A 144,179-nucleotide genomic window follows, 5' to 3' on the forward strand; every position below is an offset into this window, starting at 1 on the left:
ACGTGCTCTGAAGCTCCTCACAGGACACTCAACTCAAGATGGCGTCGGGCCATGCCAGTAAATATTCTTTGAATGAGTGGCTACTCAGATGAGGAATCAGCGGTAAAGACAGTAGAATGATCTTGCACATTACCTTTGAACTCTCAAAGAAACCATGCTAAAATTATAATAAAGGTGTGAAAAAATTACAACAGCAGAGAGATGAAGTAAATAGAAAACAGGATGCAAAATATAAAAGTAACAGTTGTAAACAGTAATTTATTTGGTATGCCAGAAGAAAAACAGTACTTTATTTGCTATTCAACAATAATAGAGGCTTCAATACTGTATTTTCAATGATGAATAGAACAGCTAGACAGGACTGCAATGAGGAAATGAAGTCTTAAAGATAGTATAAACCAAGTAGACCTAACAGATATCTATAGAAGACTCCACCTCCAAAACAGCAGAACATACGTTTTTCTAAAGTGTACAGGAAACATTCTTCAGGATAGGCCATATGTTAAGCCATGAAGCCTGAATTAATTTTAAAAATTGAAATCATACAAAGGTTTTTTTTTTTAACCATAGTGTAATTTAATTAGAAATAAAACAGAGGGAAATTTAGGAAACTTACAAATATGTGGAAATTAAATAAGACACTTGTAATTAACCAATGGAAATGGATCAAAGAAGAAATCACAGGGAAATTATGAAATACTTTGAGATGACTAAAAATGAAAACATACGCTCCAAAACTTATAGGATGCAGCAAAAATCAGTGCTTAGAGGGAAAGTAATAGTTGTTAACACCTATACTAAAAAGAAGAAAGATCTCAAATCAATAATCTAACCCCCTACCCTAAGAAAGTTGATTTTTAAAAAAGAGTAAGCTAAACACAAAGCAAGCAAAAGAAAGGAAATAATAAGTATTTGAGTCGAAATAAATAAAATAGAGAAGAGAAAAACTAGAAAATCAACAAAATCTAAGCTGAGTCTTTGAAAAGATAAATGTTGATGAAATTTGGAGTAGGCTGATTAAGAAAATAAGAGAGAAGACTCAAATTACTAAATTCAGGAATGAAAGAGGAGGCATTACTATTAACTTTACAGAAATAAAAAGGATCCTAAGAGTGTATAATGAACAACTGTATGTCAACAAAATAGACAACCTACATGAAATAGACAAATTCCTGGGAAGACACAACCTACTGAAACTGAGTCAAGAAAAAATAGATAATCTGAGCAGACTTACAAACAAGTAAAGTGATTGAATTCATAATTTAGGAAATTCCCAGAAAAATAAATGCAGAACTGGATGGTTTCTATGGTGAATTCTACTGAATATTTAAAAAAGTATTATGAATACTTCACAGACTTTACCAAAATATAGAAGAGGAGGGAACGCTTCCAAATTATAAGGCCAGCATCACCCTAATATGAAAATCAGATAAAGACATCACAAGAAAACAGAACTATAGAAAAATACCCTTTTATCAATTCAGATATAAAACTCCTCAACAAAATGCTGATTAACAATGCATAAAAAGGATGATATATTGGGTTGGCCAAAAAGTTTGTTCGGGTTTTCCATAGCATCTTATGGAAAACACCTGAAGGAACATTTGGCAAACCCACCACCTGGGACTCTCCCAGTAATGAGGCATTGCTTAAGGTCTACATATCTATCAGTTCACTGCAACATGCTAATAGAATAAGGCACAAAAATGACATGATTGTCCCACTAGATGCAGGGCAGGGTTTACAAAGCAACTGCTAATTGATAAAGGATTTCTTTCTGGGGTGACAAAAATGTTCTCAGATCAGATTATGGTGATAGTTGCACAATTCTTTAAAGTCTCCTGAATTGTATACTTTAGGTAAATTTTATATCTGTAAATTGCATCTCCATAAAGCTTTTTTTAAAGTTTCTGGGGAAAAAAAAAAACCTAAGCTCTTATTCCATAGTTCATAAATGATTTCCATAAGGTGTCATGTCTAGATGGATATGGCCACCAAATTGCTATCAGCGTTGACAACAGTTACATAAAGAGTTACTCCTCATAATATGATGTTAACACCTTTTTTAAACATGTAATACAAAGAATACCTCATTCTCACATTAGTGCTCTACGTTAGTCAGAGCAGAGTCTTCCCCAGAAATCATTTTTCAGCTTAGAATGGCTCACTGAGTGGTTACTGATTCAAGTGACTATCTTTGATTTAACATACAGGCTTCCCTGTAAAATCCACTTTCAAATGTTTACAAAGCATGAAATGTCTTTCACATTATCATATTTTCCTTCACTAGGTGCACTTGAGAAAATGCAACAAAGCATGTTAGCTCATCAGGTTGTGAGGCATTTTCCTGGTAATCCATGCTGTTTCCTTTCCTATTGAAGGTCATTGAATGGGATGAAGAAAATCCTGTTTCTTTCCCACATGAAGCACAGTTTGAAGAAGGCTAAAATGTTGATACCGAAGTATAATGCTGATTTGAGAAACTCTATTCTCACTATTTATTTGAGAACTCTTTGACCATCTAATAAATAATAAATATAATAGCAAATCTTTAATGAGAGCTTACTAAATGCCTGGCACTACTCTAAAACTTTTAGATGCCTTACCTAAATTAATATGAGTATTATTATCATCATTTTATTAGTGAGATATTAGTGACACAGGGAGGTTAAGTAATTAGTTAAAAAATTGTAAGTTGGATTGATATAGATTATATCCATTATACAAATATAGACATATTTTTAAACACTTTGTAACTTCTGATACAGTTGAAAATAATGTGTCTATTCTAAAACCTTGTGATGTGTTGTTACTTTTTGTATATTCTTCCATTGAAACTTCAGGTTTTCCTATGTATGTTTCAGTTAATAGCTTTAAATAAGTAAAGTTAAAATTTTCAAGTGAAAAAGTACATTTTAAATTAATACTTATATTATTTTAGCATGTAAATGTGTCCTTGGGGTCTTGCAAACTATTACACTGCCTGAATTAATTTTCAATATGATTCTACAAGCTAAAATACTATCTAAAAATGGAGATAAGACTTCATCTGAACTATACGTATGAACAAGTAATATTTTTAAAAAGTTAGTAGTTATTTATGCTAATATTAATAAGGGACTAATGTGATACCATCATCCCTCAGAACTAAAAGGGAAATTTTTCAAAAGGACACGGAATTCCAATGTGATTTTCGTTATGTTTACAACATTTTCAATTTGGTGTTTGTATAAATAACAATACATTTTTCTTTTTAAGTCTAAAGGAATTCCTTTCATCATAAAAAGTATTACTTCATAAAGGAAAACTCAGTAAAATTATTTATTTAACTGGCATTTTACCATAGTATACTTATTATTACAAATAGTCATATTTGTAATTTGAACAATACAATAATAATTTTTAAACTGCATATAAATTTTAATATTTTTCATGTTTATGTTTTCTTAATCTTTACATTTTTATTTCACATATAAATTGTTGCTAGTTTTTATCCATTTTAGTAAAATCTAGCCCTTGTATATTCTTAGTACCAAAGCATTGCTCTATTCTAAAACTAGCTATTGAAAAGAGAATAGGAAAAGTTAATAACTTGTGGAGGACCACACTTGAGAATTTACAGAGGAAGGATTAGGGGCAATATTCTAAGAAGTTTGCTGTTATATATTAGTACTGAAGTTACTGGATTTTTAAGATATCAAGTGAGAATAATTCATGAAGAGGTAAATATTGATTACGGCTGTAGAAATGGACAAAAATAAGACTCTGAAACACTATGCCTAGGGGTTCATTAATCTTAATGCATATAGAAAGAACAAAGAGTTCCCACAACTGAAATATCAACTTCCATATTATTCCACAGTTTACAATTAAGAAAATATTGCTACATTTTCTGAAATATGAGTGTCTTAAAAAAACTCCTTTGTGTAATACCTCCAAAAGCAATTTTTAACAACACAAACAGCAACAACAAATGAATCATTCATTTCACAGAAATCTCTACATCAGATAAGAGTAAGACAGATGATTTGGTACCTGTTCTCAGTTTATCACTTTATTAGAACACTTTTTATGTTAAAGAATAGTGCACTTCTTTGGGGGGGATGGTGAATATGTCATTTGCAGAGCAATGAGTTTTTCTTTCTGTTTTCTTCCTTTTGACTTCTCTTTCTACCCTCAAGGATATAAGCATCTGTAAAATGTCATGTCTTCACAGAGATGGATAGCTCTTTTAGAAGTATCAGTAGACTTGTTAATAAATGAATTAATCTATGGACCCAGACAAGGGAATAGTCAGTAAGAAGCCAAATTAATAAAATAATGTATAGTGGAAAGATAATTAACTACACCAAACCATAATGATAAATGTATTTACATTATTTAGAGAACAAAAAGAAAGAAAAAAAAGGCTTATTTAGTTGGACTGCCATCCAACTTTTCTTTTAGGATTAATGAGAAATAGGTGTGCTCTATAACTCTGGATAAAAAATATTAGAAAATGTTTTATTCATAGGATATTATCTGGCAAATCACATAAGTGACAATATCATTTTATATATAAAATGTTGGTACAATCCTCTTATATTAAAAGCTGAAAATCATTATAAAATATAGTATTAGTATATGTATTCTCATTCAAAAAGAAATCACTTAAATCATTCTCCATTAAGGTTTTTCAAAATTTTATGCTTCAAGATAATAGAAAAACAATTTAGAAAAAATGTTTTTTGACTGGTCATACACTATGAAACTGTAGTTTTATTGACTGTTAGAAGGGAGAAAGTGTGTCATTAACTTATTAATGTACTTTATTAATGTAAAGAGTGGTGCCTCTTTACCTGGGCTGTAGTAAGCAATGGAAATACTATGAACAGCAAGAGTAAGAAAACTTAGTTCTTCCATTATGAGAGAGAAAGACATTAAACAAACCAATCCCCCAAATATATATAATTACTAATTGTGGGAAGTGCTTTGGAGAAAAAATATAGGACTCCTAATGTCAAATGGAGACAGGGAGTCAGGAAATGCTTCTCAGAAGAAATTATGCTATTTCTGAGTATATTATAGCATTATACCACACTATACTGAGACCTGACAAAAACAGTAGGATCTTGAGGGTTCTAGGCTGAAGGCAGAATGAGTGAAAATCTTTCAAGATAAAGAGATTTATATGCATGAGAGGAGAAAAATTCCAGTGTGATTAGAGTGTACAGTGAGCAAGGCGGGGTGGGGAAAGGGATACATTAGAGTTAGAAAGTTAGGTAGGACCCTTAAAGCTTAAGCTAAAAATTAATAAACTTAGCCTAAGTTCAACAGAAAGCATTTGAATGTAAACTAACATGTGTTCTGAAAAGATTACCCTGACTGACCTGTGGAGGGAGAATAGAGAATCAGGAATGGCAGTGGTGAAGCCAGTTAGAAGCCTGCGCACAATACTGCGATGGCGAGAGAGGACATCACCGTGAACAATGGAGTAGCATGAAGATGGAGAGAGTTTAAATGGATTTGAGATATTCCATGCTATCAATGGAATCAAAGAAACTCAGACAAGATGTTGGGGTGGATGATGAGGAGGAATTAAAGAAAACTGTCAGTTTTCTGGTTTAAACCACTGAGAAAAATCAGAATGACACACAGGTTATCTTACACATCATTACAGTAGTTCACTCCACATAGGGTTAAGATTAAGATGATTCATTAATTGCAAATAAATCATGGTATAACCAAGTTTTAAAAAGACTTCGAGAGTAAAAATGTATGTAATTATTTAAGTGAAGGAATATTTAGAAAGTTAACTGCATTGTTTGATCTTCAATGAATCACTGCTGAAAAGAGTGGTAATGGGCCTTGAATTATTTTAAACAACCTAAATAATTTAGCCTATGAACATAACTATATTCGCGGAACATCAACCAGAACTCTCTGGCAGGGAATCCCAATATCCATATAAGGACAAAACTCAAGTGAGATGTAGTGTTAGGTTGCCAAAGCATTATGGACATTTGAAATTGCCCAACAGAAAGTAAAGGGCAAATAGAACAAGAAGATATAAAAAGTTACCCAACCTCACTGTTATAACGTGAAAATAAAGTAAAAATATAACGAGAGAGAACTGTTCACTTTATTAGCAAATACCAAAAGCTTTGTTAATACTTTGCCTTGAAAAATGTGAGGAAAAGCAGTTTCATACCTTGTTGACAGAAGTATAAAGTAGTAAGAACTCTATAGAGGCAATATGGCAACACCTATAACAGTTAGAATGCACATGAATTTGAACCAGAAATTCCACATCTTGAAATGCATTTGCTGATGTATTTATACATGTACATGAAAATTACTGTCTTGATGTATGCCCCCCCAAATAAAGCTTTATTCATTATAGTATACTATATGACATATGTAATATACTATATGACATATATACATATGAATCAATACATGTATAACATTTAAAAAGATGGCATCTTCCCCCAAAATACATTTTAGTAATAAAAGTAAATAAATAAAAGTACACAACCATATGCAGAATAAGGTAGAATTAGGGTTTAAATAAAATAGGAAGTGTTTGTATAGATACCCATCTCAGTACAAGATAGGTGTGAAAGGATAAAAGGGAACTGGTAAGAATTTTTGTCTCTAGGAAATGCGAGTGAGGAATAAGATCTTGTTTTCTCTTGTGAAACCTTTGAACTGATCTTACCACGAGAATGTATAATCTATTTAAAGAAAATGACAGAAGAGAAGGAAGAGGAAAAAGAAGGAGAAGAAATAGAGGGAAGAGGCAAAGCCTCAATAGATCACTAGCCATCAAAGGTACTTTTGTAGCCAAAGAGTTATTGGTGATAACGGCCAGTCACCCTTTGAGGTGTTGCCACCTCTCACTAGGATGAGCAACCTGGCCTGACTGAAGATGCTGCATTATTGTGACCTTGCAGATATGGTCAGAGCTTACAGACTTACTTCCTAAAATATTTGATGTTCACTATGGAAAGAGTCCAGGACAAAGGCTGAGTTACTTTTCTTAGAGTATCTTGGCACTAATTTTCATTATTGTTAAAAATGTCAAGAGCAATTTAAGGACTAGCTTGATTAAGTTCTCTCCATACTATATGATTTTTAAAATTTCTTAGAAATCATTACTTCTGTCTATTATATAGCAAGAAACACTATCTCCTATTCTCTCTGTTTGTTTCTTTTTCTTTAATATCATTCTTGGATTTGAACTCAGACATGCTAATAATTTGAGTTTATTTTTTTAAATGCTATTTTTAGTGCCTAGGAATGTTCTCCTCTTTGATTCTTAGAAATCAGACTTTATGTTGCAAATGTATTTAAAACAAAAATTCCTTAGCCACACACATTTTTTAAAAAAACATATGTTAAATTTAGAGTATCTTTTTGAATTTTAATATAATCTAAATTCCATAGCGTGTTTTATGACTTCAAATAAAAATATATAGTTTAAAATAATAGACTACACTGCACAAAGTATGTTTTGGAAATAATGAGAGTTTTCTTATTAAAGCATTATCATGCCAATTAATAAGACAAAAGACTGTTTAAACTATTTGCCTTTACATGTCCATTCATTGTTAGCTCTCTGTGGAAACATTTTCTAATTTAATGCATTTTGAGTATATTTTAACAAATTTCTCAAGGTTTGTATATTTTAAGGTGAAGTTTACTAACTCTCTTTAGCATTTCATAGAGCATATAATTCCTCTCTATCTATCTGGTTTTGTTTATACATTTCAGAATTATTTGCTCAAGAAAATGCTAAAGAGAGTTGATAAACTCCACTTTAAAATACACGAACTTTGAGAAGATAGGTAGATATAGATAAGTAGATAGACAGATAGACATATATATAGATAGATAGATAGATAGATAGATAGATAGATAGATAACTGCAGCTTTCAAATTAAAATAATTATATCTGATTGAAATATAGTATAAGCAGCCATGTTGTCTTATAAGGAAACAATTTTTCTTCTTTGCCAAGATAATTTCATTTTTTTTATTATAAAGTGGTCTGAAGTAAGTTTATGCTATACACTATTCAAAAGGTGAAATTTTTAAAACATAAGCTTTTATATTGTCTTAAAAATTATTTAAAAATTACTTTAAATCTTCAGATTTTAAATCCATATAAAAATATAAATTAAGAAAAATGAACAAAGAAGTTCATATTTTTATCACGCAACGTGACAATTACCACACAAAAGTGAGCATAGTTCTACGTATAACCCACCTGATTTAATTGTGGTTGTCTCGATCACAAAGTTCACTCTATGAATTGGGCTCAATAAATATCCTCCTTAAGGAATGCAAAGTTAAGTGGAGGAGCTCAAATAACCTTCTGACTTGGCTCCTTGGGACTTCCTTTAGTTGTTTCTATGCCTGTGGGAAACACACTGAGCTAGTAGTTGTCAAACCCAGTGCAATAAGATCTAGCTATAAATTGTTTGAAACTGACTACTTTTGAGTCCTCAAGAACTAGGTAGATAAGAAGATTAAGATGTAGGAATTATAATCAATAGATATATATCTTTACAGGTACTTTTTAGCTTTCCAAAATGGTTAAGATAACTAAACTTAGAAAAAACTAAGCCTAACCATTCCCTAAAAACTACATTCCATGACATATTTCAAATACTGCATTATTAAATATGATTAATTTGGAAACTACTAGCATCACAAAAATAACATTTATTTTACTTTATTTACTATTAACCTGCTCTTGATTAGCTTTAAAAAAAAATGCTATGTCATTTTTACAAAAGGCTTAGTAAGCTGTGCTGTGATCTATGGTGTTTTTAATAAGTTTTATTTAAAATTTTGTAAAGTGTTTAATACAAAAAAATTTTAATGCACAATATACAAAGTGAGAATTTAAGGTCAGACTAATAATATAAATAAAACTCCTTTTATCTTACTAGATATTTCCATGTCCTCACCTAACTCATTATATGCAATAAAGAATATTAGTTGAATAAATATTTTAAAAATAAAGAAAATTTTGCAGCTTTATAAGAATGTAGCATCTGGGATATCTAACTGCAAAAACTGGCATGCATTATAAGGGAAAGATGAATAAATGAAGAGTATCCTCTTAAAATAGCTGATGAAATAGCTAAAATTGAGGAGTTAAGAAAAAATCTAGAAACATAAAGGATCATCCATTTTCAGAGAAGTGAAGACAGGGAGTATGAACTATGAAAGTCCAAAATAGCAAACCTGTGCTAGAATGCAGGAGTAATTTCTCAAATGGTTTCAATGAGATTATAACATTTGGGTACAACTCTTATCTCCCAGCCTTCTTTCTATGTAATTTGGTCTATGATGCCCAGTATCTAAGAAATTAACTTGGCTTGTGCTTCTTAGCTCCTTTAATGAAATGTTGAGTCTGTTCATTTATTCATTCAATAAATATTTACTGAGAAACTATGAAGTTCTACACATTTTTAGTAGCATTAAATAAGACAAAGGTCCTGCAGGAAAATAGAACATTTGTCAAAAGCAGAAACAGGTGCCTGATCCTAGGAGCTTTGAAATAGTAGAAAGGTACTAGAAAAAAAAGTCACGCAATCTTCACATATGAAGTGACTTCCTTTTCCCCAAACTGATTCAAAGAGGATCTCTTTTCATAAATAGATGCTCCCCTAGCCAGTCACAAATCAGGGATTATGAATTGGAAAATTGGGCTGAATAAATGTTACATTTTTGGGGGAGCATATTTCTTCAGAAGTGCATAGGTGTCATGGAATTATTCTAGATGTCAGGGGTCTTTCTATCAGCCTCATACCACTGAACTTTAATCTCTTTAAGACACTAGCTGTAAAGATTGTTGAGGCACAGTTTGTTTGTTGCTTGGAATCAAAAATGATTTCTGACTTGTATGATTCTCTCACATCTCCACTATCAAATGGTCTCTAAAACTATCTTTATACAAGTCAGTGGTTCTACAAGTACAACATGGACAATGTTTAAAGGGTCCAATTCTCCCAACTACATATGGCCTTTTCACTGGCATTTGGCAGTAAGGTCAGCTGCAACTGATCTTATTTTCCTCTTCAGTGTACTAGGATACACTTTATCTCCAAGAATTTAGTCAAGCAACAAGCTTTAGTTCTAGGCTTTGGAGAGAAAGGGACAAAAAATTGTAAGAGAACAGCAGACAGAATCTAGATTTCCCTGTTAAATAATATCAAGAAAGATGTTTACATATTTGCAATTTGAGAAAAAAATTTAACTCTTATTATATCCATGAATACAGGACAAACTATTTAGAAAACTTCTAATTCCTTACTCCAGTTCTAGGGTCTTATTTTGGATAATCTCAATTAACTTCCATAAATTTTCAATGTCTGGGCCATAATTATTGTATGATATCTTTTGAAAAAGCCAGAAAGCATCTGTCAAAAGGAAAACCTTCTAGAGCTGAGAAAGATGACTGTTCCTCTAATCTAACCCATTAATTTCATCTCCTATCTCACGTAATAGTTCCCTAAAAGGAAAAATTGGATGGAGAAGAAATTTGGAATGGTTGGAATTTTTATTCCCTTTATTTCTCAGAGAATATTTTCTATGAAGAGATGGGGTTGAGGGGGTGTTTGGTGAACAAGGTTTGGAAAATGGGGATTATAAAGACTATTACATAATTATATAAAAGGAAGAGAATCTAAAGAGGAGAATGAATGATACAAATGATAGAGCAACCTATAAATTAGCGCGTTTAGAAAAAGAATTATCTCACATTGTGACACTATGTTTTCTTCATGTATTCTGTTTATCCGCTTTTGGGTAGTGTATCTAGAGGACATGGTTGCTGAGTTTCTAATAGAGACTGCTTTTGTTAGGTTCATATGTCACCCAAGGAAATTGTGGACTGTTGCAGGCTTTAATTCTACTGAAGAGAGTAGATTATAATTCTTTTGTGTGTTTTCCTCTAGAATAATTTTCCTTCAGTATGAAGAATTTTTTTTAACTTTTTTGGAGTACAGGTTCACTCTAGATGAATAGGTCCAGTGTTTATCTATTTAAGAATATCTTTATTTCACTTGCTGTTTTCCTTATAAAATTGTACAACATATCTTTATTTGAAAAAATTAATGTGATCAAGAATAAAAATATATTTAGCAAAAACAACAAAAACAAGAAATAAATAAAATAAAATACCTTAGAATTTCCTGGGTGTTAGGAATGTCTTTTGATCTAATGAGGCAACTCTGAGTGGGTAGGTTCCTGGATGGTTCCTGGATGGGAGCTGGTCACCAGAAGGTAAAGCCATGACTAAAGGCTTGGAATTTTCGGCCTCCTCCCCCATTATGTGGAGAGGAGAGAGGGGCTGGAAATAGAGTTAGTAACTGATCATGTCTGTGTAATCAAGCCTTCATGAAAATCCCAATAGTACGGGGTTCGAAGAGCTGCTGGGTTGGTGTACACATCCATGTACCAGGAGGGTGACACACCCCAACTCCATGGGGACAGACGCTCCCGCACTCCTGACCCTTTCGGACCTCGCCTTATGTATCTCTTCCTCTGGCTATTCATCTGTATCCTTTATCATAGCCTTTATTATATTATATACTGATAAACGTAAGTAAGTGTTTCCCTGAGTTCTGTGAGCCATTCTAGCAAACTGTCGAACCGAAGGAGCTGATCTTGGAAACCAGGATTTATAGTCAGTGGGTCAGAAATATGGTGACAACATGGGACTTGCAACTGGCATCTGAAGTGGGGGCAGTCTTCTGCAACTGAACCCTTAACCCGTGGGATCTGACACTAACTACAGGTAGATAGCGTCAGGTCTGAATTGAATTGTAGGACACACAGCTGGTGTCACAGAATTGCTTGACATGTAGAAAACCCATGCATCTGGTATCAGAAGAGTTGTGAGTGTGATAGTAGCATGACAGTAAAATAAACACACAGGAGTGTTTCTTTGTTTTCCTTACTCAGTGTCCCTACCTCAGTAAAGGGCAAAAAGTGACTATTTGTCACATTCATCACTAATCATGGGTCTTACTGCCACGGTATGCTTGAGAGACTTGCTTTTTTTTTTTTTTTCCTTGAAGTATAGTTGATTTACAATATTATATTAATTTTGGGTGGACAGCATAGTGATTCAGTATTTTTACAGATTATACCCCATTAAAATTCACTACAAGATAATGGGTATAATTTCCTGTGCTATACAATATAAAAACACTCAGTGGGGAAAGGATAGTCTCTTCAACAAATGGTGTTGGGAAACTGGATAACTACTTGGAGAAAAAGGAGCTACTTGGACCTCTATCTTATATCACTCACAAAAATTAACTTGAAATGATTAAAGACTTAAACATAAGATCTGATACCATAAAACTCCTAGAAGAAAATATAGGCAAAATGCTCCTGATATCAGTCTTAGCAATGAGTTTTTGGATATGACACTAAAAGCACAAACAACAAATGCAAAATCTAACAAGTGGGACTATATCAAACTAAAATTTTTCTGCACAGCAAAAGAAACAATCAACAAAATGAAAAGGCAAGCTACAGAATTGGAAGAAATATTTGCAAATCATATAACTGATAAAGGTTTTACATTTTACACCTTAAACTTACACAATGTTATATGTCAATTATATCTCAATTTTGAAAAAGGTGATTGCTCTGCTACCTGTGTCATTATTAAGAAAGGAGTCTATAGGAATAAGAAAGGAAAAGAAAAGAGATGCAAGGAGAGGCAGCAGTGGGAGAAAAAAGAGAAGTCAGGATGTTGGAAAACTGAATTATGTACGATGGGATTCCTTCTACAACCACCAAATATTACTTTTGGTAAAGTACACTAATTTCACTGAATGCTTGTTGAAAGTGGATTTTTTTAAATCAGTTAACAAAGAAAGTTCTCATTAGAGTTGAATGAGCTATAACAGAAGCAGCACTCACAGACACAGGAGTCCGGGGAAATGGACCATGAGAACATAAATTCACAGTAATTCACATACATCACGAGGAGAGCTTTGGATTACACAGGCTGTGGAATTGGGTGTTTCAAGCTAAATTTACCTCTTCTCCAAAGGGCACGGATTTAGTAGCTGACTGCTAGATTACATCCAAACAAATCAGAGCAAGATTTGCTTGATTTCTTTGTGATCAAATTTCAAATGATTGATTCAGTTAAACAAGAGGCTATAACTTCAATTTCCTTTTTGAGTTAAATGTATGATTGCTCTCATTAGAAAACAAAAGTTATAAGCTTTGTGGACCATAAAAGACCATAGTATTTTGCCCTTCTCAGTTAGGCAGAACTGAGAATACAGGTGCAGCTTAGAAAACAACTCAACTTGATTAACCTTCAGAAGACTAGATGCGTGTGCACAGCTTTATGCTCTGAGATTTGTGGTTGTCACTGTTACTAAGACAGGTCTCACTCACTGGCTGATCTTGAGTTACAGAGCGATGAGGCTTGCAAAGAAAGGCAAATACAAGCTTTATTGGTACAGAGAGAGTAACACTGCAAACTAATGACTTCTGTCCCTTTAAATTATGGCTGGCAGGGCTTTGATATAGGAAGCCAATCTCTTTCGAATAGCCCATCAACATCACCTCTGCTTCCATCAGCATCAGCATCAGTTTGAACCCTGAAGTTTAGCTGGACCATCTCTCTGGAGGCCTTTGACTTGGGGCTAAGTTTTAACTTTGAAATATTACAAGGTTTACAGTGGATTGGAGACTTCTTGTCTTTTTATTTGATTTTTGCTTTTAGGTAAAATTTGTGAGCTTTTCTCAGAAACTAATGGTGAATGTAAATTCCAGACTGGCCAGAGACCAAATGTTATAATGAAATTTACACTTAGTGCAGTTGTCCCCATTTTCTGGCCTTCCCTTCCAGACATGTCATTTCTTACAGTGACTCTCAGTGGTGACACTGGTGCCCACTGGAATACTCTAATTTCCATTCTCTTACATTTTCCTGCTTCTTCCCTCAAGTTCCCTAACTCCCAATATAATTTGTTATTTACCTCCTTCATTGGGAGTTCTCACAGGTTATAGCTCAGCTAAACTGTCAAATTATTTTAAAACAATAGATGCATGGTGAACGTTGACATGATGCCATGTTTTAAAATAAACTGTTTAACGTTGTGCCTAACCCTGGCATGACATTCATATTTAAAGGACCTTTCCAAGCATTTACCCAAATGAACAAAGAAGTGGGAACCCTGCCTTCATCCACATGACCAAAAAAAAAAAAAAAGTCACATTCATATTAGTGCCTGTATTATGATACCCACCAGCAAGCCCTCAGCTGCCCTCACTGGAATTTCTGCAGGTTTCTAGGTTTGTGTGTTATGTGTTCTGGGCAGAAGTCCCCTTATGTCTCCCCTGCTCTGGCTTTCTGTTTGCTATCTGCTTCTCATCCAGCTGTTCAACAGACACAGCCTCTGGGATGTTCCTCTGCAGGGAGTGGCCCTTGTGAGAATGCCATTGTGGGTCTAAGGGGACTTGCTCCTGTGCCCATCATGCTGCCCTTTATCACCAGGGCCTGGCTCAGCACCACTTATAACAGACTCACAATCGCCCATGTAAAGAGAGCTTTCATCTTTCCAGGTCCTCAGCTACCAGTCTCTTATATGCAACTGAAATAAAAGAAAAAAGCACATCTCAAAAAAACAAGCAACACTTTTCAGAGACAGAACAATCCCAGTCCTTATGAGAAAGTAAAAGCATTCTCAAGGGAACAAAATAAAAAGTAGCTCGACATGATACAGAGACACCATTTTCCATTATTATATAGAGCAATTTCTTCCTTAGAATAGAACGTTTCAGAGAGATTCCTTTCTTGTTGTGATCTCTAAGCTGCATTTGCATAATTGAAGATCCGGTCAGGGTGGCACTTCCCTCCACTGCCTCCAAGATAGCCTTCAAAGCTATATTCAAGCCTCTGCTTCCTGTAAGACAGGGCTCTGCATTTTTCTTTATCTTTCATATCAATGTTTCAAAAATCTCAAGACTGTTAAAAGACATGTTAAGTATTTTAAGAGTTTATTTGAGCAAAACTTGATTGGATTTGGACAGTGCTAAACCAGACATGGTTAGGAGTGCTCCACCCACAGAAACTGGAGAGAGACGTATAGAGAAAAAGCAGAAGCAAAGTATAGACATTGTTGATTGGCTATAGATTAAAACTTGGTTGGCTGTTCGTGATTGGTTTTCCTTAGCATCTTGATTTCATAACCTGAGGCATTTGCAGGCCTAGGTTTGGGTTTGCTTACAGGGGCTACCAACATTACAGCCACCTCAGTCTAACAGCCTCCTTGTTTCATCATTTGACAAGGTCAGTTTCAGTCAGGACTCAAACTCAGTGAACTAGGAATGAATTTCTTTTGCTTATGGCAACATCGGCAAGGAGGAAGAAAGTTGCCTAGAATGGAGATTGAGTCTTGGTGGACAGGCCAATGTGTTACGTTAAGAGGACTCACTTCATGCTTCTGAGTCTTCCTAACAACTATAAAAGGCAAACCTGGACCACAGTTTGCTGATGAATACTGAGGACAGAGAGAGGCAGCTTTACTAATGTGAAAGTGGAGGTTTTAGAGAATGTGCCATCCTTTCCCCAATTTACATCCAGAACAACCTTAAGCACCCCTCACTTCTTCTATCAGCTTCTCACTGGCTGTTGCCAGAGCTTGACAGCTCTCATGCCTCCTTAGTGCTCTCTGGACCCAGGAAAGTGAGTGCAGCAAATGGTTCTTAGTAGCCGGCTCTAGTCACTACTCTGTTTGGCCTAAGTGCTCCCATTCCCATAGCACCATACTTGATTCCGGTAATGAACTCAACTCTATGTCCTTGCTCAAGGGGAAATTATCTTTTGTTTAAAAGACAGGCGTGTGTGGAGTACGAACTTCTGTGCATTTGTATGGTGACTCTCAACAATGCAAATAACATGTTTAGCTGAATAGTGACAAAAATAATTTTATTAACTTTTTGCTCTGTACTTTGGCCTTAAAATAGCTGTGCTATGGAGCTCTTTCAAATTAATACATTAAAGTATTCTGTTCAGAGAAAAAGTTTTACTCTCTTTTGGCTTCTCCTTGGTAGTTCTTTTCATGCTGCTCAGATGCACAGGCAGGAGACTGTGAGGTGTTTTAGAGTTAAGGGAGGAGCAGCTAAGAAACTAATGCTTTATAGCCTGTGAGACATTTAACTGTCAGACAACAGAGCATTCAACAGAATTAAGTAGAACAAAGTGCCTTCTTTTTTATTTTACTTTAATGATTAAAGGAGCAAAAAGAACAGAAGGGCAAATCTACATGTCATCAACCAAAAGCAGAGGGGTTAGTATTTTTCAAGTGCTTGAAATGCTTATTTTAACTTAATGCCTTTATTTTTCCCTCTCCTGGTCCATATCTAATGCTAAAATCAGTGTTTAAATCGGTTCACATACACCCAATGTAAATTAGATAATAACTGATGAAAAAGGAGTATCAGCTTTTTTCTCACAAATTCAAGAGCTGTATTTTTGTAAATGGTCCAAATATTAGTCATGTTTATTTCTTTTATGAACATAGAGCTAAGATAAAATCTGTTTTGCATTTTTTCTTTAATTCTGGTGGCAAATGAGTTTCAGTGCTAATTTCTCTCCTAATATCTCATAGCCACAACTAAATGTTTTCAAATGAATTTTAAAAATTGAATTATATTTTAAGAATATGAACTTTACTAGAGCTTTCATTATTGGATCTTTGCTGAAATTAGGGCCAAGCTGCTGGGAAGAACATTCTGAGATTTTTCAGTCCAGTAACATGAGAACAAAAAGGTCTTACAAGTAGTATAAAACAAAAGGGCATGTCATTATATATACATATATATAATATAGATTTTTATATATATATTTATTTATTATATAGTTAATAATATTTATTATTTATTATATAGTTCTGTTTGTGTGCATGTATACACACAAATTCAGGTCCAATAATACAAATTGACCTAAGACCCAGCATTTCCCTTGCTTACAGTAGTAGAACGTTGAAATGTCAACTAGTAAATGTGTAAGGAGTTGAGGGAACTGGGAAATCACTTTTCAACCATCACAGAAATGATTTGTTCAGGCAAGAATTATCAATGCATTTTAAGTCCAGGGCAATATTTTGATGAGAAGTAGAATATTTGCATGGTCTTAAAGTGTCTCCACATGGATTAGTTATATTAAAAAATATTCTAACTATATAGTGGAGAAATTGGATAACATCTTGACAGAGTGATCAGAATTGATATCATCAATGAAGGACAGGTGAGCATCATGTGACCCCATCTGTGCTCTGGCCAGGAATTCATAACCTGAATCTAATTGTCAGAAAATTATTAAAACCAATGTTATAAAAGACAAAGAGTCTTGTGGAAGTATTCTAGACTATTACAAATTAAAGGAGAATAAAGAGACATGAAAACTAAAAACAGTATCTGATCTTGGACTAGATATTGTGCTGAACCAGAAAAAATGTTACAGAGAACAGTATCAGGTCATTTGAAAAATTAGAATACAGATGGTAGATTGATAAAAAGATTGTGTCGATGCCAGATTTCCTACGGTTGATAACTATTCTGTGGTTCTGTTAGAGAATGTCCTGATTTCTTATGAAATACACACAGATGTACTTAGAGAGAAAGGAAAACACAAATGGATACAAAATGTTAAAAATAGGTGGGCATAAGACATGTAGGTATTCTTTTTCTTATTTTTCAACTTTTCTATAAATTTAAGATCATTTTCAAATAAAAGCTACCATCGTCTAAAAAGCAACATATACTGGGGCATACGCACCACACACAACACATATAGTATGTGTAGGTATATATACACACATTTAGATCCTTATTTTTATATTCCCATAGTACAGAATCAGCATCGTACAGATTACAGTGAATACAGAGATGCCTGTTTTGACTTGGGTTAGACAGATCTCACTAGGAGGTAGCACATCCTAAGGGCATGAAAACAGTGAAGGAGTCAAAGTCTTAGCCAGTGAAAGTGTGCAGAGATTCTGAGTATAACGTGGCCTCCGATACTAGAAGCCTTTCAGGGTAGGGAGGTGCTGTTAACAAAAACCTAAGGCGGCTGTTCCCTGAAAAGTCTCTGGGCCGCCATCCAATGTCCATTTTCTTTGGGTCGGCTCTGCCAGTGGGGCACAGGGGACAACTGCAGTGCCCTTCTTCATCCTCCCCAAACATAAGAAACCCTCGCAGCTTAAGCAGCTTGAGTCATGGCTGATTCAGGCAACAGTAGTGCCTCATGAGGAAATGGTGGTGTCTGGTTCCCAATGGCTAGAAGGTGAGAAAAAAACACTGGATGTCCCCAAGAATGTCACCCCTATGACAGCTGGCCACACTTGCTTCAGACACTCACCAAGACTCCCAAAACTGTCATCTCGGGGGGAAAAAAATCCAGTAATTGCCACAATTGCAACCCATTTAATACCCACAAGCTAATGACTTCTTGGAAAGCTCACTGCTTACAATTATATGTGAAGCCTACATTCACACATTTTCCTGTGAAAAAGGCAAACTGCCACCCCAATCAAGAGACCGACCCCAAAATATGCATATACAATAAAGGCAGATATTCTTAAAACATGTTTTACATTCATAAATACAAAGGCCTCAATCAGAACAGAAAATCAATGTAACGCTAGGAGAAGAATGCACGTCTCCTGTTTCTGCAATCAAATATTCTGCCTGGAGAACACCGCTTTAGGGAACATAAATAAAAAAAAAAAATAACAATGAAAACTATTCATCACACAGACACTGTTTTCTCTACCTTCCTTTATCAACAAAACTACGCTCGCTAAACATTGAACGGACACTGTTTTCTCTGTCGGTGGTCATACCCGTACCTACTGAGAAGAAAGGGGAAAAACTCACTAGATTTTAATCACGTAACTGTGGCAGAGGTTTTAGAAAGATCTACCCTTAGACTAGGACCGTTTGGGAAGTGAAAAAGTGAAAAGTGGAAAAAGGGAGATGATGTCAGGGTAGGTAGGTTAAAAAAATATTGAGAGGAGAAGAGTTCATCTGAAGGGAAAAAAGAAAAAAGGAAAGATAGAAAAGAAGGTCATAGGAAAGTAATTTACCATGCCCCTGCTTCCTTCGAATTGATTTTTAAGTCATATTCTATTTAGACTGTCTATTGCAAACAAACCAAAAAGAGGGGAAAAAAAACCCTAAAGTTTTGGAAAATGCATGCTTCTCAGTATGGTAGAATGTAATTTTTAATTATCTCATTAAAAAATAATGAACCAGTGAGGCAAGAATTTGGGCTGCCTCCTGCTCTCTGTGACTGCCAAAGAGACATCGGATTTATGAAAGAACAAAAGGTGTTAACCTAAGTTTCTCCAGTGATGAAATAAGCACCCATATACGTATTTAGAAATTAAACACCAATTTTTTTGTGTGAGTTCAGGTTATAAAAATGGTAACTCAAACCCCATTTACCCAGAAGCCCTGACTTATGAAAAAATAACATCGTTTTTCCTTAGAAGCTAAGGGTTAGAGATATCTACAAAGAAATGCAAAAAAAAAAAAATTATTTGACTAAAATTTTATATATCACTTTTGTGATGGACCATTTTACCATGAAGATAACTGTAAAGCAGTCAGGTTTAAATGAACTGAAATATCTCTTTGCGTTGTTTATGCAGGGATGATGGGTTCATCTAGTATTCGTCTTATATACTCACCTAGTAATACACTGGAGTTCTTGACCATTACTGATGGAAGCATACAGGAGAAGACTGGTCCACTAACATGGTGGTGTCCAGTTAGCCTGGGCACCAACATACCCTTGATCCTATGGTTCTTCATCACTGACTCTCATTCCTCTGAACAACTTTCACAAAACTTTAATATCAACTGCTTTTTTTTTTAAATACCATCAAGATCTCTTCTCTCTCAGAAAATAAGTCAACTGCCTTCTCCACTGAGAAAAATAAGGTCAATAGGCAAGGTTCTCCCCCTAAGCTTCCTTGGGTTTCCCTACGTCCCCATCCCCACTCTGTCTACAGAGCGGTTCATATTAGTATCTTTCTGTCTGACATTTCTCTTCAGCCTGGGAAGCTGTTGGTAACCATTTTCTGTTACACAGAATAGAAAGAAGTGAGGGTTAGTTATAACTAGAGAGAAGGTTGGAGCAGAGGTATATGAATAAGCAGAGACAAGAAGAGAGGAGTTTCACGTTACCCTCTAATATTACTGTCCTCAATTTCCTTCTGTTCATAATGTCCAGCTCAGTTGAGGGATGTTTCAGAATCCTTCCTACAACATTTCATCTTTTGCTTACTTGGGTTTCTGCTGCACGACACAAAACATCTTAACTAACATAACCACTATAAAAATTTCTAAGTTTAGGAGATGGTATGGATTGCATTTTGTTCCCCCAAAAGATATATTCAAGCCCTAATCCCCAGTACCTGTGAATGTGATTTTGTTGGGAAATAGAGTCTTTGCTGATATAGTCAAGTTATGATGAGATCATACTGAATCAGGATATGCCCTAATCCAATGTCTGCTGTCACTATAAGATGAGGAAAATTAGGACACAGACACACAGAGAAGAGGATGCCATATGAAGACGTAGGAAAAGAGTCTCAGAGGGAAGACAGCAATGTGAAGACAGCGGCAGAGATTAGAGCGATGCACCTATAAGTCCAGGGATGTCAAGCATTGCTAGCTATTACCAGAAACTAGGAGAGAGTCATGGAACAGATTTTCCCTCAGCCTCTGAAGGAACCAACAGTACTGGCACTGATTTTGGACATCTAGCCTCAGAACTGAGAGAATAAATTTCTGCTGTCTAAGCCACTCAGTTTGTGAAAGGTTACAGCAGCTCAAGGAAACTAATACAAGAGAAAATATTATTCTGGGTTTGGAGCTGAGGACACTGAGGCTAAATGTGGAAGTGACTGGCTTAAAGTGAAGTCAAATATCTGGCAAGAAAATGGCTGACCATGTCCTGTGATATTTCTTTAATGCCATCCAAGTAGCACAACTGAGAAACTTTCATTGAATCTAATACATCTTGTCTTATTCTGTGATTGACCTCCTGCTTCCAGGTAATAACTAGTTTATCTTTATTTTAATCAATCAATTTTATAAAGAATAAGAGATAAAACATTATTAAAAGCCAAGGTGTTAAGCAAGAAAGCTGTAATGTAAAATGCTGTGACCATTACAGGTGACCATTACATTACAGTTTACATTTTGTGAAATCTCAAGGTAGCACTCAGCAGTGATAATATTAAATGCACCATTGCCTAAGGTGTCACATTGTTAAGCCACGTTAAAAATATACCAGGCCTCACTGAATCTTTAAGGTTTTTTGCACTCTGGTTTTCTGATAGATTTTGGATCATATTAAAGTATCAAAGTTTTACTTTTCAATAAGAACATAAGGTACATTGACAGTCACTATGAGGGATATAAAGGGAGTGAAAGAACAGTCATTTCTTGCATGCAGGTTATGTGCCAAGCATTGTGCTAAACATTTTTGTATCTTTACCTCTACTCCAAGTAGTACATATTATTATTCCCACTTTAAAAACAAACTGAATCTCAGAGATGCTATATTATTGGTCTTAAGTCATGTAGGTCATAAGTAGTAGAGCTGGGTGAGATATCTGTCTGTGACCATAACCGATATCCATTCCATTCTACTGAGATGAGAACTCAGTACATAGGCTTCCGGCTCATGAATGAAAAGGATGAAAATGCAGGCTTAAGAAATAAAAAGACATAGCAGTGCAGAAACATGAGAAATTGTGCTAGGACTAGATTAGATTTTTTTAAAGTTTCAGGAAAATAGCAGATGGAATGGGATTAATGTTTAAAGAAAGATGAAGCCATCACCCACGACTTCAGAGAAAAATATGGGTGTTCCCCCACTCTGGAGTAAATCAACAAAAGGAACAGTAAAGCGACATGGGGGTGATCATAGGATAATTTAATAAAGAGTTTTCTGAGACAATTGTCTCCCTTCTCCATGAAAACAGAATGGGTGGTAGCCATTGTTTTTGACCTCAAAAAGAAGACTGTGACCTTCTCCATAAAGATGGCTACCTGTCGAGGGAGATCCCTAGTGAAGATGGTGGGACTCCAGAAAGAAGCAGAGCCTGATGGAACACTGGTTCTCCCTAATAGAAAGAGAGGAAAAAGCAAAAGTTCCACCCCAGACCAAGGCTCTCCTTACTGTGCAATATGGACGTCCCCAAATTGTCTGCATGCTCCTGTAAGGATACCGTGTTGTGACACAATCCTTTTGGGATTGAAAAACTCATTCCCCCAGTGCTGGGAGTGTCACTCAAGAATGGGCTTCAGTTGTCTACACTTTTGGGGGAGCACCTTAGGCTGAAGCAAGCTGCTCACCAAAATCATGTCCCCTTTCTTCCAGCAGTCTGTCCCTTCCAATGACTGGTACATACAAGACTATAAAGACCTAACCTGTTTGGCCAACTTGAGGCAACCATGAACGGCTTCTCTAGGTTTAGAACTCCCTGTGGAGTTGACTGAAGTTTTCAGAATTATGGCCCAAATTCTCCCTTTACCCTGCACCCCCTTATTTTGTTTTCTTTCCCAACAGGAGTTAATCTTGAGAGCAAATCCCAATTTCTCATGCTTATTTACGTCACAGAGCTGGCTTTCTGAGAAACCTAATCTGCACCACTCTCTAACACACACCCTACAAAAAATCTTCTGTTAGTGTGCTCAATTTACCTGGATTTACTGGTCATTCCCCCATTCAAGGGAGAGGCTTACTGGGCAACTAAGACTTCTCAACAGCGGAGGAAAGCAGCATAATCACACTAATCAAACATTTTCACTTATAAATGTGCATGTTCAACTATGAAAATCAACAGATGTTTGAGAAAAAGCAACCCTATGAATGACAGTCACAAGAAACTACAGAACAATTGAGTATAGAAGAAACAGGTAGAGATTCAGAAGCAATTTTTCAAAGTATATGATTCAGAAACTGAAAAAGGTACTTCATACATCAACGGAGATATAAACCAAGATCAGAGAAAAATGATTTCTTAAAATTTGAAATATGATTGTGAAATTATAAAAGAAATTCTGAATTTAAAGACGATTTTAAAAAGGAAACTTGAGAAGATCAAGCGTAGAAAAAAATAAGACCACAAGAAATGGAAAAGGATAGAAATATTGAGTTGTAGAAATACAGGAAGTTGTCAAAGAGAAAATTAAAACAATGGGAGGAACAGATTATTAAAAATTATATACAAAATTTTTCCCAAGCTGCAAAAAGATATAAGTTTTCACTGAGAAAAGTCTGAAGAGACAAAAATGATTCCTGGAGAAAATATCATGAACTTTCAGTACTCTAATATGAAACAGAAAAGCATAAAAGCTTTAAGGAGAAAAAAGCTTTCCACAAGAGACATCCAATGCAAAGACTGGACAGTGCTGTGAATGAAGAATGAACTCCCGTTGTGCTCAGCCACTGAGATGTGGGGTTTGTTTCTAATAACAGCTAGGATTGTGTTAACATAAAAATAAACTCCACGAATTTGATAAGTCGAGCAATAGCAATTAAGTGGATTATTTAAAATCATAAAAAACAAGCAAGAAAAGCACCAAGTTTATAAATATTACAACTAATAATAACAATGATGATCATGATGACAAGGATGAAGATGATGATGATGATGATAATGGCAGCAAAATCCAAAGGCAGAGAAGGAAGGGGAGGTAGTATAAATGTGTTAAATTCCTCATCACAGTGGGGGGTTAAAGGTGAAGAGATACTATATAAATTTGACAAATTGGGAAACAGATGAAAAGATATAATAATTTCCATTACAGTAGTAACTGCCATAAAACTTAAAACCTGTTAACCCTGTTGTCTGTGAAGAGTACAACTATCGGTGAAAGGAGATGACTGCTTTCTATTTTACTCTCTTTTGTCCAGCTCAATATCCTTTTTCCCATGTGCATGCATTACTTTTAAAATGTAAACATGTTTATTCTATTTTGCAAAAATAAATAAGGTACATCCATTCAATGGAACACTATCCTGCAGATAAATTGAATGAAATTACACAGCATTTACAGAAGTGGAGAGAAAACTTATATTGTTAGGAGTGAGCGAAATAAGCTACCCAATGGTGGATATAAAATGAACTCAAGTGTGTAAATAAAACTGTACAAATAAGCAAACATACATATAATAGGAGGAGTAGAAAGGGAGAGAAGAAAGAGAAAGAGAGCGATAGAGACAGAAGATACAGAAGAGAACTCCTCATGAGGAGGTAATCAGAGAAGGTCCAAGCCTCCCCCAGGAGTGAATGTGCCCGGAAAGGAAGGGCCAGGTCTGCTGGCACCTGGACATCCACAAACGATAGAAATGACTGCAGTAGAGCAGGGCTGTCAATAACCCAGGATTTCCAGAATAACGATCGCTTATTCCCTGGGTTTGAGATTTCCTGGATGTGGGTATTAGTGTCCAATAAGTAAATTTCAAGTTTCTTTAATGAAAATCATAAATTACTTTTACATGCTGACTAATATAGCTACTCAAAACACCATATGTTGTGAATTTTAAGGAGTTGGCTTGCTGACATTTTCTTCAGGGGAAAACTTACATTTAAATGTGTACCTTATTTTTATTTATTTATTTATTTATTTATTTTAAGGTATTTAGTTTTTTTGTTTTTCTTTTTTTAAATTTTATTATTTTTTTAACATCTTTATTGAAGTATAATTGCTTTACAGTGGTGTGTTAGTTTCTGCTTTATAACAGTGAATCAGCTATACACACATATATATATATATATAAATATATATATATATCCCCATATCTCCTCCCTCTTACATCTCCCTCCCACCCTCCCTATCCCACCCCTCTAGGTTGTCACAAAGTAGTGAGCTGATCTCCCTGTGCTATGCAGCTGCTTGCCACTAGCTATCTTTTTTACATTTGGTAGTATATATAAGTCCATGCCACTCTGTTTTATCTGAAATAGCATAAAAAAAGAATGTTTTTTTAAAACTTAAGTGGCCATACTGTAATTGTGATTCAATGTTAAATTAATCATATCCAAACTTCTTACCAGAATTATTCATTTTACTCTTTTCAACTCATATGAATGTAATCTAGTTTCATTTAGCCAAATTTCTCATTTTTCAATATAAAGCAGCAGACCTAGAATCTGGCAGCTATAAGTAGGTTGTTTTGTGGTTGTTTTATTTTCTTTTTCCCCCCGGAGAAATTCTGAAAAGATGTGATGATATTGTTGGTCAAAACATAATTGATAATGTTCTGGCCAGTAAATCGAAGCTAGATATACAGTAGATCCAGCTTTATTTCTTTTTACAAGCAACTAAAGTTCACCAACAAAAAAGAAAAAACCAAGTGAGTGTTGAATAATGCTTTTTACTCAAGTGATTCAATGTTTTAGGCTGTGAAATAGACTAGTATTTCAGCAGTAGTCCAACAAGGCATGCTAGACAAGAACTGTGTCTTCAGCAACCTCAGTAAGCAATTCTGAACAACTCTGCAGTGAATATCATACTAGGAACAATCATAAATGTGCAGAAGCCTGAGGTCTTGTAGCAATTTATAATACGCAAATCCTCCATTACACCAACATATGTTCAGTGGCAGAGGGTGGCAAAAGCTGTCATCGGCTTCTGTTATCATAGAGACACACTGTCTACTAATTCCCTGATTGAGATGTGGAGCAATAAGCCAGATGAAGGCAGTGCGCTGTTCAGGAGATGAGGATAATAGGGTGCCAGTGTGGATACAGCAGCAGCCTGGACGGAGGTGACACTGACAGCTCTGTGGTGAGCTCTGCTGCAGATGCCACATTTGTCACTTTGAGCAGTTCCATCATGTCATTTCTGAGTCACCCTTAGCATCAAACCGCAGAACATAATCACCAGCACAATGGCTCCGGAAGCCTGATAATTCCCCGGCGATGGGATGAAGCTGAGCTGAACTGACCCTGCCCAGCTCTGCGTGCCTTGTGAAGGGAGCCGCCTCATCACGGGAAATTGAGAAAAGATCTGAAACTGAAGAGAACCTGCAGCAGTGTCTGTGAGAGTGCGGAATATCTTCAGTGACAGAAAGGAGAAGAAATGAGGAAGAGACAGAAAGCAGAGCCTCAGGAATGTGCAGTGACAACCTTGGCTTCCGGGAGACAGAAGGGCAGACAAGTAACCCCAGAGTGCAGAAATCAGCGGGGGTGATTTTTATAGGAATTTCAGCCAATTTACTCCAGTTCTGGAGAATGATAATGGTCGGCAGATTCTTTTCCCTGTTATGCTTAATGTAATTGATATCGATCACCAAAGCTCCTCTCCCACTCTTTCTTTCACTCTCTTCAGTAAAGAAATTTCAACTTATTTCAACCCAGTATTTGTCACATGCTCGCAATATGCCTGACAACGTGCAAGGGAGCATGAGAATGCAAAACGAGACCGGCATGCTTCCTGCCTTAGGGACTCCAGTAATTTTGGAATGACATGATCCATGAAATGTTTGGAGAAGGACAGAAGACAGGATATAATCGAGTGTCACAGAATGTATTAGAGGAAATAAGTGCCATGGCAGGTCAGGAAAGGTGGAGATCAGATCTTGGACCAGGTACAAAAGAGGTACAAAATGCACCATGAAGGACTCAGGTAGAAAGGAAACAGCACACAATACATTTAGTAGGTGAACCTTTTCATAGAGGAGATAGTGAGGACCCTGGAATGCCCTGTATACTCTTTTTTTTTTTTTTAATTTTTATTGGAGTATAGTTGATTTACAATGTGTTAGTTTCAGGTGTACAGCAAAGTCAATCAGTTATACATATACATATATCTACTCTTTTTTAGATTATTTTCCCATATAGGCCATTACAGAGTATTGAAGAGAGTTCCCTGTGCTATACAGTAGGACCTTATTAGTTATCTATTTTATATAGTGGAATTGACATACACGCCTTGTATACTCTTGTGGGATAGAAAAGTAGACGCTGCCCCTATAAATATGGTCACTGTGGATGACAGTTGCAATGCTGAAGGCTTGATGCCTATGGATCTGGCCACTGAAAAGTATGCTGATCACAAAGAATATCATTAATGAATGGTATTGAATGGTCTATCTTAAACATGAAAAAGCTGAGACAAGGAGATTTTATAAATGGGCTGATGCTGCTTATCTTTCTTCTAATTTTAAGTACCAAGATTATTAGTGAGGAATCAGGAGTCTTCCCTTAAATTTTGAATGACATATTTTTTTGGAACATTGGAGACCCAAAGAAAAGGCCGATTATGGAATGAACTCAAACCTTGTAATAAAATAAGAGCAGTTTAATAAAAAAAAGTCACCTTAATTATAATTATAAGCTCAGGCTTAAGTAGATGCTAGGAGGGTATAAGAGCAACTGTGACACCTGCCCCCCCTGCATTAATTACAAGTAAGTGTGCACATCCGTAGTCCACAGCCGGCACGAGGGAGACTTACTGTGCGCCCTAAGATAAGCAAACGGGCAAAAACAGTCACTCTGTCTAGCTCTAGTCCATAAAATCAGTGAGGCCTCAGGTCACCAATCCTGTAAGTTACTGACTGTATAAAGAAAATGGTTTTATCCCTGACTGTTGCAATATTGATTATATTATGACACTTGCAGATATGATAGGCATATAAGAAAACTATTGTTTTTCCATGATGAATAAACTAGGTATAGCCTCAATATCCCTGGCAATTTTTCTCTCTCGCCTTTTGACTGGTTTCCACATTAGCATGCAGAGAGCTGAAAAATGAGTGTAGCTTCAACCTTAACAATAATAATCATAAAGTTTCAAAAGTAGATAAACAGCAACTCTTCTGGAACGCATCAGAGAGCTGGCTCAAAATCTAAAGAGAGAGAGGCACCAGCAGGGAGAAGACGGAATGCCAGCACTGCCCTACCAGGGCAAGATGCAGCCAGTAAGAAGAGCTCAGCTAAGGTGACTGGCAAATTGGTGGAGACCCTGCCGAGACAGAGTGAAGACCCTGGGGCCCCAGGTACAGAGGGAGTCCACAACTTCTTGCAAAACTTTTCTACATGAATCCTACTAGGCACTCAGAGAAGTAATGAGAGAATCCTAAGAGTCTCCTTTGTGTAGAACTGGGGGAGGAAAACAGTAGCCACTGAAGGAGAAGTGAGGAGTTTCGCCAGGATCCTTCTCCACTAACTCCCTTGTGGAACAAATTCCTTTATCTGTGTGTGGGGTGAGGGAGAGGAGTGGAGGAAGGGAGAGATACATGAGGATCCAGGCCTATAGCTGCAGTTGCAGGAGGAGCAGTGCACTGAGAAGTCTGAATACCCTAGGATTTAAGAGTATGGTGTCTGCCTAAAACTAGGGCTTTTTCAGAACATCGGAGGTCGCACCCCCTACAATCCCCGCAACACACATACACTCATTGCCAGGTCAGCAGGTGACATGTAACTTATAGGCAAGAGATAGACCCTCTCTTAGGTGTAGCTCACCAGGAAGAACTAAAAGCTAGAGGATGGAGAGGACATTGTAGAAAAGCCCCCTGGCAAACCAGCTCACACGCTAAACACAATGTATTTCTAGAGGAAGTTTAAAACTGTAGTGCCCTGAGGGTGGCCATAGCATAACAAACTTCAAACCTGCTCAGTGCCTAATTAGACTAGCTCAACTCTACCAGAAATAAAGGCATGCCCATTTCCAAGTGTGAAAAATATTTACCTCAGTCTCTACAATTCTAAAAGAGGTGTCTGGCTTTCAACAACAAAAACTGGAAAGCATACAAAAAGGCAAAACAAAACAACACTCTCAAGGAAATAAGCAATCATCCAAACCAGACAGATACGCCACAAGTCTTGGAACATCTGACAAGGAATTTAATAACCATGATTAGTATGTTAAAGGTTCTAATGGGAAAAGTAGACAGCATGCAAGACCAGATGATAATTTTAGCATAGAGAGGAAGACTTTTAGTAAAAATCAAATGGAAATAATAGAAATGAAAACTACAACTTCATCAGAGGTGAAGATTGCCTTTGAAGGGATTGTTAGTGGACTCCAGAAAGGTGAAGAAAATGTTAGTGAACTTGAGAAACCTATAGAAATTACCTAAACTGAAAGAACATCCAAGAGCTGTGGTACAATACCATACAGTCTAAACTTTGTGTAATTGAAAACACAGGAGAAGGGAGAACATGGCAGAAGAAACATTTGAAGAACTAAATACCTATTGAATTGTTTTAATTGGCAAGCCAGCCCTTCTAAAGGCTGAATGTCCTTAAAAAACTTCTCTGCAGATACTCTAATTCATTTCCTAAATGCTGTTGTCTCTGTATATTCCTTTGACAAGTGATGAATAACAGAAAGACTAAACTGCAGATCTGCAGATCTAGTTTTTGTGTCAGCTACTTATCTTTTTTATTTTTTTTCTTTTTTTTAGCTACTTATCTTTCTTGATGCAGATCTTTTTATGGTGTTTGGGCCAAGGACAATAAATGTGAAAAATCTCTGTCTTAGATATAAAACAAATCAGATTATAAAATGTCCTAAGGAGTTGTACAGCAAAGAAACGTGCTTAATATTTTTCAACCCAGTATTTCCTAAATCTGTTTGACCTTGTACCTCTTCTTTATACATCATATTCATTAAAATTGTATAAAATTAATGTTAAGATGAATCAACTTGGAGTAATTATACATGGGAGCTTGGTTGCTCTCTATTTTCCTTCTTTCTTCGGTGTATTTTGGTTTTCTAAGGCCTTGTATGAACTGGCCCTTAGCTGTTTCTCAAATTGCATCTTCCTTTGGTCTGCATCTCACTCACTATATTTTAGTCACGGGCTTCTGTTGTCCCTTAAACATTCTAAGCTCATTTCCTCCTTAAGACCTTTACACTTTTTTGTTATTTCTGTCCCCAAGTGTTTTTCTGTCAGATATTTGTGTGACTTTCTCTCATTTTATTCGGGACTCTGGCAAACATCACCCATTCTGACAAATCCTCACTAGCAACCCTTTCTAAATTACCATCTCCCTGCATCATTCTTTATCCATTTATTCTGTTTTATTGTTTTTCATAGAATTATTATTACCTACTGTTATACTTTGCATTCATTTTTTTCTTACCTGACTGCTATAGAAGAATGTAGATTCTATAAGGTCCCGAACTTTATTTTCTATCTTAATCACTACATCCCCAATGCCTAGAATGGTACCTGGTATCAATCTAGAATGACAAGCACTTATAAACTTATAAAAATGTTTGAAAGAGTGCAAGATTAATGAATCAGTCTGAACTGCCTCTGTGGGGTCTGCATTCTTCTTTGATCCATCCCTAATTGGCCCAGCTAGCCTATGACATATCAGAGGTGATACACTAATTAGGAAACATTCTCTGTCTCTTAGTCTTAATTGTTAAAAGATCAGTCATTACGGTGTAAAGAATCTTTGACTTCAACAACTGTAATTTTATTGCTCTAATTCTTTTCTTTTTAATTGATCTTGCACTAATTTAGGCAATGTAGGGGCCTCTGAAAATGTGCTCCACTGATATCTTTCATAAAAGATCATATGAGCCTGATTTGAATGATGTTGTGTAGCTTTCCCTAATTTAAGGAAAGAAAACATTATCTTACTTTGGGAGATTATATACTCCTTTTCAAAAAATGGATTGTGGTTATTCATTCTCATATCCCCCGGACTGAGCAGTGGGGTTAAATTTAGCCTGGTATCTTGTAACAAAATGAAACTAACCATAATGTTGCTATTAACTTGTGTTGCTTTTATAACTACTACATGTAAAGGCTGACCCTGTCAGTTCAGTGCACCAGACAGCTTTTTAAAAAACACACACACAAGTGCCCAAACCTCATTTCCAGGGACTCTGATTTAAGTACTGTGGGGATGAACTCAGGCATGGGCGTTTTTAGAGCTCTACGCATTGATTCTAATATGTAGCCAAGATGGTAGGCCAATGGTCTAGCTCATGGATAAATTACAGCATATATAAGGCAGTTGAAATCAGGGAAGATGCAATCAGGGCAGGCTGCAACTATGACGACAAGCTGGAATGAGGAGAGGAAAGTTTCAGACAAGACCAGACAATAAAACAGTTGCTTATGTAGAGAGCACTGACACACCAGTCAATCACAGAATGCTTGGGGTTCTAATTGCCCAGGACTGTGTGAGAAAACTAGCTCTCCTCAGGCCAGGAGAAAACCATAGGCTTCTATTCTTTATATTCTAAACACTCTCAGTTTTCACCTCTAATGGTTAAATGGCCCATATTCCAATGCCAGTCTTGGTTTCTGTGAGGGTGCTGGCATCTCCTCCTGCTTTGGAAAGCTCTCCAAGGCTGTTTTCACATGTAGTCTCATAGTATGTTCATGACTTCAGGGGTCCAGCAGGCACACCCAAGGATGCTTCATCTTGTACATCTGCTGGTCCTCCAGGTTCCTCTATCTCTAGAGTTGGAGCAGAAGAGTAATTCAGGTTCAAGTTCCTGGCATCTTGGTCTGTTCTGATCTCTTAGTTGTCTCACCCTAAATCATCTTGACTGTAACTAAATAATTTTAAGCTACCAGTAGAAAAGCATTTTTGTACATTTAGAAGCTATGAACCTTTTTTTCTTTTTTCTTTTCCTTTTTATCTAACTCTAGTCTATCTGTCTGTCTATCTACCCATCCATCCATCTCTCTGTCTAATCTATATTTCTATATATAGATGTATACAGACATCCTTATATATGAAACTTATATAAGGAATTTATTGCCTTGTATTCTTCCAAAAATGGAAGAATATTAAAGTACATATGGCAGAACAAAATATTAAAAGCTCTATATCAATTATGAGACTAGATAAAATGAACACATAATGAGCATCTGTGGTATAATAAAATTGTCTCTAATCTTTGTCCCCAGTTCCTGGCACAGAGCTTCAAAAACTCTTGGAATTGCCTGAGTGATGAGTGTCTTTGTTATGCTGATGAAGTGACTTGGGTGGGGGGGGGTTTACCTATCTGGCTTCTGGATGGGGGCTGGTCACCAGAAAGACCAACCATATGATTAAGGGTTGGAACTTTGGGCCAGCCTGACCTCTGAGGAGGGAGTGGAGATTGGAGATTGAATTCAAGTACCTGGCCAATGATTTACTTGATCTTGCCTAGGTGATGAACTCCCAATAAAAACTCTGAACTCAAGACTCAAGAGAAGCTTCTTGGTTCATGGACATACCATGAACTGGGACAGTAGTAGACAATGACCCTACAGGTACAGAAGCTACTGTGCACAGACCTTACCATTTGCACTTCTTTATCTGGCTGTTTATTCTTATCTTTTATAGTAAAATGGTAATTATAAGTATATTGCTTTTTTGAGTACAGAGTCTTTTTAGCAAAATATCAAATGTGAGAGGGTTGTGGGAAGCCCCTTTTTGTAGCTGGCTGGGTTGAAGTGCAGGGGGCTTGGAGACATCCAAGACTTGCAGCTGGCATCTAAAGTAGGGGCATTCTTGTGAAGGATTTTGCTCTTAACCCGTGGGTCTGTCCAGTTAGTTACTGTCAGAATTGAATTGTTCATGTAAATACATACAAGTATTTACACAAACACTTAGTCTTTCATTCATAGCCAATAACTTTAGATTCAATCACTATTATAATATATTAAAATATTTCTTTCCAAAAATAAGGACCATATTTAAATATTGTAATAGTGACTGACACTAAAGTTATTGGCCATGAATGAAAGATTAAATGTTTGTTTAAATTCTTGTGTTTTATAGGCAAATTTTCTATTAGGAAGTTACATTCTTACACCAATTCTCTGACACCAACTGGGTGTCCTGCAATTCATTTGTTTATTCCTTCCTGATTCAAAAGTAATTTCTTGCATACGTTTAAGAAAGATGAAGAAGTAAATCTCTTGAGCTTTTATGAATTATTTATCTTTTCTAAAACTTATGACCATTGAAAAACTAACTTATTTTAAATGTTTTAAATATTTTCTTTTTACATTTTCTCTTATTTAAGCAGTTGAAAAGTGTTGATTTTGCATTTAGATTTTTCACTTCTTATTGTCAAATTTTAGGGTAACATTTTATAATAAATAGATCTATACTATTCTTTAAAGTAAAATATATATAATAATATTGAAAATTTTGGAGAATTAAATTCAGTAAACATGAACTCTCATTCTCCTATTCATTATCTTCCTCTTAAATATTCTTCTCTTTACTCTGGCTCCTGCACAAGAGAGATGTGGTACAGATGGAAAAATAATGCAAAGCCAGAGACAAAGAGAAAAGTTGTGATTCCAGGAGTGAACAAGCAAAGCTAACAATTACTGTTTTAAGTGAAATGATTATAAACTGGATATTTTTTAAAAAAAGAAAAAAGGGAGCTAACAGCCCATTAAAAAAAAAAAGCACACATAAAAACGAGATAATGAAGGAGAAACAAATATATATTTATATTCATATATGTTTATCTATAGCTATAGATATACATATCTGTACTCCACAGTCTGTGTGTGTGTGTATATATGTATAGAGAGAGAGAGAGAAGGAAATGAAAATATTTGTCAGTGAATTTGAGAACTAGAAACATTTTGAAATAGGCTCTTTCCCAAATTACAAAATTGGGCTTTTAGAATGATGAGAGTCAGCATAGTGTGGTTTTTAAAGCGTGAGTTTTGAAATCACACATTTTGAACACTGGGGCTGTGTGAATCTGTGCAAGTTACATTTCTCGGCTGTAGTTAACTCATCTTTGAAAACTGGGGATATTGTGATCACTGGGGTGAGGATTACTGATACGTAAAACACCCAGCTCATCATTGGCACTTGTGAATGATAGTGAATTTGGCCTGGCTGATTCCAGACCTCACAGTCTATGGATACAAATGAGGATGTGAGAAGCCAGACTTTTGCAAAGATTGCCATGGACTATGTGTTACATCCTTTCATCTTTCTAAGCATGAAAACAAAGGACAGAGTTTGTTTAAAATGATTTTTTTAAGCTGTTAACCTTTTTATCCCAAGCTCCATGCTTCCCTGAGGCTGAACCACATAGGTCCATGCTTTTCCAGGGCTGCACACCTGGTGTTAATGCACTCTGTTGTATTATCACCGTGAATAAAGGGAGCTCCTTTCTACTTCTGATTTTTCTCGGGGAATCGTGTCAAAATGGTGTAGGAGAGGCAGGAGGAAAACTCCAATTTCAATCCATGCAATTAAAGAACATTTAAAACTATTTAATTGGGTCTGGATTAAAGACATGACATTGTCTCCACCTATTTCTGTGGTTCAACCGTTCATCATCTATTTGTCTTTGAACCGAGCCTCTAGGAATTGGGGGCCCCTGAAGTAGGAATACAATGCTAAGCTGAATTTGAATAAGAGTACTTGAAGCAATATCTTCTGATGTTTCTTAAACTGTCAGGTGATATAACAAAGTCAATGAAAATATCCTCACAAATTATCACTACCCATTCATTTCAAGAGAAATGCTTAGAGGAGTAATTATGTCTACTGATTTTATTTATTAAAATAATCGATTACTTCTTGAAATTATCATATTTCAAGAAAAACAAAATGTTTGGCTCTTGCTTTTAAAGTCAACTTTTTCCATAGTCTGACTTTATGAAACATCTCAAAATTAAACAAAATGTTTCTTAGACTTGCATCATTTTCCCTAATCCTAGAGTGAGTGTAAGTCTAGAAAAGCTTATGCAATTTAGTTTTCATGCATTTGCCAAGTTAAGTGAATCTTAATGTAAAGGTCAGTTAATATTAACTATTCTAAGAAGCAAGCTGAACAAATCTGGGTTCAGACCTCCTCTTAATTACTTTGCAGTTTATTCTCTTGACTGTGTGTTTAACTAAAAGCACCATGAGCGTTGGATGTGCAAAAAAATAAAACTCCCTTCCCTTGACTTAATCTTTCTGAAACTACTCTAACAACATGGTGTCACAGTTGGGCTTTTTTGGATAATCTTTTTTTTTTTAATTTATTTTTATGGCTGTGTTGGGTCTTCGTTTCTGTGCGAGGGCTTTTCTCTAGTTGCGAGGGCTTTCTCTAGTTGTGGCAAGTGGGGGCCACTCTTCATCGCGGTGCACGGGCCTCTCACTATCACAGCCTCTCTTGTTGCGGAGCGCAGGCTCAGTAATTGTGGCTCACAGGCCCAGCTGCTCCGCGGCATGTGGGATCTTCCCAGACCAGGGCTCGAACCCATGTCCCCTGCATTGGCAGGCAGATTCTCAACCACTGCGCCGCCAGGGAAGCCCCCTTTTTGGATAATCTTGCTGGTTATATAAAGTATATCTTCTAGGCTGGGATCAACAGCTGTACACCTGCACTTAACTTTCTAAAGCTTCATAGTCTCTTTCTGTCTGTAATGAATGGAAGGCACCATCAACTCTGGAAAGAAACAGCCTGAAAAATATTGGCAATCCAAGCTCACCATGCAATTTAAATTTCAAAGTGCACAAGACCTTTTGACGAGAATTTTATTTAATTATATTTTCCCCAAGAAGTATGCTTTGTAAAAAAATCTGTACCATGTCTTCTGTTTTATTTATTTATGTAACAACAGTCTGTTTACCTGAGTCCAATAAAAATCCTCTATTTGAAAATCAAAATGAATTGGAAGCCCCCTCAGATGTCTGTCTTTATCTACAAGAGATTTCACTCTGGCTAGGTGGCAGAATATACTAGAAGTGTTGAGCTAAATTGACATAAAAATGTTGCTGTAAGTCTTGCACACCGACCACCTCACTTCTGGTTTCCGTTTCTTCAGTGTTATAATTTTTCTGACTTTTTGTAAACATATTACTCACAATAAAAAACAAAGACATAAATCAGGGCTACAAAATGAGGCAGGAGAGGCCAGGGGCACATTACTCACAAGTGGGGAAGGGTGATCTAGCAGAAAGCGTTTGAGAATCGATTAGATCTTGCTTCTGTCATGTACCAGTGAACAGCTTTAGGCAAGCGACATATATGCTTCTGTGGTCTCCTCTTCTGCTGATATGTAGATAAGAATACAAAAATAGAATACCTCTTTAGAATGAATAACTGAAACCTGCCTACCTCGCAGGGTGATTATGAGGATCAAAATATGTGAAAGGTTCTTGTATGTAGTAAAGATACATAAGGACATTGAAAAAAAAACGCAGTCTGACTTCAGAACCCCACTTCTAGCCACTGCTGAGACTGCCTCTCAAAAATGTATATAAATGCACCTGGATCAAAATCAGTGTGGAATGCTTGCTTTCTTTATTCTTTCCCTCCAGAGTGTTTATATTTGTGGCCATAATTAGTCCTGGGAGCTTTAAGAATTAATAGAAGATTACTGTGGTCCCCATTGACCCAGACCCAGCTCAATTCTGACTCTATTTTCCATCTAAGGTGCTTTCATGTTGCCCTAGTGTAGAAAGTCATGCAAGAAAAAGATTTCGTCTACTAATTCCCATTAAATTGTCGAGAGATCACTTTCCAAAAAAATTTACATTTTAAGTAAGAGGATATAGGGAGAGGGAAACGGTAAGCCCAAGGGAAATAATTACAAATGCAATTTCAATGTCTCCTTGAATTCTTTGGGAGGAAATGAAGAGCTTCTAAACATCCTTGAAACCAAAGCATTTTAAGCGATCGTCCACGCTTCTCTAGGAGAGCCACCAGGTAGCTGGGGAATGTGTGTGAGTGGAATGGGCTCTTGCATTATGGTCGCTGGATCATTCAGGCCACCGTGTATTTACTTTTTAGGGTGAAGTAAAAAAACAGAGGCACAAACCCGCATAATTTTTTAAATGGTGTTTGTCCCCCCTCTCTGTGTTACAAGTATCTCAAGTTACAAGTAATATAGAAAACTTCCTTCTGTAAAAGCCTGAGAGTTCTGAAGGCTGCAATCCTCTTTATATAGACCAGAAACCTGAGAATTTATGTAATGGGTCAGAATCACACCGTTACTAGTACTGCTTGTCTCTGAGTTGGGTATAGAGTGATATATGGTAGTAAAGACACTATTTTCCACTTTGATGACAATCCTAAAGACTAAGCTATAGACCCTTATTAAACTTTATTTTTGTTTTAGTTTATTATTTTTCCCTTCCCAGCCAAACTTTTTTTTTTCAGCTTTATTGTTTTTAAAAAACTTTAACAGCTTTATTGCAGTATAATTGGTATACAAAGACCTGCACATATTTAATATGTACAATTTGATGAGTTCAGACTTACACAAATGCCTGTGATACTGTTTGTTTGTTTTTAATCCATTCTGTCAATGTCTGCTTTTGGATTGCAGTTTTTAATCCCTTTACCTTAATGTAATTACCAATAAGGCAGGATTAATGTCTGCCACTATGCTGTGTGTTTTCTATATTTCTTATGTCTTTCCTGAGCTTTAAATCCTGTATTTTGTGACGTATGGGTCAGATTCATTTGTATATCCCATAGAAAATATATACATATATATATATATGTCCAAATATGTCCAATATATATAATATGTCCAAAACCGAATCTATATCGACCTCTATTACATTATTTCTTTTGTGTTTTCTATCTCAAGGAAGACTAACATCCATTCAAGTATATGAAAAATCAAATTGCCACTGGTTACATTTCCATTTTCACTCACCCCATCCAGTGACTCACAAATACCTACAGATACTACCTCCCCAAGTGAGTCCAGACCACCAGAGAAGGCATACTCATAGGTGTCTCTGCTCTGTTCTTCTCTCTCTACGTCCTAGTATCCATTCTGTAGCTAGACAGATATTTCTAAATAAAGTAAATATGGTCATGTTAGCTTAAAAATGTCAGTGGTTCCCACTGCTCTCAGTTTTATAGTCCTTACTGTGCTTTACAAGACCCTGCCTGACTTGGGTCCTTCTTGCCTCTCTACTGCCATCTCTCACACCTTAAACACCTGGCCCCTGTCAAACCAAACTTCCTTCCACCATCTGACCTTACTCTGCTCTCACCTATGGCTTTCTGTTAGTAACACATTTCTTTCCATCCTCTTTTTATGTAGTTAGCTCTTATCAGTGCTTAAGATTTCTATCTGATAATTACTCTGTACCAAAAAGAAAAAGAAAAACGTCCTTGGTACCTCTATTTGAGTTATCTTCTTCTAATGTTTACTTCCATAAATCGTGTACTCATCTTACATAACTAACATCAATACTTTTGAAATCTATTTCTTTTCTCTAGTCCCCAAATAATCTCAAATTCCATGAAAACAGGGACTTTAAAATTTTTGTTTTTTAATATATCCTATAATACATTCCCCAAGACCTACTGGTTTCCAAATAAATATTTATTGAATAAATGAATGGATAGCTCAGTTTTCCTTAGTATGCCATTTTGAACCACTCATCCATAAATTGTTGAACTTTAAAAAATTATTTTTAGGTGATGTTTCATTCAGACAACATAGGTGGGATTAAATGCATAAACCAGAGATAATCTAAAAGTAATTTTTCTATTTTTATAAAAACCTATTACATCTCTTCTTATCTCCCAAACTTTGAAATTCAAGAGTCTTATCTCATATGGCTCAAATGAGTGGCTCAAAGATAATTTCCAATGTTTTGAAGGTTACAGTGTGTTATAAATAAACCAGACTGAAAATAGAAGATTAACCAGCTATTGTATAAAAAGTAGTAGCCTGTGGAACTGAATAACTTAGATTCTAACCCAGTCACAACACTTTATTTGCTTTGAAAGTGCAAAGGATGAGTTTAAGAACCCTAACATTCTCTTTAGGACTATCACATTACAATTCTAGATTATACAAATATACAGCAGAATCTTGCTACAAATATCCCCTCCATTTTATATGGCTTTTTATTTTGTCATTGTCTTAACTGAATTTTAACTGTTTCACATTTATATTAATTTATTCTGCTTACACTGTTCTTTGGAACATCAGGTAGCAGCAGGCTTAGCCATCAATCTCTGTGCAAATAAAACCAGCACCCTGACAGAAATTCTCTCCTTTGACCAAACTTTAGTTCGGGTCCTCCGAGCTCTCTGCTCCACTAGGCCCAACCTCAGGTTTCAGTCTCTGTCCCTGTAGAGTCCAGTTTTAGCAAAAATCCTGTCAGGTCACTTTAGAGAGAAGCCCTACTCTTGATGTCTGATGATCCCGGATTCTTGACCAAATTCCTCATTCCCCACCGTCCCCCAGGTGATGTCTGATCACTCTAGCCTGCCTTCAGTAAGAATCCTGTTAGGACAGTTTAGCAAGAATTAGCCTACCCTTTTGGTAATTTTCCATCCCCCCAAATCTGCCCTCTGCTCTAAGTCCCTACTTTTCCTTGCTGTATTTGGAGTTGAGCCCCTTCTCTCTCCCCTAGTGCAAAACCCCCACTGTAGTAGTCCCTTTGAATGAAGTCTTCTTTACTATGTTTCACAGGTGTCAGAATAATGTTTTTTTTCTTCAAAACATCTCATTAGCTTTATCACAAACTTACTAAAGAGAAATCAACATAGTTCATAAAAATCCCTTTAGGATTCAGACAGGTGCTAATTAATCCTTTATCATTCTAAATTTTATTAGCAACCTGGTTTTTAAGATGAAATGAACAGTACAAAACGATTTTATTATGAGACTAAGTGAGAATTTGACAGGAAAACCATGTTTTCCCACTGAAGTAACAGCAACAACAACAACAAAAAAGAACTTACTTTTGGATAGCAAGCTAATTAATAAACCATTCACTTTTGAAAATCTACATCAGGCAAAGAATGACACTAATTACTTGAAGAGTCCTCTTTAAGTTATTCAAATGTAATGTAATCATTGCTAGTGAGGGAAGGTGTAAAAACACCTTTTGCTATTTGAACAAGGCTGCGTCTTACACAGTGTGCAAAGTTAGTCTCTAAGGGAAAAGGGGGTGTTTGTTCTAAGGGAAAAGGACTTCAAACTAAGAAAGAGATTGTGACCTCTACTTTTTTTCCTTTGATGAGCTTCTCATTGAAGTCATGCATGGGGTTTACCAAAACCTCTGGTTCCACTTTACATCTTTATCCAGACATTGCCCAGGCAGAAAGCAAGTACTGTAATAGGGAGAACTAGTCTTCTTTAGTGACTATGTAGCCGTTTTAGAAACATCAATAGTAGAGTGACAAGGCACTAAAATTTAGAGACATACAGGCGGGACTTCTTTTGGCTAAAGCTGTGGTAGCACATTTTCAAGGGAGGAGGTTAGTGGTCTATATCTCCATCTCCATCTCTATCTCTGTGTGTATCTGAAATCTGTGTATAATATAGTACATTTCAGAAGGGGTTTAAGTGATGAATTAAAAAATAAAATTAAAATGTTATCACCGGATAGTGAGATTACAAGTAATATTTTTGCTGCATTTGATTTATTACATTTCCCGAATTTTCTTCAGTGAAGGTATATGGCTTTTTAAGTATATGATTGGTCAGGCAAAAGAAAAAGAGATTTTACAATATTTAAACAACAGAATTAGCTAACTTGATCAAAAAGCTATCACACCCAATAGTTGAATCATACACATTCTTTTTAATCACTCATGAAACCTGACAAAAGATATTCTATAAACAAATTTTGCCAAATGTCAATTGATTTCTCTCTGTAACAACCAGTAAAATTAGGCTAAATTCTATATCAGAAAGATAATGCCATACCTCTGGATGATTCAGAAATTCAAAAAATCATGAAATTAGAAAAAATCTAGAGCTAGGTAATATATATATATATTTAAGTAGATAATACAAAACATAAAAACTCATGGTATGCAGCTAAAACTGTACTCAGAGAGAAATTTATGGTATCAACTGCATATTATCGAAGGAGAAATACTGATAATCAATGAACTAAGCATGCAATTTAAGAAATGTGAAAAAGAAAGTTATAGATTAGAAACAATACAACAAAAATCAATAAGGACATAATAAACTGACATCATCAATTTTAACTGATAAATAATAAACTGACATCATCAATTTTAACTGATAAATATGAAATTTTGATGAAATAGATAAGTTTTAGAGCAGATGATTTAAGAAGAATAAGATCTCTTGCCACTGATGGTTGTACTAGTGAGGTATATCAAATATTTGAGGAATAATATAGAATCTAACCATTAAATAAAGTATGAAAGATTAGAAAGAAGAAACAGTCTTTCTTTAACTATGACATAATTGTCAGTGTAGAAAATCCAAAGGAATCTTAGTTTATTAAAATAATAATAATTTTTAGAAAGACTAGTGAAAATAAATCAATATAAGAATGTGTTTTTATAAAGCAACAAAAATATTTTTATAAGATTCCATTTATGAGAGTATTAAAAATATAGTGTGTATTTTAAAATGACTGTAATACCTGCAAAAATTTTAAACTTTATTAAAAGATACTAAGAAGACCTATTCTAAATAAATAAAAGGATATACTAGGTTCATGGTTTGAAAGGTTATATAAATGAGTTTCAGATTTCCGCAAATGTTTCTATATGCAATGGAATCAAAATCCAATAGGATTTCAGTGTAATTTGAAAGCTAAATATGTAAAGTATATATTAAGTATAAACATTCATGAATAATCAAGGTCCTCTTGAAGAATGATAACAAGGTGAGAGGGGTTGCTTTATTACATATTTATATAATAGAAGGCAATGACAATTATGATAATATGGTAATGAAAAGTTAATAGTAAAACAATGAAAGAGAATAAAAAGCCAATAAATTAATTAATATGAACACAATTTAGGACTAAGAACTTCTGTTTATCAAAGACTGTGATAAAGAGAATGAAAGAACAACATGAAATTAGAAATATTATATTTTCATTTGATATCTCTTACAAAGGACTGATATTCAAAATATATAGAGATTCTCAATCTATAAGGAAAAGACAAGAAACATAATTTTAAATGTGCAAAATAAAATAAGGATATCACAGTTGAGAGAACAATAAAATGATGGTACATTTTGTAAAGAGATGCCAACTCTTTCGTAAACTGAAAAATGTGAAATAAAACCACAATTACATAATCAATAAACTCTCACCAGATGGGCCATAGCTGGTCTGACATAATTAGAACAGGCCCTTCCTCAAACACATAGCCAGTTCTCTCCTCATAATAACCTGTAAGATTTTAAAGCTGTGAGGGTGAAAACCTCAAAAGTTAAGTGAAAAACCCCAAAAAAGGCAGTAACGAATGTCCTGCAATCTTTGGGGCTTAGGAGACAGACACCTGCCAGGCTCTCAATAAAAAATTCATGAGGCCCACATACAAAGACTAGAAACAAACTAGAAATAGACTGAGTAGTAGTGATAATTGTAACCCAGCCCAGATCCAGCTTGGTTTCTAATTGTGTCCTGGTGATCAGCTTCTTATCCTCTCTGCTTAACAAAGGAAAGGGGACCATTCTGGGGAAAATAAAATAATCTACAGTCTTTTATATACACTGTAGGTTTAAAATAAAAAGTATCAATGACCACACATGTGAAGAGGCAAGAGAATGTGACCAATAATCAAAAGAGAAAAGAAAGACAAAAGTAGTAAGCCTACAGATGATTCTGATATTGGAGTTATGGCAAGATATCTAAAATAACTAAAATCACGATTTTAAATATTTTAAATAACAGAGGAAATGAAATAAATAAATAAGGAATAATTGTGATATGGAAGTGGACTTTTAAGGAAGAAACAAACAGATATTCTAGAACCAAAAAGATACAAACAGCTAAAAGTGAGCCCTCACTGGATGCATTAAACAGCAGACTGCACACAGCAGTTACCTTTCAGGGACAGGGCTTGTTTGTGAGTGAGCTGAAGCTGGAACACGGAGATCTGGCTCTCAACATGAAGTTTTTCTCAGACCCTCAAGTTAATGTAACAGCAAATGTCCTGGAATTTTCTCCTCGATGAAAATGTCCAGTTAGACCTGCCAAATTTGAAACTGCTTATCTGCTGTATCTTAGGGCAAAAAGGAAATACAGTGAACAAGAAGAGCTGTATGTTGTATTATCAGATAAACTATTGTTCAAATCCTGTTTTTGCCCTTGATCACCTCTGTGACCTTGGTTAAATTCCTTAATCTCCCTGAGCCTGTTATTTTACCTGTGAAAATAAGATAATAATAGATTCCCCTCAAAATCTGAGGGAGAAATAAAATTATCAACAAGGAGTTTATGCTGACCACGTATCTAGCAGATGATCAATCATTGCTAATTCCATTAATTTTCATTATGGATACATTTAAAACAACTATTAGCATTTCTCCAAGTCACAAAGCCTAATGTTGCTTAATAAATGTCATTTATTGAGAGGTTCATCTAAGGTAATAATTGCTTCGTAATAGTTGCTTAATAATAGTCCTGGAACCTTGCCTAGTCTGTTCAATTTTGGGCTTTCTTAAGAGAGAATAGGACAAAAACTTCTTGAGTAGAAATTCATTTTTAGTTTTTTCGGTATATGTCTATTAAGATATTACAGAGTTTGATATATTGTTTGTAAAGCTTTTTATGGTTTTTAGGATAAAAATTTATTGCTAATTTTCGGGGGGTTGCCAATCACAAATCATAAAGTTGTTTCTGGTAACAAATGTATCAGGATAGTATGTGCTTGAAGGGAATTATATATACACAATATGGATTTTTTTCCCTCTTCTCCAGGATATGGTTTTGCAAGTTGCAACAAACCTCTATAGAACTGAGTTTAGGCAAAGTCTATCTCTATTAAATTGAAATGATATAGAAATATTTCCAGCTGGTCAAGCTATTTCAGTACCCAAAACAGCATTTCCAAGTGAAAAGAAGTAGTAAATGAGCACCTTGGAAATGTTCGTAAGCACAATCAACAGTTCATTATGATATCAGGTATCTCAAAGTAGGCAGGATCAAAAATAGACACAGTAGGTAATTATAGCAGTGAGCATCAGCTTGTTAAGTCCAAACTTACCTTCCCTGATGCCAGTCTCCTTCCTGCTGTTTTTATCAAGAGTAAGTAAAAAACTTCATCCTTTCCTTTCTTCCTTTTCCTTCTAATTGGATTATCAGTCAGAGGATGCTGCCAAGGGAAAGAGAAAATGTTTGTTTATTTCCACATTCACATTCTTTACAGTCCTTTTGTATCTTGACAAGAATCATGAAGGGGAAGAGAGTAATTCTAGTTCATCATGAGAATATAATTCTATGTCACATTTTACATATTTTTATAAATTGAGCTTTGTCTGGAATTGATTTTGAAACGTTTGTGTCTACACTGAGTTTCTCAACTGGTTTTGGTGTTCTCTGTTTGCTTTTTTGTTTGCTTTTTATGAGGGTTGAAAGGGAGGAGGGCTTATGTGTGTTCAGATATTTAAAGAGAATATTCTTTCTAAAATTCCACCCTGGATTATCAGGAAGTGAGTCAAATCCTTGTTCTTATCTTAGCTAGGTCTATTATTCCTATCATCCCATGAGTTCACATACTGGTTATCTTGGTGCCTTTTGCTGGACTAAGAACTTTCATTGCTGGTTTCTCTACTCTGGAGATAAATAAGATATATCTATGTATGCCTCTGCCTAGGCTGAAAATGAGAAATTTAGTGAGAAATTTTACCCATTTGCTTAGAAATCTGCAAAGTTAAAAAAAAAAACAAACTTTTTTTCCTTCTGTAAGACAGGGTTTATTTCTCTTTCTTGTTTACAGGCATTTCATTTTTTCTTGCTTTCATACAGTGGCCAGAACTTTCAATATAATGTTGAATAGAAATGGAGAGGGAAAACATACTTGCCTTGTTTCTGAACCACAGGATTTTTGTAAATTCCCTTTACACACTGAGAAAATTCCCTTCTATTGCTAGCCTGTAGAGAGTTTTTAACAGAAAGTAGTTTTTAATTTTGTTGTTCCTTTTACTATAACTATTAAGATAGTCATATGTTTTTGTTTTAATTTGTTAATAATTTATCCGTTGCTGCAGAACAGTATTACCACACATTTAGCAACTTAAAACAACACACATAACTTTAAGTTTCTGGTTTGGCATGTAGGGTGCTTAGAAGTCATCACTCCAGCCTAACAAGTAAAAAACTGAACGAACTGAAAAATCAACAGCTCTTCTAAGATCTGTCAGAGACTTGAGGCCAGAGGGCAAATCACTGCCCCCAAAATTGGAGAGACAGACAGGCAGACACAGAGAACCCCAACATGAGCAGAAACTGCTGAACAGAAACTTCTGTTAGAACCCCTCCCCAGGTAGGAAGACTACATTGTAATTAAAGTATGGCTGGAGGCTCAGTGTGGACAAGTCTGAAAATGAAAAACTCCAGGAGAGCCAGTCACAGGAGGAGCCCTGCATTTGTGAGCTTTATCTCTGGGAACTGTACCAGAGGCCAGAGGAGAAAAACACCTTACTTATAAAGGAGCAAATAAAACAGTTACTTCTGATTTCTCAGAAACCATGCAAGCAAGAAGAAAGTGGAGTGAAATGTTTAAAGTGCTGAGAGAAGAAAATCACCAACCTAGAATTCTGTACCCTGTGAAATCATCTTTCAAAAGTGAAGGAGAAATAAAAGCTTTCTCAGATAAACAAAAACTGAGAAAATTTGTTGCCAGTGATCTGCTTTGTAAGAAATGTAAAACAAGTTCTTGAGAGAGAAGAAAAATGACATGGGTCAGAAACTCAGGTCTACATAAAGAAAGAAAGAGCACTGGAGAAAGAATAAGTAAAGGTAAAATAAAAACTTTTACTTTTCTTATTCTTAATTGATCTAACAGATAACAGTTTCTTAAAAAGAATAATTGCAACAATCTATGCAGTCATATATATATATATATTATATATATATATACACTTATGTATAAGTAAAATGAATGACATCGATAAAGGGACAAGAGAGAAGAATTAGGAACGCTTTGTTACTATAAGGCACTTGTACAATTTATGAAGTGTTAATAGTGTTATTTGAAAGTAGACTTGAGTTAGTTGTAAAATACACTGCAAACTCTAGGGCAACCACTGAAAAATATAAAAATAAGAAGTATAATTTGTATGGAATTACGAAAGGAAAGGAAATAGAATCATAGAAAATACTCAATTAAAACCATAAAAGGCAGAAAAAGAGTGGAAGACAAAAATAGGAAGAAAGAACAAGGGCAACAGATAAAAAAGAGTAACAAATATGATGGATATCAATCCAACTACATCAACAGTCACTTTAAATGTCAAATCTAAAGACACCAATTAAAAAACAGAGATTAATCAACTGGATTAAAAAAAAAAAGACCAGAGCCAACTATATGTTATCTACAAAAAACCCACATTAAATATAAAGACACATATAGATTAAAAGTAAATGGATGGGGAAAGAGATACCATGCTAACATTAATCGAAAGAAAGCAACAGTAGCTGTATTAATTTCTTCAGAGCAAGGAAAGTTATTAGGGATAAAGAGGGAGGTTATGTAATGATAAAGGGGTCAGTTCTCCAAGAAGACTAGCAATTGTTAATGTGTGTGCACCTAACAGGAAAGTGTCCAAATATGTGAGGCCAACACTGATAGTTAAAGGAAAACTAGATGAATCCAGTATTACAGTTGGAGACTACGACACCCCTCTGAGAAACGGACAGCCCAGTACACAGAAAATCAGAACATCCTTCTCACTCTCACAGGGAACATTCACCAAAATAGGCCACGTCCTGGGCCAAAAAATACACCTTAACAACTTTGCAAGAATAGAAATCATACATTGTCTGCTCTCAGACTATAATAGGATTAAACTGGAAATCATTAGCAGAAAGATAGCTAGAAAACTCTCAAATACTTGGAGACAAAACAGTATATTTCTGAGTAACACAAAGGTTACAGAAAAAGTCTCAATGAAATTAAAAAAAAATTTTTTTTGAACTAAAAGAAGAAGAAAACACAACTTCTCAAAGTTCGAAGAATGCAATGAAAGCAGTTTCATATCTTTTTTTCCAGGTATCTAGTCATTTACTCTCAGCAATTCCTATAGTTGTTAATCCTTCATGGGGAGAAGTCGTCTCCACAATGTGTTTAGTTATTTCCAATATAATCTTATTTAATTTGTTTGCCTTGATATTTTCTGATTTGTTTGATTTGTTTTCCTCTAAATTTCTGCTTGAAAGTCTTTTCAAAATGCTGTCATGTTTAGCAGAAAATATAGAACACAGAATTTAGATTCAAAACAGCATTTGCAAACAGCTACCTATGTGATCCACTTAAATTATTTAACTAAATTGTTTCCCACTTTTTTCACCTACAAAATAAGAGTACTTACATCCCTCTTGCAGATTTGCTGGATAGATTAGAAATAATATTTTTAAATATCTGGGGCTCAATAATAAATGATAGCTATTATCATTTACAAATTTTAACCAGTATTCTGTATTTCTTCATTCAGTGTTGAATCTTGTGATGATGAAATAATGCAGCTTCTGCATATATATATATATATATATATATATATATATATATATATATGTATATGTGTGAAATTTCAATGAAAGCAAATTTAATAAGCTTAATATAGAGGGAAAAAGTGCTTGTTACCATAAGATCTTAGAGAAAACATGGTAAGCCACTAATTATTTTCAACATTATGATAACAAAAAACTTAAAATAACCAAAATACTTATACCTAAGTATAAATTACTAGGGGCAAAGCACATACTCGAGAATAGGACAATGTAATTGACCGGGCATTATGGTCTTCTTGCAGTTTTATCAATGAAGAAAGCTGTTTTAATGATCATCATAATGAGACAGTTGGTATTGCTTATTAAAAAATATTTAGTGTTTTCTCTTTCTCCTTCCCCTATTGAAGCTGAGATGACAAAGTTAATGAACAGCGTATTGTGTCGGTGCATTGTTAGTGTAAATTGGTTATGTTCCCAAGCCTGTTTATGCACTGTATTTATTATTATATATAATTGTACACTTAGTGTATAAATTAATGAGATACAAATGTGAAGAGGGATATTTGTATTTAAGACTACATTCAGTGCTTTGTAAACACTGTCAAGGTGAAACAAACATATTTTTAAGAACATATTTTATTTTAGAATTATTTTTGTTTTAATTTTTATTGGAGTATAGTTGATTTACAATGTTATGTTAGCTTTAGGTGTACAGCAAAATGAATTAGTTATACATATATCCACTCTTTTTTAGATTCTTTTCCCATATAGGCCATTAAAGAGTACTGAGTAGAGTTCCCTGTGCTATCCAGTAGGTGCTTATTAGTTACCTACTTTATATATAGTAGTGTGTATATGTCAATCCCAATCTCCCAATTTATCCTCCCCCCCATTACCCCGAGAACCATAAGTTTGAAACAAACATATTTTTGATTGAATTCCAGGCCAGAATGAGGAATTAGTATGGAGGGAAATCATTAAAAAGTAAAGGAATTTTTTCTTTACGTAAATTGCTATAAGTACTTTTAAAGTCTCATTCTTCTTTTAAAAATCAGATATATTTTGGTTGATACACTGTGGCTATGTTTTATTTAGTAAAATCACACAGCACTTTTTTCAACAAACCTGTACTCAGAAGAAAATTCTTGGCCCTAAAGCAAAAATAAAGAATAAATATACAATCTTATGTCCTAAATTCAAATCAGATTTCTTAGCTCTAATTTTTTTAAATTCTCACTTTAACTGAGTTTTTTAAAAAAGCAATCACCTACTCATTCTCACTACATCAGATAGATGTTTTATACTGCAGTGCTAATGAAACATGCAACATAATTCTCTGCCCTCTTTCATGTCTTACCCATTTCCTTTTTTTTGTAAAGGTCTACCTCCCTAACCTTCAACCCCATCTTTTATTGATGATGTTCAAAAATAATAAGTAAAACGATAACTGCTTGTAAGGTGTCAGTCTCTTGAGTTGAGGAAAAAATAATTGTGAACATCCATTGTCCAATCCAAGTAAGGGTCTTGGAGTGATAGGTGTCACAACCAGTGAGCACCCAGGGCTCTCAAATGCTATTCTAATCATTAGAATAAATGCTAAAAGACAAAGCAAGTGATTCACACTCCAGAAAGGATTTGGACAAAATAGATCAATGATTATATTGTATAAACTTGGTGGTTGAAAAATACATAGGCAGGACCCTCTCATTCTAGTTAGGATTCAAGGGAGATTTCAAATCAGAATTGACATTTAATTATTTTAGGACAAATGATTTAAAGACATGGAATATTAGGTATAAAGGCCCAGAAACAAGAGAGAAACAAGACAAAGAAGAAAGAGCTAGACAGAGAGTTAGAGAGAAAAAGCACATATTCAAGGAATGAAAAGTAGTTTAGAAAAGTTTATCATAGACTGTTTATCAAAATGGCATCAGAAGCTAGATCATGAATCGCATGACCTAGATTTTAAAAATTATCCTAAAGATAAACATCCCTCTGAAAGTTTCAGTAAAGGAATGAGATGATAAATTTTTGTTTGACAAAGATCACTTTATTCAGTAATTACAGGCTATAAGATTATGGTGTTACAATGAAATGCTAGATACTCATACCAGCTTTGATGGTTCTGGTTAAACACCCTTCATTATGCTTTTTGGTGTGTGCGTGTGTGTGTGTTTATAATGAAGTCGTGAAAGACACTCTTGAGTCTTGGGTCATTTGAAAAGCATTTTTTTCCCTCCAAACTTACACGTAATTCAAAGAAAATCCTTTTTTTTTTTTCTGAAAAAAAATATTTTAAAGGTAAAAATGGAGGAATCAGGAAGATAAAAACAATGAATAGCTTGTTTGATTCATGTGTTTATGCAACAGATATTATTTGAGTGCTTACTATACATCAGGCACTTTAATAGATAGTAGGGATTTAGAATTAAACAAAAGACAAATATTCCTGCTTTACCAAGATTCCTCAGTTCCTTACTTCATCTGGTTAATATATACCTGCCTGCACAATCCACTTCTACTCAGAAAAAAAAATCTTTTCACACATGGAAAATACAAACTAATAGTTTTAGTATATCATGATTCTGTGGCATGAATTAGAAAATTTTACTTAAACTCACATTTCTGAACATCGTACAAGATACTACCTTGCACTTCATTCTAGAAAATCTCTTCAAGGATATTTGTCTAGCCTATATAGCCTTGAAAGACAGAGGTAACAACTCCCTCCAAGCAAAGGAGAGGTTTGTTTACAGTCTTGAAAGGAGAATGCCCCCTTCCAAAGCAAACAGCAGAAATGCTTAATGCCCTGCAATAAGAAGTAGGGGTTCCCAAATCTCATTTTTTTGCTGAAATGCAATCAATTGCATACGCAGGTGTCACCTGGCCCTCTTCACAACACCCTGTGGAAATTGGATTTCAGGGAACTAGAGTGAAGTGTTGAGACTCTGGCTATTGCTGCGAGTAATAAACTGTTCTTTGTCTCTGACCAAGAGCCTCATGTCCAGCAGCGTTCAAGAAACTGAAGCAGCCTAAATTATTAGCTTGTAAGCAGGGTAAACTCTCAGACTCATCACAATTCTTGATAATAAGTATCTCTTTTTCTATAGTTCACGATGAAATCTCATCAAGGTCACAAGTAGAAAATATCTAGAGATGATAACGCAATGATTTTAAGTTCTTGAAATTTATATCAAAAAATTATAAAACTGTACTGACAGACATAAAATGAGACTCAAATAAATGGAAAGCTATACCTTGTCCATAGAGAGAGAAAGATTCAACATTGTAAAGATGTCATTTGTACCCAAATTAACCTTTTAATTAATTGCATACCAATTAAAATTTCTAATAAGCCACTTTATGGAAATCCTATTGGGAAGCTGGTGGAATTGGGGGGAGCAGGAGTAGGCTGGGATGGAAGTGACACACCAAGTTTTACAACCGCTATATTTAATATTACATGGAAAATGTTTTCATTAATCACATGTATTGCTTTCTCTAACATTAAAAATAAATCTGATGCTTAGAAATGGTTTAACACAACTACATATAGTAATAATAAGTAAGAAATTATGATGTACTTCTGGGTACAAAATTAGAATCTGGGGTGAATTATACAGTCAGGATTTTCTCTTCATTTGAAAATGTTAGTGAAAATACTTTGGCTTTATTTTTTGTAGCCATGCACTTTGATAGAAATACATATAGGATTCGTATTTAAATGATTTTAACTGGATAAAACATCATTTGAAACTCAGTGACTAAATCATATCTTTTCCAGTGCCATTAGAAAGACATTTAATATATTAAGTAACAAGAGAAAAGATGATAGCTTATTCTGCTTTTTACAGAAAAAAGTAAGATGCTTCTTGTAGCCTTTATTCATTTATTTGAAAATGAGACAAAATGTGTGTCAAGCTCATCAATGAACTTTTGGAAGCTCTGCTTTCCATTTATGAAACAGTTAGTGACCTTCTGACAAATTTAGTCACTATGAAAAAAATCCAGCATAAAATAGCGACAGAAGCATTCAAATATATTAAAGTTCTTGCTAAACATTCTGTATTTGAAGGCTTCAAAATTCTAAGTGGGGAACAAATGAACATCTACATACAAAAATAAATACATAAATAAATCTAGAAACAGACCTTACACACTTTACGAAAATTAACTCAAAGTGGATCGCAGACATAAATGTAAAATGCAAAACCATAAAACTCCTAGAAAATAACATAGGATAAACCTACATGACTTAAGTATGGTGATGACTTTTCAGATACAACTCCAAATCCTACAACTACAACTACAATCCATGAAGGAAATAATTGATAAACTACCTCATGAAAATTTAAAACTTCTGCACTGAAAAAGACAATATCAAGAGAATTAGAAGACAAACCACAGACTAGGAGAAAATATTTGCGAGACACATCTGATAAAGGACTGTTATCCAAAGTATGCAAAGAACTCTTAAAACTCAACAAGAAGAAAACAAACAACCCAATGAAAAAATGAACCAAAGACCTTAACAGACACCTCACCAAAGAAGATATATAGATGGTGACAAATAAGCATATGAAATGACGCTCCACATCATGTGTCATCTGGGAAATGCAAATTAAAGTAACAATGATATACCACTACACACCTATGAAACGACCCAAAGTCCAGAATACTGACAACACCAATGCTGATGAGGATGTGGAGCAACAGGAACTCTCATTCTTTGCTGGGGGGAATGTGAAATGGTACAGCCACTTTGGAAGACAGTTTGGCGATTTCTTAAGAAACTAACTATGCTTTTATTATATGGGCCAGTAATCATGCTTCTTGGTATTTATCCAAAGGAGCTGAAGACTTGTTTCCACTAAACACCTGCACATGGATGTTTAAAACAGCTTTATTCATAATTGCCAAAACTGGGAAGCAACGAAGATGCCCTTCAGTAGGAGGATGGATAAACAAACTGTGATACATCCAGACAAGTGGATATTATTTAGTGCTAAAAAGACATGAGCTATTAACCCATGAAAAGACATGAGGAAACTTAAGTGCACATTACCAAGTGAAAGAAGCCAATTTGAAAAGGCTATATACTGTACAATTCCAGCTATAGGACACTGTGGAAAAGGCATAACTAAGGAGACAATAAAAAGATCAGTAGCTACCAGCCATTATAGTGGGAAAGGATGAATAGGTGGAGCACAGAGGATTTTTTAGAGCAGTGAAAATACTTTGTATGACACTATATGATGAATACATGTCATGCATTTGCACAAACCCATGGAACATACAACACCAAGAGTGAACCCTAATGTAAACTATAGACTTTGGGTGATAATGATGTGTCAATGTAGTTTCATCAATTATAGCAAATGTACTGCTCTAATGGGGGATGTTGGTAATGGGGGAAGCTACTTTAACTTCATTTTTATATGCAGCCTTAGAAATATGTAGTCATACAGCTCTGTTCATCATTCATCCAGCTAATTCACTTCTTTCTAATTCTCTTGTTAATTTTCTCTTTCTTTTGAAGACAAAACTTTATATACTATTGAAAATTTTTGAATTTTTCTGAAGTTCACTGAAAATGTCAAGGTACAAATTTCTCTTTGATTTTATTTACCTTTGGGTGTTTTCTATTTCATAAACTTTAATTTGCCATTGACAATGTATGTACAAATATACCCAAAATTAAATGTTTAATTTGATTTGATGTAGGTCAAGCATTTGACTTCGGCCTTAAGCCAAAAGCTTGAGGAACATGATCTGAGCAAAGGCAGTTATTTTTAGAGATGCTGATTCTTACCCCATCTTCTCTTTTTTGAGTTGGATATCATTTTAAGTGCAAAGAAAACAGACAACCAGTGACTTCAGAAACCTAATTAAATCATAGATATCTCAAAAATGAGATTTTCATCAGCTAATATACAATGCATTTGGAGAAAAATCTTGAAATAGTCTCAAGAATAACATGCAAATTCCATAGAATTATCCTTCTTTAATTGTAAAATTAAACAAGAACACACAGAATTATTTCATCTAAGGCTTACTTTCTAGCTATATACTGAGGTTAGGTATTCTCTGATTTTCCTTTTTTCCATTCCATCCTAATCTCCTGTCCTTGTTTTCTCTAATAACCAATTTTATCCAAAATTGGTTGCTTTCTTTTAATAATTTATTCTTTTCCCTTTCTCCGAACTCTGGTTCACTTTAATCATGCCTAATTGTTTATGAACGAAATAATTTAATCAAAACTTTCATTTAGAACATTATTACTCAGCCATAAAAAGAAATGAAATTGAGTTATTTGTAGTGAGGTGGATGGACCTAGAGACTGTCATACAGAGTGAAGTAAGTCAGAAAGAGAAAATCAAATACTGTATGCTAAAACATATATATGGAATATCTGGATTCATTCTTAATCAGTTTTAAAAAGAAATGATAGATACTCTTGGATTCTTTAGTAAATTGCCCCATGTCCATATCCTTATTAGCCTGTAATTTCTATTTCTTCTAAGCCATAATGGTTGTTTTGCATGTGAGAGTGAATTGTAAATCTGGTTATACTTAGGGAATTCCCCACTCTATGGAATTTGAACTAAGCTTTGTTTTGACCCCAACTGTTATTTCAGCATAAATCAAATTCAAGCAACTTGACCAAACCATTAAGACTATTTATACCCAGGGAAAAGGAAAAAAAAAAAACTTATGAAAAACTTAACCCCATCACAATTTTTTCTTCAGTTGCCATTACTAACTAAATGTATTTTCTAGATTTATGCAAATAACTGCTTTGATTTCATCCTCAGGATGTTTTACATACTTGGAAAAAATATATCTAATATAATAAAAATTGAAACATAAAAAATTATCTGGAAATATTTTTCTATGTCTCAGATATAGGCATTCTACAAAAAGTGGCTTCAGAGATTAGAGATAAAGCTGTAGTAACTTCCAGAATTAACTCTTATTTCTAAGTAAACCTCTGGTTATATTAATGTACTCAGAAGTGAATTGGTTTGCAAATATAACTTGCCTTCTCAAGTAAAATTGGGATAAATAAGGAAAATTGTAATTGAAATTTTAATTTTATATATTAATACACAAACGAGGAGTAGAAACAGACCAAAATAATACAGTATAATAGATCTTCATTTGGACTGACACTTCCCCTTAATAATCTAGATGTACAGTGTCATCCATCAGGTGGTTGATAAATCCACTTGTTCATGAGTCCAATGGGACCCACGTAAGTGATCCATGGTACAAGTGATCAAAGGTACATCTTAATCTTTAATTAAGATTCATCAGAAAGATATCACTGTTTTATATTCTTATTTTTTAATGTCTGTAAAATATATTTGCATTATGTTGTTTTATTTGTAAGAAATAAGTTTATAAGCCAAACCTGCTTCAATTAAAAAGAAAAAAACAGTGTGTTTCACACTGCAGATCACACACAACCTATAACTTGTCCATGAGTAAACATCAGTGAATTATAATCAGAAATAAAATTAAATAAAATAGAACAGCAAAAAAGGAAATATCAAAGTACCTCCCATGTGGTATTATCTAGTGATTCTTTCACTTAAATTATATATTTCTGTATTTATGTGTCAAGATGTAAAATATATCTCTTACTGTAGGTCGTGGTAAAAAAATTTGAAAGCCATGGCCTGAGACAGCAAAATGGCTGAGACTAAAATAACAGTGTGATCATGAAAGCATTTGCTGATGGTAGGCAGAGTTGACAAGCTTATACTCTGGTGAGTGACTGTTATTATCTATAAACATTCTTAAGTTAAAAGTTCCTAAGCAGAAGAATTTGTGCAACCCCAATAAGCCTAACCTCAACCACTCAAATATGTCTCAGCAGAATTCTGACCTCTCTTTGGTATTTCAGCTTCTTCTCAGGTTAAAAAACACAACAATCTAGTTGGGTATTTGAGAAGCATTTTTATGAGATTCTTTTTCAGTCTCTTCTGTAACATGGATTTCCCTTTTTCTTTTCACTGACTCAGCAAGAAAAGAGTAACTGCTTCACTTTCTTCTTTCTTTGTTCAAGCAGACCTTAGGCTTCCATTAAACTACCTGCCCATCACTGCCTTTTCTAACTTTTAATCTCTACTTTTAGAGATCATCCATTTTCCTATAACATGGTCTCAGAAAATACATATCAGAAAGAGGCTTGATGGAAATTTGCTATTTTCTCCCTTCCAACCTATTCATTCCTTACATCTAGTAGTGTAGCATATTGCTTATTTAACTGCAGCTAAACAGCTGTAATCTTTATATGTACAACTTTCAGCAGTTTAATCATCTTACTTGTGATCAGTGGTATTTACTATCAGTAATAATGGACTGATGGAAAGTGTACATGGGCCTTCATATGTATGACAAAAGGTCCCCCAAGGCTCTTGGGAAGTGGGGTACTAAGAAGTTTCCCCAGCCTCCTAGCTGCCTTGACAGGAGATTCTTGTCAGAGAAAGAGACAACATAGTCTTCACGATGCCCATGGTTCCAGCTGCCCTGTGAAGCTGCAGTATTGAGCTCATGCCTCATTTTGACTCTTCGATGAGACAATAACTCATGGTGAGAGGTTGGTCTGGGTGCCCAATGAGTCTGTCCTACCCTCTCATTCCCTTCCCCTTGCATTTTGGTCTACTTTACCTTTCCCAACACTCTTCCAGGTGTGGTTATTCCTGGACTAAACAGAGAATTTTATTTATATAGATCATAATTTTCACTTTTAGCCAAGTGGCTTTTCAGCCTCTTATAGCATTCATATACATGCGTCCCCAACACTGTAATGTTTTCTGCTTCTCGAGACCCACAGAGTCTCAAACTCAGTTTCCCAGTTTGGGGATAATAACATTTCTCAGGATGGCACTGTACCATGTGATCCCTTTACTATTAAACATCCAGTGTTGTCTACTCTTAAAAACAGGCTCTCAAGGATATTAGTAGTTATTCAATCTAAAAGTTGCTCTGAGTAATTCAAATCTTCCTTTGCATATCCCTTAATACACAAATAGTTCTAGCTTTAAACTCTCTCTGTATGTTTCCATTTTTTAAATAAGAAAATATTGAGTATCAGACCTACCTTTTTCAGAATTTCTCACCTCCATGAAAAGATCGAAGAGCCATAGAGACTCTGCTACACACTGTGTCAGATTAAATTGAAAAATAATTTAATTAAAATACACCTGTTCTCTCCAGTCTGCCAGAATTTAATCATTCGAAATGGCACTCTTCCAGATGACAGTGGTCACTGTCCTTATTTTAGAAATAAGACAAATCTAATATTTCACACATAGCTATTGTTTTGGGAATCCAGTAACTCACCCTGTCGAAACCATATCTAGTGGAATGTCATAATAATCCTGTGAAGATGGAGAAGAATGCAGAAGAAAACAAAAAGAATCAAATGAATTCATAATGCTTTTTGATTTTCAGGAAATATTCATGCTACATACAATATATATATGCATATATAAATCACAAGATAATACTCGGTCTAAAGTATAAATTATTTTAAAAATCTTTTGTAAAACTAAAAAATACACTTTCCTTTTTTATCTTAAACCCTGGGTAACCTTTTCAGCCTCATAAAATTAATCCAGCCATTTCTAAAGACAATGGAGCTTTGGTTATAATGTTCCAGAACACTGCTACATGGTCCCAGAGTGCCAGTAGTTTTAGGGATATACACCAATTGAATATCACTTAGCTGAGAATCAAAAGAATTTAGTGATAAAGGCAATCTAGGAATTTGGGTCTCATTCTTTCTGACAAATATAAAGAATCTCAGGGTTTGCAAGTTTGCCTTGGAAAAACATAGGGGAAACTACCAAGCTCATTCTAAGCACAGCCCAATGTGGGTAGGGTTGGGGAAATCTTTTTTGATCCATCAGGATAATTGGTTATGCACTAATTTAAGCTCTAGGGCATTCTGTGGTACTGTGATAATGAATCAACTGCCTCCCCTCTTGGGATTGCCCCACATCGTCTCACCACCTCCAGTTACTCCTTAAATCTTCTCATAGAAAGATAATACTTCCCCATCTACTACTTATGACACTATAAATCTTTTATTTGATATTTATTTAAGTCTGGTCCTTGGTCCACAGCTCCCCTTGTGCACTATCCTCCAAGGGTAATCTCATCCATGCTACTGTCTTCACGATCACTTACGTGCAGAACATTCCTAACCTTCCTTTACTAGCCCAGGCTGCTCCTCTGAGCTTCCAGATGGACATCTCACCAGCACATCCCACAGGCATCTCAAATTCAACATATTCAAACCAGAACTCACCATCTTCTTTCTAAATCTGTTCCTTTTCCAACAGTCTCTTTCTTTATTAGTAAAATTACAATCTACCTGGTCACCTATGTTAGAAAATGAAGGGGTTCTGGGCTCATCCTTCCATTACCAATAATTCATCAGTTCTCAGTATTTCCTAACTCCAGCCTTTCATCTTTATCTCTTTTATTTATTCAGCAAATATTTAATGAGTGTTTACCATATGCTAGTCATTCTTCTAAAGTTGAGTTTATTTTGAACAACAAAACATAAAAAAAAAAAATCCCTACCTTTCTGGTGCTTACATTCTAGTTGGAGGAGACAGAAAATAAACAATAAGTATAATAAATTAGTTACCAGAAGCTGGTATGTGCCACAGACTAACATAAATAGAATAGGATAATGAGGATCAGAAATGTGGAGGTGAGGGGATTAAAACTTTAAATGGGCTATCAGGGTAAGCCTCATGGATAAAGTAGTATTTGAGCAAAGACTTAAAGAATGTATAAGAGTTAGCCAAGAAAATATGGGAGAAGAGTGTACTGGGAAAAGACGGCAGTCAGGTCAGTGTGTGCGTGGTAGCTGTACGGAGATCATGGCCTTAGTGGGGACAGTGCTTATTCCTGCTACATGTTCCCTTTCCAGTCGTGTCCCTCTCTACTCTCTCTTTTACTAGCCTTGAGAGTTATTTCTCTACAACTCAAATTGCCATGATTCTCCCCTCCTGAAACCTCTCGGTGACTGTCTACAGACCACAAGAAGAAGTTAATCTCTTAACTGGTGTATAAAGGCTTCCATGATCTGGGTTGTGTTTACTTCTATAGCCGAATCTCATTCCTCTTCCTATCTATGTCCAACATAAAGATACCGAACTCCTTCTAGTTTCACAGACACCAACTCTTGCCTCTGTAACTTCTGTGTCTTCTCTCTCTTTCATCTGGCTAAATAATACTCCTGACACCTCATCCCTTACCACACCCAGTACCGATTAAATTCAGTGCAGCACCATTTTTCTACCTATGGATATCTTTAGCATTACTCTTATTGTCCATGTTATAAATACATTTCTATATGTATTCCTTTTTATTAGGCTCTAAGCTCCTTAATTATATTGGTTAAATAGATGAATGATTATGATCATGTTTAAATTGATGCAAAATAAAGTAGGGAGATTACAGTTGGACTTTAAGATGAACTTTCAATTGTTTTCTATGGTTTTAAGATAAAATTTCAGGGTTTTTGCCTGCCATGGGCCTCAACATATTAGTCTTATCTGGCTTTTCAAACTGTGTGTGGATGTGTAATCATTCATCTATCCAACCATTTTTACTGGGCATCTATTAGACACAAGACATATACTCTTTATGCTTAAGGAGCTCGAAGCTTATTTAAAAGATTATATGTGTGTATATATATATATAATACATATTTTATATAAAATGTATATTATATATAATATATAAAATATACCTAAAATATATATAAAATGTGTATATTATATATATAGTGTGTACACTTTCCATTTATGAATGGAATGGAATGAAGCCTCTCTCAGCATAACTACAATATGCTGATTGATTGATAAGGTCCTACTTGTTCCCACAAACGCATAGTGCACATTCCAGCCTCCACAAGTCTGCTTTAGTGTTCGTCTATTCTCTTAACTGGAATATCTGTGTTTTTTTTCCTCTATCTAAATTTTATCTGTCTCATAAATACAGTCAAGCTCTACCTCTTGGCTGAACTCTCTTGACTACTCACACCCTAATGAAGTTTGCTATTGATCTTGTGTATTGGCTTCAGTTCTCCTGATTTTAACAAATGAGAAGGCAAGAATTATGTGTTAAACTTATTTCATACTCCATACTGTCATCAGAGTAAATATTTGCTGAAGTACTTGGGATATGAAATACTAGAATGAGCTAAAAAGAGGTCTATGGGTTATTTGCATTTGGAGATGGATAATTAAAGCATAAACAATTATTTCCCCAAGCCAGTCTGGAATTCACCTCAGTATAAGAAGAATAATGAGCAAAATACTGCATGGAAGACAATTCTAGTTTCAAGATTCTAACCAGAATCTTCAAAATAAAAGAAAGCAAATGAACACATCTTAATGAAGAGGAAAATCAGTGAGAAGAGAACGGTCATGTGGTTTTGTTTGTCTGATCATGGAAGGTGGCTTCATTTCTTTTCTTTTTTTCCCATCTGTTCAGCAGCTCTAAGGTTTAGTTCTCTTCTGACTAATTGCGATTAGTATTGACTGATGGCCATACAAACCAAGGAATAACTTTGGGATTTAGTCTTGATTTAAAGGTTTTATATTTATATTCTCTCTTTTCTTTTTCTCCTGACCTTTCTCTGGAAAGTAGAATATTCTATGTACCCTGATGTGCCATAATTTCCTCACTGAATGCCAAAGACCTTGAACTAACAATATGTAGAAAGACAATAAATCAGTGAGGTGTTGCAATGCATTTTCCTCAAGAGAAACACTATTATATACAGTAAACATGCAGAAAAAGACCCACTGACCCAGAACCCAATTAGCTAGTTTGCAGCTGCCTGTGTCTGAGAAGTTAGTTCCTTCTCTAACTATTATTGAGGATCTAATTGTATTAGAATAAGCTATGAGGCTAACAATAGAAAACTCTTTCCTACCTAGTGGACTTTGCTAATATCTACGTCATTTTGTAGGAGGAAAACTTTATAATCTGATGCTTTCAGATATCAAATCTGTATTTTATGCCCTTTACCAGTTTCTAATCTTTGTTGAAATAATTGATCTTAATGACTACATGTTTTTATTAGCTGGTTAATTTACCTTGAAGTGACTGTAAGATATTATGTTCTCTGTCTCTTGTTGGTTTTAGGTAGATTACAATGAACACCTCTCAGTAAGTCAGCCCTATTCCCTTAATGTATTATAGAGCTGAATGCCACCCATAGGATTAGCGTTAGAATTAAGCAGTCACCCACATGGTATGTTTTGGGGCCTGATCATTCCTCTGCACAACACCATTGCCCTCACACAAATACTGGATGCCTGAAAATTTACCTAGGGAGGCAATGTAGTCCAGAGATCAGTATACAGGCCCTGGCATTAATGCTTGGGCTCTGCTCCTACACTCACAGTTTACTCTCTGTTTGCCTCATTTTCCCATCTGTAAAAGAGAATGATGATAGTTACTCCTTAGTGTTAAAGATTACATGAAACAATACATGTAACCTACTTATGACTCTACCTGGTCAATAGTAAATGCTTTTAAAAATTAACTATTGTTACTGTCATAAAATATTCGTCATTTTGACTTATCTGCACCCTGCACCTAGTGAGGATAAAGCCTTAAACTAGTTCACACCAAAGTGTTAGTTTCTTACTCAGGAAAGAACATATGGATTAGCTTCATAAACTGCAAAGTGCTCTATAAAAATAAAGAAATGGTGTAACTAGCATTTTAAAGGGCAATGTGAGAACAGAAATGGTTTTGGTACAAAGGGATGGCAGAAAAAGACTGAAGGGAAATTCAGCTATTTTATACTTTTTCCCATTGCCTTTCTTTATCATGAATTAGAGAATATACTCCAAATTCATCTCTATGGGGTTATTTAATGAAAGAAGGCGCATGAAAGATTAGTCACCACACAGGGTGAATTGAACAAATCCAGGCCCCTGAGCCAGCCCTGCACCTGGGGCAGAGGGGCTCGCTGGCCTGGACACAGCCTGTGACAAGCATGTGCACGTGCTGGTGAGGTGTGCCCAAGGGAACCTGCGTGTCTGTGAACCAAGTAAGCAGGACCTGGGAAGTTTTAACACTCTGGTAGCAAACTGTTTTCTAGGAACAGAATAAAAGTAAGGTTGACACATTCACCTCCCTTTGATATGCTCCCCAACCTCCAACCCTACACAATAGAGGCCTGGCCTGACAGCTGTGACATTTGAAGGTGCCCAGCTCCACTGTAAAAATCTCTAGATTACTTTAGAGCTATTTACAGAGGGCAAAACCCGAAGCGGGAAAAGGATTGAGGGGCTTGGATCTATTGTAATTTTAAGTTTTAATGTAAATATTACCTCATTTGTATCTCTAGTATGAAAAAAGGAGTTACTTCTTTTTAGAATTTTTTTTTTTTTAATGTATGTCTTTCTGCAGGACACTCTGAGCTCCTGAAGGATAGTAATCATGTCATATCATTTTTTTATTCCTAGTATTTTGCACACACAAAAAAAAATGAAAAAAAAAACCTATATAATAGCTGCTCAATGATTTTTTTAGTATGTAAATGAGAGAAACAAACCATTAAAAAGGTTGTCTTTGGCATTTCCTCCAAAGATATATATGGGTTGAGATACATCAGTGACTTAGGAATGTGGTCAAAGCTCAGATTTCACCAAGAGAAATCTCTAGAAACTCTTTGCTTTACCATGGTAAGACTGAATCTGAGAACTTAACAAAAAAGGAGTTCATTTTGAATCCTGTAGCGTTTCTACTTGAATCTGAGAAGATTCTAGATACTGTCTTAAGCCAACATTATTATCTACCTTTCCAGGAGATTCGGAAGACTTTTAAACTTCACAAATACTAGAAACCCAGAATAAGAATTTTCCTGTGGAAAACTATTCAAGTATTTTATAAGTGATAAAACATTAAATAAGATGCTTTGTTTTAGGAAATTTCTTTTGTTATTTGCCTATGAGTGCTATATATTAAATATCCTAAGCATACACACTGTCAAACTGTATAATAAAATATGTATAATAAAATTATATTAATCTAAAAACGTCTCATACAAAGCCTGAAAACTAAGTCTTAAAATTATGCTCAATAATATATTTAGCTGTATTTTGAGTTCATTAAACAAAATGAATCATTATAATACTTTCATATTTAAGCACAGCAAATTGTATATGTAGAAAATACATGTATATGGGTAACTGATCTCTCCCTGAAATTGAATCATCTCAGGAGAGAAATTCACTATAAAGTTGGTATTGGTTACACTATACAAATTGTATTGTGAGGTATTATTCGTAAACAATAAAGTTGAATAAAAAAACTTCAACTTTTTGTCTTGCAGAAATGTTATCTAAGTATATTTTACTGTATATAAAGAGACAAGTGTCTTGTTGATTGTTTTATATGGCTGACATTCTAAGAGCTACTCAGAAAAGCTATTTATACTTTTGGATTGAGAATCATGTCAGTCTTGGAACATATGGTCATCTTTAAAGTCTGTTTAGCCTCTCTGAAAATAGAAATTATTATTTGATAATTGAAATTATTTGAATAATAAGTTTACCGAAACGTTATGACAAAATAGAAGTATATGTGTATCTCAGCAGATCTTTAATTAAAAAAACAACAAAAAACAGCAAGATATTGTAAATATTTGGGTATTTCGTAATTGGTTTCCTGTTCACCTCCTATCAAGCATTTCTTGAATTTTCTAGATTTGTAGAAATCAAATGTTCTGTCTTCTTTTCCCACTACACAAACACTTTCTGACATCAGAGGACAAGAAAAAAATTGCCCAGGGATCCAATTTGTTTACTATGGATTTGAATCATATTTAATTTCTTTTTCACTCTGCCTTCAATACCTCTGAAATTTAGTACATACATTCAATAAGTATTAAATATCCCTCTTCCATTTGAGTCCAGCTTTTCCTTCCTCCCTTCCTCTCTCCTTCCCTCCATCCCTCACTGACCCCTTCTTTCTTTCTCTCCTCTTTTCCTTCCTTTCTTGTTTTCACACTGTAGATCCTATGAACTTCATTAACCATTTTCAACCCTCAAGCTCGGATCCACGGCTTAAGCACAACTTAAAGCCCTCACTAGACACATTCCTAGCCCTAAAGCAACCACTTTCTCTGAACTAAAAATTTTGTTAGTGACTCTCTAGGGCAGTGTTTCCAAAAATGCCAGGTTATAAAAATCACCTAAGGATCTAGCTAATATACAGATAGCCAGGAGCAAAGGAAAAGAAAAAACAAACACCTTTTAATAAATTCACTAGATGATTCTTTGGATAAGAAAATCTTGAGAAGCACTAATCTAGACCCACCTCTCAACTGCTGCATATTTCTTCTCATGACTATTACACATGGTCATACAGCACCAGCTTCAGCACAGTGATATATACTTCTTTAAGAGAAAACCTATTCCACTGTTTGACCGTTCTAATTATAGGGGAAAAAAAGAGTCTTCTTGTGTTGTTCTTAAATCTCTTTTCTATTCTGAAGGTTACAGTTTTAACATGGGCACATACTGCTATCTTAAAAAAAAAAAATAGATGAATTATAGAGAAAATCAAAAGTGCTCTAATATATATGATTTGACATGAGCAGGTTCTTGCCAGCAGGAAAGCAATGAAAATGGGATCAAGTCTTCCCAGCAAAGGAAATTAACCAACAGGAGCCTGACAATTGCAGGCTTATTTTAAGGGAGGAGTGATATGTTTTGAAGGTTATTAAGATGTAACCTCTTATTCATCTAGAAACTTAAATGTTTCTCCTTGAGAAGAATCTTTAGGAAAGTTGCAAATTGTAATTACCTGTAACAGGTGACTTGGCCGAAAGTACTGCTAACTATCCAATGTTTTTATACAGAAAACTTGAGTTTAAATTCCAACTAAGACGCATACCAATTTTGCCACTTGGAGTAGATGATTTAACTCCTCTGAGAATTAAGTTTTCCATGTGTGATATATAATAAGGCAATTCTGATATAAGTATAATAAGGATTAAAGGTGAACATGACCATAAACTAAGTTCTATAAATATTTGAAATATTAAGAAATTTTACTAAACTAGCTTGCGAGCTGTGTCTCTGGTAGAGTTTTATTACTGATGAATTGAAAAGAAAGAAAAGCTCAACAGTTAATTGGCATGCATACTGTATCTAAAATTATGTTTACTATGGATTTGATTTATTTATCTGATTTATTCCTGTCCTGCCCCTAGGTTCATCAGAACTAATTTTTTTTTTAGATTGTATATGTATGTGTTAGCATACGGTATTTGTTTTTCTCTTTCTGACTTACTTCACTGTGTATGACAGACTCTAGGAATAAGACGCAGACGTAGAGAATGGACTTGAGGACACAGGGAAGGGGGTAGGGTAAGCTGGGACAAAGTGAGAAAGTAGCATTGACATATATACACTACCAAATATAAAATAGATAGCTAGTGGGAAGCAGCCACATAGCACAGGGAGATCAGCTCTGTGCTTTGTGACCACCTAGAGGGGTGGGATAGGGAGGGTGGAAGGGAGGGAGATGCAAGAGGGAGGGGATATGGGGATATATGTTTACGTAAAGCTGATTCACTTTGTTATACAGCAGAAACTAACACAACATCGTAAAACAATTATACTCCAATAAAGATGTTAAATAATAGTAATAATAATAAAATAAAATTATATGTCTCTGGAATTCACACTTAGGGCTCCTGAAATATTATTTCACCATCAGCATTTTCTCTTTTGGTCCTTACTAGGTTTCATATATTTATTGGAGTGGGAAAATAGAAATGAGGAAACCAGAATGAGAAAAGACTGTATCTTAAAACCAAAAGGCAGACATCACTTCTTTATGAACTTAAAAGACAATGTAGGAAACTGAATGAATTAATGAAGCACCTGAAGTCATTTTAAATATATCCTTCTGAAGGGAATGCACTCAGGGCAACTGACTTTTGTGTGTTTTTATTGTATTGAACAAATCTTCTTTTAGAAGACAAATTAAAAGTTCAATTATCTCTTTATACACAATATATCAATAAATATATTCAGGACCATAATTCAGTGCTTAAGTTTTTAATGGGAAAAAAAGGGGGACTGGAAATAATTAAGCACTGGTTTTGACATTAACCAACTGATAAATATTCTTGATAAAGACACAGTATTCAAATATCCTTTAGCTTATTTTAAAATGAGGGAGTAGTGTCAATGACCACTGGAAGCTACATCTAGTTTCAACCTTAAAATGATTTGCATACACATTTTTATTTAAGGAAAATATTTTAAATTATAAACAAAGAACCTGAATACTAAAGTAAAACCAAAGAAGGACATGAAAATAAACATGGATTTGTGTTTTGAGTTCATTATGTCAAATATTCATCCAAGAAAATAATAAAAGAAAAAATAGCTTCAATGAATTTTTAAATTTAACATTAGGAAAAACATGACATTAAACTTTTTAAAATGTCATTTAATAACTATAGTTCCAGATAAAATATTTTTATTTTAGACTTAATATCTATATTTTATGTTTAGTAAAACCAAGACAATTTGATGGTGGTTCAAATCTATTTTGGCATTTAAAATATTTTAATATGTGTAAAAAAGAAATTTAAAATCTAAATTATGTATCTAATTATAGGCATGTTATTTAATATTGGTGAGAGCGCTGCCAAAATATGAAGAGACTCAAATTTATTTGCTGAGCACTTTCTATATTCAGGGTGCCAGGAAAAGAGGAAAGAGGATTCAAAATTTAATATACTTATTCAACAAGGACTGAATGAGTTTCTCATAAATTCCAGGGAAGACTAATTCATAGCAGAATGTCTATGTAAGTCTTCTAAAAGAGATATGAACAAAACACTTTTGTAAGAATATGAAATCAGATTAATTCCAACTATAAATTTCATTAGAAAGTTTTGGAAGGGAGTAACTTATTGCATTCATCAACAAATACCAGGGTGACTCAACAAAATCATACTGAACAGAACATGTAAATGAAGAAAATTAATGAGTTCATAGGTATATACATACTTTGGAGATATTTTTCTATAGCTCATTTCAGAATACATATGAATAATATAATTGAAATTTTCCAAATCATCTAGCTTACTAGAGATGCATTTCATAGCAATTTTGTATGTTTCAAAATTATTTCAACATTTTAATTGAATGTGTAATATAAATGAAATATTTTGCTAAGAAATTTTTGTGGAGATTGTGGCAATATTCTTACTTATGAAATTAATATATTTGTATATTATTGATTGGTTTGGCTTCTCTTATTTTCCTGTAGTTGTCCATAAATACCTTTATAAACTTATAAATATCAAATTTTACTGAGATATATATTGTCCTGAATAAGCAAAATGGTATATTTAACAATCAAGCAATGATTTTATTATTTCACACCTCATTATGCTAATTGAAGCCATTTTCCAACAAACTTGCCTATATATTTTGTGGAAATAATCTGGATTTAAACATATTGGAATTTTGTATTTGTAATTAATTTCTTTGTCATTCAAAGTTTTAATCCCATGAAATGACCTAAGGGTGTCTTTCTTCTCACTTACCTTTTGTTCATAATAATAATTCAGCTACTATCATATATAGAACATTTACAAAGATAATATTTCATTTCTATTTTCTTGTCACTAAACAGATATTGTTTCATTTGAGATATGGTTTCTTTTCTAAATGAACTCTAGTGCTACCAATCTATACATAGATAATTTTGTCAATCCAGTATTTTACCTCTGTTATAAAAGTTAGATGGGGTACTTCTCATTTATATTTCAGTATATCACTTTTCAAGTTGATTGTGTCAATTTCTTTTCTTACATTTGTGAAGCAGTTTCTGGTTTCACTGCTTAAAACACTTTAAAATCTTCATTTTTTTTTTGTTCTAGACTTCATGCTTCACTTAGCTCAAGTGTGACAACGCTAGATCCAAAAGCGAGTTCCTAAAGAGAGGTTTACTTTATATATTTGGTAATTTTAAAATTTAATTGCTTCATGAACATTTATTGAGCACTTACTACATGCAGTGTACTTTTAACATCTTTCATTTCATTGTACTTTTCAGAAAATGATAGTCACATTTCTTCCTAAGTTTAAATTATTCTTACTTGTTGCTTAAATGGCAGGTCATAAAGAATTAATGGAAAGTACAATGAGATGAAAAGTATAATGAGTACAAAGAGAAAAGTAATTTTTGACACTCTTCATTTTGAAATTCCCGAGAGGCAATCTGTCACTGCGTTCAGCCATTTTTTTCTTCAAAATGTCTCTCGATTTACCCTTTCTTCTCAATTCTGGCCACTAAAACTGAAACCGAGACTTTCATTTGCTAAGCCTGCCCATACTCACTCCTTCTCTTATCCATCCTTCCACTATAATAATCTTCCTAAAATACCGCTATTGTTATGTCACTCATCTGCTCAGGAAACTCCTACACCCTCTTGCCTTCTGCATGAAGAGCAAATTCTCCTATCTGGCATTAAAGGTCACTTACAATTTTGTGCCATTCTCTGAGTGAAGCTTTACTTCTTCCTTTTTCCCAGTTCACATGCTCTGCCTCTGTCAGTCTGGTAACTCCTTTCCATCCCCAAATGCTCTGCTTCTTGCCAAGTCCATGCTTTACAAATATAATCACCTTCTTCAGAATGGTCCCTCTTCTTCCCTGTACCTAGCCAGCCATTAACCTAGTCTCTAAAGCCAAAATGAAACCCCACTTACTCTGAGTTCTAGCATACCCTGGTGGTCTTTCCTTTCCTGAATTCCAATAGCATTTATAACCAGAATCTCATTTTCTCATGAAAGCAGCACTGGAATCAAATGCAGATAACCTGAGTGCTTGTTCACCGTTGAGTACTGAAACCATTTCTACCTTCCATTACTCACTGTATCTTCTACCGGTATCATAGTTACCATAGTATCACAGCAATGAATTATGTTTCTTTTTTCTGTGTTACTTTGGAAGCCCCTGGTAGGCAAATAACTTGTTTTAGCTTCCCATCCCCATGCCCCACAGCTGACACAGTGGCCTTTCAACGCATGTTTGAAAACTGAATGTCTGCCATGAAAAATTTCTGATCTAGGGATGATCTGAAAAAATAGAAATAATAATACCTGCCCTGCTTTGCTCACAAGATATTCTTGAGTAGAGAAAAAGATGGGAAAATGTCTTGTAATTGTAAACAGTATAGAAATCTTATATGGCTCTATGATTCTCTCTGTATAGTCATGCCTAAGTAGACTAAGACAGGTATAACAACTTGAACAGAAATAAATGACTCAAAAGCATGTTTGGCTACAAAGAATAAGGATGAGAAAGTGGGAAAAACACTAAAAAACAAAAACAGAGAACATCCAAGGTGTAGCTATAAAGTGGAGCTGCTGAAATTAGCACACATCTCTGCCGACTGAGAGAAGTGGTAGAGAAAACAACTGTCCCCACCGTCCACCCTCACTGTCTTCATTTTGTCCATGGATACTTTATTAAAGACTGTATTACACATGCTTTCTTCCTTCCTTAGTTGTGGCCAGGGACTAATTTTAAGCTAGTGAGATATTAATGAAAGTGATATTTGCTACTTCCAAGTCATTTTGTTGTCTCTTTAAAGATATTTGCCCAGGGCTCTCTCCTCTGCTTCGTCTTCTGGTTTGAACTTGGTGCTGATTGAGGATGGCAGAGCCACCTACCAGCCCTGAACTGCCCCTCTCTGAACTGCTCCAGGAGAGGGAAACATTTCTCTTATATTTTTGGCTCTTGTGCTCACTGGAATTTAGTTTCCCTTAACCAAATGTACTCCTAAAAAACAAACCCTACTGCTACCTTTCCTTAACACAAAAGACTTTAGTTTGGGGGGGTCTTCAAGTAATTTACCCAAGTTGTGGTCCAGTAGAACAACTAATGTCAAGCCTTTTGGCACCTCATCCAGTCCAAACCACTGAAATATAGATGACAAAATAGTTTATGCCACTTCCTTCCTTGTCTGACACAGTTAACAATTATGCCTCTATTTTTTTTTTCTTATAAATGCCTGGTGCTAAGTGTTAAATTGACTTCCACAATATAGATTGGTTGGCATGAATTAAGATAGACTAGCTTTAATTTCTCTGAGAAGCAATCTATCTTCAACCCTCATCATGGAAGTTCTTCTGACTCATTAAAGATTGAACTTATTTATTCAGTAAAGTTTGAATTATATGTATTATTTACTTTGTGAAAATTGACTACCCATGCTCTATATCCCTTTGCATATCAAAAATATAATGTAGAAAATACCACAGTAAATAGTTGAAAAATAAGAAAAGAGAGGGGTCTGAGCTTTGCATTCAACTGACTTTATCCATGTCTAGTTCAGCCTTCCCCAGGGAAAGAAAACCTACTATGGCCCTTGATTATCCTATTGTCTTTTTTTTTTTTTTTTTCTATTGTATTAATGTTGTCCTCCAAGACCCAATTAATGTTGTCCTCCAAGACCTTTCTGCCTCTTGGTTTTCCAATGACCAACTAAAGTACATTTTGCTTTGCATTAAATTTATATGATACATACCACTGAGTGAATATAGAATCAACTCACCATCCTTCTTTTCAGTTTCCTAGCAAAGTCTAATGTACCTGTTAAGGAAGATGGCAACTTGTAAGAAGAGCTTTTACACACCTAGGTCTACCCAGAATATTTTAAAGATATAGACACAGATTTTTTTAAAGTATACATATATAGGTAGATAATTAGATAAGGAAAGATAGGCATATAAATAGATATACACTACTTCGTATTACTTAAACTTATCACTAATACTGACTTGGAACTCGGATGTCTAACATTTCAGATATTTCCATGACTGTTGGGAATAAAATAATAGTTCATCTGGCAAAATCCCATGTATTTAATTATTTGTAGGAATATGTTACATAGATATTTTTACATCTGTAATGCTAATTCTAAGTCAGTATATTTACTTAATCAGATATCTCATGCCTCAAACATTCTGGATCAATAAGAGCTTACTCTTTTGCTCACTCTGAGTCTTGATCAATATTATGGATTTTGAACTTTGAAATTTCCTTCTCTGACAGATCCATCTTACTTTCCACTCTTTCTTTGCCTTCATTAGCAACTAACTTGAACTTTGTTCTCACTGTGAGGTCTACTTGCTTGAATCATCTTTATACTTCTGGTTTGTCAACCTCTTTTTTGACTTCATTTTTCTCCTTAACTTAGACTGTGAGATCCATAATGGAGCCTCTTTAATGGTCTCATTAATACTGTAAAAGCTCTCACTTGTTTGACTTCTGCTACCTGTTTTCTAATAAACCCCAAATCTCTGTAGTCCTTATGGTCTACCTCCACTGCTTTCTGACTATGTCAGCATTTCTGGAGAAAGTAGGTAAACAGTGCTAATTACACTATAAATCCCTTTTGTTCAGTCCCACTTCCCTCTCACTCCTGCTCACATCTATAACTAGCATCTTATTCTTCATTCCTGTCTCAGAGAAAAGAAGAAAACATCCATAATTCCTTCAACGTTTAGTGCTAAATTGTCCATCTGGACTTTGACATTAACCTTTTCTTCCTTTCTTGAAAACTCATTCTATTAAATCACCATTTTCTATGTTTTTCCCTTTCTTCTTAACGCTCTCCCTACTAATGGGCTTAAATTTTTCCTTAGGGAAAATCGTTTCCTCGCACTGACAGTCTTTCAAAGTATCACTTTGCCTTGTCCTCCTGAGACCAAACCTCTTGAAAGAGTAGCTCTAGTGCTTTCCCCACTATCCCATCGTCCTCTCACTTCTTGTCGGTTAACTTTCACTACAAATGCTTAATAATAAATCTGTGAACCTTTCCCGATCTTCACTTTCATTGACTTCTCTTTACTCTTCGACCATGGTAACCATCTCTGTTTCTTGAAGTTCACTCACCCTTGCTTCCACATCATATTTTTAACTCTCTGACCATCCACTAACTGCTTCTATAGAGAAAATAAAAACTATTATTTACTGAGTAAATGATATTCAACTTACTAAATTTCCAAGCTACCATGATGTAAATATTTTAATATGTGCTCTAACAGCCATTATCCCCACTTAGTGCCCAAGAGCACCCATCTCCAAGAGTCTATCTTATCTCCTTGCTGCATACTACTGGTGTCTGCCACTAGGTGAACAGATCTTATTTCTTCAGGATCCCAGAGACCTGTCTCATGCTTCAAAATAATATATCCACATACTTGTTTATTATTTTTACTTAAATATTCTGAAATGATCAGCATAACCAAAACAGATTTTATCATTTTTATGGTCCTTTACTCCAAGTTACTTTCTTCTTCTTTCTTTTCAGTTTCTATTCATAGTACAGTCATTCTCTAAGTAATCACTACCTGAAACCTAAGAGTAATCCTTGATGCTGCTCTTTCCTTTTCGTCTTTCTAACTCTGGTTTTCACATTCTTTGATTTCTCAAACAAACAAACTCATAGAAAAAAAAAAAAAGATCAGATCTGTGGTTACCAGAGGTGAGGGGGGTGGAAGAAGAGGAAATGGTGAGGAAGGCAGTCAAAGGTACAAATTTCCAGTTATAAGATTAGTAAGTACTAGCGAAGTGATGTCCCACATGATAAATATAATTAACACTGTTGTACATTATACATGGAAGTTGTTAATAGAGGAAATTCTAAGAGTTCTCATCACAAAAAATTTTTTTCTATTTCTTTAATTTTGTATCTATATGAGATGATGGACATTCACTAAACTTATTGTGGTCATCACTTTATGATGTATGCAAGTCATATCTTTATGCTGTACACCTCAAACTTATACTTGCTATATGTCAATTATAAACTGGAAGGAAAAAATTCTTTGTGGATTTGGGTTTTTTTTTTTTTTTTTGGTGACTTCCTTTTAACCTTTCCTCTCTTCCGTTCTCAGTGTGTTTTGTTAGATTTAGTTCTCATTTTCCTTTACTTGGACTGTGGCCAAATTTCCTAAATCATGTCCCTGCATTTAGCCATTCTCTTCTTTAAGTGTAACTTAAAATTTCTGTGGATTTCCTGTAGAGAACAAGCTATTTTTAAGCTATCTTTAATTTTCTTAAAATCTGACTGAAATTCACCTTTCTACCTCATTATGTATTACTTATCTGAATGTACTTTTTTTGTTTTGTTTTGTTTGCAATTTATTTATTTATTTATTTATTTTTTAAACATCTTTATTGAAGTATAATTGCTTCACAATGGTGTGTTAGTTTCTGCTTTATAACAAAGTGAATCAGCTACACATATACACACGTTCCCATATCTCCTCCCTCCCGCATCTCCCTCCCTCCCACCCTCCCCATCCCACCCCCCCAGGTGGTCACAAAGCACCGAGCTGATCTCCCTGTGCTATGTGGCTGCTTCCCACTAGCTATCTATTTTACATTTGGTAGTGTATATATGTCCATGACACTCTCTCACCCTGTCACATCTCACCTCTCCCCCTCCCCATATCCTCAAGTCCATTCTTTAGTAGGTCTGTGTCTTCATTCCCATCTTGCCACTAGGTTATTCATGACCATTTTTTTTTTCCTTAGATTCCATATATATGTGTTAGCATACTGTATTTGTTTTTCTCTTTCTGACTTACTTCACTCTGTATGACAGACTCTAACTCCATCCACCTCATTACAAATACCTCCATTTCATTTCTTTTTATGGCTGAGTAATATTCCATTGTATATATGTACCACATCTTCTTTATCCATTCATCCGATGATGGACACTTAGGTTGCTTCCATGTCCTGGCTATTGTAAATAGAGCTGCAATGAACATTGTGGTACATGACTCTTTTTGAATGATGGTTTTCTCAGGGTATATGCCCAGTAGTGAGATTGCTGGGTCGTATGGTAGTTCTATTTTTAGTTTTTTAAGGAACCTCCATAGTGTTCTCCATAGTGGCTGTATCAATTTACATTCCCACCAACAGTGCAAGAGGGTTCCCTTTTCTCCACATCCTCTCCAGCATTTATTGTTTGTAGATTTTTTGATGATGGCCATTCTGACCGGTGTGAGATGATACCTCATTGTAGTTTTGATTTGCATTTCTCTAATGATTAATGATATTGAGCATTGTTTCATGTGTCTGTTGGCCACCTGTATATCTTCTTTGGAGAAATGTCTATTTAGGTCTTCTGCCCATTTTTGGATTGGGTTGTTTGTTTTTTTGTTATTGAGCTGCATGAGCTGCTTATAAATCTTGGAGATTAATCCTTTGTCAGTTGCTTCATTTGCAAATATTTTCTCCCATTCTGAGGGTTGTCTTTTTGTCTTGTTTATGGTTTCCTTTGCTGTGCAAAAGCTTTGAAGTTTCATTAGGTCCCATTTGTTTATTTGTGTTTTTATTTCCATTTCTCTAGGAGGTGGGTCAAAAAGGATCTTGCTGTGATGTATGTCATAGAGTGTTCTCCCTATGTTTTCCTCTAAGAGTTTGATAGTGTCTGGCTTTACACTTAGGTTTTTAATCCATTTTGAGTTTATTTTTGTGCATGGTGTCAGGGAGTGTTCTAATTTCATACTTTTACATGTACCTGTCCAGTTTTCCCAGCACCACTTATTGAAGAGGCTGTCTTTTCTCCACTGTATATGCTTGCCTCCTTTATCAAAGATAAGGTGACCATATGTGCGTGGGTTTATCTCTGGGCTTTCTATCCTGTTCCATTGATCTATATTTCTGTTTTTGTGCCAGTACCAAACTGTCTTGATTACTGTAGCTTTGTAATATAGTCTGAAGTCAGGGAGCCTGATTCCTCCAGCTCCATTTTTTGTTCTCAAGACTGCTTTCACTATTCGGGGTCTTTTGTGTCTCCATACAAATTGTGAAATTTTTTGTTCTAGTTCTGTGAAAAATGCCAGTGGTAGTTTGATAGGGATTGCATTGAATCTGTAGATTGCTTTGGGTAGTAGAGTCATTTTCACAATGTTGATTCTTCCAATCCAAGAACATGGTATATCTCTCCATCTATTTGTATCATCTTTAATTTCTTTCATCAGTGTCCTATAATTTTCTGCATACAGGTCTTTTGTCTCCTTAGGTAGGTTTATTCCTAGATATTTTATTCTTTTTTTCTTTTTATTTATTTATTTATTTATTTATTTATGGCTGTGTTGGGTCTTCGTTTCTGTGCGACGGCTTTCTCTAGTTGTGGCAAGCGGGGGCCACTCTTCATCGCGGTGCGTGGGCCTCTCACTATCGCGGCCTCTCTTGTTGCGGAGCACAGGCTCCAGACGTGCAGGCTCAGTAATTGTGGCTCACGGGCCCAGCTGCTCTGCGGCATGTGGGCTCTTCCCAGACCAGGGCTCGAACCCATGTCCCCTGCATTAGCAGGCAGATTCTCAACCACTGCGCCACCGGGGAAGCCCTATTTTATTCTTTTTGTTGCAATGGTAAATGGGAGTGTTTTCTTAATTTCACTTTCAGATTTTTCGTCATTAGTGTATAGAAATGCAAGAGATTTCTGTGCATTAATTTTGTATCCTGCTACTTTACCAAATTCGTTGATTAGCTCTAGTAGTTTTCTGGTAGCAGTTTTAGGATTCTCTATGTATAGTATCATGTCATCTGCAAACAGTGACAGCTTTACTTCTGCTTTTCCGATTTGTATTCCTTTTATTTCTTTGTCTTCTCTGATTTCGTGGCAAAAACTTCCAAAACTATGTTGAATAATAGTGGTGAGAGTGGGCAACCTTGTCTTGTTCCTGATCTTAGAGGAAATCGTTTCAGTTTTTCACAATTGAGAATGATGTTGGCTGTGGGTTTGTCATATATGGCCTTTATTATGTTGAGGTAAGTTCCCTCTCTGCCTACTTTCTGGAGGGTTTTTATCAAACTGGTGTTGAATTTTGTCGAAAGCTTTCTCTGCATCTATTGAGATGATCATATGGTTTTTCTCCTTCAATTTGTTAATATGATGTATCATGTTGATTGATTTGCGTATATTGAAGAATCCTTGCATTCCTGGGATAAACCCCACTTGATCATGGTGTATGATCCTTTTAATGTGCTGTTGGATTCTGTTTGCTAGTATTTGGTTGAGGATTTTTGCATCTATGTTCATCAGTGATATTGGCCTGTAGTTTTCTTTCTTTGTGACATCTTTGTCTGGTTTTGGTATCAGGGTGATGGTGGCCTCGTAGAATGAGTTGGGGAGTGTTCCTCCCTCTGCAATATTTTGGAAGAGTTTGAGAAGGATAGGTGTTAGCTCTTCTCTAAATGTTTGATAGAATTCGCCTGTGAAGCCATCTGGTCCTGGGCTTTTGTTTGTTGGAAGATTTTTAATCACAGTTTCAATTTCAGTGCTTGTGATTGGTCTGTTCATATTTTCTATTTCTTCCTGGTTCAGTCTCGGTAGGTTGTGCATTTCTAAGAGTCTGTCCATTTCTTCCAGGTTGTCCATTTTATTGGCATAGAGTTGCTTGTAGTAATCTCTCATGATCGTTTGTATTTCTGCAGTGTCAGTGGTTACTTCTCCTTTTTCATTTCTAATTCTATTGATTTGAGTCTTCTCCCTTTTTCTCTTGATGAGTCTGGCTAATGGTTTATCAATTTTGTTTATCTTCTCAAAGAACCAGCTTTTAGTTTCATTGATTTTTGCTATTGTTTCCTTCATTTCTTTTTCATTTATTTCTGATCTGATCTTTATGATTTCTTTCCTTCTGCTAGCTTTGGGGTTTTTTTGCTCTTCTTTCTCTAATTGCTTTAGGTGCAAGGTTAGGTTGTTTATTCGAGATGTTTCCTGTTTCTTGATGTAGGCTTGTATTGCTATAAACTTCTCTCTTAGAACTGCTTTTGCTGCATCCCATAGGTTTTGGGTCATCATGTCTCCATTGTCATTTGTTTCTAGGTATTTTTTGATTTCCCCTTTGATTTCTTCAGTGATCACTTCGTTATTAAGTAGTGTATTGTGTAGCCTCCATGTGTTTGTATTTTTTACAGATCTTTTCCTGTAATTGATATCTAGTCTCATAGCGTTGTGGTCAGAAAAGATACTTGATACGATTTCAATTTTCTTAAATTTACCAAGGCTTGATTTGTGACCCAAGATATGATCTATCCTGGAGAATGTTCCATGAGCACTTGAGAAAAATGTGTATTCTGTTGTTTTTGGGTGGAATGTCCTATAAATATCAATGAAGTCAATCTTGTTTAATGTATCATTTAAAGCTTGTGTTTCTTTCTTTATTTTCATTTTGGATGATCTGTCCATTGGTGAAAGTGGGGTGTTAAAGTCCCCTACTATGAATGTGTTACTGTCGATTTCCCCTTTTATGGCTGTTAGTATTTGCCTTATGTATTGAGGTGCTCCTATGTTGGGTGCATAAATATTTACAATTGTTATATCTTCCTCTTGGATCGATCCCTTGATCATTATATAGTGTCCTTCTTTGTCTCTTGTAATAGTCTTTATTTTAAAGTCTATTTTGTCTGATATGAGAATTGCTACTCCAGCTTTCTTTTGATTTCCATTTGCATGAAATATCTTTTTCCATCCCCTCACTTTCAGTCTGTAAGTGTCTGTAGGTCTGAAGTGGGTCTCTTGTAGACAGCATATATATGGGTCTTCTTTTTGTATCCATTCAGCCAGTCTGTGTCTTTTGGTGGGAGCATTTAATCCATTTACATTTAAGGTAATTATCGATATGTATGTTCCTATTCCCATTTTCTTAAATATTTTGGGTTTGTTATTGTAGGTGTTTTCCTTCTCTTGTGTTTCTTGCCTAGAGAAGTTCCTTTAGCATTTGTTGTAAAGCTGGTTTGGTGGTGCTGAACTCTCTCAGCTTTTGTCTGTAAAGGTTTTCATTTCTCCAACAAATCTGAATGAGATCCTTGCTGGGTAGAGTAATCTTGGTTGTAGGTTTTTCTCCTTCATGACTTTAAGTATATCCTGCCACTCCCTTCTGGCTTGCAGAGTTTCTGCTGAAAGATCAGCTGTTAACCTTATGGGGATTCCCTTGTGTGTTATTTGTTGTTTTTCCCTTGCTGCTTTTAATATGTTTTCTTTATATTTAATTTTTGATAGTTTGATTAATATGTGTCTTGGCGTGTTTCTCCTTGGATTTATCCTGTATGGGACTCTCTGTGCTTCCAGGACTTTATTAACTATTTCCTTTCCCATATTAGGGAAGTTTTCAACTATAATCTCTTCAAATATTTTCTCAGTCCCTTTCTTTTTCTCTTCTTCTTCTGGGACCCCTATAATTCGAATGTTGGTGCGTTTAATGTTGTCCCAGAGGTCTCTGAGACTGTCCTCAGTTCTTTTCATTCTTTTTTCTTTATTCTGTTCCACAGCAGTGAATTCCACCATTCTGTCTTCCAGGTCACTTATCCGTTCTTCTGCCTCAGTTATTCTGCTATTGATCCCGTCTAGAGTATTTTTAATTTCATTTATTGTGTTTTTCATCATTGCTTGGTTCCTCTTTAGTTCTTCTACATCCTTGTTCAATGTTTCTTGCATTTTGTCTATTCTATTTCCAAGATTTTGGATCATCTTTACTATCATTATTTTGAATTCTTTTTCAGGTAGACTACCTATTTCCTCTTCATTCGTTAGGTCTGGTGTGTTTTGACCCTGCTCCTTCACCTGCTGTGTGGTTTTTTGTCTTCTCATTTTGCTTATCTTACTGTGTTTGGGGTCTCCTTTTCACAGGCTGCAGGTTCGTAGTTCCCATTGTTTTTGGTATCTGTCCCCAGTGGCTAAGGTTGGTTCAGTGGGTTGTGTAGGCTTCCTGGTGTAGGGGACTAGTGCCTCTGTTCTGGTGGATGAGGTTGGATCTTGTCTTTCTGGTGGGCACGTCCACGTCTGGTGGTGTGTTTTGGGGTGTCTGTGGCCTTATTATATTTTTAGGCAGCCTCTCTGCTAATGGATGGGGTCGTGTTCCTGTTGTGTTCTTGCTAGTTGTTTGGCATAGGGTGTCCAGCACTGTAGCTTGCTGGTCGTTGAGTGAAGCTGGGTCTTGATGTTGAGATGGAGATCTCTGAGAGATTTTCGCCGTTTGGTATTACGTGGAGCTGGGAGGTCTCTTGTGGACCAGTGTCCTGATGTTGGCTCTCCCACCTCAGAGGCACATCCCTGATGCCTGGCTGGAGCACCAAGAGCCTTTCATCCACACGGCCAAATAGTTGACTTTTTTTCCCTTCATGGATAATTATTCTCTGACAATGCCAACCTTCATCCCTTATTTTGATTGGTTTGTTCTGAATGTGTTTGCTGGTACCTGAGTCCAAGTGGAAAATTTCTTATTCCGGTTCTTCTTTGAGTAGCTGTAAACCTTTCCCCTAGTCACTAGCACAGCTGTGCGACAGCAGACCTCCAACACGGGCTGGCAACTTACCCCAGGGGCCCAGGAACACCAGCTATGTATCCTCCCTGCAGCAAGCTGCATCGCAGAGGCAGATCTGAGTCTATCTGGCAAGTGACTGGTGGGATCAACAATAATCCATTATCCTGACCAGGGCCCCGCACAGAAGCAGCAAACCAAGGACCGCCCAGAGCGTGTGGGAGAAGCTCATTTGCTTTGTGCTTGTTCTGGAGCCTCGGCCTGAGGGGCAGGCAGCTGGTTTGACACACACTTGGAGGCCTACAGGGCACCCGCCGGGACAGAGACGAGGGCGCCGTCTTCACGCTGCTGCGGCGCTCCACGCAGGGATCTCTATCTGAATGTACTTTAAATCTACAGCCTGTTACTCATTTTCTTTGAACATATCCTGTATGTTTCTGTGTCCCTGGCTTTGTTTGTGCTATTTTTACTCCTGCCTGGAATACCCTCCTTCAAAACATCTACCTTTCAAAGTCCTATGCTTCCTTCAAAGCACTTTTCATAGGGTAACTTTTCAGTGATGCTTGCCCTTGAAGTTTCTCTCTTCCTTTTTTTTAAAAACTTGAGATGCATTGACTTAAACATTGGGTAAGTTTAAGGTGTACAACATGTTGATTTGATACATTTCAGCATCACAGTGTGATTACCACTTTAGCCTTAGCTAACACCTCTTTCATGTCACATAATTATCATTTCTTTGCTGTGGTAAGAACAGTTAAGACCTAGTCTCTTAGCAACTTTGAAATTTATAATACAGTACCATTGACTGTAATCACTATTCTGTGCCTTAGATCTCCAGGACTTATATTATCTATTAGTCATCAGTTTGTAGCCTTAGACAGCATTTCCTCAACCCGCCCCCCAACCCCACCAAACCCCTGGTAACCAGCATTCTACTTTCTGTTTCTAAGAGATCCACTTTTTTAGATTCCAAATATAACTAAGATCAAACAGTATATTTCTTTCTCTTTCTGACTTATGTCACTTAGCATAATGCCCTCAGGGTCGATTTCCTTTCCCATGGCTGAATGGTATTCCATTTTGTGTGTGTGTGTGTGTGTGTGTGTGTGTGTTGTGTGTGTAACTCCTATCTTCTTTATCCATTCATCCATCGATGAACACTTTCACTGTTTCCATTTCTTGGCTATTGTGAATAATGCTGTAATAAACATGGGAGTTCAGACATCTCTTCAATATCTTGTTTTTATTTCCTTTGGATATAAACCCAGATGTGGAATTGCTGGACCATATGGTAGTTCTATTTTTAATTTTTCGTGGAACCTCCATATTATTTTTCATATTGGCTGAACTTTCCTACCAACAGTGCACAAGGATTCTCTCTTCTTCACATTCTCACCAACACTGGTCATTGCTTGTCTTTTTGATAATAGCCATTATAACAGGTGTGAGGTGATATCTCACTATGGTTTGGTTTTCATTTCCCTCATGATCAGTGATGCTGAGCATCTTTTCATGTACCTTTTGGCCATCTGGATGTCTTCTTTGGAAAAACTGTCTGTTTAAGATCCTCTGTCCATGTTTTAATAGATCTTATTTTGTTTTTCTTGGAAAGTTTTCTCTTCCTTCCATAAACATCTATGTTAGATTCTTGTTAATATTCTGCCTTATAAAGATGCTTGTTTTATACAGGTCTTGACTGCTATATCTTAATCTCTTTGAGTGTAGAAACCTTACTTCTTTATCATTGTATCCTCTAGCTCCTATGTGTATATGTGTATATGTAATCAGTGTTTTCACTCTATACATATATCTAGATTGAATGAAGAAACGAATGAATGATAAAGAAAATACTTCAAGTTTTTTGCAAATTGTTCAGAATGACCTTCTCATAGTATGTTCATATGCTTCTCTGTTTCACCTTACTTGGTGGTGAGGAAAACACCTAAGTGTCCATTGACAGATTCTTTAATCAAGAATAATCATTTCACCAAAAAAAGTGATAAATATGTGAGGTGACAGATGTGTTAATTAGCTTGATAAGGGGAATCCTTTCATAGTGTATATCTATATCAAATCACCACAGTGTACACTTTAAGTATCTTACAATTTTGTCAATTATACCTCAATAAAGCTAAACTTAAAAAAAATAATAATAATCATAGATGTTCCATGCTTCCATCCCATTATATTTTTCAATTTATGCCAAATTTTATTATTTTATTTACTTCAATAAATCTTTTCCAAAAGGTGAAATATTTTAAGGCTCTAAGACTTCTGAAATTTCTTCGATTCAGTTACATTGTTTATGTGTCCTGAGGCATCCATGCCATCTGATTCCAAAATACGTAGTGCCTTCTGGGTGAGTTTTCATGAAAAATTCAGGATACTCATTTGTGTTTTCATCTTTGTAATATAACTGTTTTTCAGATATTTTCCTTTTATTCATGAGAAACTCTGTAGCATAACTCTTAATTTAAATAAAAATAATAAATATATACAGAAATAGGTAGATAACATTATCATTTTCTTCCTCAGGAAAAATACAACTGCAAATAATTAAAGATGAATCTTTGTTAGTAGAACAACAGACCTCCTTATTCAACTTGTGGATGAAGTGAATCCACATTCTCTTACTATACGAGATCTCCCAAGATCAGTGTAAATTACATCTCGTCAAGGGCTACCTCCTATCTCCTGTTAACAACATTTTCCTGAGCCTCAAGCCCTGGTGAGGACCTACTTCAGTCTCTTTTTGTCTTCTTTCTTATTTAAAGGAAGTCTATTCACAAGGAAGTTGGAAGCCAAAGGATCTGGTTTCTACCCGCACAGCTCCTGCAGATACGTAATAAACTGAAGCTGAACTTCAAGTACAGCATACTCTTAATGAAACTATGTACTTTTTACTCAGTGTCAAGGATTGGCTGAAAAGGTTTTCTGAGCTAAGAAGATTAAATTACTCTTTAAGGCCAAAGGGCTATGGTATGAGATTATACCTGATGAAAGGAAGAAATAAATTATTAAGAGGATATGAAGGTAATAAATCTTCCTTTATAAGTAACACATGAAGTGCTGTTTTGTTGCTGAGACTGAAACATAAAGTTTTCTTGAAGGGGCACCTGCACCTAACCCAGAACTCTCCATAATGCTAGAAATATGACAGTCCATGTTCATTGGTCTAATATTGCATATTTAGGTGAAATATTCCTTATAGTGCAACCTCTTGGTGTTTTTTATCAGGTACTTAATAACTTCAATGAGTACAAGAAAGTAATCAGGTGGACTCAAGAGTTTTACAGGCTGTTCTTTACAGTGAGTGTCTAGGGACTTCGCTGGTGGCACAGTGGTTAAGAATCTGCCAGACAATTCACGGGACACAGGTTTGAGCCCTGGTCCAGGAAGATCCCACATGCTGCGGAGCAACTAAGCCCGTGTGCCACAACTGCTGAGCCTGTGCTCCAGAGCCCACAAGCCACAAATACTGGGCCCGTGCACCACAATTACTGAAGCCGGCGCGCCTAGAGCCCATGCTCCGAACAAGAGAAGCCACTGAAATGAGAAGCCTGCACACTGCAACCAAGAGTAGCTCCCGCTCGGTGCAACTAGAGAAAGCCCACATGCAGCAACGAAGACCGAACGCAGCCAAAAATAAATAAATAAAGTGAGTGCCTACCTTCACAAAATCTGCAGTATATTTTTCTTTTGAATTTTATTTTTTTATAGGCAGGTCCTTATTAGTCATCAGTTTTATACACATCAGTGTATACATGTCAATCCCAGTCGCCCAATTCATCACACCACCACCCCCACCCCCCCGGACGCTTTCCTCCCTTGGTGTCCATACGTTTGTTCTCTACATCTGTGTCTCAATTTCTGCCCTGCAAACCAGTTCATCTGTACCATTTTTCTAGGTTCCACATAAATGCGTTAATACACGATATTTGTTTTTCTCTTTCTGACTTACTTCACTCTGTATGACAGACTCTAGGTCCATCCACCTCACTACAAATAACTCAATTTCGTTTCTTTTTATGGCTGAGTAATATTCCATTGTATATATGTGCCACATCTTCTTTATCCATTCATCTGTTGATAGGCATTTATGTTGCTTCCATGACCTAGCTATTGTAAATAGTGCTGCAATGAACATTGGGGTGCATGTGTCTTTTTGCATTATGGTTTTCTCTGGGTATATGCCCAGTAGTGGGATTGCTGGATCATATGGTAATTCTATTTTTAGTTTTTTAAGGAACCTCCATACTGTTCTCCATAGTGGCTGTATCTATTTACATTCCCAACAGTGCAAGAGGGTTCCCTTTTCTCCACACCCTCTCCAGCATTTGTTGTTTGTAGATTTTCTGATGATGCCCATTCTAACTAGTGTGAGGTGATAACCTCATTGTAGTTTTGATTTGCATTTCTCTAATAATTAGTGATGTTGAGCAGCTTTTCATGTGCTTCTTGGCCATCTGTATGTCTTCTTTGGAGAAATGTCTATTTAGGTCTTCTCCCCATTTTTAGATTGGGTTGTTTGTTGTTTTAATATTGAGCTGCATGAGCTGTTTATATATTTTGGAGATTAATCCTTTGTCCGTTGATTCGTTTGCAAATATTTTCTCCTATTCTGAGGGTTGTCTTTTCGTCTTGTTTATGGTTTCCTTTGCTGTGCAAAACCTTTGAAGTTTCAATAGGTCCCATTTGTATATATATGTTTTTATCTCCATTACTCTAGGAGGTGGATCAAAAAAGATCTTGCTGTGATTTATGTCAAAGAGCGTTCTTCCTATGTTTTCCTCTAAGAGTTTTATAGTGTCCAGTCTTACATTGAGGTCTTTAATCCATTTTGAGTTTATTATTGTGTATGGTGTTAGGGAGTGTTCTAATTTCATTCTTTTACATGTAGCTGTCCAGTTTTCCCAGCACCACTTATTGAAGTGACTGTCTTTTCTCCATTGTGTATCCTTGCCTCCTTTGTCATAGATTAGTTGACCATAGGTACGTGGGTTTATCTCTGGGCTTTCTATCTTGTTCCACTGATCTATGTTTCTGTTTTTGTGCCAGTACCATATTGTCTTGATTAATCTAGCTTTGTAGTATAGTCTAAAGTCAGGAAGTCTGATTCCTCCAGCTCCGTTTTTTTCCCTCAACACTGCTTTGGCTATTTGGGGTCTTTTGTGTCTCCATACAAATTTTAAGATTTTTTGTTCCAGTTCCGTAAAAAAATGCCATTGGTAATTTGATTGGGATTGCATTGAATCTGTAGATTGCTTTGGGTAGTATAGTCATTTTCACAATATTGATTCTTCCAATCCAAGAACATGGTATATCTCGCCATCTGTTGGTATCATCTTTAATTTCCTTCATCGTCTTATAGTTTTCTGTATACAGGTCTTTTGTCTCCCTAGGTAGGTTTATTCCTAGGTTTATTATTCTTTGTGTTGCAATGGTAAATGGGAGTGTTTCCTTAATTTCTCTTTCAAATTTTTCGTCATTAGTGTATAGGAATACAAGAGATTTCTGTGCATTAATTTTGTATCCTGAAACTTTACGAAATTCATTGAGTAGCTCTAGTAGTTTTCTGGTGGCATCTTTAGGATTCTCTATGTATAGTATCATGTCATCTGCAAAAAGTGACAGTTTTACTTCTTCTTTTCCAATTTGTATTCCTTTTATTTCTTTTTCTTCTCTGATTGCCATGGTTAGGACTTCCAAAACTATGTTGAATAATAGTGGTGAGAGTGGACAGCCTTGTCTTGTTCCTGATCTTAGAGGAAATGCTTTCAGTTTTTCACCATTAAGAATGATGTTTGCTGTGGGTTTGTTGTATATGGCCTTTATTATGTTGAGGTAGGTTCCCTCTATGCCCACTTTCTGGAGAATTTTTATCGTAAATGGGTGTTGAATTTTGTCAGAAGCTTTTTCTGCATCTATTGAAATGATCATATGGTTTTTATTCTTCAATTTGTTAACATGGTTTATCATATTGATTGATTTACATATACTGAAGAATCCTTGCATCCCTGGGATAAATCCCACTTGATCATGCTGTATGATCCTTTTAATGTGTTGTTGGATTCTGTTTGCTAGTATTTTGTAGAGGATTTTTGCATCTATATTCATCAGTGATATTGGTCTGTAATTTTCTTTTTTTGTAGTATCTTTGTCTGGTTTTGGTATCAGGGTGATGGTGGTCTCATGGAATGAGTTTGGGAGTGTTCCTTCCTCTGCAATTTTTTGGAAGAGTTTGAGAAGGATGGGTGTTAGCTCTCCTCTAAATGTTTGATAGAGTTCACCTGTGAAGCCATCTGGTCCTGGACTTTTGTTTGTTGGAAGATTTTTAATCAGTTTCAATTTCATTACTTGTGATTGGTCTGTTCATATTTTCTATTTCTTCCTGGTTCAGACTTGGAAGGTTATACCTTTCTAAGAATTTGTGCATTTCTTCCAGGTTGTCCATTGGCATACAGTTGCTTGTAGTAGTCTCTTAGGATGCTTTGTATTTCTGCAGTGTCTGTTGTAACTTCTCCTTTTTCATTTCTAATTTTATTGATTTGAGTCCTCTCCCTCTTTTTCTTGATGAGTCTGGCTAATGCTGTTTCAATTTTGTTTATCTTCTCAACGAACCAGCTTTTAGCTTTATTGATCTTTGCTATTGTTTTCTTTGTTTCTATTTCATTTATTTCCACTCTGATCTTTATGATTTCTTTCCTTCTGCTAACTTTGGGTTTTGTTTGTTCCTCTTTCTCTAATTCCTTTAGGTGTAAGTTTAGATTGTTGATTTGAGATTTTTCTTTTTTCTTGAGGTAGGCTTGTATAGCTATAAACTTTCCTCTTAGAACTGCTTTTGCTGCATCCCATAGATTTTGGATCATCGTGTTTTCATTGTCATTTGCCTCTAGGTATCTTCTGATTTCCTCTTTGATTTCTTCAGTGATCTCTTGGTTATTTAGTAACATATTGTTTAGTCTCCATGTGTTTGTGTTTTTTACGTTTTTTTCCCTGTAATTCATTTCTAATCTCATAGCGTTGTGGTCAGAAAAGATGCTTCATATGATTTCAGTTTTCTTAAATTCACTGTGGCTTGATTTGTGACCCAAGATGTGATCTATCCTGGAGAATGTTCTATGTTCACTTGAGAAGAAAGTGTAATCTGCTGTTTTTTAAATATCAATTAAATCTATCTGGTCTATTGTGTCATTTAAAGCGTCTGTTTCCTTATTTATTTTCATTTTGGATGATCTGTCCATTGGTGTAAGTGAGGTGTTAACGTCCCCCACTATTATTGTGTTACTGTCGATTTCCTCTTTTATAGCTGTTAGCAGTTGCCTTATGTATTGAGGTGCTCCTATGTTGGGTGCATACATATTTATAATTATTATATTTTCTTCTTGGATTGATCCCTTGATCATTATGTAGCGTCTTTCCTTGTCTCTTATAACATTCTTTATTTTAAAGTCTATTTTATCTTAGATGAGTATTGCTACTCCAGCTTTGTTTTGATTTCCATTTGCATGGAATATCTTTTTCCATCCCCTCACTTTCAGTCTGTATGTGTCGCTAGGTCTGAAGTGGGTCTCTTGTAGACAGCATATATATGGGTCTTGTTTTTGTATCCATTTAGCAAGGCTGTGTCTTTTGGTTGGAGCATTTAATCCATTCACGTTTAAGGTAATTATCGATATGTATGTTCCTATGACCATTTTCTTAATTGTTTTGGGTTTGTTTTTGTAGGTCCTTTTCTTCTCTTGTGTTTCCCACTTAGAGAAGTTCCTTTAGCATTTGTTGTAGAGCTGGTTTGGTGGTGCTGAATTCTCTTAGCTTTCGCTTGTCTGTAAAGCTTTTGATTTCTCCATCGAATCTGAATGAGATCCTTGCTGGGTAGAGTAATCTTGGTTTTAGTTTCTTCCCTTTCATCACTTTAAGTATATCATGCCACTCCCTTCTGGCTTTTAGAGTTTCTGCTGAGAAACCAGCTGTTAACCTTATAGGAGTCCCCTTGTATGTTATTTGTCGTTTTTCCCTTGCTGCTTTCAATAATTTTTCTTTGTCTTTAATTTTTGCCAATTTGATTACTATGTGTCTTGGCATGTTTCTCTTTGGGTTTATCCTGTATGGGACTCTCTGCGCTTCCTGGACTTGGGTGGCTATTTCCTTTCCCACGTTAGGGAAGTTTTCGACTACAGTCTCTTCAAATATTTTCTCGGGTCCTTTCTCTCTCTTCTTCTTCTGGGACCCCTATAATGTGAATGTTGTTGCATTTAATGTTGTCCCAGAGGTCTCTTAGGCTGTCTTCATTTCTTTTCATTCTTTTTTCTTTATTCTGTTCCACAGCAGTGAATTCCTCCATTCTGTCTTCCAGGTCACTTATCCGTTCTTCTGCCTCAATTATTCTGCTGTTGATTCCTTCTAGTGTAGTTTTCATTTCAGTTATTGTATTGTTCATCTCTGTTTGCTTGTTCTTTAATTCTTCTAGGTCTTTGTTAAACATTTCTTGCATCTTCTCGATCTTTGCCTCCATTATTTTTCTGAGGTCCTGGATCATCTTCACTCTCATTATTCTGAATTCTTTTTCTGGTAGGTTGCCTATCTATCTCCACTTCATTTAGTTGTTTTTCTGGGGTTTTATCTTGTTCCTTCATCTGGTACATAGCCCTCTGCCTTTTCATCATGTCTGTCTTTCTGTGAATGTGGTTTTTGTTCCACAGGCTGCAGGATTGTAGTTTTCTTGCTTCTGCTGTCTGCCCTCTGGTGGATGAGGCTATCTAAGAGGCTTGTGCAAGTTTCCTGATGGGAGGGACTGGTGGTGGATAGAGGTGACTGTTGCTCTGGTGGGCAGAGCTCAGTAAAACTTTAATCTGCTTGACTGCTGATGGGTGGGGCTGAGTTCCCTCCCTGTTGTTTGTTTGGCCTGAGGCAACCCAACAGTGGAGCCTACCTGGGCTCTTTGGTGGGGCTAATGGCAGACTCTGGGAGGGCTCACGCTAAGGAGTACTTCCCAGAACTTCTGCTGCCAGTGTCCTTGTCCCCACAGTGAGCCACAGCCACCGCCAGCCTCTGCAGGAGACCCTCCAACACTAGCAGGTAGTTCTGGTTCAGTCTCCCCTGGGATCACTGCTCCTTCCCCTGGGTCCCCATGCACACACTACTTTGTGTGTGCCCTCCAAGTGTGGAGTCTCTGTTTCCCCCAGTCCTGTCGAAGTCCTCCAATCAAATCCCACTAGCCTTCAAAGTCTGATTCTCTAGGAATTCCTCCTCCCGTTGCCAGACCCGACCCCCAGGTTGGGAACCTGACGTGGGGCTCAGAACCTTCACTCCAGTGGGTGGACTTCTGTGGTATTAAGTGTTCTCCAGTCTGTGAGTCACCCACCCAGCAGTTAACGGGATTTGCTTTTACTGTGATTGCGCCCCTCCTACCATCTCATTGTGGCTTCTCCTTTGTCTTTGGATGTGGGGTGTCTTTTTTCGTGAGTTCCAGTGTCTTCCTGTCGATGACTGTCCAGCAGCTAGTTGTGATTCTGGTGTTCTCGCAAGGGAGAGTGAGAGCACGTCCTTCTACTCTGCCATCTTTGTTCCCAATCTGCAGTGTCTTAAACTAGCTCTTTTTATAGAGCTTGGCTTTATTAGAGAAGAAACTCAAGTCTGTGAGATTCCCAAGAGCAAGAACGTGGCCTTGTTGATCATGATATCTCTAGCCCCTTGCCTGGACTATAGTAGGTATGACGAGAAATTTATTAGCTAAATCAAGGTAGAAACATCAATTCATAGTCAACTGTCAAGTATCAAAACTTGGATACACTAGATATTACACAATGTCTCCTAAACTGATTTACATGTCTAAACTCAAGTTAAGCTTTCCTTTAAATACATTGATTTGTGTTCCTCTGATAAAGTTACAGAAATACTTCTTCAGGTTTCTATTTTTCCAATGAAATCACAAGAGTTGTGACTTGCTTAAGGAATAAAGAATGTTTTAGGCATCACAGTTTCAACTCTCCACTTTATTTTATAGATAAACATACGGATACCATGGAATCTAAGATAGAAACAACTGACCAAGAGCCCAATTATGCTTATAGAGACTCTTAAGAACGGAAAGATGATATTGCTCTAGACCTCAAATTTTGAATCAAGATAAACCACTCTGTAAAACAAGTGAAATATATTTAATTAGTTCTGTATTTCTGATTTTTCTCATAACAAATACTTAAATGATATCAAACATCTAATCATTTCTCTTATCTATATCTATCCATTTATATCACTGTAAGTATAGCTATATTTATATTGTTTTGATGGTGCCCTCAGCTTATGCTTAGTTGAAAATCCAGCACTAACATAACCTCAAAAGGAGAGAAAATACTAATTCTGATTTAGATATGTACATTATATTCTTCCAAAAAAATCATTCTGTAGTACCAAGAAGAAAATTGAGTATGAAATCTTTTAGTCAAAAGTCAAACTTTAAACACATTATAATTCAACAACTATACTTCAATAAAAAATAAATTTAAAAAGTCTCATTTTAAAAAGTCAAATAATTTCTTAACAACAAAAAAGAAAGTTAAATATAAAAGCAATCTTATAGGTTCCTAAACAATAAATATTGATTACTTAAAATTCTAAATCATGATTAGCAGGAGGTCTTGCAATATCTTTGAAGAAAAATATTTCTACTCATGTAAGAAATGGCAATAACCTAGGATCTCTCAATTAAAAAATGTTTTAAAATTTTCTGTATTTATTTACAATTTGGAAATGTGTGCTATAAAAATATTTTGACTAATCAAAAAGGGGCACATATTCTTCCTCTAACTCATTATAGAATAAACTCACACATGAAATCAATTAAATAATCATTAAAGATCTATGTTAAATAAATAAAATCTAGACTAAATAATAGTAGGGATGAAAATTAAGTCTAAATTCAACCTACTCCAAGTAGGTACTGATTTTTATTTCCTTTCTGATTAAATACAGTCATTTAAAGATAGATAAGGTAGAAATTAGTCTAAAAAGTTCATTAAATTTTACTCTCACAGGTGATTGATAGGTAAGAATTTCATGTATTCTAGGGAAAAACAGACTTATAAAGTCTAAGTGCCCTTCAAATATAATGTCTGCATGTTTTAATTTATGAATTTCATCCTTTATTTGGGGGTTTCTGTTTTTGTAAATTGTTCTGTCTTTGAAGCAATGGACACTATAAAGCAAGGCAAGTTAGAAATTGCATTATTAGCTCATTTAAAAGGCAACAGAACAACATTAAATTGTTAGTACTTTCAGGGGTGATAAAAATTTAAAGAATTCCATTTTCTAAAAAAAGTATTTAATTATTACAAAGTATGATGAATATGTTTGTATTTATTCTAATTGTGATATTTTGAGACTTTGGGATTAATTCATACACATATATATGTGTAATAATTAAGGGCATGAATAATTTTTAAGGTTCTTCAGGTTAGATTCAAAAAACCAACTGAATTAAAGTCCATTTCAGAAAATCTACAAATCTATATTTTATGCTCTGATACTATCATAGAATGAAATCTAAAAGCCTTTCTGCATGAGGATTTCATCCTCAAGAAATTTCAGAAAGATATTCTAAAGTCTGGACAATAAAGGCATACCTCAGAGATACTGCAAGCTCAGTTTCAGACCACCGCAATAAAGGGAGTATCCCAATAAAGTGAGCCACTTTTTTTTTTTTTTGGTTTCCCAGTGCATATAAAGTTATATTTACACTATACTGTCATCTATTAAGTGTGTAATAGCATTATGTCTAAAAAAGTACACATCTTAATTAAAAAATACTTTACTGCTAAATAATGCTAACCATCACCTGAACCTTCAGTAAGTCGTAATCTTTTTGCCATAGTAACATCGAAGATCACTGGCCACAAATCACATTAACAAATAATAATAATGAAAAACTTTGAAATATTTTGAGAATTACCAAAATGTGGCACAGAGACCTGAAGTGAGCAAATGCTGTTGGAAAAATAGAGCCAATAGACTTGCTTGATGCCAAGTTGCCATAAACCTTCATAAACCATAAACCTTCAACTTGATGCCAAGTTGCCACAAACCTTAAAAAAAATGCAATATCTTCAAAGCACAATAAACTGAAGCAAAATAAAACGAGCTGTGCTTGTATTCTGGTAAATCAGAAAACATGTCATTAAGTATATGCCAAAGATTCATTAGTTCCCAGCCGATCTAAGGACGGGTTACTTCCAAAGTATCTGAGAAGCTTTAAAAACAGTACATGGGCCTCAGCCCTGGACATTCTGAAAATAATCACTGTAGGAATTGAGAATATGTATTTTTTAAAGTTATACAGGATGATTCTTGTGCCCTGCTAAGGCTTGAAATCCATGTCATATTTTCTAACTGGACAGGAATTAGTCACAAAAAATGTAGGAATCTTAAAAAAAAAATGCCAAATTTCTGTTCACCCATCCCCTCCCCCCAGTCATTCTCACTTTCTTCTTGGTAATCACTTCCCAGGCTAACTGCTCAGAAATATTCACCGTTAGCATCTCTTATCGTACAACACAAGCAGAGGCCTGGTCTTCAGATGAGCTGGATGAAAATGCCCCTAGGAATTATATTCAGAGGAATCTAATTTTCATAAATCAATAGCCTAGAGTGGCTCAATGTTGTACAGTTTCCAGCAAAGAGACATATTACCCCCCTATATTCCATCTGTACAATTTAGTCTCAGATTGAGAGTTGTTCCTGAATGGGATAATAAAAAGTGCATTGCAGTAGATGCAGACTGGCAGTGACCAGCCTGGCTGACAGAATTAGAGCTTTCTCAGTGATTAGGATCCTACGGGAGAGGGCTGCAAGTGGATTGGAAATGCATAAGGGGTAAAAGAAAAGAAAGCAGGAGCCTAAAGATGCATGTGTGACATTAGGCCGAAGGTCCATATTGGCTCTGATGGAATTTTGTTCTGCATCATTTCTACAGGAATCTATCTTCTCTATTTTTACAAATAAAGAGGTTTATGATTAATATTTATTTGAAAATTCAACTTAATAATTTATTGAATAGATAGGTACAGTAGAAAAGCAGGCACATATACAACTAATTAAAATACAAGGAAGCATGTAATTTTTTAGGTTGCAATTCTGATGTGTGTGATTGAAGATTTTATGTAGGAGGAAGCATTTGAGCTGAATGGGTGAAATTTTGACAGCATTTAGGAGAAGGGCAAAAAGCAGAGAAGCGGAAAAATGGAGTATGCTATGTTCTAAGAAAAAGGCTAGCAGTTTTGTATGCCAAAAATGAGTCGTGGTTTGGTATTTTTCATGATGTGAAAAATAAGACCAGGAAGAGAGCATCACAGATGAAGCTAAAAGTCTGCACTGCATTCTATAGCAATGTTGAGTCCTGTGAAATGTTCCGTAAGAATATAACATGATCAGACCTGTGCTTTAGGAAAACCTGAGAGAGAAGAGGGGTAAGAAAAACAGTTCAAAATCGAAATAAATCAACAGTCTGATTAAGAGGGCTTACAACAAATCAGCTAGAAGTCAACCAAGAAACACATGCTATTATGTATGTGTAAGTACTGGACAGAGACCTGAATGAGGGTTTGAACTAAGACAGAGACATAATGAATTGAAAGAACGGAACAGATTCGAAAGGCCTTGCAGAGACTGAGAACAGGTTCCTAACTCCCTTAATCTACCTTGCGTTAGCAAAAAAAAAAAAAAAAAAAAAAAATCCCCATCATCTTTTCTTTGCTTTTTTTAATCTTTTTTTTTGGTTGGGGGGGGATGTGTGCTGTGCTACGTGGCTTGTGGGATCTTATTTTCCCAACCAGGGATTGAACCTGGGCCACTGCTATGAAAGCACAGAGTCCTAACCACAGGAACACCAGGGAATTCCCTTTTTTAATCCTTTGACCACTGACCACCCTCACCCATTTACTTTCTTTTTTTAAACAGTTTTACTGAGATACAATTTACATACCATAATGCTCACCTGCCAAAATGTGCAATTCAATAATTTTCAGTATGTATATAGAGTTGTGCATCCATCACCATAATCTAACTTTAGAACATTTGCATTATCCCTAAAAGAAACCTTTAGCCATGATTAGTCACTCCCATCCCTCCTCCCCTTCTCTCTGCCATGGGCACATAGGCAACCACTAACCTATACATCATCTTTCTCGCTTATATTTTCTATTGAACACTAAGCTGCTGGGGAAAGACTAAGTCCTTTAATTAGTACATAATACCTAGTGCAAACATTGCTTTGTGTAAAACGTTATTTTTTAACTCACTACCTTTCTCTCAACTTCCATCTCCTCCTCCTACCTCCCCCAACCCCCTGCCCAACACACACACACACACACACACGATGTGTGTGTAGAGCTCTGTGGGTACAGAGCATAGGTATTTCCAGGGCATAATATTCTTACCTTCTATTTCTCTTGTCTTGTGCAGACCAGAAAGCCCTGGATGCTTCTTCAGAGGCCAGTAGAAGCAAACAATCCATGCTCATAGGAACAAAGTGATGCAGGAAGCATAAAGTTGTCTGACTTTTTCCATTTCTTTCCTTGGGGGTTGCAACCTTGAACTCTGTGAGAAAACAATGCAGTACTGCCTGATGATGGCCAGTGCTGGTTCTGGAGGCCCTGGATCCACACCAGACTGTGAGACACACTAGAATGGGGTCCAGATGATTCAGTCTAGACTAAGCCATGCCTGGAATAAAGCAAAAATCTGCTCTCAAGAATGTGACAGACTTTTCATAAGACTGCCAAAATTCCCAGTTGAAATTGAGCATGCAAAGGGTTCATGTCAATCTTCCTCTCTCCCCAAGAAGGTGCAAGCTCTCAGGGGCTTTCTGACCTTTGCGCCGCAGCGGGAGTCCCAGTAAAGCCTTGCCTGAATTTCTCGTCTGTCCTCTTATCAATTTCTATTGATTAAGGAGGCCAAGGACACTGATTGGTGACACATTCGTCCATAAATGAACACTTAGGTTATTTCCACTCTTGCCTATTATGAATAATGCTGCTATGAACGTGGGAGTGCAGATATCTTGAGATATCATTTCAATTCCTTTGGATATATATATATATATATATATATATATACCCAGAAGTGGAATTCCTGGATCATAATTCCATTTATAATTTTTTGATGAACCTCCATACTGTTTTCCACAGTGGCTTACACAGTTCCCACAAGTGTTCCCTTTTCTCCACATCCTAGATGACACTTGTTATCTCATCTTTTTAATGACAGCCATTCTAACAGGTGTGAGGTGACATCTCATTGTGGTTTTGATTTGCATTTCCCTGATGATTAATGATACTGAACATCTTTTATGTACCTGTTGGCTATTTCCTCAATGATAATTTAAATCAATAGAGAGACAAAGCTAACACATGAAATGAAAAATAATTTTTGTTAAACTCTGTGCAAACAACTACGAGAGTAACAGAAGTCTAGACTTCACATTTACTGAGGATCTAATTGCTGAGCACTTTCACATGCACACTCTTATTTAATCTTCACAATACTCTGTGGTGAGGTTATTAAGCCATTTTATAGTTAAGAAATGGAAGCTTGGTATGCTCAAGAAACCTGCCCTAATTCACAAAACATGACTCAAGTCCAGATTCATCTCATTCAAAGGCCCTTGTTCTTGGGACTTCCCTGGTGGCACAGTGGTTGGGACTCTGAGTCCCAATGTGGGGGCCCGGGTTTGATCCCTGGTCGGGGAGCTGGATCCCACGTGCATGGCACAAATGGGAGTTCGTATGCCAAAGCTGGGGAGCCCAAGAGCCGCATCTAAGGAGCCCACATGCCGCAACTGAGAAGCCAGTGAGCCACAACTAAGGTGCCCACATGCCACAACCAGGGAGCCAGCAAGCCGCAACTGGGGGAACCCGCCTGCCGCAACTTAAGAGCCCACCTGCTGCAACTAAGACCCGGTTCAACCAAATAAATAAATAAGTATATATATATATATTTTTTTAAAAAGCCCCTGATCTTTCCATTATTCCACTGAAGTAGCTGTGACGGAAGAAGACTCTAGTACATTTGCCCTGTTTTCATGTAAAAGTAGATTCTGCATCTAAACTCTGTTTTGTATAATGAAGCTCCTTTATGTGGCATTAGTTTAGGTTAAAGGCACTTGAGTTTTGGGGGGCTGGGGAGTACTTTTCCCTTTCCAACAGTAATATCACTCTCAATTTAACCCAAAAATAGTAGCCCAAGAAGACTTTACATAATACAACTATCTAGCTTTGCCAACTAAAGACATCTTTAGAAAAGTGAGTCGAGGTTTAGACACTAACCATATAATACTGCTCTGAGGTTTCAGAGTACTAATATGAGTTTTCGTAATTTCTAGTACATTTTTACCAAGTACAGCTATCTCTAATTTTTCCTTGTAGTAAACAAAATTGTGATCTTCATAAAAACAGACTACATTATGCACTTTTTTTTAATCACACATGGAACTAACATTATGCTAAGAGAGTAAAAGTTATGGTACTTGCTAAATATGTCTGAAGGCAAGAGCCTCACCACTGTCTAAGCAAATAATTACTCTACATTAAGGAACTTCAAGCCGGGCAGGAATTAGAGACAATCAGGAAATGCTATTGGTGAGAAATATAGACCTGTCTCATATATCTAAACTTAGGATTATCTTTCTCTCCCAAATATATGTATTTATTTTCCATAGTCTTCAAACTGTTGTCACCTTCAAAACACACTGAAAATATACAGATCTTGGTAGCCTAGGCAAAAGTGTTGTGAATGATGAAGACGTCAAAGTTATCAATAGGTGGCATATAACATTGCAAGGTATTAACAATTTCATCCCGATCAGTCTTATGAGACTAAATTTTAGATTCATCATTCTTTTCTGTTCCTAGTTCTCTTTAACTTCAGTGGTCAGGAAAGTCAGTTTGTTCCATTTCTTATGCATTCATCAATGGAAAACAATCCTTGGGGCCTCTTTTAAGATTATATTAAATGTAATTATCTGGTTTCAAGTGAGTAAGACCCTAATTACTGTTGAAAGAAGGCACCTGAATGATGTACCTTGAACCTACATCCAATTTGTTTTACTCAGACAACAACCAAGGGAAACATTCACTGACAGAAATACAATCTATAGTCTAATTTGGTATGCAATGATATTTTCAGCAAGGCTAATTCCAAACTCCCAGAGAAAAGACTAATCTTCTTTTGTCACTGACACAAAAGAAGCTATACTTCAATAGCTATACTTACATTTCTCATATGGCACTTGCTGTGTTCTCCAAAAATAAAATCACCAGTAGACATTAAATATTTATAATGCCTAATATGGTTTTAAAACATAATATTACATTTATCTATTTCTCAAAGCAAGCACATGAGCTAAACTATTTCTGTTATTTTTATTAATTATTTAAGAAATTTAGGCACAGAGAGCTCAGGAATTTACCTAAACAAAACATAAATCACAACCAGTGCTAAGATTAAGCAAATTTTATTGCAGCTAATACATCTATAAAATCTGCAGTTTAACGTGAAACTGTGACTAATACCCACATTTGCTATATGATACATATGGAAGTTGTTTTATCTTTTGCTTTATCATTATCACTGGGTTTCTAATCCTTGTCTGATAAGAAATTGAAAAGTTGTTATATTTCTCTTACTTTTGTTTCTGTTCTTTTTATTTACTCTTTCTGATTTAGTCTTATAGGCTGATTTGGTCTTATAGACAGCAATCCTGTGCGTATATGTCTGCATGATAGCAAATGAGTGATTTTTCCTTCTATGAGGTAGTAACATTAATGTGTTTTCTTAATAGGTTTTCTTTCTCCCTTGGGCTGTATTCTGAGTGCACACTCGGACTCAGTCACTTTGAAGTCTATACATTCTCGTACAAAACGCCATGTGGCTCCTTTCAGATTGAATCCTCCCTTAACCGGTCTCCCAAAGATAATTTCAAAAATTTGATCAGAAGTCTTAAACTGGCAGCCTATGAGACAAATTCATTCAGCAAATGTATTTCTATTGCAATGATTGTTGTGGGTCGTAGTGTTCTGTTTTTACCTCTGCAATAAATTTTAACTGAATAATCTCACATTTAAAAATCAGGAAATTTCATATAGTAACCTGGCTTCTTTTGAAAAAGTATACTATTTGGCAACACGGAATCCACATCTTACAAGACAGGAATCTTCTGGATGTAATGACCGCTCTTTTAGCCATGACTAGTAGATATCAGTTTACCATAAATGCCAGCAATTGCTATTTTTCTTTTCTTGGCTCACTTTATTCATATATTACTTTCCTGGTCCAAGTAGCCATTTGAGACTGTAATGCATGTTTAATATGCATTCAAAGAACATTTAACCGAAATTTGTCTTTTCTTACTGATTTATAAAAATGCTTTTACTTTCAACCATTCCTTGGCTATTAATAGCCATGGGCCAGACTCACCTCTTTTCTATCTAAAAGTTCTTCTGCTGTTGGTCATGTGTCAGAACACATCACTGCCGAGTGCAACAGTATTGATTTTACCTCTGAATCTCAGAACTCGTGACCAAACCATCACCAAATTTGTAGGCGCTGAGTTGTGCTATCTTTTTTCCTGTGTAGTGTCCTTGGAAGTTGCCCTTCAAACTGCAGGCTGGACCTGCTGAAGTTGGCATGTCAGGCCAAGCCCTCCATCACCTTGCTAGCTCCCTCTTGTGGTCTCACCTTTTAGCTTATCCCAAAGCTCAGTTCTCTTTACTCTGCTCACATACAAATCTCAACTTTCCCAACCCTGTATCTTCCACTGTTACCAATTCTAAGTAGCAAAGCTTCAAAACTCAGCTACTTCTCAAGAGAAGTTTTTAGTGCTATCCTCTTTTATGCTTTAAACAAGATTAAACACTGTAAAACAATTTTCAATGTCAAAACTCCATGAGAATTTCAGGCTGTCAAAGCAACTACTAAGAATTTCTTATCTTCCAATCCCACATCAATTTCCATGAGTTATTGTCTCCTGTCAATATTATTTGCTGTGGATTAGCTACATGGGGCTTTATTATGTTGGTAGTAATGTGGACATTCTCCTTTTTCATGCACCAGCAAATGACCATCATGTTTTGCTTCCCGATGACCCCATGTGTGTCCTCACTAATCCCCTAATATAAAGCTCAGCCATGGAAACAAGGCTGACCATACTGCTGTGTCAGAAGGAATTATAATATTTCTAATAAAGATTACAAGAAGGTGGTGTAGTTTACTGAAAAGAGCATGGAGTTTGGAACTGTATCCCAATTTGAATGCATAAGCTTCCACTGGGTGACTAGCTGGGCTGCTCTGGCAAATTAATTAACAGTATCTATGCCTGACTTTTCTTTTTTGTAAAATAAAGCAAATGTGGACGATTCATAGTGCTGTTGGAAAGATGAAGTTAATATATGAAAAGCACATAGCACGACACTCGGCATGTAACATTCACCCGTGAAATGACAGCAAACCTTGTCATCATCAACATCATTTTAGTGATGAAGACCAACAACAAAGCAACTTGCAATTTTATGCTTTTTAAGGCCTGGCTTTTCGGAGGTCCTATTACCTTGTTTCAAGTCTCTTATTTAAAATATTAGTAAAAACATGTTGTTTTGGGTTTTCTATCAATCAACATAAAAAAGCGGGCAAGACATTGGTAGGACATATGGTGTGAAAGGATGAGGCATGATTCTAAATGGTGAATCTACATTTCATCCAAAGAAATTGTCATGTGGTAAATTTCCTGCTTTAAAGATCAATATAAATATCAAAGCCAATATTTAAGTTCTCAAAACAGAAGCAGACAACTAGCAGTTCCCTGGTAAGTAAGGTGGTTTCAAGTTCTAGTTAGCCTGAGATAAGCCCTCATGATGTTTGTGTCCCAGCATACTTACTAGCAGTGATTTCTTCCACTCTCAAAAGAGTCCAGTTTAGAAAATGTTTGTAACATAAAAAGATTGGACTGTTTAGCCTGTGGCTGACTTATGTAGCAAACTGAGAAAAGCACTTGACTGTCCACATATGATTTTTGAAATTCTGGCATCTACCTATTTAATGTGAGGACCTCCATGATTCTTCTGGATCCAACTGAAAACTGTGGTTATTCTGAGACCCTCCAGCATATGAAGAAGAACTCTAAACTTAAAACGGGACGTGGTAACTGCCAGCTAGTGGCTTCAGTGATTGGCTATGATTTAATGCTACAAAAATATGGACAGTGACCAGACACTTCATACCAAATGATTTTTGTACATCATAGAAAAGCACTGTTAGATACACACACACACATATATATATCCCACTTAAAGATAAAATACGGGAACTTCACTCAAAAAGTAATTAAAATATAATCATTACTTTTGTAAACTAATCATTAACTGTGAAAATATTTCCCATTTATATAGTCCTACTGCCACATTTAATTACCAAAGTACGTGTTCTTAGGGACACATAAAGCAGATTGTGATTGATAAAAAAGATACCCCAAAGTCACACAAAAAGGCATCACTCTTATTTCAGACAGTTACAGATTTTAAGAAGTAGTTATTTCATGAAGTATAATTAACTTCTTAGAGATACTCGCTATTTTTGTATTTTCTTTCTGTTTTTTTTAAAATTAATTAATTAATTAATTTTTGGCTGTGTTGGGTCTTTGTTGCTGCACGCGGGCTTTCTCTAGTTGCCGCGAGCAGGGGCTACTCTTCGTTGCGGTGCACGGGCTTCTCATTGCAGTGGCTTCTCTTGTTGCGGAGCACAGGCTCCAGGCACGCAGGCTTCAGTAGTTGTGGCTCGTGGATTCTAGAGCACAGGCTCAGAAGTTGTGGCACAGGGGCTTAGTTGCTCCGCAGCATGTGGGATCTTCCTGGACTAGGGGTAGAACCCGTGTCCCCTGCATTGGCAGGCGGATTCTTAACCACTGAGCCACTAGGGAAGTCCCTCTTTCTGTTTTTTTCAGGTAATCTCTTCTCTTCACTGGCTATCCATCTATCCCCTGGTCAGTACTTTTATTTATTACCAACAGCTCACTTATTTGATCCCAAAGAAAGATCAGATTTAATTGGTAAATTGAGTAGAAGCAATGAACTTGCTTAGAAGCAAGCAGTGACCACCAGCCACACCTTTACAGAGTTGAGAGGCCTTGTGGCCAAAAAATAGGTAAACTACTCCATGGTTCTCATCCAAGAACATACTACCCAGTAAGGATTTTCTGTACTAGTCATTATGCACCTTGACATGGACCTGAGTTAAAGTAACTTTAAATCAATACTACCCTATAGTATGTGCTGGTAAAGTGAAGCTCCATTGCATTTCAGTATTAATCCTGCACTGGAATATGCCCTGGAATTGTAGATGCCAGTCACCCCACCGGCCACCCCACCCGCCCATGCCTCATCCTGCCAATCTCTTAGTTTCTCACCTCAGATTGAAAGCCCTACCAAATAACTCTCATGGATAAGCAAAGCCATTTTCAATTACTTCTTAGTACTCTCTATTTTTCTAAAGTATTTGATTTTATTCCTTTTTGTTTAAAATCTCTTCTCTGTTTGTCATAATAAACAATAGAAACAAAAATAAACATTTTTCTGCATCTCCATTTATATGTCTCTCACATTTGAAATTTGTTTCATTCAAAGTAATTAGTTATGTAAAAGGGCCTTTGAAGTCTTTTATTTAGTGTCCCCTACGTTGCTCCATGTGGAATAAATGTTCTAATTTTCCATTTTACTTTCCACATTATTTCAGGAACATCAAGTGAGACTGAAATCTTGATTAAAAGTACATTGTTTAAGTAAATTATAGGGACTAATTACCTTTGGGATAGAATTACACATTTTAAGTAGCTGAACACAATCGATAAAGGCAGACCATTTAGATAACTAAATCTGATTATTTTCTTTATATATAAATCCCTCTCCTCTCTTTTATTCTATGTTGAGAATTACTGATATGCTTTGATTTGATACAGAAATTCACATTAAGTCTTTGGACTATAAGTAATTATTTCATTTTTACTAACTTGTCTCCCAAGGTATCTGCACTGCAAGAATACGTTGGGGTCTATTCTTAAAAGAGTCCTTCAAATCTCATCAAATGTACTTTCTATGATGTAACTACACAGATAGAACTACCTTAGAGGGGAATATAATACAGTTGTTTTTTTTAAAGGGAAAATCTATCGTCACAAAATTACAAAGCCACAGATAGAAATCATCTACCATAACACTGTACGAGCTCAGTAAAGATGCAAGACCACAACTGTTTTAACACCGTCTACTTCCTGGTTGGGCAGCTAGAATAAGCATAAGGAAATTTTTTTTTTTTTTATAAATGTATTTTTTTTTTAAACGCATTGTTTACTTTATTTATTTATTTATTTATTTTTGGCTGTGTTGGGTCTTCGTTTCTGTGCGAGGGCTTTCTCTAGTTGTGGCAAGCGGGGGCCACTCTTCATCGCCGTGCGCGGGCCTCTCACTATCGCGGCCTCTCTTGTTGCGGAGCACAGGCTCCAGACGCGCAGGCTCAGTAATTGTGGCTCACGGGCCCAGCCGCTCCGCGGCATGTGGGATCTTCCCAGACCAGGGCTCGAACCCGTGTGTCCTGCATTGGCAGGCAGATTCTCAACCACTGCGCCACCAGGGAAGCCCAAGGAAATATTTTAACAAATAAAATTCTAATTCCAAACCATGGTAATCAAAGGAATGTAACCTACATCTCCTATATCTTAACTATAGTTGGATCCTTTAAGGTAGCTATTAGATGACTTGGAAGCTGTCTTGTACTGGAAATGAGAACAAAGTATCCTTCTTTATGTCAAAGACATGAATTTACTGTTTAGAATCAGAAATAGTCTTCGAAACATTTAGACCTGGGACTTCCCTGGTGGTGCAGTGGTTAAAAATCCGCCTGCCAATGCAGAGGACATGGGTTCGAGCCCTGGTCCGGGTAGATCCCACATGCTGCGGAGCAGCTAAGCTCGTGTGCCACAACTACTCAGCCTGTACTCTAGAGCCCGCGAGCCACAACTACTAAGTCCACGTACCACAACTACTGAAGGCTGTGCGCCTAGAGCCCGTGCTCTGCAGCAAGAGAAGCCACTGCAATGAGAAGCCCGTGCACCACAACGAAGAGTAGCCCCTGCTCACCGCAATGAGAGAAAGCCCGTGCGCAGCAACAAAGACCCAACGCAGCCAAAAAAATAAAAATAAAATAAATTAATTAATTAATTAAAAAACAATTAGACCTGTTTTCCAATGCCTGTATATTTCAATACCAGCCATGAAAAAAAAATTGAAAGTTGAATTTCTCAGATAACCTTCAAAATTTAAATAGGAGATACTAAGTTTTCCAACAGCACAATTCTAACTTTGTTAGACACAATTGTTTCTTTTATATTCTGGTAATCTAATTAAATATTTGTGCAAGAAAATTCATTTAATCGTTGAGAAAGTACCAGAGGCAGATCTATAGCCCACTCTGTAGAAATAAAATTACCCTTTGACTGATGAAGAACACTTGATGATTTTACGTTTTAAATCATCAACAAACATAGACCCTTTGAATGTCATCACAATTTTATATTTAACAGATGATCGCATTATTTTTTTTTTCAGAAACAAAGTCTAAAGGGGATACTATCTTTTTATTATCAGTAAGTGACATGGCTAGTAATGCTACCTCCTTGCCTGAAGAAATATGTTTGTTGATGCATTCTTTAATATTCATTCCTCAACTTACGTATAGGAGAAACATAAAAATGATCCATTTGGAAATATTTCTGAACATCTATTTTTTGGAAAGGTTTGGTTAACTATTTATACTATTTGGCATCCCCTGTATGGGTCCCGTATTCTACTTAGAATTAATTGCTAGGAAAAAAAACTTCCTTCATCATAAAATAATACTTACACATTCAGCATGTTTCCTTCCTTGCTTTAGCTCTTAGAAAGTTTGAAGTGAAATTAAGTATTAACCTATAATAACTGAATCTAAAATAATAAACCTGTTTATCATCTGTTTAAAAAGTGATTTTCTTATTTTTATTCATAAGGTATATATTGTTTCATATTTATTTTAAACTATATTAACATTTTGGGGAAGTGGGCAGAGGAACATAATTATATTTTGTTGAATTTAATCCCAAAATAATTTAGTATATTTTGATTCCAAAGCCTTATGTGGTATCAACACTATAAATAAGTATAAACATGCATACCTAAATAAACATAATTATTTTTATGTAAGGAATACCTTTAAAAGAGCAATACAAAATATTAGACTGATAATAGAAAGAAAGGGAGAGAGGAATTGTGATGTAATTTTATTAGTTAGTAAAATGTTAATGTATGGGAATTTATTACACAATGATGGTGGCATTTCAAGTGGCATAAACTGGTTGATTTTATAAGGTGGATTATAATAAATAATAACCACCTGAAAAAAAAAATAAAGTGAGATACACACCTCACTCTTTACAACAAAATAAATTACAGATATTAAATACAAAATATTAAACTTAAAGAAATTGTGGAAGAAGTTTTACAGTATTGGAGAAGGCTGTTTTAATGATAAAAAGTTCAAAAATATATAAGAAATAAAATATAAAAATACAAAAATCAACATATAAAATAATTCTACAAGCAAAACAAAAGATAAATTAGAATTTGGAAAAAATGGTAACTCTTTTTAACAGTTAAGGAGTTGATATTCTTAATATGTCCAGCATTCATATGAATCAGCTGGGAAAAGACCAATAGTCCAGTGAACAATTGGGAAAGCCAGATGCATGTGGGGAAAATCTCAACCTCAGTTATACAAATTATACCTCAGTTTTATGACATATTATAAATATATTAGTATAGTTTTTAAAAATTAATGGCACAATATATTCATGGGGGTGTGAGGAAAACATGCACTCGCATGCATTGCTAGTGGAAATACAGAATTATACAACCATTTTAGAGGCAATTTGGCAGTATTTCTCAAAATTGAAAATGCGTAATTCCTTTGGCCTAATAATTTCTCTTCTAGGAGTCTGTCCAATGGACATACTCACACACCATCTAAATGATGTCTGTACAAGAAGATTCATTTGGAAATAACTTAAATGTCCATCTGGTCAACTCAATTATTATACATTCTCACAGCCATTAAAATGAGTAAGGTAGATCTTTCTGTGCTGATATGGAATGAAGAGTACGTGTCTGTGTGTGTGTGTGTGTGTGTGTGTGTGTGTGGTTATGTGATATGAGAAAGGCTGAAACTGACATGCGTAGGATGAAATCATTTGTGGTAAAAAAATAAAAGACAGGAAAACAAAAAGAAATCATGCTGGGATATCTTCTCTAGGGAGATGTGATCGGCTGGGATTCTGTGGCTGGCAGTAAGAGGCAGGTGGAAGATATACTTTTCAATTCTCTACTTGTGTAACTTAAAATTTAGGCTGCTTGTGTGTGTACATGTTGATTTTAATAGTATATCTGATTTCTATTAGATATTTACTAAATGTTGCCTTTAGGAATTTAAATTATATTATTCTTACTCTTCTCAATTTAGTTGTTCTACACTGAAAGAAATCTGGTATATGACCATACTAATGAATCTTATGTATCAAAGAGTATCAAAATGTTTTTTTTTTAAAAAAAGAAAGATAGTAGTCATCTTTTCTCTTTTTTTTAATTTATTTATTTATTTATTTATTTTTGGCTGTGTTGGGTCTTCGTTTCTGTGCGAGGGCTTTCTCTAGTTACGGCAAGCGGGGGCCACTCTTCATCGCGGTGCGCGGGCCTCTCACTATCGCGGCCTCTCTTGTTGCGGAGCACAGGCTCCAGACGCGCAGGCTCAGTAGTTGTGGCTCACGGGCCCAGTTGCTCCGCGGCATGCGGGATCTTCCCAGACCAGGGCTCGAACCCGTGTCCCCTGCATTAGCATGCAGACTCCCAACCACTGCGCCACCAGGGAAGCCCCAAAATGTTTTTTACAGGATCATAAAGCAAGTTTTTTTCCTAAGACAATAGCATGATACTTAAATAACTCAGTAAAACATAAGACACAGGGTACATGACCCTGTTCTTCAACTTAATATGTATGTAACTACGGCAGGTCACTTAAGCTCCATTTCCTCATTGTTAAACAGCTAAAACTTGTTCTAACAAACAATATTGTGAGAGTTCAGTGACATAATATATGTAAAATTGCTTTGTAAAATAAAAAATAATATAAATGTAAATTATTATTATAGGAAATGTGAATTTTTCAGAAGGACACTTTAATAAAGCATGTATTTAGATTAGATCAGCAGCAAAATTATTACAGATCTATTTCCTTACTTCTACCTCTAGGCACAAATGTCCTTGTGCTAGCCTTGCATCAAATGAAAGCTTAACTGTAGCTGCTTTTCTCCCTCAATCTGTCCTGAGAACTCTGTTAATAAATTAACTGTGCCTTTGCATTTCTTTCAGATCTCTCCAGACTACCTCCTTCTGTATCAGGAAAAGCATAATAGGTTAATTTCTAAACCCAAGAGAAATGCATATTTACATATTAATGATGGTGAGGTTAAATCCCTTAATAAGACATTTTATGGATCTTTCTATAACTATGTCAGACTTTCAGGGGAGCTATTTCAGGGCACAGTGGTCTTAAAGAATAAAGGAAGATGTGTGATTACCTTAGCTGGCTTGAGAGAAACTCTACTTGCATGGAAAAGTAGTTCGTTTCTGGAATTGAAGCAAATGTAGACTTTTTTGATACAAAATGTTCTATATGAATGTCAAAATTTCTAAATGCTAATGACCCAGCCTGATGAAAGATTGAAACAATATCACTATTTAAATGCAACATGATTTTTAATGTCTTTCATGGAAATCTCATTTTACTAGAAATGGCACTGGAGCTGTGGGAAAGCCACACACAGTCCTTAAATTAAAATGGTATCTAAGTGATCTCGCAGTGTCTATTAGGACAAGTTTTAACATGTTATACCATTTTTTACAAAACTTAGAGCACACTATCAAGGCCTCCCTCTTCACCACAAATTCTGCCATTTTCAAGCATTTTCTCATAATAATAGAACTTTTTGAGTAGAAGCAAGTTCATAATCAAAACAGTTATAATAGAACATTCTTTTTGGTAGAGAGAACAAGTAATAGATCTGAAAATGGATGAAATATGATTGTTCAGGCACGTTACTATTGGGGAACACGTACAAGTTTCCAATTTTCACTTTCCCTTGGCAGCATATAAGTGATGAGCGGAGGTTTAGCTTGGGCAGGATGACACTTGGGGAGGAGATGGATGGTGATGTTCAGTGCAGGACAACTTCTCCTGCACTGGCATCAGTCCAGACTGGCCTCTAAGAACCGAAAAGCAGAAAGGCTAAGATCTGTACTCCATCTGCTTCATGTACTGTTAGGACATAAGTCGTATCCTCGTTATAGCTACTTATTTTCTTCACTCTTTTTTTTTTTTTTTTTAATTATTTATTTATTTATTTATGGCTGTGTTGGGTCTTCGTTTCTGTGCGAGGGCTTTCTCTAGTTGCGGCAAGCGGGGGCCACTCTTCATCGCGGTGCGCGGGCCTCTCACGATCGCGGCCTCTCTTGTTGCGGAGCACAGGCTCCAGACGCGCAGGCTCAGTAATTGTGGCTCACGGGCCTAGTTGCTCCGCAGCATGTGGGATCTTCCCAGACCAGGGCTCGAACCCGTGTCCCCTGCATTGGCAGGCAGATTCTCAACCACTGCGCCACCAGGGAAGCCCCTTCTTCATTCTTATATGGGCAACCCAACTACTTTTTATAGTATCACATCATAAAGTTCTAGAGAGCAGATGTATTTAATGTGACTTCACTGCAGTAATTTGGAGATATAAGTATTGTTCCTTGAAGGGGATTGGGAATTGATGGCAAAGGAAGCCTAGTCATTACTTTTTTCACTTATATAATGCTACATCAGGAGCATGACCCCATCCTGGAGGAGACTGATTGATTCCTGTAATACCAGCTGATCACTGCAGTTTACGTTACTGATTTCTGAATCACAGAGGGCTTGCTTGCCAAGACCACTGTGTCTTATTTTCTGTTATTTTTATCTTATCTAGTGTCTCAAGTCAGTGTTTAACCTATCTATGACAATCCATTTTCTAGGTCATTCTTAGAACTTACATGTTTCTGTGAAATCAGGTGTGTCAAAACCATCTCCCCACACCACAAATATTATTTGGAGGGATACGAAGTAACCACAAAATTACCTATTAGAAGCCTTCCCCCACATCTACCACCAGGGGGCCTTCTTCTAGAATGATAAACCAGACCTCGTGATAACCTGCTCAAGTGAGGGATTTCTGTTGGGAGTAAGTCTAGCCTTGGTTGCAGGGAGTAGATTGTCCTCATGGAGGCTGGAGAATCTGAGGCAGAAGTTAGAAAAAAGCACTCCCGAAGGCAGGGGATTGAGGATGGGAACTGAGCGTATTCTCTGAAAGACTCTCTGGAAAGTATTAATTTACGAACTTTGGCAAAAGTCATATACTGTGTACAGTTGAGTGTTTTGTTTTATATTATAAATTAGCTTTTGGTGTTTTATGTGCTTGCTTAATTTTACAGAGATGGCACTGCTGCATGCATGTACATTTTAGCTTTCTAAAGATATATCTTGACATGCTTTCTATATCCTTATACAGAGCTGCTTCAATAATGTTTTCATCCCTGTTTGTATTCCAGGTTATGCTATGAATGCACTATAACTTATGTAACCAGTTTCTTCTTGTGTTTTGTTTTTTTTTTTTTTTAAACAAGCAATATGGGGATGTGGAAAACAAAAAAAATAAAACGTCTTTTGTTGGTGTTATGACAGTCTCAGAAAATGAGCGTTTTTGCAGGACACCCTAGGGTAAAAGGAGGTACTTATGGCCTGTGACGATGACCTGGAGTCTCAGGCTACACTAGCTCCTGCCTGGTCACTCTGCTGCTGAGGTCTCAGCCCATGACTAACTTATCTACGGCACAGAGGTTGGGAATGCTGCACCTAAGTATAATTTTAAGTGCTTTTCTCTCTAATAGTGTAATTCTCTTTTCCCATCCTATCCCTTCAATAAATTTGATTTCTCCAATATTCTGCAAGGTTATTACGAGACCAAGTGTCAAGCTAGGAAAAGACACATGGTCCACTCTGACAGCCACCTCTGTTTTCGTATCATATTCACCTACATTCCTGGTGGAGAGTTGATGCTGATCTCATTCTCTAAGTCTATCCTGCTAGCAGTATTGATAGAACTACATAACTGAACAGATGTGGAAGTGAAGGAGATTTGAACTCAAGTGATGGTATGTCTCTGGCCCTCCCGGCTCCCACTTCTATCAGTGTCTTGACACAGCAGTGAGGAGAGAAAACCAACAGAGATGTTACACATTACACGCTAAGCCAACTAATATGTGTTCAAGGGCACACTTTCCAGCTTCCAAATTATGCTGGCACTTTATCACCCTTAGTTCTCACTGAGTTTTCATTGTTTTGCTTTTAATGAGCATCTTGACAGGAGAATAAACAGGAACTGAAGCACAACACTGTAAACCCTGCTTCTAACAGCAACCTAAAGAAACATTCAGTAGCAGGAGAGTAGAGTAAGAAATCTATATATTTTGATTATTTGCATATTTAAACTCCAGACGTTATCTGAGTCTTCCATTCGGACTAGTAATTCAGAATTATTTACATTTGACTCTTGGAATATTAAATCTAATATTTTGGGGCCTAAATGGTCTCAAGATGTGTATGAGGTGTTACAGCAATAATATAATAAATTTAGATGATTTGTATATTCAAAAAAGCTAGAATTACTAGTGAGAATTAAAATTTAATTGCACAAACGTGTTATCAATGTGTGAGTCCAAATTTTATTGACAGACCTAGAAAATAGTTACAATAACAATGTAAATGTATATAATGAAAACAAACACTGCCCTTGTCTGAAAAATAAGGAGCATGTGTGAAGCACATGTATATGGGAAACGCATAAGAAATATTAAGGAAGTTACTTTGACTGCAAAACTTTAAAATATATAACTTTATGGATTCCTGTATTCTATAGAAGTTTCATGGGTTCAGATATAGTTTTCATATAAAATTGGTTATTTTTGTAATCTTAAAAACCTACTATTCCAGTAAATTTTTTTTTCGTTTAGTTAGAATGAATTTTGTTTCCCCTGTATTTCTGTGACTCCTAAAAAAAAGTCACTCCCTACAATGAGTCACTATAAAATCTCTTGCACATTTTTTCTCAAAACCATTTTCAAAACTATTATTTCATTTTTATACACTTACACATGAGGTACGTTTGATCATTTTACAGGTATGGAAATTGATGCCCAGAGAGGTTATATGTCTTGCCTGAAGCACTGAAGTCAGTATTAGAACCTCATTTTCCCTTTTCTAACTGAATAAATCTTCTACTAGGTTATACTGCTTTCTGGAATAACAATCTCATCATTTCTCTATATGTATATATATATATACATATATAAAATATGATGTAAATCATGGTATTGTTATGAGTAGGCAATAGTTAAAAGTTTATATTTTTATTTAATCCCCTTTCTTCTTGCATTTCTCAGGCATGCCTCTTACACCTGTATTTCCCTTAAACAATTCATTTTTCAGATACGTCTGTTTTCACAATACACATTTTACATTTTCTTAAACTCTGTTTACTTCTCCTTTTGCTTTATCATTTTTAACATCAGCAAAATCAAATATCTAAGCCTTTATTTTTATTTATCTTTCAGCACAAAAATGTGTTTGCACAAATATGAAATATCATGTGACTTTGGGGACAGTATTTAGTCACGTTTTGGAAGATAAAGATAAATGTTTTATCGGATCAAACAACCTGGGAATTTAAGATGACAGCAGAGAATGTGTGCTTCAGAGATAAATACGAATTGTTACAAATAATACAAGAGGATCTATAAGTAAGTGGCTCCTCAGAATCATAGAATATTTTAAAAGTAACATCTGTACACTCTAATAAAAAACAATAGTTGTAACAGAATAAGATGAGATATAAATGTACTTTATGTATTTTTTTTTCTTCTCCATCACTACCATGGTGTAAGACAGTATCATTTTTTACCTGAACTGGTCTAATTCCATTATTCTCTCTAAAACATTCCTTATACTTGCGCCACAATGATCTTTCTAAACTGAAATGGGATCATCTCACTCTCCTTCAGTGATATATCTCAACATCAGCATGAAGGCCAAACTCCTTATTAAGTCTGATATGACAGGACTGTAAACCTACGTTGAGCCATCCTCAACCTACAGCTCCTTATGACCGGAGCACCCTGTCTCTTACAGGACCTCATGCCTAGTTAGCTCTTACTTGAGTATCTCTTGATCTTCAACATCTTCCCTGAAAAATAACGCTGGGTAAGGTGTGCCAGCAGCACCCTGAATAAATTCCTAGCTGATAGTTTATCTCACTAATTGGAATTATTTGCTTATCCTTGTTCCCACTTGGCTCCACTCCTTATGAATACAGACTGACATTCGGTCACTAGTATATCTTAGAATCTAAAAAAAGCTACCCTGTTGAATTGTTTTTGAAGGGAAAAAAAACAAACAAATTGTTTTTGTCTTTTTTTTAATAAAAATTGGACTAATGGATGTCTATAGTTGCAGCTAATCTCACTCTTCTAGGAACTGTGACTATCTTGGCAAATACTATTGCTGTTCAGCATTGTGAATACTGCATGTCGTGAATATACATGGTCACTCCTGTCTAGTTAAATTTGTATGTATTTACTCAAATTATGTTGTAGGTTTATTCTGATTCTCAACTTTAGATATATGCTATACACTTTACATTTCCAGAGTTATTTCAGTTTTGATTATGACACAGAAGATACTAAAACCAAAGGAAATATTACATGAATTAATGATACAATATAGTATAGTAACATAGGCAACATATTTTAAAATAGGCATTTATGGCTTAATAATAGCATTCCTGATCAGCTTTCTGTGAGAGCTAAAATGGAACTAGTAGGCCTGCTTTATGGAAAAGCATTGATAAAGAATTTTCATGACTGGTGATAAATCTGAGTTGGCTTCCTACAAAACAGATTCTTCAGGTACACAGTGACTTTCCCAAAGAACACATTTGCATGATCTTCAAGTTCACTGCTGGAGAGACTCTAAATAATAATCAGGTCACAAAGCTGGCAAAAGGCATTTTAGATTGCCATGTAATTTGCACTGAGAACTTTGAGAATTACAAGAGAGGTTGAGCCTTAGTAATCCTACTTGTACAATAATGGAAATAAGTAGGAAGGCTTCAAACAGTCTTTCTCTGTAAAAGTTTAGTGTCCTAAATGTGAAAAAGCAAGAACACCAAAAGTTGTTTAATGGCTTTGTTGAACAGATCTAATGGGGCAAGTTTTACCTTGATACAGATTGGATCTTGGTTGATGAAAATTGAAGCTACTGTTGCAAAGAACATTCAGATTCTTGCATACTTTTTACCGACTTGAAAAACCATGTGAGAAAGTAATGATACAGCTGCCTTAAATCGGCCTCTCAAACTTGATATTTATTTAGAATTAAACTGGAAGTCTTTTCAAAGTGAGCAAAAACAAAATATTTCAAATGTTTATATTAATTTTACAACTTTTCCATAGCTCATCTGTATAGTCAAGAAGAATCTCAATTATATTAGAAAAACTAAGGTAATCAAATAGTCAGAGGAACTTTGAACCTAATGTCTGGATTTCTGAACTCTAACTTTATATATTCCATTGAATTATAGTTTATCCTTTGGATATTTTCAACTAAACATATTTATAGAATTTCCATTTTATTATTACATTCCAAAATAATATTTATCAGCATTGGGAAGAACAAAATCAATTTGAGTTAATGTAGGGAAACTACCCATTCCAAAATTTGGTTGTCTGCTTCTGTACACTATTGGCAACATTAAAAGTGTGGTCTTGCTTTGTGAGCAAGACAACAATTAAGTCAATATCAACTAGTCCCTGATATAATTCAGTCCGAATCCAAAAATCTTACAAAGTAAGAGCATAAATAAACTGAAGCAGGTCCAGCTGTTACGGGACGATTTCTGAGCATTGTAGCTATTCTGGAACCTATTCAAATAATATTTGAAAAGTGTTTGTTAACATTTATGCTTACTTTCCACATTTAGGAGGTCAGATCTATGAGGACAAATTTTAAAGTCTTAAGAGAACTATACATTCAAATTAACCTATGCTAGAGATTTGACTATTACATTTTAACCTCCCTAATAAATTTGGATGATATTGCTATATGTTCAGATTTATTACAAATATTAAAATGTTGTAGACACCACTCACAAAAATTAACTCAAAATTGATTAAAGACTTAAATGTAAGACCTGAAACCATAAAACTCCTAGAAGAAAACATAGGTCTTGGCAGTGATTTTTTAGATCTGACACCAAAAGCAAAGGCAATAAAGTAAAAGTGAACAAATGGGACTACATCAAACTAAAAAGCTCTGATGCACAGCAAAAGAAATGATCAACAAAGTAAAAAGGCAGCCTATGGAATGGGAGAAAATATTTGCAAAGCATATATCTGCAAAGGGGTTAGTATCCAAAATATAGAAAGAACTCATACATCTCAATAGCAAATAATAATAGTAGTAGTAATAATAATCTAATTAAAAATAGGCAAATGACCTGAATAGACATTTTTCCAAAGAAGATATATAATGGCCAAGAGGTACATGAAATGGTGTTCAACATCTGGTATCATTAGAGAAATACAAATCAAAACCCAATATATCACCTGATGCCTGTTAAATGGCTATCATCAAAAAGACAAGAAATTACAAATGCTGAGGAGACTTTGGAGAAAAGGCAACCCTTGTGCACTGTTGATGAAAATGTAAATTGGTGCAGCTACTACGGAAAACAGTATGAAGGTTCCTCAAAAAATTAAAAATAGAACTACCACATGATCCAGCAATCCCACTTCTGCGTATAATTCCAAAGGAAACAAAGTCACTATGTCAAAGAGATATCTGTACCCTCATGTTCAATGCAGCGTTATTCACAACAGCCAAGACATGGAAACAACCTAATTGTACATCAACAGATGAATGGATAAAGAAAATGTATATATATATATATATATATATACACACATACACACACACACACACACACACACACACATATATATATATATGTAATTATATTCAGCCACAATATTATTCACCCACAAAAAACAAGGAAATCCTGCCATCTGAGATAACATGGATGGATCTTGAGAGCACTATGCTAAGTGAAATAAGTCAGACAGGGAAAGACAAATACTGTATGATCCCACTTACGTGTGAATCTAAAACAAACAAACAACAACAAAACTCACAAAAAAGGGATCATATCTGTGGTTACCAGAGGTGGAGATGGGGCTGGAGAATTGGATGAAAGTAGTCAAAAGGTACAAAATTCCAGTTATAAGATAAATAAGTACTAGGGATGTAACGTACAACGTTATGGCTATAGTTAACACTGCTGTATGGTATATTTGAAAGCTGTTAAAAGAGTCGATCCTAAAATTTCTCATTATAAAAAGAAAAAAAACTTTTTGTTTTGTTTTTGTATCTACACAAGATAATGGATGCTAACTAAACTTACTGTAGTAATCATTTCACAAGATATTAAGTCAAGTCATTCTGCTGTATACCTTAAACTTATACATTGCTCTATGTCAATTATACCTTGATAAAACTGAAAGAAAAAAATTTAAGTTGTGGCAAAGGCTTCCTATATGTCCTGAAAAATAGGACAAGGTAATTATGTAGAACCATCTCAATAATTTACAGCAAAGTGTTTATTGGAAATATTCAGGTTGAAAATGATGTCTCTTCTTTTCCTGATAAAAAATAGTTTCTAGGGCTTCCCTGGTGGCACAGTGGTTAAGAATCGCCTGCCAATGCAGGGGACACGGGTTCGAGCCCTGGTCGGGGAAGATCCCACATGCCGCAGAGCAACTAAGCCCATGCACCACAACTACTGAGCCTGTGCTCTAGAGCCCGCGAGCCACAACTACTGAGCCTACGTGCCACACTACTGAAGGTTGCGTGCCTAGAGCCCGTGCTCTGCAACAAGAGAAGCCACTGCAATGAGAAGCCCGCACACCGCAACGAAGAGTAGCCCCCGCTCACTGCAACTAGAGAAAGCCCGCGCGCAGCAACAAAGACCCAACGCAGCCAAAAATAAATAAATAAATAAAAATAAAAAAATTTAAAAAAAATTTAAAAAAAATAGTTTCTAGCCCATGAGTGCATCCTTTTTTCTTCTTTCTCCTGAAAAATATAGGTAGGAAGATAAATAGTTGATTCTTAAATTCTCTGTGTGGGTGTGTGTATGTATAAATTCTAGTAACGTCTATTAGTTTTAGTTTCTACGAGTCAGCTAACACTAGTAAAATCAGTAAGTGATACAATGGTGCTCTTGTTTGACATGGGCTGCCAAGAGCAAGTTTATTGGTTTAAGCAACCTTTCACGGAAATGCAAACACTCATCATTGCAAATCTACTGAGGGAAAGAAGAATGAAAGCAGAAATTGTTTTCTGCCATATTATTTCCCATATAAATTAATCAGTTCTCACTTTACACCTGTAATGTTGTTAATGGTTCTTGGGAAAATAGGCCTTAAAATTCAAAGGAAATAGTTATTCATTTTTCCATTTGTTGTTATTTTAACAAATTTACCAAGATTTTACGGTGGTACTTTATCTTGCTGCCTCTTAATGTGACTTCTTCATGGCCTCTTTATTAAATTTCATCTATTTCAGGTACGTGGATAACTAACTGGCAAGTGGTACTTATCAAAGCCTCTATACTTAACTGTCTCTAGCAAAAAGAAATGTACTTATTCCAGATCAATTATTTTTGAGAATATGTGACTCAGGAAATTTTAGTTATTGCATTTCTCCCCAAATTATGAATAGAATTGTTTGAGTCTCCCTTTTAGTCTAATTTTAAGAACTCTCAATATTTTATAAGCTATTATCTACATTTCCAATGCTATTAAGTACCTTCAGAGCACATTGAAAAACGTTATCCTTCTTTTGCTTTTGGGTTAGGATCACTTGAACAAAAAGCCACACAAAAGAATTTCAGAATCAGCAAAATGCACCTTGAAGTCAAAATTATTCCCCCTTCCTGAATTGTTCTGAAGTTATAATAAACTTCCTCAACAGACTTGAAATTTCACCATAGAGATAACTCTTCTGAGCAAACGAGAGATCCAGAATGCTATCTTTTAAGTATGATAGATAATACATATGGGGATATCTGTAGTATGAAATCTCAACCAACATAGCCCAGTCCAATTGCAGGCAAGTCTAAGAACCAGAAATTTTTTGGTACTTTGAACATAACTCTTAAAATTTTTGTTTCCTTTCAGAACACTCTCTGAATCTTTCTCTTCACTCTTCCTTCCTTTCTATCTTCTGACATGTTCAATTCTTCATGTGCCCCTACTATTTTGACTGCCATCCAATCTCCTTTATTCTGCTGTCACTATCTTGAAACTTTATTCTTTATGTACTGTTGAAATTTTTCACTCACCAGTATTCTTCCTCCTGAAATTTGGCCACTTCTCCCACCAAACTCCAAATACTACCCTCCAAAACCAGACCTAAACTTCACATCTTATACAAATATTAACTAAAAATGGATCATAGATCTATATAAATGGAAAACTAGAAAACTTCTAGAAGAAAATACAAGAAAAGATTTTCCCATGCTAAGAACAAAGAGTTCTTAGACATGACACCAAAGGCACGATCTATAAAAGACAAAAATTGATAATACAGACCATCAAACTTAAAAACTTTTGCTCTATGTATAAACCTGTTAAGAAGATAAAAAGCTAGCCATCAAGAGGAAAACACAGGCAGAACTCTATTACATAAATCACAGCAAGATCCTTTTTGACCCACCTCCAAGAAAGATGGAAATAAAACCAAAAATAAACAAATGGGACCTAATGAAACTTAAAAGCTTTTGCACAGCAAAGGAAACCATAAACAAGACAAAAAGACAACCCTCAGAATGGGAGAAAATATTTGCAAACGAAGCAACTGACAAAGGATTAAACTCCAAAATATACAAGGAGCTCATGCAGCTCAATATCAAAAAAGCAAACAGCCCAATCCAAAAATGGGCAGAAGACCTAAATAGACATTTCTCCAAAGAAGATATACAGATTGCCAACAAACATATGAAAGGATACTCAACATCACTAATCATTAGAGAAATGCAAATCAAAACTACAATGAGGTATCACCTCACACCAGTCAGAATGGCCATCATCAAAAAATCTAGAAGCAATAAATGCTGGAGAGGGTGTGGAGAAAAGGGAACCCTCTTGCACTGTTGGTGGGAATGTAAATTGATACAGCCACTATGGAGAACAGTATGGAGGTTCCTTAAAAAACTAAAAATAGAACTTTCATACAACCCAGCAATCCCACTTCCGGGCATATACCCTGAGAAAACCATCATTCAAAAAGAGTCATGTACCACAATGTTCAGTCTATTTATCTCTTGTAAAAATAAAATACAGTGTGTGTGTGTGTGTGTGTGTGTGTGAAAAAATAAATAAATAAATAAATAAATAAATAAATAAATAAATTTCATTTTGGCAAATGATCATATACAAAAAAAAAAAAAAAAAAAAAAAAAGAGTCATGTACCACAATGTTCATTGCAGCTCTATTTACAATAGCCAGGACATGGAAGCAACCTAAGTGTCCATCGACAGATGAATGGATAAAGAAGATGTGGCACATATATACAATGGAATATTAGCCATAAAAAGAAACAAAATTGAGTTATTTGTAGTGAGGTGGATGGACTTAGAGTCTGTCATACAGAGTGAAGTAAATCAGAAAGAGAAAAATACTGTATGCTAACACATATATATGGAATCTAAAAAAAAAAGGTTCTGACAAACCTAGGGGCAGGACAGGAATAAAGATGCAGACATAGAGAATGGACTTGAGGACACGGGGAGGGGGAAGAGTAAGCTGGGACAAAGTGAGAGAGAAGCATTGACATATTTACACTACCAAATGTAAGATAGATAGCTAGTGGGAAGCAGCCGCATAGCACAGGGAGATCAGCTCGGTGCTTTGTGACCACCTAGAGGGGTGGGATAGGGAGGGTGGGAGGGAGAAGCAAGAGGGAGGAGATATGGGGATGTATGTATACTTTGTTGTACAGCAGAAACTAACACAACATTGTAAAGCAATTACACTCCAATAAAGATGTTAAAAAAAAAAGCTAGCCATCGACTGGCAGAAATATTTTAAAATCATATATCTGAGACAGAATCTTTGTCCAGAATATATTAAAAAATTCTCTAATCTCAAAAAAAAAAACCAGTTGAATGAGAAAATAGACAGAAGACGGTATAGAGATGGAAAATAAGCATATGAAAAAAAGATGTTCACCATCATCCATTAAAGAAATGAAAATTAAAGCTACATGAGATATTACTGCATACCTATTAAAATGGCTAAAATTTTAAAATACTGAAATTACCATGTGCTAACAAGGTTACAGAGCAACTGGATTTCTCACACATTGTTGAAGGAAATGTAAAATATCACATAGTCTTGGAAAGCAGTTTGGGGCTTCCTATGAAGCTAACAACACACATGATACAACCCAGCCCTCCTTGGTACTTATCCTAGAGACATGAAAGCACAGTCACATGGGAACATGTACACAGATGTTCATAGCCACTTTATTTGTAGTAGCCAAAAGCTGGAAACCACCCCCAAAGTCCTTCAACTGGTGAACAGATAAACTGTGTTGCAATAAATACAAAGAAACAAACTATTGGTACACACATGATTTAGAAGGATTTCAAGGACTCTATGCTGAATGAAAAAAAGCCAGTCTCAAAATGCTGCATGTGATATGATTTTGTTTATATAATGTTCTTGAAATGGCAAAATTATAGCAATGAACAACTTGTCAGTTGTTGCCAGAGGTTAGGGTTGGGGAGGAGGGTGTGATTGGGAGTAACACAAAGGAATGTCTTGGTGCTGATGGAAGAGTTGTGTACCCTAATTTTAATAGAGACTGTGTGAAGATGGTCAAGCAGATTTACCCTTGTGATAAGATTTCAAAGAACTATACACAGAAAACAAAAGAAAGAAAAAGAGTACATTTAACAGCTGTTGAAATCTATATAAAGTCTGAACGTGAGGTAAGAGTAGTTACCAATGTTGGATTCTCATATTTGACCAGGTACTATGTTTATATAAAATATGATCATTGGGTGAGGCTGAGTTAAGATATGCTGGAACTCTCTCTACTATTTTGCAACTTCTGGAAGGCAACATATTTCAAAATAAGAAGTTGCAATTAAAAAAATAAGAGGACAAAGGATATTTAGGGACAATTAGGAATCTGCCACACTCAATGAAGGATTTTAAGGGTCTTGAAGGACACAGTCACACTAGTTTTTATTTTCATATTTCCCCAATATTTAGTACAATAGCTTAAGCAAAACTTCATTTAATAATATATGAATCTAGAAGAAACCCAGATGATCTAAAATTAAATTGCCAACTAAATGTCTTAGTAGGATGCTAAATAGTGATTATCATATTATCACTTTTTATTACTTCTTTAATTTAGTTCTTAAAATTATTAACAGCAATTAAAGCCAATATACTATTAAACTCTTTAGTTTCTGAAAAAAAGGGAATCCTTCTTAAGAAAAAAATCAGTTAAAAACGTTAATATGTTAATATGAATTACTTTGATAATAAGTCATCAAATTTGGGGAGGATCTTTTAGTTTCTAATGTATCATATTACTTTGTCTACAAAGATTTTTTAAGGAAAATAGAAAAAAACCTCTGTATTTTATATTCAACTCCACGTAAATTTCTCTATGTAAATGTCTCTGAAATTAAATCTTTTTACTTCCAGACCATCTGAACAATTGGGTGAATTTGGACATTAAATCCTGACCTTTGGTCTTTAGATATACTTCACATGCTTCAAATATGATTGATTGCTTGTTGAGTCCAATTATCCCTCCAATGCCTGTGGGATTCTTAAAATCCCTAACATTTGCAGGAAGTGACCTTTTTCCTACTCCATCATGCAACAGCTGTCAGAGATGCTTCTGTTGCCTATTCTCTGTCACACAGATAGGGTTTATCCAGTAAAACGTCTGTTGCTGGGCCAGTAAAACTGCAGACCTTCATTTTTTAAGACTCTTATTTTGACATTGATGCAGATACCAGGTGACAATAACAAAGATAAATGTCAGTGATTATCACACGAAATTTATAGATGGCCCATGTCTTGCAGCAATGGAAACAGTTGGAAACTATGCAAATACTACAAATCCTAAAGTTTTACCATGTTAAGAATAAATACTTGGATTGAAACCAGAAAAAAATTCAGTCGTCAATTACTTGGCATCAGACTGAAAATTCCTCCTGGACATAAACTCTTATAAATCCAATTAATTGCCCCAGGAAGTTGGCACCTAGTTTGGGAGCTTGAATGGAATTAAACTGGTCATCAGAAGAATCAAGGACTCTTGAGAGAAAAGCGTTCATTGAGTAGTAGTAGTTGTTGTTGTTGTTTTTTCCCTTAACATGAAATCTGCTTTTAGATCAAACTATTCAGTTTCAATTCAAGATAAGAAAAAATAGCCTAGGTGAATATGTACTGTTTCCTTTGTTTTTCTTTTTTTTTCCCCTCCTTTATTTTTTTCAATTTTGATGCTTCTCTTCCATACTGCTGGTTTTCCTCAAGCATTTGGTGTTTCCTGGCTGGTCAGTCACATTTACTACCGAGCGATTAAAATGTGTAGTATCTGTAACTGGCATGGTTTCTGTGGCAACCGTATGGGTTGGCTTCCTCACAGGCCTTTCTCCCAGTGCGGGCCTTGGCAGCAGCTCTCTGTGAGTAGAGGTGACCACGGGGGTCTTGCCTGTAAGGCGAGTGGTGATGAGAAGGCAGCCAGGAGGCTGGGAGTCCATGTAGTTTCCAATTTCAGGAGGATTTTCCTCTGAGGTAAAGGGCTTTCGAGTATTTCATCTTTGAAGTAAGCTGCTCTTCGCATTTTCCTTCTTTTTCCCGTACTGCATATTGAGGAAGCCAGTGCTACCCGAAGCTCTGTTCTCACTTTCTCTCCGAGTCTGATATCCACCCTAGGAACTGCCCTCATGTACAGGATCTGCTTTACTTAGAAGACAATTCTCCAGGCTTAATTCTGGGGCAAGAGCCAATTGAGCTGGGTGCCATTTTGAATCAGTACAAGTCTTTGCTTTGTAGTTCCTTTTCATATACTGTATTTATCCTCTTTTACAAATTTTGAATATATCCCCATGCCATTTACCGTATTTTCTAAAAACAGTTTCTAATAGATTCTATTTAATGTCACTATCAAAATGTATTTGGTCATGTACCTGTTAGTGGACATTTAGATTATTTCCAATTTTATCATATGTAACATTGTAGTGAGTATTTTTCTATGGACATAACTGTCCACCTATACTTATTTCCTATAAGTGGAACTGTGGTTACAAAGTGAGTTAACATTTTAAAATTATTTAACATATATTGACAAATTGTATTCTAGATAGTTTACACAAAGTTACCCTCCCACTAGCAGTATATGAGGATCCCTCGTTTCTCATTCTCTCTTGTACATTTTATTTTGGTTTTGATCCTTGCCAACTATATCAGTAAAAAATAATATCACTTTACTTAGACTTTTTTGTTATTTACGCAGTTCAGTTTTTCCACAATTACAGACCACTATATAAAACATGTTTAACTGCAGGAATGCTATTCAAAGAATAGGTTTCTTTCTTAATTCACATTAGACTGTGTACACACTTTATTTTAAAAAAGAAAATAAGGTCTGGAGTACTAAGTGTCATGACTACCCACGGTCTTTTAATGCTTGGTGAAAATGCCAGCCTGCTATTTAAAGGCAAGTAGAATAAGACATATTACAAATTTATTTTATTTTGAAGTAATGCCGTGTCATCGGCTAGTGGACTTTAAAGCTGTTTCCTTGTTTTTAGTAGATAATTTAGCATTTTTATAATGTCAGTAAATTTGACTTGATTTGCATTGTGAAGGGAGTCATGCTATCATTCCTCAGGTGCTTGCAAATAAAGTCCTTTCATACATGTCATAAGTTCTATACATTTGATAGACTCTTCAAACTGTTTGCAAGTCAAAATGACCCGTCCAAAAATTATTAAAATTTCAGTTATCATTAAAAAGCAAAGTCAGCTTCAGTAAAGAATATACATTGTACTGGCCCTTGTTAAGAAAAGAAGCAGTGTAAGTGGCTGATCCTATCCTATTAATTAAAACTAAAGCAATGTTAAATGACATCAATTATTATGAAAGGGCTGAAAGTATCTCAGAGAAAGCCAAGGAAGGTTTTCTGCTTTTCAGAGGAATTGCCCAAGGTGTTCTAAATTTGGATTTGCGCTCTGAGAGGAGTGTAATTAAATAAAAAGAGTACAGAATGAGTCCTTTGTTTTTCTGCTTTAAAATGTGTTCTTCATCATCATATTGGTTGAATTAACCAGTCATTTACTACTTGGAAACCTATGATTTCTAACAGTTCCTTAAATGTATTGAGAAATGCTTATTTTATTTATCTGTGGAAACCATCAACAGCAGGGATGTTCTCCCCCCAGTGGCATCAAGGTAACAAGAGAAAATGGAGGATAAATGCACAGTGAGATTGGTGTATCTTAAAGAGCAGTCAACAGAAATATGAAAATCTAGGGGTGATGACATGATAGGAAAAAAGAACGTGGACACAGTGAGGAGAACTCAATCATATTTCTCTTGAAAGCTCCTTCCTCTCTGCCCTTCCCTCCCCCCATGCCTCTGACGGGATCACAGGAATTAGCTCTACACTCACGACTGCAGCTCCCACAGTGCTGGAGGGGAGCCCCATGACCTGGGCACTTATTTTGTGAACGTCTTGCACCTGCCCTGATTTCCATTCCAAAGAACAATCTTCTTTTCTCTCACCATTTAAAAGCCAAAATAAATTTGGTTTTAACAAGCTGAAGTACCACTGAAAAGATGACTTGTGGAAGAGAAAAGGGGAGAAAAAGCAGAGGGGAAAAGGGGAGATTGGCGAAGCATAAAACAGAGCGATAAGAATGTTCAAGTCTTGAAAGAAGAAAAAGTCAAATTATAACAACTTTAGTGTCAGTCTGCTTAACCGTTCTTATGTTTTGTATAATTTATTTTTGTTTGTATTGTTGGAATCCATTTGAATTCACTGTTAGTCTCAGCTTCTAACTTTTCTTAATTATACTCAAAGGGTCTTGTGGTCAGCAAACCACCCATATTTACTCCCAAACATGCATGGGACATATGTGTGTCTACACACATACTCAGAGGAGGAGAAAGAAGAGCAAGACAGATGATGAAAAAAATGAAATAGAAAAATATAATTAGCGAAGTAGGAGTAAATAAAGAAAAAAAACAAATCCTGTATGGAAGAAAGACATGGATGCCGAGAACTGTGTGGAGGATTTACGGTTCCAGTCCGTCATCCAAGACTGAATGTGAGCTCCGATTTCTGTCACTGAAGCCTATGGCCTAATGGCTGTACTAGTCTTTGCTTTACATTTAATGTTCATTTATTTGTTTAGTAACTTTTATGCATGAAGTACTGTAAGTTCTATGAGAAGAGGACAATTAATTTTAGGACCCATCCCTGCCTTCCAAGAGCTCAACGTGTTACTTCCTGCAGACCGAACTTCATACAAAATTTTAAGAATGTTTAATCATCATTTTGCAGATATTTATTGAATGTCTTTTGGGCACCAGGCACTGTGCAGGGAAGTAGAAATACTAGATAGGTAGGTAGGTAGGTAGGTAGGTAGGTAGGTAGGTAGGTAGGTAGGTAGATAGGTAGGAAGGAAGGAAGGAAGATAGATAGATAGATAGATAGATAGATAGATAGATAGATAGATAGATAGATAGATAGATATAGAAAGAATATAATCCCTGTCCTCAAATAATTTATAGTGTGGCCAGACAGAAGATCAGACTACACATGAGGGATGAGAACTCATGGGACTAAACTTAACTGAAACTGGGGTGGGGGACAGAGGGGAAGGGGGTACAGCTGTGGCTTTCTTTACAAAAGCTTTTCTGAGTTCATTCTGGCAAGGTCAGTAGGGCGACAATAGTATTGCAGAGAGAGGAGATGGCAGTGACAAAAACAGAAAATGCAGTGCACTAGAAACACCGAAAAGTCATTGGTATTGCTCAAGACAGTTCCATAAATGATTTGAGAAAGAAGAAGCCTTCTGGAAATGAAGTCAACGGTCACAGCTGAGATCCTGTTGCAAGACACACAAAGGATTTGAGCTGACCATGTACCAGACACTGTCCTAGCCACCAGGATATAGCAATTTAAAAGTCACCTTTAAAATCAATGAGGAATTAATAATAAGGAATAACATTTTATAAAAGAAACCTATGGTGTGATGAGTGTTACAAAACAGAAGTGTGAGAAAATCAGGCTTTATAACATTTTTTTTTTTTTTACTAATTTGGATGTTATAAGTTTCTCTCATGTTGTTGCCCAAAGGAGAAAAGTTGGAGCTGTATGTTTCTACCTGCCTGGAAGCTCTGTGCAACAAATTCTCAAATTCAAGTACAGTTATATGCAGAGACATCTGAAATCACAGAAATGTCTGAAATAACTGCTGGCCCAAAAGTACTCTGCTGAGGGAACAGAGGGATGGCAGCATGGAGTTTCTATAAGCAGTTAGGGAAAACAGTCAATGTTAGCAAACAACATCCATGGTAACAAGTCTAAGATCCCCAAGAGGATATTTTCCATTATTGGTGGGTAAACATTTGACAGAAGTTATGACTCACAGAAGCTTCTTCTAAGGTGGTGGTGCCCCCTCTCCAGAGTGTCTCCCACAGTTAAACATTTCATCCAGTCAGCCTTACATTATCAAAAAAGTATTTAGCATTTTACCTTAGGGGTTGTGCATTTACGATACGTGTCCAAGATCACATACTATTCTTTCAGATTCCTGAGTGAGGTAACAAGAAAAACATCATTAATGAATTTATGGGAATCAGTACAACAGCCCTGAACAACTAAAAAGTCACTTTTGTTTACAAGTAAGATTGAGTACAAGAGAGTAATACCTAATTATTCCTGTATGGTATTACATATTCCTGTATGTAATTAGATTTATGTGAATGACCCTTGTATCTATTGCTACCATAACAAATTATCACAAACTTGGTGGCTCAAATCAACAAAAATGTATTATCTTACCGTTTTATAAGCTAGAAGTGCAGCAAGGATCTCACTGGGCTAAAATCAATGTGTTAGCTGGGGGAGCGGGGCGCATTTCCTTCTGGATATTCTAGGAACAAGTCTGTTTCCTTGCATTTCCTGGTTTCTAGAAGCCCACCAACATTCCTTGGCTTCTGGCCCCCTTCCTACATCTTCAAAGCCACCAATGTTGCATCCCTCTGACCATTCTCGGGTAGTCAAATCTCACTCTGCCTCTGTCTTCCGCCTCCTCCTTATACTCTTAAGCACTCTTGTGATGACACAGGGCCCACCCAAATAATCCAGGATGATCTCCCTACTTTGAGGTCTTTAATTACATCTGAAAGTCCCTTCTGCCATGCAGGGTAACACAGTCACAGGTTCCAGGGATTAAGATGTGGATGTCTTTGGGGGACCACTATTCTGCCTATCACAGAATAAAAATAAAAAGTTGATAGCAGAAAAAATGGAAAAGAGATAAACATAATTCATATAATTTGATTCTTTTAGTGCAGTTTTTAACATATAGACATATTTCAGTGAGATGAAACTAAGTTTGATTTCCATGTGGCCCAGGCAGTATTTTTCTACTTTTATAACAATGATAGAAGCAAAAAAATGTATGGAGAGACAGTCTTGGAAACCGTGAGGCACACTAGACAAGAAATCAAAACACTTGTATGATGGTACTGGCTCATTTATATATTTGGAAACCTAATAAAAGTCATATTTTTAAAGGTCTTTTTTTATGTTAAATGGGGATATCAGGTACCATTAATGGCATCTCCATAGATACTTTGTAAATATGATTTCTCACTCTGCTCACCTCAAAACATTACTGTAAAAATTACATGAAAAATCTGCATGTGAAAGTCCTTTGTAAGTTACTGAATACCATACAATTATGAGGGATTTTCACAAGATTCTGAAAACACTTCACTTACAGTAGCATCAATTTAAAGAAACTTGTGATATATTTATTTTTAATTATTCTATTAATACAGGACGTTTTTTATTATTCTTTTTTTTTAACATCTTTATTAGAGTATAATTGCTTTACAATGGTGTGTCAGTTTCTGTTTTATAACAAAGTGAATCAGTTATACATATACATATGTCCCCATATCTCCTCCCTCTTGCATCTCCCTCCCTCCCACCCTCCCTATCCCACCGCTCGAAGTGGTCACAAAACACCAAGCTGATCTCTCTGTGCTATGCGGCTGTTTCCCACTACCTATCTATTTTACGTTCGGTAGTGTATATATGTCCATGCCACTCTCTCACTTTGTCCCAACTTACCCTTCCCCCTCCCCATATCCTCAAGTTCATTCTCTAGTAGGTCTGCATCTTTATTCCTGTCTTGCCCCTAGGTTCTTCTGACCATTTTGTTTTGTTTTGTTTTGTTTTTTATATTCCATATATATGTATCAGCATACGGTATTTGTTTTTCTCTTTCTGACTTACTTCACTCTGTATGACAGTCTCTAGGTCCGTCCACCTCACTACAAACAACTCAGTTTTGTTTCTTTTTATGGCTGAGTACTATTCCATTGTATATATGTGCCACAGTTTCTTTATCAATTCATCTGTTGACAGACACTTAGGTTGCTTCCATGTCCTGGCTATTGTAAATAGAGCTGCAATGAACATTTTGGTACATGACTCTTTTTGAATTATGGTTTTCTCAGGGTATATGCCCAGTAGTGGGATTGCTGGGTCATATGGTAGTTCTATTTTTAGTTTTTTAAGGAACCTCCATACTGTTCTCCATAGTGGCTGTATCAATTTACATTCCCACCAACAGTGCAAGAGGGTTCCCTTTTCCCCACAACCTCTCCAGCATTTATTGTTTGTAGATTTTTTTGATGATGGCCATTCTGACTGGTGTGAAATGATATCTCATTGTAGTTTTGATTTGCATTTCTCTAATGATTAATGATGTTGAGCATTCTTTCATGTGTTTGTTCGCAATCTGTATATCTTCTTTGGAGAAATGTCTATTTAGGTCTTCTGCCCATTTTTGGATTGGGTTGTTTATTTTTTTGCTATTGAGCTGCATGAGTTGCTTGTATGTTTTGGGGATTAATCCTTTGTCAGTTGCTTCGTTTGCAAATATTTTCTCCCATTCTGAGGGTTGTCTTTTTGTCTTGTTTATGGTTTCCTTTGCTGTGCAAAAGCTTTTAAGTTTCATTAGGTCTCATTTGTTTATTTTGTTTTTATTTCTCTAAGAGGTGGGTCGAAAATGATCTTGCTGTGATTTATGTCAGAGTGTTCTGCCTATGTTTTCCTTTAAGAGTTTGATGGTGTCTGGCCTTACATTTAGGTCTTTAATCCATTTTGAGTTTATTTTTGTGTATGGTGTTAGGGAGTGTTCTAATTTCATTCTTTTACATGTAGCTGTCCAGTTTTCCCAGCACCACTTATTGAAGAGGCTGTCTTTTCTCCACTGTATAGTCTTGCCTCCTTTATCAAAGATACGGTGACCATATGTGCATGGGTTTATCTCTGGGCTTTCTATCCTGTTTCATTGATCTATATTTCTGTTTTTGTGCCAGTACCATAATGTATTGATCACTGCAGCTTTGTAGTATAGTCGGAACTCAGGGAGTCTGATCCTCCAGCTCCGTTTTTTTCCCTCAAGATCACTTTAGCTATTCGGGGTCTTTTGTGTCTCCATACAAATTTTAAGATTTTTTTGTTCTAGTTCTGTGAAAAATGCCAGTGGTAGTTTGATTGGGATTACATTGAATCTGTAGATTGCTTTGGGTAGTAGAGTCATTTTCACAATGTTGATTCTTCCAATCCAAGAACATGGTATATCTCTCCATCTATTTATATCATCTTTAATTTCTTTCATCAGTGTCTTATAATTTTCTGCATACAGGTCTTTTGTCTCCTTAGGTAGGTTTACTCCTAGATATTTTATTCTTTTTGTTCCAGTGGTAAATGGGAGTGTTTTCTTTCTTTTTTTTTTTAAAGGGGAAGAGGCGGAAATGAAGAGTCTTTCTTTTTTTTATTTTTAATTGATTGATTGATTGCTATGTTGGGTCTTCGTTTCTGTGCTAGGGCTTTCTCCAGTTGCGGCAAACAGGGGCCACTCTTCATCGTGGTGCACGGGCCTCTCACTATCGCGGCCTCTCCTGTTGCAGAGCACAGGCTCCAGACGCGCAGGCTCAGCAATTGTGGCTCACGGGCCTAGCTGCACTGCGGCATGTGGGATCTTCCCAGACCAGGGCTCGAACCCGTGTCCCCTGCATTAGCAGGCAGATTCTCAACCACTGTGTCACCAGGGAAGCCCGGGAGTGTTTTCTTAATTTCACTTTCAGATTTTTCATCATTAGTGTATAGGAATGCAAGAGATTTCTGTGCATTAATTTTGTATCCTGCTACTTTACCAAATTCATTGCTTAGCTCTAGTAGTTGTCTGGTAGCATCTTTAGGATTCTCTATGTATAGTATCACGTCATCTGCAAACAGTGACAGCTTTACTTCTTCTTTTCTGATTTGGATTCCTTTTATTTCTTTTTCTTCTCTGATTGCTGTGGCTAACACTTCCAAAACTATGTTGAATAACAGTGGTGAGAGTGGACATCCTTGTCTTGTTCCTGATCTTAGTGAAAATGGTTTCAGTTTTTCACCACTGAGGACAATGTTGGCTGTGGGTTTGTCATATATGGCCTTTATTATGTTGAGGAAAGTTCCCTCTATGCCTACTTTCTGGAGGGTTTTTATCATAAATGGGTGTTGAATTTTGTCGAAAGCTTTCTCTGCATCTATTGAGATCATATGGCTTTTCTCCTTCAATTTGTTAATATGGTGTATCCGTTGATTGATTTGCATATATTGAAGAATCCTTGCATTCCTGGGATAAACCCCACTTGATCATGGTGTATGATCCTTTTAATGTGCTGTTGGATTCTGTTTGCGAGTATTTTGTTGAGGATTTTTGCATCTATGTTCATCAGTGATATTGGCCTGTAGTTTTCTTTCTTTGTGACATCTTTGTCTGGTTTTGGTATCAGTGTGATGGTGGCCTCGTAGAATGAGTTGGGGAGTGTTCCTCCCTCTGCTATATTTTGGAAGAGTTTGAGAAGGATAGGTGTTAGCTCTTCTCTAAATGTTTGATAGAATTTGCCTGTGAAGCCATCTGGTCCTGGGCTTTTGTTTGTTGGAAGATTTTTAATCACAGTCTCAATTTCAGTGCTTGTGATTGGTCTGTTCATATTTTCTATTTCTTCCTGCTTCAGTCTCAGAAGGTTGTGCATTTCTAACAATTTGTCCATTTCTTCCAGGTTGTCCATTTTATTGGCATAAAGTTGCTTGTAGTAATCTCTCATGATCGTTTGTATTTCTGCAGTGTCAGTGGTTACTTCTCCTTTATCATTTCTAATTCTATTGATTTGAGTTTCTCCCTTTTTTTCTTGATAAGTCTGGCTAATGGATTATCAATTTTGTCTATCTTCTCAAAGAACCAGCTTTTAGTTTTACTGATCTTTGCTATCGTTTCCTTCATTTCATTTTCATTTATTTCTGATCTGATCTTTTAAGATTTCTTTCCTTCTGCTAACTTTGGGGTTTTTTTGTTCTTCTTTCTCTAATTGCTTTAGGTGTAAGGTTAGTTTGTTTATTTGAGATGTTTCTTGTTTCTTTTTTTTTTTAATTTATTTGTTTTATTTATTTATTTTTGGCTGCATTGGATCTTCATTGCATGCGTGGGCTTCTCATTGCGGTGGCCTCTCCTGCTGCAGAGCACGGGTCGTAGGCACGTGGGCTTCAGCAGTCGCGGCTCGCGGGCTCCAGAGAGCAGGTCCGGCAGTCGTGGCACACTGGCCCAGCTGCCCCGCGGCATGTGGGATCTTCCCGGACCAGGGCTCGAACCCCTGTCCCCTGCATTGGCAGGCGGACTCCCAACCACTGCGCCACCAGGGAAGCCCCTCTTGTTTCTTGAAGTAGGCTTCTATGGCTATAAACTTCCCTCTTACAACTGCTTTTGCTGCATCCCATATGTTTTGGGTCGTTGTGTTTTCATTGTCATTTGTTTCTAGGTATTTTTTGATTTCCTCTTTGATTTCTTCAGTGATCTCTTGGTTATTAAGTAGTGTGTTGTTTAGCCTCCATGTGTTTGTATTTCTTACAGATTGTTTCCTGTAATTGGTATCTATTCTCATAGCGTTGTGGTCAGAAAAGATACTTGATACTTCAATTTTCTTAAATTTACCAAGGCTTGATTTGTGACCCAAGATATGATCTATCCTGGGAATGTTCCATGAGCACTTGAGAAGAATGTGAATTCTGTTGTTTTTGGATGGAATGCCCTATAAATATCAATGAAGTCAATCTTGTTTAATGTATCATTTAAAGCTTGTGTTTCCTTATTTATTTTCATTTTGGATGATCTGTCCATTGGTGAAAGTGGGGTGTTAAAGTCCCCTACTACGATTGTGTTACTGTCGATTTCCCCTTTTATGGCTGTTAGTATTTGCCTTATGTACTGAGGTGCTCCTATGTTGGGTGCATAAATAATTACAGTTGTTATACCTTCTTCTTGGATTGATCCCTTGATCATTATGTAGTGTCCTTCTTTGTCTCTTGTAATAGTCTTTGTTTTAAAGTCTATTTTGTCTGATATGAGAATTGCTACTCCAGCTTTGTTTTGATTTCCATTTGCATGGAATATCTTTTTCCATCCCCTCACATTCAGTCTGTATGTGTCCCTAGGTCTGAAGTGGGTCTCTTGTAGACAGCATATATACGGGTCTTGTTTTTGTATCCATTCAACCAGTCTATGTCTTTTGGTTGGAGCATTTAATCCATTTACATTTAAGGTAATTATCAATATGTATGTTCCTATTCCCATTTTCTTAATTGTTTTGGGTTTATTATTGCTGGTCTTTTCCTTCTCTTGTATTTCCTGCCTAGAGAAGTTCCTTTAGCATTTGTTGTAAAGCTGGTTTGGTGGTGCTGAATTCTCTTAGCTTTTGCTTGTCTGTAAAGCTTTTAATTTCTCCATCAAATCTGAATGAGATCCTTGCTGGGTAGAGTAATCTTGGTTGTAGGTTTTTCTCTTTCATCACTTTAAATATGTCCTGCCACTGCCTTCTGGCTTGCAGAGTTTCTGCTGAACGATCAGCTGTTAACCTTATGGGGATTCCCTTATGCGTTACTTGTTGTTTTTCCCTTGCTGCTTTTAGTATTTGTTCTTTGTATTTAATTTTTGATAGTTTGATTAATATGTGTCTTGGTGTGTTTCTACTTCGATTTATCCTGTATGGGGCTCTCTGTGTTTCCTGGACTTTATTAACTAACTCCTTTCTCATATTAGGGAAGTTTTCAACTTTAATCTCTTCAAATATTTTCTCACTCCCTTTCTTTTTCTCTTCTTCTTCTGGGATCCCTATAATTCAAATGTTGGTGCGTTTAAAGCTGTCCCAGAGGTCTCTGAGACCGTCCTCAATTCTTTTCATTCTTTGTTCTTTATTCTGCTCTGCAGTAGTTTATTTCCACTATTTTATCTTCCAGTCACTTATCTGTTCCTCTTCCTCAGTTATTCTGCTATTGATTCCTTCTAGAGAATTTTTAATTTCATTTATTGTGTTGTTCATCTCTGTTTGTTTGCTCTTTAGCTCTTCTAGGTCCTTGTTAAACGTTTCTTGTATTTTCTCCATTCTATTTCCAAGATTTGGGATCATCTTTACTATTACTGTCATTATTCTGAATTCTTTTTCAGGTAGACTGCCTATTTCCTCTTCATTTGTTAGCTCTGGTGGGTTTTTGCCTTGCTCCTTCTTCTGCTGTGTGTTGCTCTGTCTTCTCATTTTGCTTAATTTACTGTGTTTGGGGTCTCCTTTTCACAGGCTGCAGGTTCGTAGTTCCCATTGTTTTTGGTGTCTGTCCCCAGTGGGTATGGTTGGTTCAGTGGGTTGTATAGGCTTCCTGGTGTAGGGGACTGGTGCCTGTGTTCTGGTGGATGAGGCTGGATCTTGTCTTTCTGGTGGGCAGGGCCGCGTCCGGTGGTGTGTTTTGGGGTGTCTGTGACCTTAGTATAATTTTAGGCTGCCTCTCTGCTAATGGGTGCGGTTGTGTTCCTGTCTTGCTAGTTGTTTGGCATAGGGTGTCCAGCACTGGAGCTTGCTGGTCATTGAGTGGAGCTGGGTCTTAGCGTTGAGATGGAGATCTCTGGGACATCTTTCACTGTTTTTCATTACATGGGGCCCTGAGGTCTCTGGTAGACCAATGTCCTGAACTCAGCTCTCCCACCTCAGAGGCTCAGGCCTAACACCCAACCGGAACACCAAAAGCCTATCAGCCACACAGCTCAGAAGGAAAGGGAGAGAAAAAAAGACAGAAAGAAAGAAAAAATAAAGTTATTAAAATAAAAATTTTTTTTAATTATTAAAAATTTAAAAATTAAGAATTAAAAAGAGAGAAAGAAGAGAGCAACCAAACCAAAAAACAAATCCACAAATGATAACAAGTGCTACAAACTATCCTAAAAACAAAGAAACAAAATAAAAACGGACAGTCAAAACCCTAGGACAAATGGCAAAAGCAAAGCTATACAGACAAAATCCCACAAAGAAGCATACACATACACACTCACAAAAAGAGAAAAAGGAAAAAATATATATATATATAAAGGAAGAGAGCCACCAAATCAGTAAACAAATCTACTAGTGATATTAAACTCTAATTACTAAACTAAGATAAACATAAAACCAGAAACAAATTAGATGCAAAAAGCAAACCCAAAGTCTACAGTTGCCCCCAAAGTCCACCACTTCAATTTTGGGATGCTTCGTTGTCTATTCAGGTATTCCACAGATGCAGGGTACATCAAGTTGATTGTGGAGATTTAATCCACTGCTCCTGAGGCTGCTGGAAGAGATTTCCCTTTCTCTTCTTTGTTCGCACAGCTCCTGGGGTTCAGCTTTGGATTTTGCCCCGCTTCTGCATGTAGGTCGCCTGAGGGCATCTGTTCTTCACTCAGACAGGATGGCGTTAAAGTAGCAGCTGATTCAGGGGCTCTGGCTCACTCAGGCAGGGGGGAGGGAGGGGTACGGATGCGGGGCAAGCCAGCAGCGGCAGAGGCCAGCGTGACGTTGCACCAGCCTGAGGCGCACCGTGCATTCTCCCAGGGAAGTTGTCCCTGGATCACAGGACCCTGGCAGTGGCGGGCTGCACAGGCTCCTGGGAGGGGAAGTGTGGAGAGTGACCTGTGCTCGCACACAGGCTTCCTTGTGGCGGTAGCAGCAGCCTTAGCGTCTCATGCCCGTCTCTGGGGTCTGCGCTGATAGCCGCCGCTCATGCCCATCTCTGGAGCTCGTTTAGGCGGCGCTCTGAATCCCCTCTCCTCGTGCACCAGGAAACAAGAAGAGGGAAGAAAAAGTCCCTTGCCTCTTCGGCAGCTCCACACCTTTTCCTGGACTCCCTCCTGGCCAGCTGTGGTGCACTAGCCCCCTTCAGGCTGTGTTCACACGGCCAACCCCAGTCCTCTCCCTGCTATCCAACCAAAGCCGGAGCCTCAGCTCCCAGCTCCCACCCGCCCCGGCGGGTGAGCAGAGAAGCCTCTCGGGCTGGTGAGTGCTGGTCGGCACCGCTCCTCTGTGCGGGAATCTCTCTGCTTTGCCCTCTGCACCCATTGCTGTGCTCTCCTCCGTGGCTCTGAAGCTTCCCCCCTCCGCCACCCACAGTCTTCACCGGCGACGGGGCTTCCTAGTGTGTGGAAACCTTTCCTCCTTCACAGCTCCCTCCCACTGGTGCAGGTCCCGTCCCTATTCTTTGTCTCTGTTTTTTTTTTTTTTCTTTTGCCCTACCCAGGTACATGGGGAGTTTCTTGCCTTTTGAGACATCTGAGGTCTTCTGCCAGCGTTCAGTAGCTGTTCCGTAGAAGTTGTTCCACATGTAGATGTATTTCTGATGTATGTGTGGGAAGGAAGGTGATCTCCACATCTTACTCCTCTGCCATCTTGAAGGTCTCTAGGCCAACTTTAAGATGACTATTCTCAAATTTAAGCCCACATTTAAAATATGACTTGGAAATTCAGGGTCCCTTACCATAAAGGAAAAATTGATTTATTTGATCAGCATATTGACTGCATTTGACTGTTTTACAAAAATTTTAAATCTTAATAAGAACTGAAGTTGTCTTTTTAAAAGTTATTCCTTTGAATGTGTATAGAATTGAAATGTTAATTAACATACAAAGATAGTCCAGGAATTATTCTTCTACGGGTGCTAGTGCTGCACTAAAAGAGCAGCAAAGTGCTGCAGATTGTTTTACAACAACATTCTCTCTGTGGCAGGATGGATTTATGGATTTCTGGAACAGTGACATGAAGAGCCTCCTCCCAGAATTGTGAATGTGAAGGAACCCACTGTCACTGGGATGTGGTCCAGAAAACTGTCTTAATACTTGAAACAATGATAACAAAGTGTCAGCAAATATTTAGTAAACACTAAGTGTATCAACCATGTTGGTCATTATGGCCTCCCAGTCTGACCTGACTGATTTTTCTTAAATGCAATCAAACATCACTGTCATCTCCTGTCTCCAAAAATGTGCATACAAATTCACGGTACGCAAAACGAACAAATATTTAGAGGTCCCAAGCATGTTTATAGTGAGCATGAGCCCTGGAACGTTAATATACAAAGTGCAAGGCCAGCAGGACATTCTTGAACAGACAAAACTGAAAGATTAATTTAATGGGAAACATTCAATGCTTCTAGCTACACACTGATTATCAAATGCAACTGTATGAACAGTTTTATTATTTATTATCTAAGAACCAAACTATGCATTACATAGTGAGCTAGCCCTCTAAGACTGAGATCACTATAGAAGGATAGTTGATAACATTTAAGTTTGCTGAACTGAAAGATAATAGGGCATTTCATGAAAGAAAAAGTATACTTTTCTAAGAACCACGAATTAGAAGAGTCCATTTCCTTCAATTTAAGTTACATTGCCCAAGAAAAAACTTAAAACTTGGCAGGATCCATAGTATCACAGACTTATGTCCTTTGGCATAAATATCCAAAGTATTTTGGCCACCTCTGAAAGCAAAAGAACTGTGAAGGCGAGATGGAATAGAGAATAAGAAAGAGCCAAGGAGAGGCTCTGCCATTATTTTTTTTAAATTTTGGTTGATTCTCTTATCTTGTTTTGTTTTAAGGTAATTTCACAATAAATACGGAAGAAAAAGTATATAACTTAGGACAAAACAGATAAAAATAATTTTTAAAATGAAAGTTTGATGATAACTAGATTTCCTCATTTAATAGCAATCTATTCTATAAATTTTTCGTATTTCATATGTTAAAAACAAGTATACTTGATCCCTTACTGGCAGGAAGAATTAATTTCTCTGATAATTATACCTAAGTATAACTGGCTTTATATGATATATTAAAAAATGTAAGTAAACTTCATTCTTCAAGTTAACATGAACAGATAAAGGGAAATATATTTTAAAATAAAACTATTTCCTAGTGTCATTTTTTTTTAATTGACAAGATTAACTTGAGCACTAAAAAAATGAAATATAACCTTGAATTATAAGGCAAGTGAGATGCCTCAAGATCTATTTTTGTGAATATAATCTTCTAAAGCATATTTCCAAAATCTTTTCAATGTGATTGATGATATTTTATAGAAGAAAAATAAGTTGTATAAATTTATTGAAAATGAAAAAAAAATAGTTACTCATATAAAATTTATCTCATTCACATAATCCTTGACTCTGCAAACTGAAGTTATCTGTGAGTAAAATATAACCTTTGTTCTGGAACTATAGCTTTGCTACATTAAACTTTACATCACTACATTTTTCAAAATATGAACCAACAAAAATCAAAAATCATCTTTTTACGAACTTGGAAACAAAATCAAGTCATCCTAAATTAGTGGTGAGAATGTAACTTATGTTATTATTCTACAAGATAATGGTCAGATACCAAGATATGTGCACAATTCTATTTTAATGAACATAACGGATTCTGAGACACTGACCATTTTTATGGCATGGAGCACTGAACTATGTAAATGACCCAAATCTTTTTCAGGCTATGTCCCTAATGAGTCACATGGGGTAAGTACTTTACCACCTCTATTTATTTTAAATAATTTACATCTGTTCTTCTTCAGCAACCCAAATCCGATGTCAGACTTTGGATCATTTTATCACTTACATGGCTTTGCCTCTTGACTATTACGCCCTCCTTCAACTTCCGTATTTCCATTTGTTCTCCATGAATTCACTTAGTCCTCCAACCTCTTGCCTCCCTCCATTTTATATCAAGCTGTAAATCTGCTATTGGATTCACTAGTTTCTCTACTCTGCCAGGACTGATAGCCTATGTATTATTTCATCCAAACACACACTAGAATCTGCCACGTCCTTAAGTCTTTCTCTGCATCTCTCTGGAAAATTCCCAACACTGCAGCCAAAATGGTTTAAAATGGAGAATTTGGGGGGATTATTTAGACCAGGATTATACCTCCCCTATGGTTTAGTCAAGTACTGCCATTATCCCCAATTGATTCCCTCATATAATGGTGACTATAATTTACTGATTGCAAGAGATGTTGCAGAGACTGATCATAATGAGTTTGTGTATACCTTCTACAGTGTCTGACATAGGGCAGCTGCTCCATAAATGTTAGCGCTTTTCTACTCCCTTTTTAATTCTTAGGATGCTGAACACAAGAGGAACAAAGAGACATGCTATGGCTAACACTGCTGCCACAAATGTGTTGCTTTCAGTCACAGCAGCATTCTTGACATTGTTCGGAACAGGGTATTTATTTGATTACTTACCTTCTCTTATTACACTCAGATATTATACCAAAGCTCTTCCTCCTCCAGTCTCTTACCCTGTGTCAGAATTCTGTAGCCTCGGCAGGTGATGTCAATCTCTATTTTGTAAAGATTATTCGAACAACCTTCAAAGTGCCAAGGTCTCCCCCTGCCCACCCCTGCAGCCTCGGATTAACCGTATAGGCTTCTACTGCAGGTGTTTTCTGAAGCTGTAGGAAAGTACCAATGTTAAGGAATCTTGTGTTTATTCAGAAATATATAGTTTTTTCTAATGATTGTCATGGTTCCTTTTTTAAAAGAAATCAGAACAGTTGAGTGCATATGGTATGAGGAATTAGGAATCACATCTGAAGTTTAGATGTTTGGATAGTTTTACAGTATTTACATAATCCATGGTAGGTATGAATACAGATCAGCAGTAAGTCTTACACTTACATTCACAAGGTTTATTTCTGAATACTGAAAATGTTTGGTCCTTAAAATGCCATTTTCAAAGGTGTAAGTACTTTGAAACTGTAGGTACAATTTTGATTATAGTAAAAAACAAGTTATAGCTTTTTGTTTTTTTAAGTTCATGCATGATTGCATACCAACTGGAAACATTATGCAGAACTGGTACTGAAAATATAGCCTGGGGCCTGCTTATGGTCTTTTGACATGCTACCTTCTGTTATTCTGCTTAATTCATGACTCTAAAAGGCCAACAGCCCTCTAAATGAACTTTTGAGGAATTAGTGATCATAATGAAAATTGCAGCCCTTATTCTCTACTGTGTGGGTTGGCATAAGCATGTGTGACCACATGTAACAGGGTTAGAAGGAAAAATAATGCTTTGCCCTCTGGAATTTGACCCTATTTGAACTTTACTCATGTTTCAGATGTCTACGGACTTCTTTACCATTGAAATAGGACAGAATTATAAATAATGGCTTCAGATGGAAAAATAGAAAAGTTAGCTTTGCTTGGGTCAGCGTTTTGAACCAGCACCTGTTTTCTTCTTTGATTACTGAGCAGCTCAGTATGTAACAAGTTCAGAAGCAGAAGCTATGTCATAATAATACATGATATGAGTATAAGCAATTAACCAGCACATACTATGTATGTCTCCTACCACAGTTTCATGCTTGACTAGTTATGCCTTCCTCTCCAGTATCATCTAATCACAAAGAGACCAAGACTACAATGATTAAATAAGTAAATTTTTCATGGCAATGTTAGAAACTAAGTCAAATATCTATTTAGAGCGGAGACCATTTCTCTTCCCTCCTTTAGCTACCTCACCACCTAGCCCATTATTCCATCACAGTGGGCTTCTGTTGTCCAACTAATGTAACTTATCACACTCATTTGGTTTTGACTTTGTAAACTTTTGCAGAGTGAGTGAAAACCTTTATTTGGGTTTTCCTACTTGAAATTATCAAATAGCCACTTAAAATACTGAAAGTCAAATGTTTTCTATGAATATTCATCAGAATGTTAGAACACACTTGAAAATTTGGACAACTTTTATGGTGTGCAAGATTTTCCTTCCAGCTTAGCTCGATCTTAAAAGAAAAGTAATACCCACCACAAAACAATTTGAGATTCATCAAAATTCATATGAATTGGCCTGAACTCATTAAAGTGAACATTTTACTGTAAGTAAATCATACCTCAGTATTAAATAAATAAATAAATCCCAAGCCTTCTTCATTTGAAGCCAATCTTTAGACCCAAGCCATTCAGGAATCCTACCCAATGCTACCTCCATGTACTGGGCACAGTATCTGCTAATGGTGGAAGTCCGTTGTTAGCTATGCAGCTGTGTTCTGCTCAAGATAGACCCCTCCTTCCTCTTCTGTGCTATAGTACTTCCCCAGTTCAAGGCAGCCTGTGTCTGGAGTCAGGTTGGGTATGGTTAAAGGAACGGGAAGATCTTTTATTGGCTGTGGTTTTCATGGATTCTTTCCTCTTCTTCAGCTCTCTGAAGACTCCAATGTGAGAATTCCATGCATCTTTAAATCTTGGACTGAACAACCAACACTCTATGAATCAGCTGGCTTCCACAGTCTTCTTATTGTCTTCTTTCTTTCCTACTTAAAATTTTTCATTTTTTATTGGGAAAAAAGAGTATATCTTTTCTAGCTTCATACTAGATTTCTATATTTATCTCTATCTTATTGGGCAGGGGAGATAGGAGAGTATTTAATGGTCAGAAACACAAATTAAATAAAAGATAATTTAATCCAATTTTTCAAATGAGGAAACTGACTCAAGTACTTGGAATGCATATACCGAACCAGAGCAGCATTTTTGGAGAAAAATACTAGTTGACCTTGATGTTACAAATATATGTTTATACTTTTTAAAGTGCGCACACACACACACACACACACACACACATAAAATTTTATTTAGAGAACACTTACAGGGTACTTGCCATATGTCAAGTACTGTTTTACATGCTGTATAAATAGTAACTCATTCGCTCCTCATAGTAAACTAGAAGGCAGACACTATTATCTCTGTTTATAGACAGAGATGTAAAGAGGTTTGCCTATGATCACAAAGCTAGTAAGTGACTTGAACCACTATGTTATACTGCATCTCATGATTTGGAAAAATCACGCTTACAACATAGGCAGAATAAATATTATCATTTCCACTGGGCAAATGTAGAAATTCAGGCAGGAAGCATTTAAATGTTCTGCTCAAGGATAGCTGGATAGGAGCAGAGCTAATCCTGGAACACAGAATGGAAAACCAGTTCTCCTGATTACTATCCAAAATTTCTTTTCATTATATCACATTGTCAAAGCTTCTCCACTTATGGTAATTATACCAGGCAAGTATGTTTGTTCAATTCTTTCCCCAAGATACAATTTATCAACGTTAAATTTTAGCATTTTAATGAATTTTTATGAAAACACAGTCAGGATACAAAATAAAAAATTTAAATTGCTACATAAATGATATGAGCAGTATGCATAAAGAAACAAGCCTCAAACATAGTATTTCAGATCAATAGTTTTTACCATTTCAATTCAACAAATGTTTATTGAGTGCCTAATATATCCAAGGATTTAAACTGTGGGCTCAGAGTAAGACTAAAAGATAAGATATAATCCCTGACTTTAAGTTCCCTAATCAGCCAGACAAGCCTACTTTTCAAAAGTTAATTTTCTTCTCAAGGTATGGTTTCACATAGGGCTTGAATTTTTTTACCTTTCCTCGCTGTATAATGTAAATGAAATTGAAATCGCAGTAGGAAAATATCTTGTTGAATCATGGCAATGTGTGATCTAAAGCAAATCGTATAACCTCTTTCACTTCCAAACCATCCATTGGTAAAAAAAGACGGATGATGCCTACCTCGAGAGGTTATAAAAATAACATTATATAAAAGCCCTGTGTAAACCATAATATGCTGTAAAAAATGTATTAGCTCACATAAGTTACGCTGATACTTGCATTTAAATCATAGAGACCTATTTGTAGTCAATTACACCATGCTGTTACCTGGGGCAAATACAAAGGGATACTCATTACTGTACATCTATCAAGAGCCAGGTGCTGTATCAGTGACTATAAGTACATAATCCTAATTACTCTTATCATACTCTTACAAGGAAGTCATACAATAACATGAGAAATCCAAGCGTCGAAGTGACAAGGCAATATCCCTGAAGTAACAACACTAGAAGGTAGCAGGATCATTTCAATCATTAGGTCTTTCTAGCTTAAAAGGCTTTGTTCTTTCCATAACACCATGCTGTCTCATTAATTTGTGTTGCTAAATTTCTTAAAGTTCATAACTTTAAAAAAAAATTATGGTAAAATAAACATAACATAAAAATTACGAAAGTTAACATCTTAACCATTTGTAAGCCTATAGCTATATTAGGTACATTCACACTGTTGTGCAACACTTATCAACACCCCATTTCTAGAACTTTTTCATTATCCCGAACAGAAACTGTACTTGTGACTCTCCCCATTTCCCCTCCCACCAGCCCCTGGAAACCATTCTACTTTCTGTTTCTATAAATTTGGCTAAGTACATCATATAAAGGGAATCATACAATATTTGTTCCTTTGTGATTGTTTTATTTCACTTAGTATAATGTCCTTAAGGTTCATCTCTGTTGTAGCATGCGTCAGAATTTCCTTCCTCTTTAAGGATGAATGATATTGCATTGTATGTATATACCACATTTTGTTTATTCATTCATCAGTCCATGGATACTTGGGTTTCTTTCCCCATTTGGTAATTGTGAATAATGCTGCTGCGAACAAGTATCTCTTTGAATCCCTGCTTTCAGTTCTTTTGGGTATACACTCAGAAGTGAAATTGCTGGATCATATGGTAATTCTATTTTTAGTATTTTGAAAAAAACACCATACTGTTTTCTATTGCAGCTAAACTTTACATACCCAAAAACAGTACATGAGGGTTCCAATTTCGCTACAACCTCGTTAACACTTGATATTATCTTTTTTTTTTATAGTGGCCACCCTAATGGATATGATGTCACGTCTCATAGTTTTTATTACATTTCCCTAGTGAATAGTAAAATTAAACATCTTTTCTTTTGTTTATTGGACATTTGTATATCTTCTTTGGAGAAATGTCTATTCAAGTCCTTTGCCTATTTTTTAATCATGTTGTTTGATTTTTTGTTATTGAGTTGTAGGAGTTCTTTATTCTGGATGTTAACCCTTTATCAGACATATGATTTGCAAGTATTTTCTCCCATTATGTGGGTTGCCTTTTCACTCTGTTGATTGTGACTTTTGATGCACAGAAGTTTTAAATTTTGGTGTAATCATTTATGTATTTTTCCTTGCTATCTTGTGCTTTTAGAGTCATATCCAAGAAATTACTGCCAAATCCAGTGCCACAACACTTTATGTTTTCATCTAAGAGTTTTATAGTTTTAACTCTTATGCTTAGGTCTTTGATCTATTTTGAATTACTTTTTGTATACTTTGTAAAGTAAGGGTCCAACTTAATTTTTTTGCACGTGATTATCCAGTTTTCCCAAAACCATTTGTTGAAAAGACTGTCCTTTCCCCATTGAAAAGTCTTGGCACCCTTGTTGAAAATCATTTGACTGTATATGTGAGGGTTTACTTCTAGACTCTTTATTATATTCTATTGGTCTATTTCTGCCATTGTGCCTGTACCATACTGTTTTGATTACAGTAGCTTTGCAGTTAGTTTTGAAATCAGGAAACGTGAGACTTCCAGCTTTGTTTTTATTTTTCAAGATTGTTTTGGTTATTTGGGGTCTTTTGAATTTCCATATGAATTTTAGGATGAATTTTTATATTTCCATTTTGTCCATTTCATTTAGGTTGTCCAATTTGTTGACATACAATTGTTCACAGTACTAATAATCCTTTTTATTTCTGTCTAATTATTAGTAATTCTTCTCTTTCATTTCTGATTTTAGTTATTTGAGCTTTCTCTTTTTTATTTTTTAGTCAATCTAAGAAAATGGACAAAATTTTGTCAATTTTGTTGATCTTTCTAAGAACCAACTCTTGGTTTCAAGGGTTCATTAATAATTACATTAACTTTATTATTTTATGCTCTTATTTAAATCTATTAGTTTAAAAATACATCCATATAATAAAATTAAAATAAAAATACAGATTGTTAGAATAGACCTAATCACATCTTTAGTGAGTGACACACACAGGAACAAACACACATTTTCTCAGTTTGTACTCTGGAGCAGTTACTCTCCAGGATTTTACTGACAACATTTTGCAGGATAAAATGAGCAGTTACAGATTAAGAATTATATGGCCAAGTCTGTAAAATACCTTTTGAAAATCAGGCAAGCCTCCATCTATTTGTACACGTGCCAGATCTGTCATTTACATGGGTATTTGTCAAAGGATTTCCAGACTGTTAGCATAGTTGCATTATTTTAATTAACACTGAAGCTTGTAAATCAAAGTGAAGACTTGCATGTATCCTGTGAGACTTATGTTTGTCACTGCTAAGAATAATTGTACTTTCTGGAGAGAACTGAAAATCGAAAACCAAGAGTGCAAATTTGACTAATTTTACAATAGTTGTTACGTCTAGTAATGATCTTCTTTTAAAAAATACACAAAATATTTTATTATCTTCAATCAGGTGACACAAGTTTTATAGAATTGGGAATACTGATATTTTTTTATTTCCAGTCCTCCATATTTGGCTTATACTCATATTACCCAGCATCTCTATTTAAAAGCAGAACTTAATCTTCTCTCATAAAACTATATAATCATTTAATTATGAGAGAGACTAGTGGTTCTTTTGTTTGCTTTGGGGAGAGCTACACATTTTAATATTGACTCATTTAAAATGCTCTTCAGTAACAAAAAAAATTGTAGCCTCTTTATTTTTAACCAGTGTTAAGTCACTCTAAGATCAGTTCTGTACCTTACCTGTTAGGCAAATATTCTTCCTTCCTGTTATTTAATAACATTTCTCTCTGGTTGAGATTGACATAATATATCAGAGTATGCAGGTCCCATGTCACTGTGCTCCTTTGTACTGACAGAGGGGGCACCAGTGCCCGTGATCTAGGGGGGCTCCATCAGCCCCGGAGCATGAAGTTGAACACACTGCTGAGCGTGTGAGGGAAATGGGCCAGTGCAAGTATCTCCCTCCTCTTTGATCTGCTCTTTCTTGGGGTTCAGTGATGCAGCTGATGGTATCACCATTCTCCCATTCACCAAACTTAAGCTTTGCTTCTCCTCTCAGGAGGAGTCAGGTCAGTGGCTGTGATTTATCTAATACTGACTCCCTCCTTGGTATTCACATTGCCATTGTCCTCACCAGGCCCTGCTCGGCCTGTTACAGTAACTACTTAACAGGCCTCCTTGCTTAGGCTCATGTCTCTGATCGATCCTTCACACTCCTTAGTGTTAGCTCTACCTGACCCTCAACTGTTTGCCTTTATTGGTCTGTCCTGTTTCTGCTTTTCGGGGAGGCGTAGTACGTGTACATTTTCAAATTAATTGCTAACAGTTAAAAATCAAGAGTTTTACATGAAATTCTCAAGTTTTAACTTCTCAAAATATAGAAGACCTGGCCTCTCAGAGTAGACAGCCCTTCCCAGGGTGCAGATCTGAGCGATGTCAATAAAAGTTTCAGCTTTATTTTTGAAAATCCCAGCTTGCCTTGAAAATAGGATCAGGCATCCTACCCTTTTCCAACCTGAATTAAACTGACCCTAAATGTAAGGCCTCACCTCACTCTCCGATACAACCTGTCAAGGACAAAGGAAGCCTGAGTAGCTACTGCATAAGAGGAGGCAGGAGAAGAGAGAAGATTTCCTGGATATCAGGCAGGCTGGGCCAAAAAAAAAGGAAGTAGTAAAGATAAGATGTTCTTTTCTCTATCTAATCAATAATTTAAGTCATTCTTACTCCAAGAGGTGGGCTAAAAGGGAAATAAGATAATAATGGCCAGAAGAATTACTTTACTGGACATCTCCTCATGGAGCCATGAATTCATAAACTAAGCCCTTCTAATAATCACCTTCCCCAAAGGCCTTTCTTAACCATTTGTCTAAAGTTGCCTGTAACCCCGCCCCTGTCACTCTCATGTAATCACGATAATTGTTGTGCTTATTTTATGTATTTATTGTCTCCTTCCACAGAATATAAGAAGAGACCATACCTGTCTTCTTAGGAGAGTGTCTGATCCACAATACTCATTAAAAAAACGGTGGTGAAACGGAAGAATTAGATAATCTGGGGGTGGGGGGAGGGAATGAATGGTCTGTCTTCCTAAATACACACACACACTGTTAGGAATTTGTCATATTAATAATTCTTAAGTGGAACACAGGGTACCAGATAGTGAGTCACTGCTCAAAAAACAGAACACAAGGGAAACTGAAATAGATGTATTACTCACAGGTCATGGAGGAGGTACCTGCCATGCCTTGAGGAGCCACACGGGGAGGCCAAGGCAGAGTGAAGACAAAGAGAGAGGCAGAACCTCGGCACATGCCTTTATTAGGGTCCGTGGGTGGGGTGTTTTAGGGTTTCCGGGCTAAAGCCACATGGGTCAATTCAAACCAAAAAGGGGGAGAGGTGATTAACCAGGCTCTGGGAGGTGGGAAGACTGTTTCCCAAGAGCAGTTGGGGAAGTCATAGC

This window comes from Balaenoptera borealis, assembly GCF_965194805.1.
Source record: "Balaenoptera borealis genome assembly, chromosome: 21".
In the NCBI taxonomy this organism is placed as follows: Eukaryota; Metazoa; Chordata; class Mammalia; order Artiodactyla; family Balaenopteridae; genus Balaenoptera; species Balaenoptera borealis.